At 34.9% G+C, this 144,179-nt stretch overlaps 6 protein-coding genes across 7 annotated transcripts; 3 read left to right on the plus strand and 3 right to left on the minus strand.

The window, feature by feature from the left end:
- The first annotated feature begins 6,809 nt into the window (after nt 1-6,809).
- LOC128221456 (male-specific sperm protein Mst84Db-like) lies at nt 6,810-7,580 on the plus strand. Its single transcript, XM_052930064.1, has 2 exons — nt 6,810-6,823; nt 7,229-7,580. Exons 1-2 carry the CDS (start codon nt 6,810-6,812, stop codon nt 7,578-7,580), a joined length of 366 nt encoding a protein of 121 aa, XP_052786024.1.
- Nucleotides 7,581-23,495: 15,915 nt separating this feature from the next.
- Nucleotides 23,496-38,297, minus strand: LOC128222280 (octopamine receptor-like). Of its 2 annotated transcripts, none has more exons than XM_052931244.1 (3): nt 37,633-38,297; nt 25,288-25,518; nt 23,496-24,799 (listed from the first exon to the last, which is right to left on the minus strand). In XM_052931244.1, exons 1-3 carry the CDS (start codon nt 37,859-37,861, stop codon nt 23,574-23,576), a joined length of 1,686 nt encoding a protein of 561 aa, XP_052787204.1. In that variant the 5' UTR covers nt 37,862-38,297; the 3' UTR covers nt 23,496-23,573. The 2 variants fall into 2 exon arrangements, with proteins under 2 accessions (XP_052787204.1, XP_052787203.1); XM_052931243.1 differs by lacking the exon at nt 37,633-38,297 and adding an exon at nt 30,874-31,535.
- Nucleotides 38,298-50,296: 11,999 nt separating this feature from the next.
- LOC128221457 (alpha-2A adrenergic receptor-like) lies at nt 50,297-59,660 on the plus strand. Its single transcript, XM_052930065.1, has 3 exons — nt 50,297-50,510; nt 57,265-57,495; nt 58,483-59,660. Exons 1-3 carry the CDS (start codon nt 50,297-50,299, stop codon nt 59,658-59,660), a joined length of 1,623 nt encoding a protein of 540 aa, XP_052786025.1.
- Nucleotides 59,661-73,095: 13,435 nt separating this feature from the next.
- On the minus strand, nt 73,096-78,367 carry LOC128221209 (uncharacterized). The gene is made up of 6 exons (XM_052929710.1): nt 78,162-78,367; nt 77,093-77,307; nt 76,439-76,580; nt 76,063-76,138; nt 74,590-74,711; nt 73,096-73,839 (listed from the first exon to the last, which is right to left on the minus strand). Exons 1-6 carry the CDS (start codon nt 78,319-78,321, stop codon nt 73,790-73,792), a joined length of 765 nt encoding a protein of 254 aa, XP_052785670.1. The 5' UTR covers nt 78,322-78,367; the 3' UTR covers nt 73,096-73,789.
- Nucleotides 78,368-78,451: 84 nt separating this feature from the next.
- Nucleotides 78,452-107,410, plus strand: LOC128222527 (coiled-coil domain-containing protein 150-like). The gene is made up of 23 exons (XM_052931574.1): nt 78,452-78,541; nt 83,183-84,198; nt 84,728-84,852; nt 85,394-85,579; nt 85,921-86,050; nt 86,545-86,681; nt 88,083-88,136; nt 89,214-89,321; nt 89,821-89,930; nt 90,440-90,617; nt 91,897-92,058; nt 94,884-94,925; nt 96,725-96,931; nt 97,598-97,777; nt 98,714-98,883; nt 99,632-99,758; nt 100,191-100,385; nt 100,801-100,869; nt 101,380-101,541; nt 102,192-102,278; nt 102,896-102,975; nt 104,195-104,303; nt 104,433-107,410. Exons 2-23 carry the CDS (start codon nt 83,784-83,786, stop codon nt 104,637-104,639), a joined length of 3,240 nt encoding a protein of 1,079 aa, XP_052787534.1. The 5' UTR covers nt 78,452-78,541; nt 83,183-83,783; the 3' UTR covers nt 104,640-107,410.
- A 33,825-nt stretch (nt 107,411-141,235) lies between these two features.
- LOC128221458 (uncharacterized) lies at nt 141,236-142,446 on the minus strand. Its single transcript, XM_052930066.1, has 3 exons — nt 142,403-142,446; nt 141,821-142,073; nt 141,236-141,424 (listed from the first exon to the last, which is right to left on the minus strand). The coding sequence occupies exons 1-3, from the start codon at nt 142,444-142,446 to the stop codon at nt 141,236-141,238; spliced, it is 486 nt and encodes a 161-aa protein (XP_052786026.1).
- Between the last annotated feature and the right edge of the window lie 1,733 nt (nt 142,447-144,179).

Raw genomic sequence — 144,179 nt, forward strand, 5'->3', positions numbered from 1 at the left:
TAATATGGTCAAAGGTCACAGTGACCTTGAACAGGAAGGTGTCAAACCATACATCTGACTGATAAGTTGACAATGCCTGCACCTATGGCCCTCAAACTCAACATGGAGGCTAAGTCTGACTATTAGAAGATCCTATTGATTTTAGAGGTCATTGGGTCAAAAGTCAAGGTCACAGTGACCTTGAATGCTTAAAGGTTGTACTAATAATGACTGGACAAAGCCTGCACCCATGGCCCTTAAACAACTTGACTTTGGGGTTGGGCCTGATCAGTAGGTGAGCCCTATTGATTTGTCACAGACCATTGAACGCAAAAAGCTTGCCTGTGTGACAACTCGACAAAGTCTGCACCCATGGCCTTCAAACTTGAAATTTAGGTTTGGGGTGACCAGCAGATGACCCCTTCGGATTTGGAGGTCAAGGTCACATCTCCAATATTGGTCATTAAAACTATGTCATTTACTTATTCCCTGCTGCTAAGAGGATACATGTTTATCAGCAAATATCATCCGTCATCTGAATATGAGTGAAAACTGTACCAACTACCCTCATACATAGCATAATCTTAAAACTGCATCAAAGGCATCTTTTGTCAATGAAAAACCAGCTGTCATTTCGGTCCATGCATATTTCATTCAATTGTCCAGATATTCTTGACAACATGGCGCTAATTAATGCTGCAGGTTTGAAATTTAAGACATTAGTTTTTTAGCTCACCTGTCACGTAGTGACAAGGTGAGCTTTTGTGATCACTCTTCGTCCGTCGTCCGTCCGTCCGTCCGTCCGTTCACAATTGCTTGTGAACACAATAGAGGTCACAATTTTGACCTAATCTTTATGAAACTTGGTCAGACTGATCATCTCTATAAAATCTAGGTCAAGTTCGATATTGGGTCATCTGGGGTCAAAAACTAGGTCACTAGGTCAAGTAGTAGAAAAACCTTGTGAACACAATAGAGGTCACAATTTTAGCCTAATCTCAATGCAACTTGGTCAAAATGGTCATCTCTATAAAATCTAGGTCAAGTTCGATATTGGGTCATCCGCGGGCAATAATTAGGTCACTAGGTCAATTAGTAGAAAAACCTTGTGAACACAATAGAGGTCACAATTTTAGCCTAATCTCAATGCAACTTGGTCAGAATGATCATCTCTATAAAATGTAGGTCAAGTTCGATATTGGGTCATCCGCGGTCAACAACTAGGTCACTAGGTCAATTAGTACAAAAACCTTGTGAACACAATAGAGGTCACAATTTTAGCCTAATCTCAATGCAACTTGGTCAGAATAATCATCTCTATAAAATCTAGGTCAAGTTCGATATTGGGTCATCCGCAGTCAATAACTAGGTCACTAGGTCAATTATTAGAAAAACCTTGTGAACACAACAGAGGTCACAATTTTGACCTAATCTTTATGAAACTTGGTCAGACTGATCATCTCTATGAAATCTAGGTCAAGTTCGATATTGGGTCATCTGGGGTCAAAAACTAGGTCAGTAGGTCAATTAGTAGAAATACCTTGTGAACACATTAGAGGTCACAATTTTAGCCTAATCTCAATGCAACTTGGTCAGAATGATCATCTCTATTAAATGTAGGTCAAGTTCGATATTGGGTCATCCGCGGTCAATAACTAGGTCACTAGGTCAATTAGTAGAAAAACCTTGTGAACACAATAGAGGTCACAATTTTAGCCTAATCTCAATGCAAATTGGTCAGAATGATCATCGCTGTAAAATGTAGGTCAAGTTTGATATTGGGTCATTCACGGTCAATAACTAGGTCACTAGGTCAATTAGTACAAAAACCTTGTGAACACAATAGAGGTCACAATTTTAGCCTAATCTCAATGCAACTTGGTCAGAATGATCATCTCTATAAAATCTAGGTCAAGTTCGATATTGGGTCATCCGCGGTCAATAACTAGGTTACTAGGTCAATTAGTACAAAAACCTTGTGAACACAATAGAGGTCACAATTTTAGGCTAATCTTAATGCAACTTGGTCAGAATGATCATCTCTATAAAATCTGGGTCAAGTTCGATATTGGGTCATACGCAGTCAATAACTAGGTCACTAGGTCAATTATTAGAAAAACCTTGTGAACAAAATAGAGGTCACAATTTTAGCCTTATCTTAATGAAACTTGGTCAGAATGATCATCTTAACATAAGCTAGGTCAAATTCCATATTGGGTCAACCCAGGTCAAAAACTAGGTCACTAGGTCAATTAGTAGAAAAACCTTGTGAACACAATAGAGGTCACAATTTTAGCCTAATCTCAATGCAACTTGGTCAGAATGATCATCTCTATAAAATGTAGGTCAAGTTCGATATTGGGTCATCCGCGGTCAATAACTAGGTCACTAGGTCAATTATTAGAAAAACCTTGTGAACACAACAGAGGTCACAATTTTGACCTAATCTTTATGAAACTTGGTCAGACTGATCATCTATATGAAATCTAGGTCAAGTTCGATATTGGGTCATCTGGGGTCAAAAACTAGGTCAGTAGGTCAATTAGTAGAAATACCTTGTGAACACATTAGAGGTCACAATTTTAGCCTAATCTCAATGCAACTTGGTCAGAATGATCATCTCTATAAAATTTAGGTCAAGTTCGATATTGGGTCATCCGCGGTCAATAACTAGGTCACTAGGTCAATTAGTAGAAAAACCTTGTGAACACAATAGAGGTCACAATTTTAGCCTAATCTTAATGCAACTTGGTCAGAATGATCATCGCTATAAAATGTAGGTCAAGTTTGATATTGGGTCATTCACGGTCAATAACTAGGTCACTAGGTCAATTAGAACAAAAACCTTGTGAACACAATAGAGGTCACAATTTTAGCCTAATCTCAATGCAACTTGGTCAGGGATGTTCCTTGCATGAAACTCTACCAAAGTTGTTCAAAGACATGGATTCCATGTGAAACTCTGGTTGCCATGGTAACCGATAAGAAAAACTTAAAAAAATTTCTCCTCCAAAACCACAAGGCCTAGAGCTTTGATATTTGATATGTAGCATCACCTAATGGACCTCTACCAAGATTGTTCAAATTATGCCCCTGGGGTCAAAAATGACCCCGCCCCGGGTCACGTGGTTTACATAGACTTAGATATGGAAAACTTAACAAATCTTCTCCAAAACTAGAAGTCCTAGGGCTTTGATATTTGGCATGTATAATTACTTTATGGACATCTACCAAGATTGTTCTAATTATGCCTCTGGAGTGATAAGAGGCCCTGCCCGGGGGTCGCAAGTTTTACATAGGCTTATTTAGTGAAAACTTAAAATCTTGTCTAAAACCACAAGGCCTAGGCATTTGATATATGGTATGTAGCTTTACCTTGTGGTTCTCTACCGAGATTATTCAAATTATGCCCCTGAAGTGATAAGAGGCCCCACCTAGGGGGTCACAAGTTTTACATAGGCTTATATAAGGAAAGTGTTTAAAAATCTTCTTGTCTGAAAATGCAAGGCCTACGCATTCAATATTTGGTATGTATCATAACCAAGTGGTCCTCTACCAAGATTGTTCAATTTATGCCCCTGGGGATTCAATTTATGCCCCTGGGGAGAAGAGGCCCTATCCTGGGGGGAGTCACAAGTTTTGCATAGGCTTATATAGAACAAAAAACTTCTTGTCTAAACCAACAAGACATTGGCATTTTATATGTGGCATAACCTAGTGGCCCGCTACCAAGATTGTTCAACTTGTGCACCTGTGGTGAAAAGAGGCCTCACCCTGGGTGTCACAAGTTTTACATAGGCTTATATAGGAAAAAACTTTAAAATTTTCTTGTCTGAAGCCACAAGGACTAGGTCTTAAATATTTGGTTTGAAGCATTGCCTACTGATAGGGTCATGTGGGGTAAAAAACTAGGTCAGTGGGACAAATAAAAGAGTGGCCTCTAGTGGCCATACTTTTCATTGGATCTTTATGATAATAGGTCAGAATGTTCACTTTATTTAGCAAAGCTACAGGTGAGCGATACAGGGCCATCATGGCCCTCTTGTTTTCTTCAGCACCATGCAGATTTATTAACACTTTTATAATAAAAACAAACTAGAAAACAAATTTTAAAGATATTAGTTTTTTTCATGGTATGATGCCACAGCACCATGCAGATTTGTTTTCACTTTTATATCAAAGAAAGTAACTCGAACACAAATTTTGTAGATATGTGGACTCTGTTGATAGAAGTTCTGGGAGGCATTTTTAGGCTTGAAAGAGCATCATTTTAAAGTTATATTTTTATTATGTCCCTTGAATCTTGGGTATAGTTTGTATTGTATTTGCATTTTAAAGACATTGGCTTCAACAGACCCTAATGAAATGAAGGAATGTAATTGCTTACTGAAACTGTTATAAGCGACGTCATAAATTGAAGCAATTTTAACATAATGAATATGCATTTAACTAATTTAAAGTGGTTCAAAATAGGAAATTTGAATTAAGAATCTTGTAGGCCATTGGATACATGATTAAGTAGGGCCAATATATTTGTGCTTACTATAATCACATTTATCCTTCTTCATCTACCTTAAAGAGTGTTCATCATTTGTATGAAATCATTTGATCACGTTTCATTTGAAAGAACTTTGCGGTAGTGTTTGCTTGCTTCAGTTACGTCACCGACAGTCTTGCAGCGCTTTCAGCGCTTTGATTATGGTCGGAGGGGGAGTAATTATGAAATGGCAATTTACACAGTGTGTGAATACCACGTGATAAATTGCGTCATAAATGCTACGTCGGGAGGCAATATTTTGCTTCGAATGAAGACCTTAAACAAAGATAACCACTATTTCTTCACCATTCTACGCAGTCTATGGCGCTTACGGAGCCCCGCCTTCGGTATTTTACCAGAGTTTGATTGAGAGTTTAGTTTCTTAAAACATTTCGACAACCCTTTTCACAATACGGCCGTCTGACGAAGCACGGTCAAAACATTACTTTGGAAACAGGTTTGTCGAAGTGTTTGATGAAACTAATCACCTTATCAAACTTTGGTAATAAAACAAAGGCGGGGCTCTTTAAGCGACATAGACTGCCTTTTGTTTTATTTAAAATGGTGTAGTAAAAGAAAAGTTATCGTTGATTTAAGTCTTCATTTAAAGCAAAAGATTGCCTTCCGACGTAGCATATATGACGTAATTTATCACGTGGTATACACAGACTGTTACAGTATGTCGCAGCATTACTAGAAATACTGTTTATCAATAATAAAATATATACTTTATTCATGATAATTTGGTTCAATTGAGAATTTCAAAGACTTTTTCCAGACTTATTGGTTTCGGTAAAAACATTATCACTGTAAACGAGTCGCTGCTGTATTTACGTTTGAATATCAAACATCGGAAACACGCGGAGTTATTTTTGAAAAAGGACATAATAATCGCACACCTTGATTGGTCGAACTAGGGTCTTTATAAAACCTGCAATGGAACACGAAACAGAACAAAAAGGAACCACAAAAGCGGGGCGGTCGGGACCGATATTGACGTTTAGGTATCTTCATTCCCTTCTTGACGCGTAGGGACCAATTTTTCTGTGTAGGGTTTGCTCATACCTACGTGGCGCAAGTTCTGGTGTGCCTGGGACGTTATTCGGTCACCGGTTTCTAAAACAGCACAGTGCGCCCAAAACCGTAGGTTTTCAGCGGTTTTGCCATACCTTACAATGTGAAAGTGAAATTGACACAACAAAGCACATGTTTATCATATTTTTTCCCTCATCAGTAATCAAGTTAAAAAAGACCTAGCCACCGTCCGTCACTTGATTTCAACTCTCTGTTTCATGTGGTATTTTGTTCATCATTCTTGGTGCTGTACTTCTTATGAAACATTCAAAAACAAATTTAGAATCTGTGATGAAGACAACCACACATTTCGAATAATTTGCAAACAATATTAAAACAGATAATTGCGACAGGTTTTTAACAAAAAACTTAAACGCTAATATATGCCATTTCAAGTACTTTGCAGGGCAAATAATCGTAACATATCAATTAAAGGGAACAACCACAATCGTAACATTTCTTGTCACATGATTGTTTTGTCTCCCTCACAGTGATTTCTATAATAAATACTAGTATACACTTCCTAATTTTGGCATTTGCTTCATATCTACAATAGCTGAGAATGGCCAACATCGCCACTGCAAAGATAACCTTTGTTTATTTTTCTAATTAAGCTGAGGGGCATTACTCATTAATTATATGAGCCTAAGTGATGGACCTTGACTATTGGACTATTGACTTAATACTGCACTGCAAGTTTAATGGATACGCTTGCGATCTGCAGTATTTCTAACAAGATTTGAGAGAAGTGTTTCAGCTTTACTTGTTTTATGCAAACATATGAGCAAATCATAAAACATTTCACCTTTTATAGTATAACAACAATGCCATTAACAAAGTTCTGAACAATCGGCCTTATGTGTAATATCATTTTCTGCGCAGAATTGAGTACTGGTGTTTATCATGAAAACTCATAAGGACGTTCTATTGGTATGGGCTTGAACGCTCAACTATGTTTGGGTAACAGGCAAGCAGCAATACCACTCTCTCTCTTTCAAAAAGATTCACACAATGTTAGCAGCCAAGCTCTCGCCATTCTCTTTGTGCCAAATGAAAGCAGGCATGCTGTTGTGCCCATGGTGCTGACCACCATTACCAGTTCTACGTAGTATATTTTCTATTATAAATGTGACAGAAGTGTCTTAGAAATAAAAAAGTGACTGATAACTATAACAATACTAAATATCCATGTAGTATACTTCAAGAAAATTGCCTAGGAATGTCAGTGGGCAAGTATGTGAACATGTATTGAGTGTGTATTGAGCGTATATCAGACTGTGTGAGCCATATATCAATCTGTGCGAGCCGTGTCTCAGTCTGTGTGAGCCGTGTATCAGTCTGAGTGAGCTGTGTATCAGTCTGTGTGAGCCGTGTATCAGTCTGTGGGAGCCGTGTATCAGTCTGAGTGAGTCATGCATCAGTCTATGTGAGCCATGTATCAGTCTGTGTGAGCCATGTATCAGTCTGTGTGAGCCGTGTATCAGTCTGTGTGAGCCTTGTACATTTGTATCAGTCTGTGTGAGCCGTGTATCAGTCTGTGTGAGCCGTAAATTTGTCTGAGTGAGCCGTGTATCAGTCTGGTGAGTCGTGTATAAGTCTATGTGAACCATGCATCAGTCTGTGTTGGCCGTGTATCAGTCTGTGTGAGTCGTTTATCAGTCTATGTGTGCCGAATATCAGTCTGTGTGGGCCGTGTATCAGTCTGTCTGAGCCGAGTATCAGACTGTGTGAGCCATGTATCAGTCTGTGTGAGCCGTGTAACAGTCTGTGTGAGCCTTGTATCAGTCTGTGTGAGACGTGTATCAGTCTGTGTGGGCCGTATATCAGTCTGTCTGAGCCGAGTATCAGTCTACGTGAGCCGTGTATCAGTCTGTGGGAGCCGTTTATCAATCTATGTGAGCCGTGTATCAGTCTGTGTGAGCCGTGTATCAGTCTGTGTGATCCCTGTATCAGTCTGTGTGAGCCGTGTATCAGTCTGTGTGAGCCGTGAATTAGTCTATGTGAGCCGTCTTGAAGTCTGTGTAAGCCGTGTATCAGTCTGTGTGATCCCTGTATCAGTCTGTGTGAGCCGTGTATCAGTCTGTGTTAGCCGTTTATCAGTCTAAGTGAGCCGTATATCAGTCTGTGTGAGCCGTGTATCAGTCTATGTGATCCCTGTATCAGTCTGTGTGAGCCGTGTATCAGTCTGTGGGATCCCTGTATCAGTCTGTGTGAGCCGTGAATCAGTCTGTGCGATCCCTGTATCAGTCTGTGTGTGCCGTGTATCAGTCTGTGTGAGCTGTGTATCAGTCTGTGTGATCACTGTATCAGTCTGTGTGAGCCGTGTATCAGTCTATGTGAAAAGTGTATCGGACTGTGTAAGCCGTGTATTAGTCCATATGATCCGTGAATCAGTCTGAGTGAGCCCTGTATCAGTCTGTATGAGCCGTGTATCAGTCTGTGTGAGCCGTGTATCAGTCTGTGTGAGCCGTGTATCAGTCTATATGAGCCGAGTATCAGTCAGTGTAAGACCTGTATCAGTCTGTGTGAGCCGTGTATCAGTATGTGTGAGCTGTTTATCAGTCTGAGTGAGCCGTGTATCAGTTTGTGTGAACTGTTTATCAGTCTGTGAGCCGTGTATCAGTCTATTTGAAAAGTGTATCGGTCTGTGTGAGCCGTGTATCAGTATATGTGAGCCGTGTATTAATTTGTGTGAGGTGTTTATCAGTCTGTGTGAGCCGTGTATCAGTCTATTTGAGCCGTGTATCGGTCTATGTGAGCCGTGTATCAGTCTTTGTGAGCCGTGTTTCGGTCTTTGTGATCCGTGTATCAGTCTGTGTGAGCCGTGTATCAGTCAGTTTGAGCCGTGTATCAGTCTGTGTGAGCCATGCGCAAAAATACCGCAAAATGGGGTACCTCGTGCCGAAGATCGTTAAGAGCCCCGAATGTGCGGACGTTAGGACCAATTTGGCTGTGTAGGGTTTGCTCATGCTACGTTGTGCCTGGGACATTATTCGGTCACCGGTTTCTAAGGCCGCAAAGTGCGCCCAAAACCGTAGTTTTTCAGCGGTTTTGCCTTACCTTACAATGTAAAGTTAATGCCGACGATATCTCCGGAATCACAAGTGCGGGGCTGTCGGCACCGGTATTGCCGTTTAGGTATCTCCATGTCCTATGTGTCGCGACCATCGGTGCATGTCTGACGTGCCGGCGTCAACGTTTCCTTACGCGTACAACTTTCTCGTTTACGATCTAAATGGCGCGAAAATGCCGTAAAATGGCGTACCTCGTGCCGAAGATAGCTAAGCATCCCTTCACGTGCGGACGTTGCGACCAAGTTTGCTGTGTAGCGTATGCGCATACCTACGAGGCGCTATTTTCGGTGTGCCTGGGACGTTTTTCGGTCACCGGTTTTCAAGGCCGCTAAGTGCGCTCAAAACCATAGTTTTTCAGCGGTTTTGCCGTACCTTACAATGTAAAGTTAATGCCGACGATATCTCCGGAACCACAAATGCGGGGCGGTCAGGACCGGTATTGCCGTTTAGGTATTTCCATGTCCTACGTGACGCGACCATCGGTGCATCTCTGACGTGCCGGCGTCAAGATTTCCTAACGCGTGCAACTTTCTTAAATTAATTAAAGCAAACAACGTTACTTAGTTTACAACGGGGCCATGATAAACCAAAACAAAGACGACAAAATGAAGAACAAGACATCATACTAGGTTAAACACTAAATAGATTTAACTGTAAGAGAGGTGTCAAGACTTTTTAAGGCAAGTCAAGTTGTTAAATAATTTATATTTTCACCATTTCACTGTTAGAGTATGTTTAATCGTAACAAAACAAATATTAACAATTACAACACTTGAATCAGTAAGTCGTATAATGCCCGTGTGAACTGAGCTTATAATTCTATACATCTATGGTTTATACGCTATTAGATTTCGCTTTTTTAGGTTACTACACCTATTATGTTTCGTTGTCTAAATCAGAGTTTCAGTAAAAGTATAACCACATTACCATTTAAGGCATCGTCACGGGATATATTTTGGAGAACAAAAAGGGTTTAAATCACAATTTAATGAAAAAACGTAAACTCTTTACTTTTTATAGATACCAAGATCATCGTCAAGTGGTTTATTTTGGAGAACAGAATGGGAGGTAACGTCTGTGTCCGTCCGTAGAAATGTCAACTAGGAATTACCTTTCTTATTTGTTTTAAAGGTTTGTTCTTGGTTTATTATGCTAATATTTGTTTCTGTTAGATAATTAAAACATTTCTACAGAAAACGTCTATTGAATTATATAAAGAAAGGGATATAATGACGGCCCATAGGAAAATCTATATAGGGAGTATGACCATTGGTAAAATGTACGACAAAGGGGGCATATTATTATTGGTCGATCGATTTTTCTTCTTGGTTGTAATAAGGTATATTCTGAACCTTGAAATATAACTCACGGTTTATTTAGATTTACGTGCTATTTTTAAAGCTGTTTCTTACGTTCGCTAATTATTAACTAAAAGTCATTTGTCAAATGGAGTATATTCGGGGACATTTTATCAACGATCGAGTCGTACGATCGGTTTTTCGAATCCTGTATTCTTGGCTGAAATTATGAATATTCTAAAACAAATAGTTAAGTTGGATAAGAGTGAGGTTGTGCACACAAACTAGTTTAACCCCCCAGTAAATTTACATTTTACTAACCGTTCCAAGGCGGTATCTAACAATCCTTGATAAACACACCTACTGTTTTATATAGTTTATATGCAGTAAGTTGTTTGTGGAGTTTTGTGCTGTTGTTCCATGTTTCTTGCTTGTGATTTTTTGTTTCAGTATCATATGTCTTTGGCGTTTACCCAGTGCCATTAAACGGGGTTAATGTATAAACGTTTCGCTACTGACCATGTTTCTGTAGTTTCATATAAATATTAGAGATATAACTCTCGGTTTATTAAGATTGACGAGTTATTTTTAAAAATGTTTCTAACGCTTTCTAAGTGTTGACTTTTTGGCATGATCTTACGAAATTGTGTCGTATTTTCATTGAAAAGATCGCGGAAAAGTGCTCTCATTTTTCTAAATATCCAAAACACAATAAAACTTTTTTTTATTTTGTAGACATGTTAATATTGCCCTTTTTCCAAATATATTACCAAACATGTATTGTTAAGAAGATCCCTATGACATCTTAATACGACATAAATCGGCCAATTTTTTAAAGACTTAATAATATGTGTTATTTCATTTGAAAAACAACGTCACATTGCGTTAATTGATAAATTATCATTGGCAGACTTTGCTGCAAGGTTGCACTATAACCTTACATATATGTATTTTTTTATTGTCAAGCTCATTTCTGACGTTTTTTCACTTTATGGCGGTCATATTGTTTGATCGGTGCGAGGAAATGACACAAAAAATGGACATGTTGATTAAGACCAATGGAAATGACGCTATGAAGAAAACGGCAATTTACAAGTGTTAAGCATGCTTTCAAGACGGACAGGAAAGTGCTACCGACGTTCAATGGAGCAACGGCAAGGTCGAAAACTTCAAGTCATGTCGAAAACAACTCAACTGCTTGAAAAGGACCACCATATCACAATTAATGAAATTAGCGTATTAGGACGGTTTACAATATTATTTCATGATGCACTTAATATGGGAAATTTGTGTGCAAGAGAGATCCCCAAAATGCTTTCGGATATCAAAAAAGAACAGATAGTCGAATGTCAGGCGATTTGAGCTAGAAGAAGAGGCGTTTCTCAGGCGAATAGTTTAAATACAGTCGATGATACCTGGGTAAATCTATACGAGCCGGCAAACAAAGGAACAATATAAATCAGATGTTCATCGTGCTTTTGACGTCTACGGAGTGATGTTGAGTCACTCGAGTCACTCAGTTCCAAAAGGGCAAACACTGACAACGCCATTTTAATTAAAGGTATATAATATGTTTTTATCAAGAATTTATTTCTAAAACTGTATGGATATTATAAATCAATTGCTTATTAGTGTTTTGGCTGCGACCTTAATTTCTTCAAATATTTTACGTTTTCAAATCATTTGGAAGGAGAGAATAGCATATACTAGTCGCTTTTATTTTTAATAATGTTTTTCTTTATTTGTTCCCAGTTTTAGTACAATGATGCTTTTTATTATGAAACTCTATGATCACACAGTTTTAAACCTTTTAAGGCAGACACACAGTCTGCCTTAAAAGGTTTAAAACTGTGTGAAGCTTTTGGTTTCTAACGATGACTGCATCGTATCTTTGAAAAGTATTTGCATTAGGTGCTCTGAATTGTTTCCCTCCGTCTGCAGATAGAGTTGGGATCTCTAATCATTGAAGTACTTGGGGTTTACCTTTTCGTTTTTTATTATTATTTGTTTTATTGATAAGTTTCCTCAAGTTAATGCATACTTTGATAAGATTTATCTTGTGCGTTTTATCTTTATTAAGAATTGTTGGGATAAGAGTGAGGTTTGTGCACATAAACTGGTTTAACCCCCCAGTAAATTTTTATTTTACTGACCGTTCTAAGGCGGTACCTAACAATTCTTGATAAACATACCAATTATTACTAGATACCAATAATATACCTTATTACTAGATAAGGTAGATACAAATTTTTCAACAGTGTCAAACGATCTGTTTATGGTATATTTATTTCTTCTCAGGTCCATATATAAGGGACAATTACATAACAAGTGATATTCTGATTCAACCATATTGATAGTACATAGTTCACATTTTCAATCTTCTCTAATAATGTACTTGTGTCTTCATGTTCAACATCTAACGAATGGGCACTCAGTCTTAATCTTGATTAAGATATTCGACTACTTTCTTTTTCAATGGTATCGATGTATTTTTCAAATTTAATTTTTTTTTTAATTTTACATAATTTTCTAATTTGCTCTGTGAATTTACAATATCGAACCATTTTTGAACATACTGATCATGTAGCTTATGTTTGAGCAATGAAAAATATTTTTTTTTCAGAGTTAAAATTTAAGAACATATAATTAACAACCTTAACCCAACTTAGTTTAATACTAATATTTACGAATGAAATGTCGCCTACATTCTTATCATAAACAGATCTTATAAAAGAGTTTGGGGAACACATAACCTTACACCAGAATTTCATATCTTTCTCAACATAAAACAGATAGTGGGAAACGACCAAGCTCACCCAGGAATACCGCTTTAGAGGTCTGTTTTCGGACACCAAAAATGTGTTTAGAAAACTTAAGATGTAGCTTGTCAACCTCATTAAAACTATAAATTCCATAGACTAACAACTAAACGTAATAATAGGCACAACTAAAGAATCAAATGGCAACAATTTGGTTATCTAGCTTATCTCTGATAGTTTTTAGATAAGAGATTAGTGTATGCCCTTAAAGGGGCTGTACTCCGTATGATAAAATAGGGGAAAAAAAGAAAATTGTCGAAAACTGACATAAACTTGGCATCGATGTGTACAATGCATTGAAACTTACTAACTGATGTACCACATAGTTTACAATTTATTTAAGTTTAGCAGTTAGTTCGTATTTTTCCATTAAAAAAGATGACTGGGTATGTCTACCAGGTAGAATTCATTCCTTATTGGCGTGATTGGCTAGTCGGTGTTATCACGTAATATTACCGAGGTATGTGTATAGCTTAATTATGTCACCCAATTAGAGTAAGCTGTCTTAGCTCAGTGGATACGACGCTGGACTGCAATTTTTGCGACACTGGTTCGAACCCGGTCTCCGATACATTTTTTTTTTACATTTTGGTACTTTTTTTTACAATTATGATATCAAAGCGTAACACATTTTATTAGATAATTGTCCTGAGTTTCGTTACAGTTGTGCCAATCCGGTTTTCAGTCCCTTTAAGGCTTGTTCATTAAGCATTTCGGTATATTTTTTAGCATTTTTAACATTTTGCAGCTTATACCAGATAGACTAATCATATCCACAGAGCATGGTGAATGACAGTGTCAAATGCCTTTTCGTAGTCAATTTGGTTTGTAAATACATTTTGTATTACAGTATGATGAATAAAAATACAAAAAATAACAGCACTACGATTGTCTCTAAATCCAAATTGAGCATTATCAAAATTTATTTTCACTTTCGCACTAGTCATGTATACGCGTAACGTTAAAAATAATATATAAGCCATAATATTAGCAAGTGTTATGCCACAATAGTTAGAGGGATTATTTTGTATCACATTTTTTATAAATTGGAACAATAACACCTTTAGGGCCATGCATCGGGGTATACCCCTCTATCAAAATATAGTTAAAAATATGAGCAAGATATGGCAATATAAAATCTTATATCTTAATGTCAATAAAAAAAACCATCTCCAGATATATCAAAGCTTTTGTGCCTTGACATGGATGAAATTGTTTTAACTATTTCGTCAACAGTAATCGTACCATCAAGACAATCAATATTTACATTATTATCGTTACCATTGTTAATGTGGTCAGTAAAGCTATTATAATTAGGCGAACAACATATTTTAAAATGGCTTAGCAATTCTTTTACATTGACGTTGTTAATATTTGGATTCTTTTGATTGTATTTCTTTATGTACTTCCAAAACTTTCGCGAGTTCGACTTACGAAGGCACCGTAAAGAGTATCTTTCTATACTATAGTACGTATTTTAGATATACATTTATCGTGACAAGATTCATTTCTAGATTGCAAAATTAATAAGCGATTTGCTTCATTTTGATTTGTAGACAATAATCTCTTGCAGCGATAAAAAAATATCTTTGCTGTTTTACAATCATTATTAAACTAGCTAGATTTCTTTCTGGATGGTGCTTTTCTCTTTATTGTAAAAGTATTAACATGTATTTGATGAAAAATGTCATAAATAACATCTGACAATTTATCTATGCATGAGTTTAAATATATTTCGTTATTTCATAATGACTGGACAATACTTAAAAAAAAACGTATTCCCAATTAATTTCTCATTCAAATCAGTTTGCTTGTTTTCACCCCAGAATAATCTGTCAACAGTTTCATGCTCCTTTGGATGCATTATTTTTTTGAAATACAAGATGAATTCAACAGGCAATGGTCCGAACAAGGCGCTTGAAGTACTAAGAGTTAAATAATTTTCTTAAAACTACTGAAAAGGCGAATAAAGGATAAATAGAACACTGGGTATGCTATAAATATTGTGTGTGTGTGTGTGTGTGTGCGCGCGTGCGTGCGTGCGTGCGTGCGTGCCTGCGTGTGATTTGTGTTTGTGTGTTTTGTGTATGTGTGCAGGGTTAATATACATGAGACATTTTTGAGTCATACCAATTTTGTTTCCAAATTTAAATTCACACGATGTCAGGACGTTTGGACCTTTAGTGTTTTGGTTTAAGCTTGCAAAACCGTTTGTATCGTTAGATCTATTATGCAAATTGAAAAAGACGATCCAACTACTTCATATAATATTAAAATAGAAATTGACGGCAAGAAATGAATCTTATTTACAGTGCCTACCTGTTAAAGACGTCATTGATGCGGTTCGTTGGTTCTTTTACAGTAGACATCAGGATGACTGTCCGAGTTCAATGTATCACTTAGGAGATATAAAAGCGTCTCTATAATTGGACCTCTCGTATACAATGATATTAAAAATTAAAATGATGGACAAACAACGAAAATTCCGAAAAACAAGACGAACTAGAAGTGCTATTGACTTGTCACTCATCTCATCTGGACTCCTCCAATGAATTCTATGCAATAAATAACACTTTTTGGCAGTGACCATCTACTATCAATAACGTCAATCAAATATTCCACAAATAAAACAATATTACAAAATAAATGGGAAACAGAAAAAGCTTCAGCTGAATCATGGATTTTTTTTCAACAACTCTGCCATACCGACATAAACTATGATGCAACTGAAAATGATATACACCATAACTTCAACCACTAATATGAGAAACTCCTCACATAAACCCATGCCAAAATCTAAACCAAAAATTAAATAAGTACAGAAAATTCTCCAATGGTGGTACACTAAATGTGATAATGCTATAAAGTTAAGAGAAAAATGTAGGAAATTACCAAAACTACTATTAAGCATGAAAACTGGCTAATGGACAGGCTAAAAGCAAAGGAAAGCAATACAAAATTCAAGGGTTTGCACAGTTTCTGCTCGACAATAACTCACTAAAAAAGCTCTTGGACTTTTGGACTTTGTATGAAAGGTGAAAGGAAGTCCTTTGAGCGATGAACCTCAAATTAAAATTGGCGTGGAGGTAATACACAATCCCAAATATAAGGCAGACATATTAGTAAAACATAATGAAATGATCAGTAGCGATAATGAATATACACAACACTTCATTGGGATAAAAAAACGGGTCAATAAAATATGATATGATTAACGCAGAAACTCCCAGGGAAGATACTGAGTATAATGCAGATTTCAGAATGGTTAAACCCAACAGGACACTACAGGACACTAGCAAATTGTAGATGTGGCGCACTGGTAAACTTGGCATACACAATGCAATTCTTAAAACAATACAATATCTGGCAATAAACAACACTTCTAGGCCCCTTTAACAAATCCTGGTGATCAGGTTCAACACAAGACTCATGAAGAGAGGCTGTTATCATCTCTCTCCTAAAACCAAATAAGTTTGATCCCGCATCATACCAGTCAATCTATCTTACATCAACTTTCACTAAATTAATGCAAACAATGATCAAACCTAGATTATGTAACTTCATTGAAACCAAAAACCGATCAAAATTCAAATCAGGTCGCAAAGCCAATCGTTTATATTATGTGAGGGCACTCTTGTTTGACTGGAACATGATTGTAAAAGGGTAAAACATTACAACGATAACCTAGTGGAGGTATTAAATAAATCCCGGGATGTGGCAGTATTCTTGAACCTCAGCTCAGCGTTTGACAAACAATAGAGTCAATGAGCTCTAACATAACTACACAAAACAGGAATCAGGAATAAGAGGTTAAATGCTCACTTGGATAAATGCATTTATTTAACAATTTAACAGATTGAGAGGCAGATATGTATTAAACAAACTTGCGATCGCGTGCCATAAAGCTTGATTATTAATTTTGTACAAATAAATATACAACTTTAGGATGACATTGACAGATAAACGTTTAAGCGGGTCGCAGCAATTTGCAGTTCTACATACTTGCGACGTTGCTGAATCGTGAGGCCGAGACAGTCGGACGCCAAATACAGCTTGTGTTTGAGAAAATCTTGTCTCGCCATAACCGAAAAATGGACAGAGACTTAGCCATGAAACAGCAATGTATGTTGACGTACTTTGAAGACAAAGAACTTAGCGCATCAGTCTTTCTGAGGTGAATTGGGGCAATATATCGACCCATTTGAAAATGCCCAGCGGAGTATCACTATTTTGTTTTAAATTTTAAATGTTGTATGTCTATGTATTTAATATATAAAATACGTTTCCTTTTTCTCACTTAAGCACATTTGAATTCAACACATATACCATTTTCCAGTTACACGTTTAGCATTGTAAAGAAGTTAAGAGCAAAGCTGGTATCACGGATGATCGAAAAATCATAATTCACGTTGAACAGGTCCATTTTATATCCATCACTGTTTACTTTGCTCAATGATATATCGAAAAGAAACGCCGAAATAAAAAGTAATTGTTTCACTTTGATGGTATGTTCTTAAAGAGTGGTATTTCATGTTCACAATATCACTGTTTAAGCACTGTAGTGAAAACTACTTAAGTGTATCATCGTTTACAATTTAGGCAGCCGTAACTTGTATATCACAGAAGAAAAGCTAAAGACTAAAGACAACTAGATGACATACTCTGTGTAACCTCTCATACAAATAGTGATATAGTTAGGATGTAATACTATTTACGTGGAGATAGTTTCCTTCGCCCATCGAAATAATTTTGAGACTTGTATTGTTCAATAATATCGAATGACATTCATTCCAAGTAATACTCGGAGTTGGTAGTGCGCATCGTGCGGATGAAATTGCTATTAAAGGTGTGTAAGTTTCCGTGAAATTAAGGGTTTAATGTCGTAATTGGTCAATTTGCTTTAGTTATTTCCCATTCCTGATGTATGGTGTCGATTTCGGTTGTTGGACGTGAAATGTCAATTTATCCTCGGATATCAATGGATTGTTATTGGAAGTAAGTACATGTCAATTGCCACGGATGTTCGAGTTTTTGTCAGATATAAGTCCAAGGCCGTTACTGTAAATATTTCAAATCCTTGTTAACCATATGTATATCCAATTATGACCTTCATTTAGGAAAGTGCTAACATCGTAATAACAGCATACAATTACTTTGTTTAAGATCTGGCGAGCTAAGTTAAACATTTCCCGGACAAATTGCATAAAAAAATTGTATTTAAAATGATCACAAGTGTCAGATTCTTGTATCAAATTATGTTTTGGGTTATGATTAACAAAACGACCTTACTGCTTCGCATGTTTCGAAGATGAACCGAATACTATAAATTTACAAATCAATGCTATTTTTGCAGATATTGCAATAATGTTGTACCGGAATAATTTACAACAAAATATAAGGTAATTTCATGCAATTCATAAATACCATTTGCTTCAAATTTCGATTGGCAATAAAATTTTACTGGTAATTAATAGTGAATTGGCCACACACGATTTTTTCTAGAATGCTGCATATATGCACATACAGTAAATATGGTTTTGTCCAATCTGTTACATTGTCATCTTAGGGGGATTTTGAAATCCCTAGCTCTTAGGTCATTGCTACCCACAGTTGGAGTCAACGCTCATGGTATCCTGCATATGTTTAAAATGAATGTTAGCTCTTCATGTACACATATTCCGTTGTTCTGTCAGGCACCTCGGGGGCGTTCGTCACTTACATTGACAGCTCTAGTTAAGCCAGGCTAATCATGAACGTTAATGAATACAACTGTATAGAATTAAGACTTCAAGGAGGATTCTCTGCTTTTCGAAAAAAGAGACAAAAAAAATTAAATTATGAAAGATACTGTGTAGGTCAGTGCACATCATCAATGGATATGAAAACAACCGTATCGAATTAAGACTTTAAAGATAATTATCTTCTTTTTAAATACAGAGACCAAAAAGTTAAAATCATAAAATATACTGTGCATTTCAGTGTCTTGATTATACTAACAACAAGAGCGCCGCAGAACGAAAACCAACCCTCGTCTGATGTTCTGTCGAACAAGGGCACCACTCGACACTGATTAAGGCCAGAGTTACAGGACTCTACTTGCATGTGCGTATTGATTTAAAAAGGATGTGTACCTTGTTTTATTGCAATATCTTAAATGTTTATCTGAGTTGTTGTTAGCTGAGTGTTTTGCACAACGACGACGACGACGACAACGACAGCGGCACCTAGACTATGGGCATACTTCAACGTTGTTGCTCGGAAAATAAGACAAGCTTCACATGCGTCTATAGTTTTTGGGATTAAGGAAGCAGCTACAATCGCCGCATATATCATTCGGAAATGAATGAATATGAATGAATGAATGAATGAATGAATGAATGAATAAATGAATGAATGAATGAATGAATGAATGAATGAATGAATGAATGAATGAATGAATGAATGAATGAATGAATGAATGAATGAATGAATGAATGAATGAATGAATGAATGAATGAATGAATGAATGAATGAATGAATGAATGAATGAATAATCAATTTAATAAGTTTATATGTTAATAAATTAATAAATGAATAATTAAATAATTAATTAATTAATGGATGAATAAATGAATGGAAACAATTTAATAAGCATGATTGTTATCAGTTACAGATGTTGCTTGCTAGCAAGCTAATTTTAAACAGCACAAAATAGATTAATGCAAAACTATATATTTACTTCACTTTAAAGATCAAAACAAAACCAAACATATGATTGAGTATTTAACTATGACAGAGTCTCATATAATGTCTGATAAATTCCCGAGGTTCACATGATGTTTTCTTAAAGAAAAGTTTGGGAAACACCAACTCCAAACTGTATAACTGACTCAATTATATGCTAATAAGGTATATAAGTGTGCGGAGCATAGCGCTTTGCAAACGGTATCTGAGCAGGTTCCGGAATAAAATGGAGAAATGACTAGAGAATACTGAACATTTTCAAATGATATTTCAAAGGGAGAAATGAAGCTCCTGTTTTTTCAATAGATTTGATGCAAGTATTTTCAAATACAAATTATGTTGTTGAATGAAGAATCGCAGATTGGTACTCGTCCATGTTTTGTGAAATGTACATTTTTTTGTGTATCATTAGAAGCGTTTAACACTAAGATACCAAAAGCTGGAACACATCAGCAAATGTTGATATTTGCTCAAATATCGTTTTGCAAGATTACAATTTTCAAATATATGAATAGACTGCTTTGTCGTTGCGTTATTGGATAATTGAGATATCACGTGATGTGTTCAATATATGGCTAAGATGTCAAAATATGTCATGAATTTATGAAAGTCCTGATGCTTTGATGTGGATAAGGTGACACTTACATAAGAGGTATAATTTTTATTGTTTGACTAGGCCGGCACCTCACTTAAACCAACTTACTTATCCAATATATGAGTAAGCTAATTATTCAGTTTGCTCAAAATACAACAACACAAACAGTTTAAGAATTGGCAATGTATTTGGTGAACAGCTACACTGGAAAAGGCAGGGTTCGGATGCTAGAAGATTGGTTATAGCGTCTCAGTACATTTGGATCGTAACCTTGTCAATCGTGGCCACGTTCGCCCTTAAAGTCAACAACATCCATAACAACTTGTAGCTATGAAACATCATGAAACTACTGGATCGAAACTAAACGTACTTAAATTTTAAATCATAAAAGTAACAAATATGTTACTAACTAATGTCAGGCAATCAAACAGTGGAACTCTGTAAATAAATAAAAAAATATGCGTAATTAATAGAACACCTGTTTCAGCAAAATCAAACTGAAAATAGGGATGAGATGGGCGGGAAATATGATCAAAAATATATCTTTGCTTTCAGACGTTTTAAAATAACTTCTTCTTCACCAAATTTAAAACCTCGAGTGACCAGAACAGAATAGTTTTCCCCATATACCGGACAAAAAAAAACAAGGATATCATGTTACCAGTATCCCACAAAACTAATTCACCTAATTACTGAAGTACTACAAGTACTTCAACCAATCACCTCAAATCTATAAAGATTATATTTTTCAAAACGTGAATAACTGTAAATAATTGTTGTAAAATAACTGTATTTTTCTGCAATTTCGATATCAAAGAGTAAAATAATGATACAAAAGTGTTTTCAGATGCATAACCGGGAATACTTATTAAACCCAACACGTCTTAGTTAAAAAAATCCAAATCATAAGTAATGCACAGAGTCACGTGGTATGCACGGGGGAGGGGAGGGTATACAAACAAACAAAAAAGATGACATTACTCAAACTTAATGGGACTTTAACATTTGTCAGTTGTACTTTTAAAGAATTGTAAGCCCCAATAATTGAGTGAGCTGTCAATATATCAAGTTGTTAGTTATGTTATTCGCTCGAAATATTATACTTCGTAGAACCGGGCGGGTTTCCCTTTTGGTAGGAATGTTTGAAAAAAGACAGTAATGGAAGATTAATTTTCAATTCGAACGCCAATATTCCGTGAAATAAACTATTAAAGGTCGCATTATCCTTTTTACTTTTTTTTTCAACGACAAATGAATATATAAGTAGTTGCCAGTTAAATATTCGGGAATACAAGTAATTCAATTTAAACATATTTTATTCATCAGCGTTTACAAACATAACATAAAGACAAACAGAAACCCCCGTTACAATCTAGGAGAAAAGGGTCAGAACAACAGGGTGGGGGTTGTTATAGGTAGCTGGGTGTGACTGATCAATGGCTATCACATCATTTTGAAATTTAATAAAGAGATGAACAGTATCAAACAATGTCTTATTTGGGTTTTCTATATGGCAGTATTACCTAATGATAAATTGCGACGCGTTACATCAGTCAAAGCTTCCACAGCGTTGAACATAAGTCTCCTATCAGAAAAATAGGATAGACGAGGAGATTATGATACGTTGTGTCCTGAATTTCACACGAGCAGGGGAATGAGGGAACAATATTTTTAACAAAAAGGTGATGGTTAATGAACTGCATTCGTTCCGTAAGTGAGGGTGAATGTCCTGTTACCTGCGTTTTTCGTATTAAAACAGATTATTTGGTTTAGAATTATTCGACAGTAAGTAAGCTTTTAAACCAGAAACAGTGTCCATGTGCTTCAGCTGGGAGACTATTTCATACTGAGATTGTTTAAGAAACGAATGAATTCAAATATAGTTGCGTGTATGTCGTGTACGAAGGCTAGATATATTGGACGAGTTTTTAAATGATATTGTTGTGGCTTGACCTACCGTCACATGAATCAAACTTGAAAGATAATCAGGTCGTAGATGGGTACAAGCTTGTGTTTTTCTCTTCTTATATCTACGCTGTCGAAGCCGGATTCAATGTGAAGCAGTCACATAGACGTTTCATGATGCTAACTCTTAACCAAGCGTCTTCAATATAGTTTATTTGAGTATTAATTTAGATTTATAAGGATTAAACTTAACATGCCACTTACCAAACCAGACAGAAAGTTTATTAATATATGTCTCAAGTTTTATAGCTGCAGTCTGGGTGGAGTCCAATATAACAAAGATACTTGTATCATCAGCAAATAATTTGATATTTGCATCCATTTCGTTTATTGTTTTCATTAGTGTAAACAAGAAACAAAAGTGGATCTAGAATTGAGCCCTGAAGATCTTCAACTATGATTGATTTTAATGTTGAAGTTGCTCCCAGAATTACCACACACTTAGCCTTATTTTTTAGAAGTGTGTAAACCTGACACCATTGATGTATCAATATTTTTCTCTCTTATATTTGCATTACTACCAAACCATTTTATTTACAACTTCACATGCTGTCTCAGGGATCAGTATGAAGCCGTATCATGAGAGACGCCGTTAGACATTCCCCCAAACTGGAACTGTATAAACAAATTTTATCTTACTATGAGAATGAGCTAACAGCTATATGCATCAGTGACCACCATCTTATAAAAGAACTGCTTTTCCCGATATTCAAATTCATTTTGTTTCTTGCGACAGCAAACTTCAAAACTGACATATCTCTATATTAGGCCTTATTATTTACCTTTCATATGTTGCTTTTATTCATAGTCATACTGAAACTAAGTGTAGAGTTCCTTATTCAAAATGCTCCTACCAATGTGTTTAAGTCTGTGTTTCTAGTCCACTTTCATTTGGAGCCTTGCATGGTGCATTTTTAATAGGGTTTATTTTTAATGTTGTACAAGGTGGCTTGTCCCTGTATTTTTCGTGATATAATTAGTCCTTTAAACTACTATTTGCATTTTTGAATACCCTTACATGAGTCTCATTAGTAAGCATTTTAACTCTGTTTATTGAGATTGTAACGTGATACTTACTTCTAAAGCGATTTGCTAATGGTAATGACCTGAACATGTTAACAAATTGTTTGAAAACAACATGCAATTTGCAATAAATATCTCAAAAACTGGTGTACTAGATATCTTTCCACTTAGACTACGCTATGTTTTATTTAAATCGATTGTAAAATGATAAAAACCCAGCGATTTTGATTATCGAATAGAGGTGCTTTTTATATTACTCGAACTTCAAATGTGACGTCACTAACCATGTAACTAACACTGGTAAAAAAAACAACATACGAAACACTGTGCAAATGTCAGCTCAAAGGGATCCAGGTTTTGTTTCATAGTTTATATAAACGCAACAAAATGCATTAGTACATTCTTTATTTCATGCTTGTTGCATTTTCACGCAATACTTCAAAAACGGTTGTTAACTAAATATATTGTAAACTTATTGGGTCGACTCTATGCACTACTTATTGAAGAGTCGATTGATTTACGCCAGAAACAAAACAGACGTTCAAAGCCGACCTTAAATCGCTTGTTCATAACGCCGTAAATAATGGGATTACATCCGCTATTTGCATAACCTATCAACAAGGTGAACATATGAAACTCTCTTGGAACTTTACCACTTGCAAATATGGACAATATCATTGATATACAATAAGGCAACCAGCATATAACAAACACAACTACAACAACAGTAAGTGATAATGCTAGCCGCAATTCCTCCCTTCTACGAAACGGTGGTGTTTGGCGCATGGAAAAGGGTCTTGACGGATTGACAGATACTGAACTAGAGGGTCGTATTTTTATGGACGTATCGGATGAAGGTTCAGGTGATATTGGCCGAGGACTAGGATGTTGAATAAACTGTTCCACTGTTGATTTCCAAGGTGGATGTGCCAAAGAACTGTCTTTTACCGACGGACTTGTATTTTGATCGTTTAGACTTTGAGTATTAGAAGTTTTACTTTTGTTCATTTCAACATTTATCTTGTTCACTAGTGGTTTTGACTGAAACATTGACTCCGTAGAAGTTTTGTCTGGTATGGTTTCTATAAGTTTGTCGTCTGATTCTATCATTGCATCAAATGTTTTTTCCACTACAACCATCTCTTCACCATCCGTTATTATTTCGTTTGATTCCTTAGTCATGCTTTGATTTGAGTCATTTATATAGTTATCACATTTTTCAATTTCATCGGTTTGTTTGTTAGTTTCTCTGTCGAGAATTTGAATTTCTTCATCAATTTCAATGATTGATATATCTTTTTCGATGCTTTCATAAATTTTACCTTTTGAGTTCAAACTCTGGTTCCCACATAGTTTGAATGAAGAATTATCGAAACTAGCTACATTTTTGTCTTCGTAAAAAGTACAACCATCGCTCCTGAGTGTGGTGTGTCGAGTTCTTCGAAAATAGGAATCATTAATCTCCGACGAGTTTAAATTTCGCGAATTGGTCTTTACTCTGAGTCGACTAAACCGAACTGAACGGACTATACGTATATTACACACGGTCATAACACTGAACGGTATCCCAAAGCAGCAACCAATCATAAAGAAGGCATATGACATGTGGTTCACCCAATCAGCGAAGCAGAACGAATGAGTTGGCGTATACACATACTCTGACCAACCAATAAGTGGCGGTATTGACAGAAATGTAGACACGGTGACCACACCTGAAATAAAACACATTTGAATAAAAAAAAGATCTCAAGTAGACATTTTAACAGATCAGATACTTATTTTCCTTAGATTAGTATAATTGCAAAAGCAAGTATAGGCAGTTACAAAAAATAATGAAGATATAATGAAGATATAAACATGCCCTTAGCAGTTAAAGATCACTAGGGTTCATTTAAAAACAGCTGTGGTTCAAAGAGTATCTAATTAATTGAATTCCTTTCCTGGTCGATTACATTTTACTAATTTAACTTGGCTTGAATGAGGTCTATGTCAATACTAAAAATATTAGGAGAATGGATATCATTATTCAGATTACCGTGAGCCTGCTCGATACAGTTAACGATGTTTAGTATCAAGTTTATATGTGGAAGAAGCAGCCCATAAAACAGTCGCGACAGTTCAGTTCTTAATGATTAAGCGTTGTACTTAATGATTGCCTGTCTGCAAAAGTACGGTTACCCATACAGGATCTATTACTTACCTATTATCATGAGCACAGCATTTCGAACTGTATAGATGTCCTTGAACTTCGATGGGTGGCAGACCATGACATATCTATTAAGAGAAATGTTGCATAGCGACATGACGCTTGTAACTAAGGTCAGCATGTTGACAAACCCTGCTAGTACGCATGCGTTGTATCCAAGGTTCCATTCTCCCATCACTATGGTGTACACGGTCAAGGGCATGTTCACTGTCGCAACCAGTAAATCTGAAATAACAATGTCATATGAAATATACTAATAGTTTACTTTTCAAAGAATGATTTATCTCAAAACAATTATTAACGTTCTTCGCACATGTTAACAGTCAAAGGGGGTTTTGGAAGTCATTTTGCTGTAGTTTTCGTAAGCATGGTGAAATATTTTTTCGCTTGTTGTTGATTCGATGAAAGTAAGTTTATAATTGTTATAAAATCATTTCTGATTAAGAAGATACATGTATATTTTGTTTTGCATATGAGATGCTTTGGTGCTGAATTTATTATTCAAACAAAATGCTCTCTTCTTGTCCTGTGATGGATTGTTTCTATACTCATTTGGCTACCAGTATTATGTACATATGATGAAAAATGACCTCGATCATCATCATCACTTTTTGTTTCCTTAATTCGAGCCAATGTAAAAACAAAAACAAATAAATGACTTCCCCATCTCTTTTCGACCGTTTTGTTTGCGTCACACGCACTTGCTTTATTATTAAGCGCGCGCCGGATACAAATATTCCAATATTCCGTTTGTAGGTAAACTACGCATTCTGCTGAAACCAGCCGCGTATTGAATAATACAACGAGTGCATGTTTCAACGGGGTGTCCCAACCAAAACAGATGGTTGCTTTCAACTAATAATGTTAACGTTAGGAAGTGCCTTAACTTGTTTAACGAATACCTGTCCCACTACTGCGTAATAAAGCAGTAGCGAGACGTGAATTAATATTATTAATTATATCTTCATGTCATTTTTACACTATCTCTACCTAAAGAAATAGTTCAAACTTCAAAATAGTGTCATAATGTCATTTTTAAGCATATCTTTATAGACATATATTATCCATGATAACGAATATTGATAAGTTAAATCTGATCCACATTTTGGATTTGTGGTACAGCGTATGTCTGTATTTTAATTAAGCAATGCAATACTGAATAGGCTATGCGTGTAAGGTTACTGTTTTATTGTTGACAACAATACATTTAAAATAAGGCAATTACATAGGTTAATATATGTTTAATGCAAGAATACACTTTAGTTAACATCAATTAAATTCAACATTGAATGAATGCAAAGAGATATAACGCTTTTATGGAAGGACTGTCAAACAGTGTTTATAGAGCATGAATGTTTTGTGATCTTTTGTATACTGTTACCAATTTGATGCGTAACAAATTGAATCTTAATGGTGTGAATATGGAAATAAAATGCAAAAATTATGCAAAATAAATTGTGAAGTATTGTATTACTTCACTAAAAAGTTTTAGGTATATACATTATAATATTTTGTCTGTTAAGAAATTGCCACAATAAAAAAGATATAAAGGACCAATATACAAAACTTTGAATAAATCGAGTTATACGTTTTTTAATAGTTCGAACATCAGCAACCACGTGTATTTCATTTATATTTCATTTAAGACCTTAGCACCTTAGTTTCGAGCTCAATATCAAGAAAGTAACCATTACGTTTAGGTATTTTTATCAATCAATGCGGCACTGGGCGTTACCGACCTGCACCGAGTAACCGTTGTAGTTGTTTATAAAACTAGAACAGACACTAACCAGCTTAGGCAAAGTTTAGGTCACGTTTTAGTGAAGGTTTAAGTTTAAGATATTCAGATAGTAGCTAATTAGCAAACCGCATCGTTATTTTTCATTGACAAGATATAAACGCCATCGTCTGATTCCAAACCGTTTTAAGTAGACCATTACAGGAGAACAACTAATCTCGTCAATTTCCTACGGTCATTATACAAGTGATGATCAATGGTTTAATAAAGATGGATTACGTGGCTGCTCAAAATCATTTACAATTACAAGAGTTTGTATCATATCTACTTAGCAATAAAGGCGACATGCATGACCGAATTGCACATAATAACTGGTACACATGTACGCAGACAAATGCAACATGACATTGAGTCATTCATGTCCAATGGTTATATTGCATTAAGGTCACGGCCAGCATACGTTGTACTATGAGGTATGCTCAAGTTCGCTACTACGGACCCTTGAATGCGAATGTCTCAAAAACGTGCAAAAATTGGTCTTGGACATATTATATTGTCTAGCTATCAGTTTGTGTTTACCACGTCATAAATGCTACGTAGGAAGACAATACTTTGATTTGAAAAAAAGACTAAAAACAAAGATAACTTCACTATTTCTTTACCATTTTAAATGAAACATAGTGCAGTCTACGCCGCTAATGGAGCCCCACCATCGGTCTTTTACCAGAATTTGATGGGAGTTTAGTTTCTTAAAATACTTCGACAAACCTCTTCACAATACGGCCGGCTGACGGAGCACTGTGTAAGCGGCATATACTGCTCTTTGTTTCATTTCAAATAGAGTTGTAAATGAAAAAAATATCTTTGATTTAAGTCTTCATTTTAAGCACATTTCTGCCCTCCGACGTAGCAAATATGCCGTAATTTATCACGTGGTATACACACACTGGCTATGGCGTAGAACATGAACTGACAGTGGTTATTAGCAAGCTATTTTAGCTTATATAATGAAATCCAATTATATTTGCGAGGTAGACAGATGATTTAAGTGCAAATTATGCTGTTCGAAATAATGCATGTACCACTAATTTGTTCACAGAAAATTACTAGTAGTATTTTATTATTAACAGAACGTTTAATCCTTAAATTCAGCAATACAAACGGCAACACATCATGCTAAAATCATCATATCTCTTAGAATCATTTTCTGACTGTTCCCATTTCATTTATAGCGAGTAAGCATTTGATCTTGTAATGTCATTCATAAACATATCTAAAACGAAACTAATCCATACCGGGGGTGACAAAAGGGATTGTACATTTAATTAAAATTCTGTTTTGCAAACAGGAACCATGTTAGGTATGGCGGAAAGGAGATTAACATGTGTTATACCGTATTAAATGTGCCCTAGATTGACATTTCGTTTTCACGCGTTGCCCATCCACAAAAAATAAATACTAAACACTAACATGAGTGTGATGACATATGTAAAAAAATGATAATTGTGTCTACTTAATTGCTTAAAAAGGATAGGTACGTAGGTAGGTATAACTATTTACGATCATGACATTTAATTAATATATATTTTTGCAAAATCATGACCACGCTATGTGTGGTGGAACGGACGTTTAAAATAACACCTAGTACATATAGATATGCCATTGACTTAGGTGTGTTTTGTCTATAGAGTTGTAACACGTGCCATTTACCTAGAAATATTGTTCAATGTTACTATTATAATCATATTCTCGTTTAAGCAATAAGAACTCATTAACGAACAAACGGAAGGAAACTTTAATCATCAAAATGAGATTTTACCTTTCATTAAAATTACACGTTTGACCTTTAAACTGAACTAAAGAGTTGTTTCTGAATAGCGCCTGGAACGGGTATCGATTAAACAAGACTTCAGTGGGAAAATTTTCTTTTATTCATTTAAAATTCTTTGAGGAAGATGCTTTGTTGTGTGCAGCGTTTTAATATGACAAGAAAACTTTCATCATATATATTGATTTTGTATAGGTATGTTAATTCTAATGTCACAGTTTTATAATTATAGGAAGGAGTTCGTTGAACCGAGGTCACCATCAGGTCAGAATATCATCAGAATATGTAAGTCAAATCTCAATCTCAGCTCATTTTACAAGACAGCTATGATGACATGCCATACGCTGCAATATTCTATGTCAAATACATATACATGTATATATTTAATGAAAATTTATACGGACTGAAAGCAAAATATTTGTTAAAAACAGATATTTAGTAAATTAAAATATCTATGGACAAGATCATAAAAAGATTTTTCAAACATAATAATGCATGCGACACATGTCTTAAAATACTTGTCTAATAAAATATTGATATGCAGTAGGTCTTGAAATATATGATATTTGCGAGGACCTATAAATGGTGTATAGGTTACACACCACCATTGTTATTCCCTATATAATTCAATGTAAAATTATAATTTTTAGACAACATTTAAAGGCATTTCGAGCGAATGCAGGCTATGATAATCACATATATTCTTAAAGTACAAGCTTTAAATTACCTTTTAAGCAAATAAAAAGGGGGGTCAAGTTATTCCTAAGAAAAATCACTCCACTTGAAAAACAAACTCTAAAAATTGCACCGTCCGCCATGACAGTTCTTCCAAAATGACCTTTCAACTATAGGGCAGCGGTTAATGCTTTAATCTCTACTCTAAATGATAAATCAAGCAAGAATAGATACTTAAGGTATAAAAGTTTCAGGAATAATGATAATTTTGATTTACAGTGTATTGAGCATGTAAAAACATGTCTATCAATTATAAGAACATTTTTTTTATTGAGAATTTTCCACACAACGGAAGTACATATGACGTAATGGTGACGTCATTCCTATAGGTCCGTGATATTGGGTATAATTTGCATGATGGGTAATCGGGATGTTTTGCAACACGGGACTTCATTGGCTAGCCGAATTCAAAATGGCAGCATCCATGATTACAACGTGATCCAGGAAACAAAATCACAATGAGCTTATATTAGTCAATATAGCGTTCAGCTAGCAGAAATTATGATTTATAACGGCTATATGGACTCATGAGCCCTTATCATTAAGGCACAACTACGGTGAAACTAGCGGAAAATAACTGCATATTGAAGAAATGATTAAAATTGTCGACATATATTGAGCGATCAATATTGTTCACCTCCTTCAATTTACATAGTTTTGCATACGTAATTTAATGAAGTGTTTCCTTACAAAATCTGACCATTTATAGAATTATTTTAAGTTGTTAGGGAAACTATATTTATAGTATATTCTATATACAAGATTATATTTTATATTTAGAAGTAAACGTCAATGCGTAAGACTTGACCTGGCACTTGTCAATCGTTTGTGCATTTTCGATGATTCTACGGACGGTTTTCGGTCAAAATTGTTTATTTTTAAATTCATGTTCAAAGACGCTTATTTTAACTGAAATGTTTAACGGCCTATTTAACACTAAATGTTGGATGTATCAACAGTGATGCGTTACGACCTGAAAAAATACTTAAAGCAGTACACACTATGAGAACACTTCCTGCACACTCCGAAAACATTTTTTACTGCGTATTGCGCCGATTGTGATGGAATATACCAGATAGCAAATAAACATATTTTATTATCAATGCGATCATTGCTTATATAGATAGGACAATTGCATAGCCCGACTTAGATTTAAATTAAGAGATAATCTCAAGAGGTGTCTTATGTTACATTTTTGTTCTTTTCTTTTAGAAAATATCACGTTTTCCGTCTGCATCAAACTTCATTATAACATTTTACACATCAATAATGGCATTACCTGCAGTGGACAGACCAAGAATAAACATGCTGGTCAATGTCCTTAGCGCCCGGGATCGGAGGACCACAATCCAGAGGGACAGGTTTCCAATGACGCTCACACAGATCACTAAACTAAGAACAATTCCTTCTATTACTCTATTTGCCGTAGGAATATCTTCTGTCGGCGTCAATGCTGCTGTCGTCGCAGTGGTAGTATTTCCTAAATTACTCATAGTGCTCAAAATCATATGGACTTGTTTGTTATTTTTATTTGTAGGCTGGAAACGTTGTATTACTCCACTACACAGTTTCTATCATTGTTTGACTGTGATTGTTTTAAGTATTCACACTCGCTGAAATTAGTCCTCTATCCAATTACTCAAGTATGTTTCGTATTTTAGAAACGTCACTGTACGGCGAAAGTATGACGGAAGATTTAACGAAAGTCCACCTTCATTACGTTTTCATTTCTGTTACTGTGTCCATTTAAACTCTACAAATAAATAACCTTCCTGTCACACCATAAGCACTGTAACCAACAATAGGCCGGAGCTGTTTTCGGTGTTTTTAATAAAATATACCAAATATCACCTTAAACAAGTCCACTTTGTTTGTATCTTTAAACTGTTTTAATGTAATAAATTTCTGAAAGGATGTTTAAGTATCATGTCACCGAAATAAAAAGTAATTGTTTATCATTAACGACTGTTTCCTTTATCATGTAAGCAATTTCGCTGTATGTAACCACTGTAGTGAAAACTACCGAAGCATATCTTCATAAACCATTCATACAGTCATAACTCGTCACAGTAAAAACTGATATCTGATTGAAATTTAAGTTGCCCATTAAGATGCTTTTCTTTTGTGTGTTCATGAAAGATAAATCCGTAAATATACTGAACTTATGAAAGAACGAGTGCGTTCCAAATACAATTGTTCTGACAAACACACGAGCTTAAAACTATAGTAGGCGCTTTGATTAAACGTTAAAGCTTAAGGATAGAAACATGAATATAATATTATGACACATGACATTGCATCACTGAAACCTTATTATTGCTAGATGCGGCTTCAAATAGAAGGCTAGCGGCGAGTGTCGTAGCCGCAACCACTGCCGTATCCAATATCGTTGACTAACGATTTGAAAATAAATAAATTGAAAGTAAATCTTCGGAGTCATTCCTTATATAACACTGGTAGAAATGAAGATGTTTATTGAAATCATGGTAAAGTTAGTGCAAGACAACTAACCAACATATCGGATAACGACTCGATGACGACATCTGTGAAGTGGCAGAATCAGTATAGTAGCAGTATCGGTGTGGTAGCAGTATCGGTGTGGTAGCAGTATCGGTGTGGTGGCAGTATCGGTGTGGTAGCAGTATCGGTGTGGTGGGAGTATTGGTGTGGTAGCAGTATCGGTGTGGTGGCAGTATCGGTGCGGTAGCAGTATCGGTGTGGTGGGAGTATTGGTGTGGTGGCAGTATCGGTGTGGTGGCAGTATCGGTGCGGTAGCAGTATCGGTGTGGTGGGAGTATTGGTGTGGTAGCAGTATCGGTGTGGTGGCAGTATCGGTGCGGTAGCAGTATCGGTGTGGTGGGAGTATTGGTGTGGTAGCAGTATCGGTGTGGTGGCAGTATCGGTGAAGTAGCAGTTTCGGTGTGGTAGCAGTATCGATGTGGTAACAGTATCGGTGTAGTAGCAGTATCAGTATCAGTTTGGTAGCAGTATCGGTTTGGTAGCAGTATCGGTGTGGTAGCATTATCGGTGTAGTAGCAGCATCAGTATCGGAGTGGTAGCAGTATCAGTGTAGTAACAGTATTGGTGTGGTAGCAGTATCGGTGTGGAAGCAGTATCGGTGTTGTAGCAGTATCGATGTGATGGCAGTATCAGTATCGGTGTGGTAGTGGTATCAATATCGGAGTGGAAGCAGTATCGGTGTGGTAGCAGTATCAGTTTCGGTGTGGTAGCAGTATCAGTATCGGTGTGATAGCAGTATCGGCGTTGTAGCAGTATCAGTATCGGTGTGGTGGCAGTATCAGAGAGGTGTGGTAGTAGTATCTGTATCGGTGTGGTGGCAGTATCGGTGTGATAGCAGTATCAGTATCGGTGTGGTATCCGTATCGTTGTGGTAGCAGTATCAGTATCGGTGAGGTATCAGTATCTCTTTGTTAGCAGTATCAGAATCGGTGTTGTTGCAGTATCGGTGTGGTAGCAGTATCAGTGAGGTGTGGTATCAGTATCGGTTGGTAGCAGTATCAGTGTGATAGCAGTACCGGTGTGGTAGCAGTATCAGTATCGGTGTTGTAGTAGTATCCGTATCTGTATTTCATTTAAGACCTTAACACCTTAGTTTCGAGCTCAATATAAAGAAAGTAACCATTAAGTTTTTGGTATTCTTATCAATTACTGCGGCACTGGGCTTTACCGGCCTGCGCAGAGCTGCCGTTGTAATTGTTTATAAGAACAGAACAGACATTAACCAGCTTAGACAAAGTTTAGGTCACGTTTTAGTGAAGGTTTAAGTTTAAGATATTCAGATAGTAGCTAATTAGCAAACCGCATCGTTATTTTTCATTGACAAGATGTAAACGCCATCGTCTGATTCCAAACCGTTTTAAGTAGACCATTACAGGAGAACAACAAATCTCGTCAATTTCCTACGGTCATTATACAAGTGATGATCAATGGTTTAATAAAGATGGATTACGTGGCTGCTCAAAATCCTTTACAATTACAAGAGTTTGTATCATATCTACTAGCTATAAAGGCGACATGCATGATCGAATTGCACATAATAACTGATACACATGTATGCAGACAGATACAACATGACATTGAGTCATTTATGTTCAACGGTAAGATTGCAATAGGGTCAGGGCCTGCATACTTTGTACTATGAGGTATGCTCAAGTTCGCATCTACGGACTCTTGAATGCGTATGTCTCAAAACCGTGCAATCTAAACATTTGTTATGGAAATAATTATTTATTGTCTAGCTATGGCGTAGAACATGAACTGATAATGGTAATCAGCAAGCTATTTTAGCTTATATCATGAAATACATTAACATTCGCAAGGTATACAGATGATTTTAGTGCAAATTATGTTTTTCGACATAGTGCATGAACCATAAATTTGTTCACAAAAAATAACCAGTAGCATTTTATTATTAACAGAACGTTTAATCCTTGAATTCAGCAATTCAAACGGCAACATATCATGCTAAAATCAACATATCTCTTACAATCATTTTCTGACTGCTCCCATATCATTTAAAGGGAGTACGCATTTGATGTTGTAATGTCATTCATAAACATATCTAAAAGGAAACTAATCCATACCGGGGTGACAAAAGGGATTGTACATTTAATTAGAATTGTTTTTTTACAAATCAGGAACCACGCTAGGCATGGCGGAAAGGGGATTACTATGTGTTATATCGTATAAAAATGTGCCATAGATTGACGTATGTTTTCACACGTTGCCCATCCACAAAACAATACGAAAAACTACCATGAGTGTGAGGACAGGTGTTAAAGTAATTAATTGTGTCTTCAAATATGAAAGATATGTATGTAGATATAATTAATTGCGATCATGACATTTAATTAAAATATATTTTTGCAAAATATCATGACCACGCTAGCTCTGGTGGAACAGACATTTATGATATGTTATAGTGTATATAGGTGTGCCGTTGACTAAGGTGTGTTTTGTCTAGAGAGTTGTTACACGTGTCATTTACCTAGAAACATTGTTCAATGTTACTATTATAACCATGTTATCGTTTAAGCAATAAGAACTCAATAACCGACAAACGGAAGAAAACTTTAATCATCAAAACGAGATTTTACCTTTCATTAAAATTGCACGTTTGACCTTTAAACTGAACTAAAGAGTTGTTTCTGAATAGCGCTTGGAACGGGTATCGATTAAACAAGACTTCGGTGGAAAATTTTCTTTTATTCATTTAATATTCTTTGAGGAAGGTGCTTTGTTATGTCCAGCGTTTTAATATGACTAGAAAACTTTCATCATATATATTGATTTTGTATAGGTATGTTTATTCTAATGTCACAGTTTTATAATTACAGGAAGGAGTTCGTTGAACCGAGGGCACAATCAGGTCAGAATAGAATAATAATACGTAAGTCAAATCTCAATCTCAGCTCATTTTACATCACAGCTATGATGACATGCCATACGCTGCAATATTCTATGTCAAATATATACATGTATACATTTAATAAAATTTTATACGGACTGGAAGCAAAATATTTGTTCAAAAAATATATTTAGTAAATTAAAATATCTATGGACAAGATTATAAAAAAATATTTTCAAACATAATAATGCATGCAAAACTTGCCTAAAAATACTTGTCTAATAAAATATTAATATGCAGTAGGTCTTGAAATGTATGATATTTGCGAGGACCTATAAATGGTGTATAGGTCGGTGATATTGGGTATAATTTGCATGATGGGTAATCGGGATGTTTTGCAACACGGAACTTCATTGGCTGGCCGAATTCAATATGGCAGCTTCCATGATTACAACGTGATCCAGGAAACAAAATCACAATGAGCTTATATTAGTCAATATAGCGTTCAGCTAGCAGAAATTATGATTTATAACGGCTATATGGACTAATGAGCCCCTGTCATTAAGGCACAACTACGGTGAAACTAGCGGAAAATAACTGCATATTGAAGAAATGATTAAAATTGTCGACATATACTGAGCGATCCACAGGCATCTGAATCATTGTTTGTCACTAAAATATTGTTTAAAATTATTTTGGGTACATACAATGAGATAAACAACACATCTGAAGATATTTAGTGTCTTTGATATACATAAAAGAAACAAGGTATGTAACTCAAACTTACCCGATTTCACGGTAGAGTCCAGTTTTATGTAAATTTCTCAACCAACATATAAACAATCCATTTTTAAATAAATGACATAAAAAGAAGAGTCAATTACCTTTAAAATGGTGTGCGATATGTTGGTATAACTATATTGTCTTTAGACAAACAAGCATAATTCAATGTCAAATTCTCATGTTTTTCTTTAGTCGGAAAGAGTACAGCAAATATAAAATCTTAAATTTCCCCCTTGTAAACAGTACTAAACACAGACCTATTAAAGTTATTTTATACTTCAGTGTACAGATAAATTAATTCCATTCCTTTATATCACAATAAGACTAACACCACAGTTTCAGAAAGTACCGTATCAGTCTTTAAATTAAATCCACTTTACAATTTTGTTTGAGGCGGACATTTTCCTGACAGCGCTCAAATGTTTCTGATCAACCTCCAAAGAAGAGTATTTGACCCATCCAAGCTTGTGTGGCTCACATTCAAGCCGGTACAAAGATGTTAAATGTACATGTCAATGACATCATCTGGGCGCTTGTCGGTAAAATGGCCGGGTGCCTACGAAATTTAAAGAGGATTTAGTTTAAAGACTGATACAGTTGTTTCTAACATTGTGATGTTAGTCTTTTCGTGATATTATGGCATGGAATTAATTTATCTGTACACTGAAGCATAAAATTACTTTAATAGGTCTGTGTTCAGTGCTGTTTACACGGGGAAAATTGAAGATTTTAATTTGCTGTACTCTTTCCGACTAAAGAAAAACATGAGAATTTGACATTGAATTATGCTTGTTTGTCTAAAGACAATATAGTTATACCAACATATCGCACACCATTTTAAAGGTAATTGACTCTTCTTTTTATGTCATTTATTTAAAAATGGATTGTTTATATGTTGGTTGAGAAATTTACATAAAACTGGACTCTACCGTGAAATCGGGTAAGTTTGAGTTACATACCTTGTTTCTTGTTTGTATATCAAAGACACTAAATATCTTCAGATGTGTTGTTTATCTCATTATATGTACCCAAAATGGTTTTAAACAATATTTTAATGACAAACAATGATTCAGATGCCTGTGGAGCGATCAATATTGTTCACCTCCTTCTATTTACATAGTTTTGCAGACGTAATTTAAAGAAGTGTTTCCTTACAAAATATGACCATATATAGAATTAAATCATAAACGCTTTTTTAAGTTGTTAGGGTAACTTTATTTATAGTATATTCTATTTACTAGATTATATTTTATTTTTAGAAGTAAACGTCAATGCGTAAGTTGACCTGGCACCTGTCAATTTTTCGGCAATGTTTGGTGCATTGTCGTTGATTCTACGGACGCTTTTGTTTCGAGAATGTTTATGTTTGAATACCGAGCCGACTTAACCGAACCTTAAATGGCGTCATCACGCTGTCACAATTGTTTTGTATAATTCATGTTCTAAGACTTTTATTTTAACTTAGATATTTAACGGCGTTTTGGGTGTTTTTAACACTAAATGTTGAATGTATCAACGGTGATGCGTTACAACCAGGTTTTTTTAAAAGACTTAGCATTTTAAATTCGTGAAACTATTGAGACTTAAGTAATTACTTATTTAGTAAGTAGTTTAAGGTTTATCACTCAAATGTATGTTTGTTATACATGTGTATGTATTGATTTTGAATAAAAGTGTCACTTTAAAGCAATACAAAATATGAGAACACTTCCTGCAGATCATTGCTTATAAATTAGATAGGTCATTTGCCCCATTTAGATTTAAATTACAAGATAATCTCAAGAAGCAATTTATGTAGCATTTTTGTTCGTTTTTTATAGAAAATATCACGTTTTTCGTCTGCGTCAAATTTTATTCTTACAATTTACACATCAATAATAACATTACCTGCAGTGGATAAACCAAGAATAAACATGCTGGTCAATGTCCTTAGCGCCCGGGATCGGAGGACCACAATCCAGAGGGACAGGTTTCCAATGACGCTCACACAGATCACTAAACTTAGAACAATTCCTTCTATAACTCTATTTGCCGTAGGGATCTCTTCTGTCGGCGTAGTTGCTGATGTCGTCGCAGTGGTAGTATTTCCTAAATTACTCATAGTGCTCAAAGCCATATGGACTTGTTTGTTCTTTTTATTTGTAGGCTGGAAACGTTGTATTACTCCACTACACAGTTTCCATCATTGTTTGACTGTGATCGTTCTAAGTATTCACACTCGCTGATATTAGTCCTCTATTACATTACATTACATTAAGTATGTATCGTATTTCACTAACGTCACTGTACGGCATAATTAAGACGGAAGATTGAACGAAAGTCTACCTTCATTACGTTTTCTTTTTCTCTACAGTGCACATCTAAACTCTACAAATAAATAACCTTCCTGTCACACCATAAGCACTGTAACCAACAATAGGCCGGAGCTGTTTTCGGTGTTTTTAATAAAATATACCAAATATCACCTTAAACAAGTCCACTTTGTTTGTATCTTTAAACTCTTTCAATGTAATAAATTTCTGAAAGGATGTTTAAGTATCATGTCACGGAAATAAAAAGTAATTGTTTATCATTAACGAGTGTTTCCTTTATCATGTAAGCAATTTCGCTGTATGTAACCACTGAAGTAAAAACTGCCGAAGCATATCTTCATATACCATTCATACAGTCATAACTCGTCACAGTAAAAACTGATATCTGATTGAAATTTAAGTTGTCCATTAAGATGCTTCTCTTTTGTGTGTACATGAAAGATAAATCCGTAAATATACTGAACTTATGAAAGAACGAGTGCGTTCCAAATACAATTGTTCTGACAAACACACGAGCTTAAAATTATAGTAGGCGCTTTGATTAAATGTTAGTGTTTAAGCATAGAAACATGAATATAATATTTATGACACATGACATTGCATCACTGAAACCTTATTCTTGCTAGATGCGGCGTCAAATAGAAGGCTAGCGGCGAGTGTCGTAGCTGCGTCCACTGTCATATGCAAAATCGTTGTCTAACGATTTGAAAAAAATTGTAATGCCTCTTGATGTAAAAACATAAGTAGTTATCAAAAGTCAGTCCGTCTGTATGATAAATAAATTGAAAGTAAATCTTCAGAGTCATTCTTTATATAACACTGGTAGAAACGAAATCAGTGTAGAAGCTGTATCGGTGTGGTAGCAGTATCAGTGTGGTGGCAGTATCAGTGTAGTAGCAGTATCGGAGTGGTAGCAGTATCAATATCGGTGTTGTAGCAGCATCGGTGTGGTAGCAGTATCGGTGTGGTAGCAGTATCAATATCGGTGTTGTAGCAGTGTCAGTATCAGTGTGGTAGCAGTGTCGGTGTAGTAGCAGGATCGGTGTGGTAGCGGTATCGGTGTGGTAGCAGTATCAGTATCTGTGTTGTAGCAGTATCGGTGTGGTAGCAGTATCAGTATCGGTGTGGTAGCAGTGTCGGTGTAGTAGCAGTATTAGTATCGGTGTGGTAGCAGTATCAGTATCAGTGTGGTAGCAGTGTCGGTGTAGTAGCAGTATCGGTGTGGTAGCAGTATCGGTGTGGAAGCAGTATCGGTGTTGTAGCAGTATCGGTGTGGTGGCTGTATCAGTATCGGTGTGGTGGCAGTATCAGTATCGGTGTGGTAGCAGTCTCGGTGTGGTGGCAATATCAGTATCGGTGTTGTAGCAGTATCAGTATCAGTGTGGTAGCAGTGTCGGTGTAGTAGCAGGATCTGCGTGGTAGCGGTATCGGTGTGGTAGCAGTATCAGTATCGGTGTTGTAGCAGTATCAGTATCAGTGTGGTAGCAATGTCGGTGTAGTAGCAGTATCGGTGTGGTAGCAGTATCAGTGTGGAAGCAGTATCGGTGTTGTAGCAGTATCGATGTGATGGCAGTATCAGTATCGGTGTGGTAGTGGTATCAATATCGGAGTGGAAGCAGTATCGGTGTGGTAGCAGTATCAGTCTCGGTGTGGTGGCAGTATCAGTATCGGTGTGGTGGCAGTTTCAGTATCGGTGTGGTGGCATTATCAGTATATGTGTGGTGGCAGTATCAGTATCGGCGTGGTAGCAGTATCGGTGTAGTTGCAGGATCTGCGTGGTAGCGGTATCGGTGTGGTAGCAGTATCAGTATCGGTGTTGTAGCAGTATTGGTGTGGTAGCAGTATCAGTATCGGTGTGGTGGCAGTATCGGTGTAGTAGCAGTATCAGTATCGGTGTGGTAGCAGTATCAGTATCAGTGTGGTAGCAGTGTCGGTGTAGTAGCAGTATCGGTGTGGTGGCAGTATCAGTGTGGAAGCAGTATCGGTGTTGTAGCAGTATCGGTGTAGTTGCAGGATCTGCGTGGTAGCGGTATCGGTGTGGTAGCAGTATCAGTATCGGTGTTGTAGCAGTATCGGTCGGTGCAGTAGCAGAATCAGTATCGGTGTGGTAGGACTATCAGTATCAGTGTGGTAGCAGTGTCGGTGTAGTAGCAGTATCGGTGTGGTAGCAGTATCAGTGTGGAAGCAGTATCGGTGTTGTAGCAGTATCGGTGTGGTGGCTGTATCAGTATCGGTGTGGTGGCAGTATCAGTATCGGTGTGGTAGCAGTATCAGTATCGGTGTGGTAGCAGTCTCGGTGTGATGGCAATATCAGTATCGGTGTGGTAGCAGTATCAGTAACGTTGTTGTGGCAGTATCAGTATCGGTGTGGTGGCAGTATCGGTGTGGTAGCAGTTTCAGTATCGGTGTGGTGGCAGTATCAGTATCGGTGTGGTGGCAGTATCAGTATCGGTGAAGTAGTATCAGTATCGGTGTGGTGGCAGTATCGGTGTGGTAAAAGTTTCAGTATCGGTGTGGTGGCAGTATCAGTATCGGTGTGGTAGTAGTATCCGTATTGGTGTGGAAGCAGTATCAGTGTGTCGATGGTATCAGTGTGGTGGCAGTATCGGTGTGGTAGCAGTTTCAGTATCGGTGTGGTGGCAGTATCAGTATCGGTGTGGTGGCAGTATCGGTGTGGTAGCAGTTTCAGTATCGGTGTGGTGGCAGTATCAGTATCGGTGTGGTGGCAGTGTCGGTGTAGTAGCAGTTTCAGTATCGGTGTGGTGGCAGTATCAGTATCGGTGTGGTGGCAGTATCGGTGTGGTAGCAGTTTCAGTATCGGTGTGGTGGCAGTATCAGTATCGGTGTGGTGGCAGTATCAGTATCGGTGTGGTATCAGTATCGGTGTAGTGGCAGTATCAGTATCGGTGAAGTAGTATCAATATCGGTGTTGTAGCAGTATCGGTGTGGTAGTAGTATCAGTATCGGTGTGGTAGCAGTATCAGTATCGGTGTGGTAGCAGTATCCGTATTGGTGTGGAAGCAGTATCAGTGTGTCGATGGTATCAGTGTGGTGGCAGTTACCATATAATTGATAACGATTGTATAAACCTGATAGTTTGTATAAATATAGTATTCATATAGATTGTATAAACCTGATAATTTGTATAACCCATATAATTCATATAGATTGTATAAACCTGATAGTTTGTATAAATATAGTATTCATATATATTGTATAAACCTGTTAGTTTGTATAAATATAGTATTCATATAGATTGTATAAACCTGATAATTTGTATAACCATATAATTCATATAGATTGTATAAACCTGATAATTTGTATAAATATAGTATTCATATAGATTGTATAAACTTGATAGTTTGTATAAATATAGTATTCATATAGATTGTATAAACCTGATAGTTTGTATAAATATAGTATTCATATAGATTGTATAAACTTGATAATTTGTATAACCATATAATTCATATAGATTGTATAAACCTGATAGTTTGTATAACCATATAATTCATATAGATTGTATAAACCTGATAGTTTGTATAACCATATAATTCATATAGATTGTATAAACCTGATAGTTTGTATAAATATAGTATTCATATAGATTGTATAAACCTGATAGTTTGTATAAATATAGTATTCATATAGATTGTATAAACCTGTTAGTTTGTATAAATATAGTATTCATATAGATTGTATAAACCTGTTAGTTTGTATAAATATAGTATTCATATAGATTGTATAAACCTGATAGATTGTATAAACCTGATAGTTTGTATAAATATAGTATTCATATTGATTGAATAAACCTGTTAGTTTGTATAAATATAGTATTCATATAGATTGTATAAACCTGTTAGTTTGTATAAATATAGTATTCATATAGATTGTATAAACCTGATAGTTTGTATAAATATAGTATTCATATAGATTGTATAAACCTGATAGATTGTATAAACCTGATAGTTTGTATAAATATAGTATTCATATAGATTGTATAAAACTGTTAGTTTGTATAAATATAGTATTCATATAGATTGTATAAACCTGATAGTTTGTATAAATATAGTATTCATATAGATTGTATAAACCTGATAGTTTGTATAAATATAGTATTCATATAGATTGTATAAACCTGATAGTTTGTATAAATATAGTATTCATATAGATTGTATAAACCTGATAGTTTGTATAAATATAGTATTCATATAGATTGTATAAACCTGTTAGTTTGTATAAATATAGTATTCATATAGATTGTATAAACCTGATAGATTGTATAAACCTGATAGTTTGTATAAATATAGTATTCATATAGATTGTATAAACCTGATAGTTTGTATAAATATAGTATTCATATAGATTGTATAAACCTGATAGTTTGTATAAATATAGTATTCATATAAATTGTATAAACCTGATAGTTTGTATAAATATAGTATTCATATAGATTGTATAAACCTGTTAGTTTGTATAAATATAGTATTCATATAGATTGTATAAACCTGATAGTTTGTATAAATATAGTATTCATATAGATTGTATAAACCTGATAGTTTGTATAAATATAGTATTCATATAGATTGTATAAACCTGATAGTTTGTATAAATATAGTATTCATATAGATTGTATAAACCTGATAGATTGTATAAACCTGATAGTTTGTATAAATATAGTATTCATATAGATTGTATAAACCTGATAGTTTGTATAACCATATAATTCATATAGATTGTATAAACCTGATAGTTTGTATAAATATAGTATTCATATAGATTGTATAAACCTGATAGTTTGTATAAATATAGTATTCATATAGATTGTATAAACCTGATAGATTGTATAAACCTGATAGTTTGTATAAATATAGTATTCATATAGATTGTATAAACCTGATAGTTTGTATAAATATAGTATTCATATAGATTGTATAAACCTGATAGTTTGTATAAATATAGTATTCATATAGATTGTATAAACCTGATAGTTTGTATAAACCATATAATTCATATAGATTGTATAAACTTGATAATTTGTATAACCATATAATTCATAGAGATTTAATAAACCTGATAATTTGTATAAACCATATAATTCATATAGATTGTATAAACCTGTTAGTTTGTATAACCATATAATTCATAGAGATTTAATAAACCTGATAATTTGTATAAACCATATAATTCATATAGATTGTATAAACCTGTTAGTTTGTATAAACATATAATTCATAAAGATTGTATAAACCTGTTAGTTTGTATAACCATATAATTCATAAAGATTGTATAAACCTGTTAGTTTGTATAAACCATATAATTAATAAAGATTGTATAAACCAGATAGTTTGTATAAACATATAATTCATATACATTGTATAAACCATTTAGTTTTTATATATTGCACTAGCCATTCTGTTTGTATAGACCATATAATTCAAACATTTTTTACTAACCATATTAGTTTTAACATATATTTCAGATTCTTTGAGGGTTTCATCTTAAAGATCCTGTCAAGGAAAATACTCATCAAAGAAACACGACTGTTGCATTGTTTAACAATATTTTCACCTGAAGATCGAACATTCATCAAACGTGTGGTGACAAGACACGAGCGAACTGAGTTGTAAGTTCGTAAAATACTATTGTGCGAGTTATACTTGTTCTAACTTCGGAAGTAGTAAAGGGACACACTGTCGGTTGAGGATTTATATTTAAAATAAGTGCATTAATATGTTTAACTCTTTTGACTTTATTTTATGGTAAATATATAGGTTGTCATCAATCTACTTTGTGCAGTTTAAAACTAGCTTTCTAGCACGCTACATCTGTTACGGATAACAAACATACTTATTGAATTATTTTTTAAAGTAAAACTTTAAAAATATGAATAATCAATTGTTTAATTATGATATTCATTCATTCATTCATTCATTCATTCATTCATTCATTCATTCATTCATTCATTCATTCATTCATTCATTCATTCATTCATTCATTCATTCATTCATTCATTCAAACATCCATTTATTCATTCATCCATTTTTTGTTCTTCTTTTTGTTGTGGTCGTTGTTGTTGTTGTTGTTTTTGTTGTTGTTGTTTTCATCTTTTAAATTGTATTTTACATATGACGAATCACTTGTTGTACAATTAGAAGAAGTATTTATAGTTATGAAGACGTTGTTTTGAGAGGTCAATCATTTTACTTGCGTTTGTGACATTGAAGTTCGATTGTGTTTGTTTCACAATTTAAAATTATCAGAGCATCAATTGGTTTATCGCCGTAAAAAGCAAAATTAATTAACAGATAAATCACATTCGCATTATGTTCCGGTGAAAAAAAATGCTGAACTATTTTCACTGCTTATCTTCTTTGGAAGATGGTTTTATATTGACATATAAATTGACATGCTTGCAAATGAATGGTGCATGTCTTTGGAATTGGACACTTTTTTAAAGATAAGGAAAACCACCGTGACAAATTAACACTTGAGAGACAGTTTTTACTTTCAATCGAAAATGAACTGCGCAATAACTTTGCGTTATATCTTGGGTAAACAATACATTTATTACTGAAACATTTCCTGCACAAGAGTCAATGTTCGGGTTCATTGTAAACAACAGAAATAGTTGAAGCGCTGAAAATTACAACATTCTAAATTGCTTTGTAACGCCATAAAGGCATTGGTGCCTCAAAGGAAGTATCATGCTTCATTACCATCAAGATTGTTGTTTTTCAGGAGATTTGATACACGACACAATATAGTTTGGACTTGATGCGTAATTATAATCTTAATTTCTTGTGTGGTGATGTAGAATCCGGGGTAAGTTTCAAACAATTGTGTTGATATCGTTGAAAATATTTAATGGAAAACTAATTCATTTAAATATTTCTATGTTCCCATACCAAATGGGTGATATCCGAATACTATATGCGGCGAATGTACCTGCTTCCTTAATTTCAAAATCTATAGACGCATGTGTAGCTTGTCTGATTTTCCGAACAACAACGTTGAGGTATGTGTCATAGGGTATAACTTTTATATTCAATGTAAGTGTTTAATATATTGATGGTATTTTATTAAAATACACATATTCTCAATTATTACTCCGCCCCGTAAATTATCAGGTTTGGTAACTTTTACATGTAGTGTAGTGTAGTTTGTAAGATATCGAGTAATAGTGTATATTAACCTGAAACTAATACGTCAGTGTTTTATATAAACCAATCAACTGATTACTATTTTCACTTTTAAGTGAACAAATCTACCCGCACTACGCCATTTAATTGAGTGCTTATCAATCCCATTTATGCAGATACTTATTTATATTACTGCAGGTAATTCATGAAATCCCGTTATTATAATATGTTCTCTTTGTATTGATCTATTGTGTTGTAGGTTTTTGTGTGTCGTGAGATATTTACATTGTTTCAATGTATTGTGTAATGATCGCGCCATTGTTTACCTGAAATTGTGTGCAAGTATTTGTACGTGTTCTATTTTCTATTTATCATTGTATACTAAATTATATATGTATTGTTTTAGAGGATGTAGATGACGTAGATAGTATAGATACTTTCTATATTAAAACGATTGGTTCGAATCCACGTTTTTCTGTTCCCCATCTACCGCCCATTTGGAGGTCAGGGGTGGCCCGGCAACATATGGTCAAAGCCTTGGTGCCACTGTCGTCGTCGGTGTCGTCGTTGTGCAAAGCATTTAACAGACTACAACTCAAATAACCATTTATGATATCCAAATAAAACAAGGTAAGAATCCTGTCCAAAACATACGCACATGATTATCAAGGCCTGTAACTCGGTTTTAATATTGTTCGTGTCGTGCCCCTAGTATACAGGACGTCAAACGAAGGTTGGTGAACGCTCTGTGGCGCTCTTGTTATTAATGTACAATCAAGACACTGAAATGCACAGCATTTGTTTTTGTTTTAAGAGAAGCAGGTAGTACTCTGAAGTTTTAATCGGACAGGGTGGTATTCATTTCCGTTTAAGAAGTGCATGGCTTATACATGTGAACCATTTTTAACGCACGTTCCTCAATTTATTCATCAGTATAAAACCATATTTCAAGGAGAGCTGTCAATGTAAGTGACGAACGCACCCGACGTGCCTGACAGTTCAACGGACTATGTTTACATGAAGAGCCAACATAAATTTTAAACATATATAAGCAGGATACCATGAGTGTTGACTCAAACTGCGGGTAGCAATGAACTAAGAACTAGGGACATAAGACTTGCATTAGACAGGTCCAACCTGTATCTTGCATTCAACATGTCGCTTTTATGTGCCAATCATGTGTACCTGCTATTTCAAAAACGCCTGAGATGACAAAGTTAAAGACCGGACAAAACCATCTCTACTCTATGAGCATATATGCAGCATTCCTGAAAAAAGCGTGTGTGACATATTCACTATTATTAACCGGTTAAGTTAGACGTGCTATTGTTTTGCCTGCCGATATACTGAGGCGTATCATATCAGGAAAATTGATTGGATTAAATCGCCCAAATCAAAAGGTGTAGCCAATGGTATTTATAAATTGCATGAGATTACCTTATTTTTTTTAAAAAAAATATTCGGGTACGTAATTTCTCCAAATGTATGCAGTGCGGGAAATAACTTTGATTTCTTAGTGTTGATCGGAAAAAAGTGATACCAGAATCTCATGCTCGTCGTTATATAATAAACACTTTAATTCAACTTGTCCAGGAAATATGTTTGTTCAAGTTCGCCAGATCTTATATATAGTAAGTGTATGCTGTTATTGCGATGCTAGTACCACCCTAAATGAAGGTTATAATTGGACATACAAAGTGTACAAGGATTTGATGCTTTATAGAAACGGCCTTGGACTTATATCTGACACTAACTCGACCATCCGTGGGCAATTGATACGCACTTACTTGTAATAACAATCTGTTGATATCCGAGGATAAATTGACATTTCATGTCCAACAACAGAAATCGACACTATACAGCAGGAATGGGAAATAACTAAAGCAAATTGGCCAATTACGACATTTAAACCTTGATTTCACGGAAACTTACACACCTTTATTACAATTTCACCCGCAGGTTGCGCACCAAAAAAATCGAGTATTACTTCGAATAATTGTTACTCGATATTATTGAACAATACAAGTCTCAAAGTTATACTGAGAGAAGGATATTATCTCCACGTAAATAGTATTATATCCTAACCATATCAATATTTGAATGAGAGATGACACAGAGTTTGTGATGTATTCGTATCGCGACAATAGGCATGGATTACTCTGGGATAGTTTAGGGAAACAGGTGTCAACGTATACATTTGTAATGTTTAAATGAAGAAAAAAGGCATGATATAACATCACCCAAAGACAACAAACAGAAATTATATGTTTTGTTCCTCTTAAAAAAATAAAGCAATTAGTTCATGCAACATCACATCGATACTTTGGTAGTGAATGACTCAAATGAAGCCACACGTATGTACCAAGAAGTTCCAGATGTTGAAAGGTTGGTGTAATTTGGTACCAATACATCATGACCATAAAATAAACACGACATCAGCAACTAACAAGTTTGACGGGATAGAAACAGGCCGACAAATGTAAAAAACCCAAAAAAAACAGGCCCAGACGACCTACGTGTTTATTTTGTGACAATACGGATGCCCTTCTGGGTACCAGTGTGCTGATAAGTTAATGGTTACTAAAATAATATTATTCAAACAACACACTTGCTTTTACCTTCTCGAAGGTAAGTGAACATGGAGGTAAAGAAAATACACTTTGCTGACCCATAAGGTAGAACAATAAAGAAAGTTTTTTTACCCGATTGAACTAATTCTAATCAACAAAAAGAAACCAAACATTGATACATTTGCAATTGACTTTTAACCAGCAACAAATCAAAACTGAATTTCATTAGACGTGCACCAGCTAAGCACATCGTCAAACAGACCCAAACACATTAACAAGTATGAATTCATCGTAATACAGAACCGATGTAGGTTGGATACAAATAGAAATAAAAAAGTTGTCATGAGAAAGTATATAAAGAAAGAATATAAATGCACATATATACATAATTCGAGGGTGAGCATACATATACTAATAAAGAAAGAGAAAATCCATGTTTTACAGGTCCTTATATATTTAAATAATAACGTAGGGTATTACTATTTTTAGATGTTACCAAATTTCATTGATTAATACGTCATGCATGGTCTTATGTTATAATATTACCTAAGTCAATTTAACGAAGACAAATCCGCGGCAATTTAAATGTCAATACCATCGTCCAAAAAAGATAAGCGGTGAAACTCGTTCTGCAAAATCATTTATCGGAAAATTATATGAATTTGATTTACCTGTTTACTGTATACCTGTTAATTTCAATTTCGTTCCAATGACTTACCAAATGATGTTCAGAAAATTAATTGTCATTAAACAAGCAAAATCATTGCCACCATCGCAATTAAAGGCTAAAAATAACAACATTCATACGAAATGAATGAAAAAAATGAATAAATAATATAATATATAATACAAAGTGGTATTTGTCATCTAAGTGACGAGAGTAACAAAAAACAGTAACGTTCATAACCAACCAAGCTGAACTTTATCATCAACAGACCAATTGTTTTTTTCCATTAAAGCAATCATTAACAGACATATAATATATTTCTTTAAGTATAGAGTATACATTGTCATTGTCAGCAACTTTAAACCAACATCTTATTATTCTATTATAACGTGATACATTTTAATAAGGAATGATTATTTCCTGAAGATATAAAGTACAATTATTATGCAGTTAACTTCTGATGGAAGGACATAATTTTCTTTCAATTGTTAATTCGTCACGGTCATTTTCCTTATCTTGAAAATGGTTTCTTATTCAAAAGACAAGAGCCATTTATTTGCACGCATATCCGCGTCAATTTATATGTCAATATAAAACCATCTTCCAAAAAAGATAAGCAGTGAAAATAGTTCAGCAAAATCATCCATCGGAAAATTATGTGGATGTGATTTACCTGTTTATTTAATTTCAATTTCATTGCAAAGATTTACCAAATGATGCTCATAACAGTTAATATCATTAAACAAGCAAAATCATTGCCACAATCTCAATTAAAAGCTCAAAATAACAACATTCATAACTAAAAAGATGAATAGAAATTTAATAACAATAAATAAATAAATAAATAAAAATGAACAACTGAATGTGTTAATTGAAAACCGAAAGCCATTAAAACCCTGTTAGAAGTGTACTCAGTGCCTCGCAATGGAAACGTAGCTTAGTGCACTTTCATGTTTTACATATAGCGGCGTTAATGTTCTATCACATCGTTTATAGTTGGCAATTGTCTTGTTTCCTGGTATTGGATATAGCAGTTGGCTTTCGAAACGAGTCTCGCTAGCCTTCGCCCTGACGCCGCATCTAGCGATATTAATGTTTCAGTATTGAAATGGCATGTGTCATATAATCATATTGCTGCGATTTTTAGCATGCACATCTATTCCAAGCACCCATACGAGCGTGTGATTTTTAAAATAATTGTTTTCGCAACGCACTTTTTTCTTCCAAAGTTCAGTGTATATTTTCGGATTTAACTTCTATGTGCACACAAATGAGAAACAGACTGAATTGAAAAATTAATTTCAATCAGATACCATTCTTAACCTTTTCTTCTTTGATAGACAAGTTACGGCTGCATAAATTGTATACGATGATATACACTTCAGCAGTTTTCACTACAGTGGTTAAACAGCGATATTGTGAACATGATATACCGCTCCATAAGAACAAATCATCAAAGATAAACAATACCGTTTTTATTTCAGCGTGTTTTTTTTTCAATTTAACAGTAAGCAAAGTAAACAGTGATACATATAAAAATGGACTTGTTCAAAGTGAATTATGATATTTCGATCATCAGAGATACAAGCTGCGATCTTCTTTACGAATGTCTTTACAATGTTAATCATGTAACTGGAAAATGGTATATGTATTGAATTCAAATGTACATATTTTAAATAAGAAAACGAAAAGGTTAGTGTAATGAAAGTGGGTGTTTCTTTGAAATTACCAGAATTGTGGTGTCATATAGCGATGAGATCCATCTTACAATATGAAACGGACTTCAGTTATGTGATTAAAGACTAATTTCAAAACATTCGAAATGTCAGAACGATAACTCGCGAAAAAAGATTGAGCACTATGGGTTTTGCCGGAAACACCAGCACCGAGACGACAGTGACGTTGACGACGACAGAAGACATCCCTACGGCAAATAGAGTAATAGAAGGAATTGTTCTTAGCGTTTTAATCAGTGTGAGTGTGATTGGGAACCTGTCCCTCTGGATTGTGGTCCTCCGATCTCGGGCGCTAAGGACATTGACCAGCATGTTTATTCTTGGCCTTTCCACTGCAGGTAATGAATTCATAGAGATGACAAAAATAGAATGGAGTTTGTTGTAGATATATGTTTGCGCAGAAAAATTACGTAATATTCTATTCAGAGAAAGCAAAGGTGGTACTTGCGCTTATCTCGTGATTTGAATCAAAATCTGGTCCCGCAATGATCTTTTCCTAGATACTAAGGCATTGCAGTGATAATAAATGTATATTTGATATATTGCATGTATCATTTGACCTTCTTCAAACTTTTTGGCCACATTGTCATTATGTCATAAATCTTTTCGAACTAAACATATTACTTTTGGACTGTCCTATACAGATTACTTTTGGTTGTAAAGTGTAAAACTGTAAGTCCATTATGTTCTTAAAGATCTTTTTTGATCGTGTTTGGTAAAATTCACAGAAACTGTTAGGAACGTTTTTCTCTTCAAAATAACAGTTTATTTACTGCTGTGCTGAAAAGAATGGGACGTTGGTACCTTCATAATCAAACAAAATATGTTTTGCCTTTATGAAATCAGCTTGTATGGCACTTATTGTAATGCTGTGGACACTAGAATCTTGGACAGTGCTGATCTAGAACTCCCTTCTGATAAAAAAATAACAACAGAAATTTATTAAAACTATCAGGAAGGATTTTTATTTCAAAATAACAGTTTATTTTCTGCTTTGCCGAAAAGAATGTGACGTTGGTACGTCCAATATCAAACAACATATGTTTTGCCTTTATGAAATCAGTTTGTATGGCACTTATTGTAATTCTGTGGCCACTAGAATCTTGGAAAATGCTGATCTATAAGTTCCTTTCTGATAAAAAGAAAGTATACTTAGTGCATACATGTTTCATTTTTAATACAATCGGACTCCTCCTTCTCATTTTTTGTAAAAGTGGACAAAGCCCTCCTTATTTTTTTACAAAGCGGACTACACACCCCTTAAGGTATATAAAGCAGAAAATCCATTCAAAGATATTCATATGCATTTCTAGATATAATTCTGCTTCATGTTTTGTGTGTGCATTTTGTCAGGAATTTCATCAAATGTTGTATATTGCAAAACGTTTCATATACTTAGCGTTCTGGTGGTCTCATATCACGAATAAATTGAGTTAGAGTCTGAAATTACAGCATCTTTACTTTACAATAGCTCAAGCACTAGTCACAGTATGTTTACCCCTCAATACTGCCATTCATCAAACTATGATTATCAGTTACAAATAATTCGATAAACATCGTATTAGGATGTAAAAGCATAGAAATTTAATTTCCTAATAACGAATTATATTGAGTGGATATGGAGCGGTTTATGAAGCTTAAATCCAATGTGACCCTCGGTTCAACGAACTGCTTCCTTTCACCTCACAATATCAAGACAACATTTGAACTTTAATAAATATATTCATAAAAGTTAGTTGTGCTAAACAAGATGCATGCTATTTCTCTAGATATTCTTGAATTAGATAAGGTCAGGGCTGGCATTCAATATCAGGTTTTATTGGAATCTAAGAACGATGTAGCTAATCGGATTACTTGTAAGTAATAACTGACCAATAGAGTGAATGGTGTCAATGATGTTTGACCAAAAGATTTACTTAAGTTTAATATTAAATACCACCCCTGATTAACTTCTTCGTAAAATATCCCCATGAGAAACAACATTAAATTCCAAATAAAAATCATTTATGAAATCCGACGGTCAATATATATATATATATATATATATATATATAATATATAACTGTTTGAACTCGTTTAAACGTCCCTGTTACAGAAATAGATATTTATATGAAAAACGTTGTTATAAAGTTTAATAAAACAATTTTATAAAAATGTCATTCACAACATGTATATTTAGATAGATGTCTATCAGGCTTATACTGTGTTTTAAACGCAATAGTTGAATTAATGATACACAAAACATATAGGAGTATGGAAATAAAATATGTTCGAAAAGTATTAAATACCATGGGAACTAAATGATGAGAAAGGTAAATTTGAATTAATTTGTAAATGAGTGACACACAGATAATTTTACATGCGTCATTGTAAAACTCCACATCACCCTGTAATAAACAGATTGTAAAACTGGATACCTGCTGACATTATTGGTCAGGGTTTGTCAAAAGATGAATATCACTTAAATGTGTTATAAAATATTACGAAATGATAGTTCGTCAATTTCTCCCTCAAACGCTATTAGTCCCGCGCTTTTAACGCACACATTGTAAAATTACTTAGGTAGGTCATATATTTCAGTCCCGAAGTCTTTAAAATATATCGAAAAAAAACCCACAACCGTAAATGATTTGTTTAATAGGTATTGTTATCAGTAGCTTAAATATTGTCAGACTTCTTCTCATTTTAATGTTTAAAATGTAAGATGCGGGAGTCAATATGTCCTATAACTTGACTGTTCGAATGCATGAGATGCGAATGCCGATAAATGATCTTCTTTAGATATACAATGCAACACTTGACATTGTTATAGGGGCCCACAATAATACAAAGTGGGTAGGGTAAGCCATGAGCTATTACATCTTTTAAAAATTATATTTTATTTAGTTTTGGTGTAAAATATATACATCATTTGTAACATGGTTTTGAGTGTTAAGCAGTTTAACAAACTTTATAAAGAAATACTTTATCAGAGATGTATGGAACTCTCCGTTGGTATATAAATGGAAAGGTCTTTAAGAAATATGAATATGTGTGTATGCCAATATGCATGAACTGTGTATTGCGGCCTTTTCAAATATTTGATTTGAGATATTGAAAACAATGTTAACAAAAAAACTTCAAGATCAATAATTCATTCTCTGGTCACATCAATGCATATTATCTATCACAAAGAAGACGAACCAACCACAAGGCCACACTCCATAGCTGTTTGGCTAATGTCAAGCAGTTTTGCAAATAAAAACAATCCTTATCTTGTAGTCCTTTTGCGCTTTCAAGAATACGAATGCATTTTTCAGTACATTCTGTTAAAAATTATTTCATAAAATTTGCTTAGCTCTCAAATCACTTGCACGTGCATGAAAGGAATAACTCATCATATGCTTGCTAAAGATTGAACCTTAAACAAGAGTTTGGAACCTTTCCAAAAACATTGATCGAATGATTTTCTGAACTCTGTAAAGGAATACACGTATTATGCTTGATTGAACCTTGAAATAAAAACAAAAAAAATCGACTTATTTAAAGTCTTTGTCCTTTTTACCCACTTTTGTATTTTGTTATTCCATACAACAATATACATAACATAATAGTTTATTGACTGATAAATGACTTGACAATATTTGTTTGAATTATGCATTCTTTGTATTTCCATTTTCACAACATTAACATACAGAGGGTGACAAAATAAAGTAGGTAACAGTATACAATCGACCATAAACCATCCACGCTCTGAAAAACACTCTTTAAAATTTGTTTACAAAAATCGTAAAAATCTCTCATTTATTCAATATCAACTGTTGAAATGAATTATGTTACACTAGATGTTCATCAATGTATTCTAAATTATTCCATAGCATATGGTTATTTACATATCTGAATGCCCTACTTCATATGCACAATGTCACAATAACCGAACATATCCTATTCAATATTTCTTTGCTTAAACACATTTTAACATAAAATGTAAAAAAAAATCCAAAATCCGAATCGGATCTATTTGATACCAATGACAAATGGGTTAAAAGGTATGATAAAATGACAGACAAGCGTTTAATATATAAATCGATAAAACAATGTTAATCTTATTTAACATGGGTTATAAGTATGAATGTCGTCTAATTAATCCCAGTAAAAGTTCGTGCCCCAATTTCTCATAATCTCATTAAGCATCGCATGTTTTATTGTCGTATCGTTTAGCCAAGCTTAATTTTGAGTTAACAAAACAAAAAGTAGTTTATTAGTACTATTACTGTACATCAGATCCAGGAGTAAGACAAGAAATAGTAACTGTTCCAAAAACCCAAATTTTTGGCAGTATAAAAGAGCGCTTTAGGGTGGCGGGAGGGTAACTGTTGTTTACTTTATTTTAAAGACATCGTTCAATTAAAAGCGTGCAGTGTAAGTGTATAGAGTTGTAATTTATCCGCGCAGTAGTTATAAAACGGTAATGACTATTCTACTTGCTACCATTTCGATATCAGAGTTAATGTGTAGACGAAACCAAAAAAATGTTTTCACACATGGAATAAGTAAAACTACTCCATATAATTCGAATTTCATGACACCAAAACAACAGCGTCATTAACAATGGACAAACAAGAAAGAACTAAACACATCACAGTCTACATTTAACTGTTACATAGTAAAAGTCAAATGGAGGTCAAATGTTGCTATATTTACTTATAGAAGGTTTGCAGAAGACTAGTTCAATTTTATTAGTATATTTTCATTTCATCGAATGATAGTAAACCGGCACAGTATCAATTACATATCACGTATTGGTTTATATATGTGTAATTCTAGCACTATATTTCACGACGGGCAATCATTTGAGCCATGACATTTTGTTATGCGTTGAAATCGCTCCAACGCGTCTTCAGTGATAATGCCAACGACTGAAAAGCGGTTGTAAGCAGTGGGTATTGTTTCTTATTTTTCAATATTGTTGCTTGCACTTTTATAATAGTGAAATGAAAGAAATCGGGGAATGTAGTTCCACATAGAATCGACAATGTGTTGTGTTAAATGTAAAAGTTCTTAACAAAAATCAAACTCGAGTCGTCTTGAACGTGCAAAACTTACTAGAGCTTAGTGTACACAACGTAAGAATCTTGATTTTCATTGAAGTGTTATCGTGCCTCAGGGTTTAGCAATTCCTTCGCACAATTATAGCTTTTCATTGACCAAATTTTGCCCCATTATAAATGTTGAAACTGTGTGTGTTATACTTGGTGCTTTGGGTTTGATGTTGGGAACATTGTGGTGCCAACGAATAGGTTGTGGTGTTCATTAATGGAAAGGGACAGTGAAAAAAACTTAAAGAAGTTCATAAAACGACAATTAACTTATTTAATATAAGTGTTATGTCGAACTACAGCACTGCTTGGTGGACGTTAAGGCTCACTTGGTACTTAATAAATGAATACTTTATTGTAAATGGTCGTCGTAGTTTTAATTTTGTATTTTCAGGTAATTTGTGCCCAAATTTCAAATATGATTCAACGTTCCAAAATCTGGCTTTATATTTTTAAATACATACGTAGTGTTGATCTTTGTGCAAAATGTAGAAAACCTGTTAATATAGTTTTAGATCATCCGAATTCCTACGTTTAAATCTAAGAACTCACGACTGTGTTTACATATTATCAAGATGGTTGTCATAAAAAGGAAATGGTGGCGGGGACTATTCCTGCCATGAAGAAAATCTCTCTATGTTTTCATAACGTCAACCTATTAATATCGAGCACTCCATTGAAATATTAGAAAGAAAAACACCTGTCTTGCAACAGTGGAAAAAATAGTACCCCCTATTTTTCAAACGAGCACGGTTTCTGTCGTTCATTGAAAATACTCATAAGTTTACCAACAGAAGTCAAATATCATCCTATGTTAAGCCCAAACTCATCGGCGTCTGAAAACAAATTCTTCTACCAAAGTCCCTTTGCGAAAGCAAACAAATTCTCATCGAGTACAATGGAAATGAGGTCTTAAGATGGGAATCTGGAAACGGTATGTATCAAATTCTAGATGAAAAACTACAGAAACACGCTCAGAAGCCAAATGTTTAAACATTTACCTTTAAAGCTGTTCTCCTATCACAATGCTAAAAATGCAATTAAAATACTGGGACAAGGCCAGTGATCGAAAGTTTAAAAATAAACCCTATTTAGTGGCACATCGAACATGGTTATGAGTATTTAAATTAAGGACTTCCGGACGCAGTCTCTGTAAGAATGGTAGTTGCAACATAAAAAGTAAGCACGGGATGACATATTACTAAGATAGTCTTCGTGATGTTTCTGAAAAAAAATTCCTTGACAATTCTCCCGCTCAATAATGTGGCATGTATGTTGCTTTTAGATCCTGTTGAATGGTTAAACATAAATGATATCCGGTACGTATTTGCAACAACAACTGTCATACAGTTTATGGAAAAGATCCAAGGTTATTTTTTCATTGTTTTCACAGATCGTATTCTACAAAACTACAATATATGAGCACCACATCATATTCATTGGCACCATGACGTTCACGATTTGAAGTGAGGCAACCTTTTACAATGTCACAGAATTGCTGTAACCTAAGAAACGATAATAATGTTCATGAAAATCCAAATATTTCACATTGTACATCCTGTGGAGAAATACATTCTGCGATTTTATAATTTAAATTCAAAAAGCCTCTAAAAATTAAAATAAAAACCCCCCAAACATACTCACTGTTTACGTCTGTTCACAGACACACTACGTATACAACAGGCATTGCAATTTGAGATATATTGGAGCATTTTCAACGCATACAAATGTTATGGTTCCAATGATTGCTTGCCGTGTATTTATATGGTAGAAAATATCGCATTTCAATTCTGCTGCTTATTGTTTGCATACATAAACGGGAATGAGGTTAAAATTAAAAAAACAACATAAAAAATGCTAAAAAGTACAAGTGCATCCTCTTATACACTGTGTTACCTATAAGTTACTGAAGAGTGTTTGGCTGAGATGTAACACGACTATCTTTAAACCTAAAGTATAAGTAGTTATAGTTATAAGCTATTATTATATTATAATTATGAAATTGTTATTTCAGATTTACTGGTTGCGACAGTGAACATGCCCTTGACCGTGTACACCCTAGTGATGGGAGAATGGAACCTGGGATACAACGCATGCGTATTAGCAGGGTTTATCAACATGCTGACCTTAGTAACAAGCGTCTTGTCGTTATGCAACATTTCTTTAAATAGATACGTCATGGTCTGCCACCCATCGAAGTTCAAGAACATCTATACAGTTCGAAATGCTGTGCTCATGATTATAGGTAAGATGCATTAAGGAAATCACATCGTATTTAATCATATCAAAACGCATCAGCAACAGGCTCGATACCTACATAGTTTTTTTAGCAAAATGATTTATTGAATCCTGCTTTGCAGATATGCCCTGCCTGGGTTTCATCGTAGGTCCTTATGTTAATTTTAGTTTGGGTTTATTTCAAGACTGTCCGGTTTGAAAGGATGATTAACCTAGGTCTTAATACACGTTTTTATACGTTTGTTTGATTCAGTATTTAATATAGTTGTAATTGAAAGCAACCTTGACCTTATTAAATCAGTTTTACTGTAAATAAGCGGTCTAAAATGCCTTAATTATTATTCACGATACAATGGAACAGACAAATGTAACGTCAGAAGAAAACCACGAGCGCTCCTGTATGAATTTCATGGGACAAATCTGAGGCCTCATCAGAAGGCAGCGTATGTTTAATGATATTTCGAATACAAATATGCTACAGTGTGGTCTACAATTTAATGTGAATGTGACAATAAGATTTATAACGCTGTCTTAAGAGGCAAAACTATCGACATGAGTGTTTTCAAGATCTGAGCGATTAAAAGTACACACTAAGGGTATTTGAATGTTGGGTAATTTATTAATTAATCTCGAATGGAATTATACGCTAAATATTTGAAAACTGATCAACATCATAAAATCATTTTTTTTATTTGTCTCAATATTCCATCGCATATAAAACTAAAGGTTTGAATGCATCCAATCATTAAAAAAATAAACATACAATCAGTTATATCAATAAAATGTTGCGTTCAGCAATGGCGTGTGTTTATGATTTTATATAGATATAATTTGATGAACAATAAAATAATTCAACAGTTTAGTACTGCTTTAAAACGGCTTTTACAAGCATTAAATTGTCGGTACTTATCTATAACTGCTCTGGTCTTTTCACTGCTCTTTACAGCTGTCTATATTTCATAATTCATTTTTGATCCATATAGTTTTGTTTCAGGTGTAATTACCCTGTCTATATTGCTGTCAACACCGCCACTGATTGGTTGGTCCGAGTATGTGTACACGCCCACTCACTCGTTCTGCTTCGCTAATTGGGTGAACCACATGTCATACGCCTTCTTTATGATTGGTTGCTGCTTTGGGATACCGTTCAGTGTTATGACCGTGTGTAATATATGCATAGTCCGTACAGTTCGAAACAGTCGACTAAGAGTGAGGACCAATTCACGAAATATAAACTCGTCGAAGGATTCATATTTTCAAAGATCTCGACATACTACTATCAGCAACGATGTCAGTACTATACACAAAGATGACAAAGCAGACGATGTCGAGAGCTCTTCGTTCAATCTTTCTGGTATACAAAATATGGACTCAAAAGGTAAAGTGTACGAAAGCATCAATAAAGATATATCAATCATTGAAATCGATGATGAAACGGCTGAGAACGAAACTTACATCAATAACTATGATATCGAAAAACTCGACAACAATAAGAATGACACAAATCAAAACGTGACTAAGAAATCAAATGAAATAAAAGAAGATGGTATAGTGTTTCAAGTAACATCGATAAAATCAGACGCCGGTCTAATCAAAACAATACCAGAAGAATCTTCTACGGGGTCAATGTTTCAAGTAAAGCCACGAGGGCACAATAACAATGCAGCAATAGACAGCAAATCTTATACCAACAGTCAGATAGGACACAGTACAGGTCCGTTGGTGAAAGACACTTCTTTGTTACATCCCTGCTGGAAATCAACAGCGGATCAATGGGCTCGAAATCCTCGTCCCCGGTCAATTTCACCTGAAACAACCTCAAATATGTCAATCAAAAAAAGACCATCCAGTTCCGTATATGTCAATGTGACCATGCGCCAAACACCACCGTTACGTAGAAGGGAGGAACTGCGGCTTTCATTATCACTAACTGTTGTTGTAGTCGTGTTTGTTATATGCTGGTTGCCTTATTGCATATCTATGATATTATCTATATTTGCAAGCGGGAACATTCCAAGAGAGTTTCACATGTTCACCTTGCTCATAGGTTATGCAAATAGCGGATGTAATCCCATTATTTACGGCGTTATGAACAAGCGTTTTAAGGTCGGCTTTAAACGTCTGTTTTGTTTCTGGCGTAAATCATCAGATTCCTCAATCAGTAGCGCATAATGTCAACGCAATGAGGTACATGTATTTCCTTGTACTGTCGTGTTCAGAAATGTGAACAGAAATAAAATTTCGTGCTGTTCTTTATTGTATGATTTGTAGATCTTAGTAAGCAGACACTTATATGGCGAACAAGAATCTCTAAGGGTTTTGATATAGGTGTGCATTTAGAGATACGTTAAATGGCAATGAAATAAATTGATAAATCAATGAATAAGTGTGGCTCATAATGTATTTTTCCCCACTACTTTCGGTTTCGTTATGTAATAATTAGCATTAAAATGGCAGAAAAACGACACCAATTGATAAAGCAATTATTTTGCCTTCTCCAGCAAATCTAGTTGAATCGAAAACTAAACTCTCCGACTCTTGAAATTATATGAGACGGCAATAGCTGTACTGCCAACCCTTTATCACACTAAGCCAAAGCCTTGTTTATTACATTATTTTGGAAATATTTCTACATATACTTTTTGCACTCATGCACAAAAATGCAAAGAGACAAAAGGCAGACAAATTCTACATAACTGTACAGAACATACTTTATCGAACTTTCACATTGCAAAACTTGGTTCGGAGGATCAAAATCCGAGGTCTTGGTATAGTCAGTTTGTGCGTATTTTTAATGTTTAATATTTGACCGGTGGACGTTTTTTGCTATATTCAATGGTTCCGAATTCATAATTAATCCCAAATTCAAGATTGAACATTTAACTTCATACTAAATGTGTGTATTTGTAAAGATTTTTTTGCGCTGATATTATGATCAAACACAGTTTGAAGTACTTTTCTTCAAGCTTAAACAGACTCCTGACTGGTGATGTAGGATTGACAATTATTACCTGTACCCTTTTTTAATTGTAAGCCCGTGTACTTGCGTGAGCTGTCAATGTGTAAATTGTTTTAGTGAGCTTGGTCTCCATATTGAATACGTCGTTGGTGCCGGATGGGTTTCCCTTTCGGTAAGACGATAACCCCAATATTCAGTGAAATGACTGTGGACTTTAACGTTTTAACACCGTTTGATATTTAATCCTGATTTAAAGATTTAAGCATTTGCTACATATCTTCGATTTTAAATAGGAAAGAAATGTTGACCTCTTTGAATAACGTCACGTGATTTTGACCAGTATCATGTCATAATATCTTTCTGTGATAAAGCAAATATTGTATCAGATGCCCAATATGGTTTTAGAAAAGGTAGATCATAAATTGAGGCTCAATTTGTATTATCAAATATTATTCAAAATTTTTTAACGACAATAAACGTCTGTATTGTGTTCTTGTAGATTTTAAAAAGGCTTTTGATTGCATTTACAGATATGCGTTATGGCTAAAAACGTATAAAACCGGTATTAAAGGTAAAGTATTACGAGTTATTAAAGCTATTTATGAAAAAGTAAATTCAGCTGTTAAGGTGTTAAATAATTATTCTGACTTTTTCGAATATCCCATAGGCTTGGGGCAGGGTGAAGTCATGTCTCCGGTCTTGATTTCCTTGCTTTTAGATGACATAGAACTATTTTTACAAACAGATATGAATTCAGGCCTCACTATTAATGTCCTTATAATTATACACTATTGTTTGCGGACGATGTGATTATACTAGGCAACACACCTGAATATATGAATAGGTCACTGTCATTATTAGAAAGTTACTGAAATGAATGGAGTCTAGAGGTTAATATAAGTGAAACAAAAGCCATGGTATTTCGTAAAAGAGGTGGTCTGTTAAGAAGTTTCTATGCAAAAATAATTGGAATAAAGTTGATAGCGACTTCAATTATTTGGGAACTGTTTTCAATTACAGGAATCATGAACACATATTTGGAAAAGCTCTTAATGCACTAAATGTTTTATTGGCTAATTGCAATAAGTATAATATCAAGCCAGTCAAGTTAATTGTCAATTATTTGATGCCTTCGTTGCCTCAATATTAGGTTATGTGTCTGAGGTTTGGGGTTTCGGAAAATCAAAAGTAATCGAGCGCATTCATTTAAAGTGTTTTAAAGAATTTTAAATGTACGCATCAATACTGAAGTTATTGAAACAGATAATGTTATATTTAAGGAAATATATAATGTTGAAGACTGTCAAAATGGTAAACATGTGTGTTCGATAATCTACAGTTATATAATGTTAATACTATTGTCAGTCTATTCAGAGAAACATTAATTAGTACATTTAAGCAAACATGGGCTAATGACAAAGCTAGAAGTAGTGTTCTAAACCTGTGTAATTATATTAAAAGTACATTTTACCGCATGATTTTATATTACTAGATTAAGAGTGTCTGCTCATTCATTAAGAATCCACACCGGTAGATTCCTATAAATGAACGTTATTGTACTTTTTGTAATTCACATGATCTAGAAGATGAATTTCATTTTATATTAATATGTCCTTGTTATAATGATATCAGAAGGAAATACATTGAACTTTTTTATGTCAGACCAAGCATGCATAAGTTTATAGAACTGCTTAAGTCAGACAACAAAAATACTGTATTTAAATTTTCCAAATATATAATAGAAGCTCTTAAACATTGAACATCCATAACACATAGTGATTAGTTTTTATCAGTTCATCCTCATGTTTTATCATTTGCATATTATTTTTTTCACGTATGTGCATTTTTTTATATCTACATATAAACATTTCATCGCCGTCGACGGCGTTTTCGAGTTCTTCTCCTTGTTAGAATAAACAGACCAGCATTGTCATTTTCCATGAGGCGCTTTTGTTGCAATATTAATCAACACCATTAACAGCAGGTAATATTTGTAACTGATTTTTGTTATCAAGATTTCAATAGTTGTCCTTTTTATCTTAAGAAGAGCAGAAAGTTTTATTTGAAGTAATAATTGTTATAACAAGATTGTATTCGTTATCTTTAATGATGTGTCTTTCATCAAAATAACAAATCAACCATTAACTTGCACGCGCATCTCAATTAATGTGACGATATGAAACTCCTCGTGCAAGAAAGACTATTAATTGGTGTTAAGCATCAAAGGACGCCAGGAATTATATAGTTATGTTGTTGTTTTTTTATAATAAATAGAAGGATGTGACAGAGATGTAAATATGGCAAAGATACGAAGTTGCTTTCTTTTACATAATCAATATTAACTAAGTGTAAAATGTAAATAAAGTAAGAGAAGTAATTATACTCACAGGAAATGTAAAATTTGATATATACTGTAATAATTTAATACAAAACAAAGAGCGAACAAAGTGACAAAGACTTGGGTTTCAGGCTGCCGTGTGTTCGCTCAGCTCCATGGTGAAGACAAAGGTCGTCAGATCAAGCACCTTGATGACATTCTGCAGATATCCGGCGAGCAACAAGTGTAACTGGTGTAACCAGTGTTACTGTGTTTTGTGAGTCTGGGAGTCTAGTGCTGCTAAAACTGTTAATATATAGTTAATGTATAACCGAATTAAAATGCCAACTATTTACTTACTAATACGAAAGATTACTTACCATAGTCAAATCCGATGTTATATCCTGCTTTTTTGTTTTTGTTTTAATTGTTGCAAAGCATTACTGAATATCGTTAGTAAATATATCCAGTAACTACACTGTAGTACACTTAAACTACTAATCTACTTTAATTAAGATGTCAAATTTTGCACAACTGTCTTGAATTTGTCTCAAATTTATCAATGTTCGTTTTTTTACAAATAAAAACTAAAATAGCATACACTCTCATGAACATGTACATACATTTACTTCATTGAATAAGTCCTCGTTGTATATAGTTCACTTATGTCCACATTAGCATTATCTCTAGATGTGTTTGTACATGTCCACGGTTACGATAGTTATTATCCATGTATTATGACTGTTCTTCAATTATGCACATACATATGTTCGTATGTGTTACACTTCTGTTTTTGACATTTCATTTGACTCTCTATAGCAACTAAGTATTCCTAATAATTATTTTTGAAAACTATTGAAATGTATGTTTAAAGTTATTCCGATAATGTAACAAAACGTGTATATCCAAATGGTCAAACTTTTGTGTAAATGAAATAATACTTGACAAATACCAACATGAGAAACACGAGATAATGGTCATTATGATATTGACAGTCGATTAAGGCCATTACACGTTTTATTAGGTTGTTAAAGGGTCCTAGTGATCCCTGATGATACTAGACATATTGAAATAAAATAAGGTTTTTTTCTTAAATTAAAATAAAATTAGTGTACGTATTGGGAAATAATATCTGCATGTTTAAGTTTATATATATGATTGTATCTGCTAGTTGCGGCTACCATCTATTAAATATTGATTATGACACATATCTAAATTACATTGTTAATATGTATGGCCTAACACAGTTTTATATTTTGTCCTAATCCTATTGTTAAACGACCATCGATAGTCATCGTCTTATCAACATTACATGATTGTATACTTATTTTAACGCATTGCTGAATAATTATTTAAAGTTTAACCGTAAATGTATAACTACTTGTCCCATCTGAACGTAGTTGATTTTTTTTTACAGTTGTTCAACATATGTTTTACTTATTTCTCTTTCCCTTTTTGTCTCATTACTTAGCCACACCCCAGGAAACCCTTAATATGCTTATATTTGTTTCTCTTTTGCTCCGATCGCAGGTTGTACATGTTTGTGTGTATGTTGTATTGTATCCGCATAGGTGATTGATCTTCAAGCATATAGATCTGCGATCGGACTTTTTTATTGTAAAACACAGCGCTTTCCAATGACTTCAAGTATACGAGTACATTCGCTGGGTAGCCTTGTTCTGAAACTTATATTTTATATATTATTCATAAAACAACTCCTGAGCACCTGGCTGCATATACAGGCCGTTAATATTCCCGCGTCCTTTTCAGGCATATTTGCTTTGTTTGGCACGTTGTCAATAGTAACTCGTTTTGATAACGATTTTGCGGATATGATGTATTTAAACGACCCTCTTTGCGTTTTGGTTTTGTCTGTTTCAACTGCATTATACAGGCTGCTTATTATATCTGGTGATATTGAACAAAACCCCGGTCCAGGAGACACAAACAATTTCAGCTTCTCACTTTTTCATCAAAATATCCGTAGTATACGTAATAAAATCGATTATGTCAGGGACAATCTGTCAGATTTTAACATACTTTGCTTTACGGAAACGCATTTATCACACGAAATTCTAAACGAAGATATTGCTCTCGAAGGATTTGATACTGTTTTTCGAAAAGACTGTTCATCGTACTCTGGCGGTCTTCTCATCTATACGTCATCGGTCTACAGACCGAAACGATTATTTGATATTGAAAATATTATACCAGAATCTATTTGGGTGCAAGTTTATGACAGATCAAGTAGTTATATAATTTGTAATGTATACCGCCAACCCAATACATCTGTTGAAATGTGGGAAAGATTACATTTAGGCATTGAGAAGGCTTACGAAATTTCGAACCAAATCATCATCGTAGGTGACATAAATGAAGATCAACTCAATACTTCAAATCATAAATTTAAGGATATTCTTCTTTTAAATAATTTGACAAATATAATTAATGCTCCTACGCGAGTGACAAATACCTCTGCAACACTTTTGGACCCAATCGCGATAAGCAATAACATAAAACTGCATCACGCTGGCATACTTGATTCAAATAACTCGATCAGTGATCATCTAGGTACTTTTGCATACATTGATTTTAACTTTCCGGAAAATAATACTTACCAAAGGCGAGTCTGGAACTATAAACGCGCAGATTTTACTAAACTAAATGACCTAATTAATAATTATGATTGGTCTTCTTTACACCCGCTTGATATAAATACAGCAACACGTAAATTTACAGAAATATTCATAAACTTAGTCAAACAATGTATTCCAAATTATTTAGTTACTATACGATCCGACGACAAACCATGGTACACAAACGAGATTCGAAAGTTTTCAAGACAACGCGACAGGTTAAAGAAGGTAGCAACCGTAAGTGGTAAAACATTAGATTGGAATAAATACAAAACTTTTAGAAACAAAGTTAATAACATGAAAAAGTACGCTAAAACAATTTTTTATAACAACATTGAGGAGTCTTTAAATGATTTCAAAAACAACAATCAAAAACAATATTGGAAGACCGTAAAGCTCTTAACTAAAAGCAATACAAACTGTGACCAGAATATACCACCACTGTAAAACAATGACCAGTCATTTTCATTTACTGACACCGATAAAGCAACTACTCTTAATAATTACTTTTCGTCAATATCTACTGTTGATGATTCAACTTCTTCTCTTCCTCCATTTGCCTCTAAAACCAATTCCTCTTTTACCAATATTATTATTAATGAACAAGAAGTCACAGACATTCTTGGTATTCTGGATATAAATAAAGCAACAGGACCTGATCAAATATCTCACCGTATGTTAAAAGAAACAAAAAATACAATTTGCAAACCACTCACAATATTATTCAACAAATCGTTAGTAGAGACCACTTTTCCTAGCGATTGGAAGTTAGCTCATGTATTGCCATTATTCAAAAAAGGTGAAAAGTATTTGCCCTCAAATTATAGACCAATTTCCCTAATTAGTTGTGTTGGCAAGGTTATGGAAAGAGTAATACACAAACATATCCATAATTATCTTATACAAAATAATCTCATATTCAAAAACCAATCAGGCTTTTTACCAGGACATTCGACAATATACCAGCTCGTAGATATGTATAATCAAATTTGTAAATCGTTTGACGATAAAAAGTCAACATGTATTGTATTCTGTGATATTAGTAAAGCATTTGATAGAGTATGGCATAAAGGTTTATTATTTAAATTAAGAAAATACGGTATCAATGGTGATGTTTTAAATTGGCTTTCAAGTTACCTTCAAGGTAGATCTCAAAGGGTTTTTGTAAAATCATCATTCTCTCAAAAAATGTCAATAAATGCTGGAGTCCCTCAAGGGTCCGTGTTAGGCCCTTTATTGTTCCTTATATATATTAACGATATAGCTGATCCGTTATTAAGTATAACACGCCTTTTCGCCGATGATAGCTCGCTAGCTGTTACTTCAACTGATGTTAATTACATTGAACGTACATTGAATCATGTTCTTGATAAGATACATCGTTGGGCAGAGCAATGGCTCATAACTTTTAACTCTGCTAAAACGCAAGTTATGTTCTTCTCAAGAACCAATGATAACCGTCCAACTCTTATTTTCAATAACAGCCAACTCAACTTTGTTGAACACCATAAACATCTCGGAGTAACACTTAGTGAGAATGGAAAATGGCATGAACATATTAACTCTATAATTAATTCTGCAGGCAAAGTATTGGGCTCTATGAGACTACTTAAATATAAACTGAAGCGGAACACTATTAACCAAATATATATTTCATACCTTCGTCCAATTCTAGAATATGGGTCAATAGTCTGGGACAATTGCACTAAATATGAGAAAGACATGTTAGAAAGAATTCAGTATGAGGCGGCAAGACTAGTCACTGGACTTACCCGTTCCGTCTCTATTAACAATTTATTAAATGAAATAGGTTGGGTATCTTTAGCTGATCGAAGAAAAATGCAAAAACTAATATTGATGTATAAATATAAGGGAGGTTACTTGCCACATTATTTAATTGACGATATGCCTCAACTTGTTAGAAATAATACCCCATATAATCTTAGAAATAATGATAACCTTGAAACACTGGCAAGAAGAACTGAAATGTATTCTAATTCCACGATACCATCCTCAGCGAAATTATGGAATGATCTTAACCCAGAAATAAAAATGTCTGACACACTAGCAGCTTTTAAATATCAGCTTAAAAAGATGTACAAACCCCCAACAGTCCCAAACTACTACTATCATGGTGAGAGATTAATGCAAATTCAACACACTCGAATAAGAAACAAATGTAGCAATCTTCATGCAGATCTTTTTAACAACTTTCTACGTGACGATCCATTTTGCGAATGTGGCAATAGTTATGAAGATGCTGAACATTATTTCTTCAGATGTCCTTTATATGAAAATGCGAGATTAACTTTATTTACAAAAACTAGACCCTATCACCCTTTAAGTCCTGATAAACTCCTGAATGGTATAGACAGTTTAACTGATGACGATAATAGTAAACTCTTTCAACAAGTCCAAGCCTTTATTAAACATACAGGAAGATTTCACCAGCAAACTACCTAAGCGAGTATACGAAATAGTAAATAGCCATGTGGAAGCATAAGCGCTGTAACATTTGATGTAACGCTATGTGAGGGTTGTGGTTGGGGTGTGTGCTTTTGTCTCCTTTATATGTTTTTTCTCTGTCCTTTTTTTTCTCTCGTCAGTTTCTTTTTCTTCTTCTATATCAATTCTTCATTTTCTTGTTTGATACAATGTTGTTTTTCTTCTCTTTTTTCTAATAATATAACGAATATTACTTATACACGCAAATTCACAAATTAAATACATTATATACTTTTAGCATATTATGCATTATGCTCTTTTTAGCATATACTACTTTACATACCAATCATCTTGTTAACTCTAACGAAACTATAAGGGGAGGGCCGTAACTAATGTTGTTGATAACTTGTGGCCCGACCCTTTTGCATACAACTTTAATAACATTTATTTCAAACTTTTCTATAAACATGTATGTAAATATTTTGACAATTGTAATAATGTTTATAACTATGCAATAAAATATTATTAAAATTAAAAAAAAAATAATTTAATACCGAATGTAAATCAAGATGGCATGCAACGTCTCGTAATTGCATTTAAAACAAGATCAAAGTCATAAAAAATAACATGAAAAACGCAAGCAAAAAAATGTACAGCAGAGTTTGACAGTAGCGTTAATGCAGGATTACATTATTACTGGTTGAACAACCCAAATAATAACTAAAGGTTTACTGGCATCATTGGCAATAAGTCATGTAATATGATTTTCTTATACTGCCTTTTTATTAATAACTACGTATCTATGTGTTCGTAAAGAATATGAAAACAGGTTTGCTTAGATGGAAGGAAAACAGTTCTGAGACATGGCCATAACGAATAAAAAATATCATAACTACTAAAAAATATGCATATGTGTTTAGTTTGGAGCAATGATTTCCTTAAACTCAATAGGTATCATATGTACATATTTGTAAAGACAAAGGAAAACATTGAAATGTAAATAAGTATACTCTACCAACTGTTACAGTAGAACTATACAGTATACTGTAGAAGAATTTTAAAAATGAACAGTCGTACACCCATATTAGATTGATAAATGTCGAAAACATTTGTTCTTATGAAGGATACCGAGTTTAATTTGAAAGAAATATGCATACAACACGGTATTTCTACCTTATGTGACTATAGTTGTATCACAGTAAATCTTTAAGCATTCACCAATCATTTAATATTTTTGCGTTTTCTGTTATTAAATACAGGGTAGCATCCTTGTTATCAGTTATATTTATGTTTTCCATAAATGCATTATTAAGTAAGTATTTAAAGGTTTATCAGTCAAAACTTATGTTTGTTATGCATGTGTATGTATTGATTTTGAATAAGAGTGTCACTTTAATTGAAATGATAAAAGAATTCTGTACGAAATGAAACATCATTTAAAGACAAACTACACAATTTAAAGAAAACGAATTGGATTAATTCGTTTAAGATTTGTTTACTTAAAATTGAAGTCGTATTGTCTAAAATGCATAATAATAAATTACCTGTGATTGACAAACTGTATATATAATCATTTGCAGAAATTATTAACGTATACATTAAACAATGATTGTAAAAACTATTGTTCAAGAAAAATGGATAGGTCAATCATATGTCACTTAAACACTAAAAACAAATACATGTATTATATGTTATATATAAAAATAGTCGGTATTATATTATTACAAATCATTGCGAAAATAAAAGAAGAACTACAACAGGTAATGACAATGCGATTTAGTGTAGATTGTTAAAAGTCAGGATTGTCCATAATTCTTGAACTATTTAATGCAGCGAAACTCTCTCCCATACGACGCCCCCAGTGTGTAGTCGTCTGGGCTCTCCCTCGCGGCTGCTGTCCCCCGGCGCGTGCGTTCGTGGCTCGTGGCACCGGTCCGATGTACGTCTCACCGTTTACGAATAGCTTTTCCCCCACGAAATATGTTCGTTTTCCCTTCCGCTCTTCCTCCTTTTGTATATGATATAATGCTTTTCTGGCGTCCCGGATTCCCATGGACTGCTGTATCCCTATTCCGTTACCGGCTTTCTTGATGTCGTCTCTCTTCTCGTACGCCATTTTTCTAACGTCCTCTCTCTCTGCCTTCAGTACTGAAACTGTAATGTTATTGGTCGTGGTTTTCGTGCTGAATCCTTTCCGAAAACATTGAAGCCGTTTGATTAGCCCAAACAAACAAATTGATACCTGTCATTCGTGTACACGTGTATTTAAAAAAACAAAAACAATATCATTAACAAAATGGTAAGAGACAAATTGAGTTTAAACGTTTATAAAGTTTTTTTGTTGATGTTTGTCTCATAGATATTCTGAAAAATGCATCTATCATTTCTGTATACTGGTAATTTTTTTTAATAAACCCTCGAAGATTCGACAGACACCCGATATTTGTGTGAAAAATGTTCTGTGTATTGACCAGTTTCAAGACCTAACTGAGTCGAGGGTTAAAGTGCTTATCAGTGAACTTGTCATGTCGATTCGTGTGAATTGGACGTATTGCTTGCCAAGATATTCAAGTCTTCTCTACATCATTACAGAACTAGTCAATATGTCTTTACGACTAAGAGTATTTCCTAGTGGTAACAATATATTATTAGTCCACATTTAAAGACGGTTGGTTTTAAACTTGAATTTAGTAATTATACACTAGTGAGTAACTCATCATTTCTTTTCAAATTCAGTAAAGTCTGTGTTCACTCAGGCTGCGAGACGTCTTTTATCAAACTTGTAAGTGAACAGCTAGATGACATCGAGAGGTAACATTGCTTAATGCAATCGATATTTGTCGCCTTTGATACTGCGGACCATAACATCTTACTTGACGTACTTCAGAGTCAGTACGGAGTCACCGATTAAGCTCCGAGATGGATCGATTCATACCTACAACCATGTAGCTGTCAACATCGCCAGCACCGCAACACATCTCCGCGTGCTTAAAATAGTGTGTGACAAGGCAGTTGCCTTCTACCTAGCGCTAGCTCACATACACTGGAACATTATTTTATGTTATCAAACCATCGTTCTATGGATTCGCAATCTCATTAAAATCAGATCCCTAATACACGCTTCACGACGTTACGCTATGTACATAACGTAATGAAGTGAACGTCACGATATGATTTTAATGAGATTGATGGATTCGCAGATGACCACTCTACAACAAACCTTTTCGGCCAACTTATGTTACCAATGAACTAAATGAAATCAAAGAACTTAAACAAAAACCTCAAAAACTGAATTTATTATGTGTGGCTGTATAGCACAGTTAAATAAATGTTGTACTAGACATAGTTGGTGACTACGTTCGATCAGTCAGTGTTATAATGTACATAGGACTAAAAAGTCTGGTTACTAACTGACCGTTGTTTGTTTTTCCTAAGAACAACTTTTTCTGATCATTTTTCACATCTTCGCTGTATCTTTTTGATACTTTATTGCAATAGAAAGATGCGAAAACGTGCTGTTTTTAATAGAGCACTTCAGTAAACACTTATCCATTGACGATGGTTAAAAGTGTGAAAATGACACAATTGCCTAAACAGAAAAAAAAACGAATATATATATTTATTAAGGGGCGGGTGAGGGGCAGTAAAATAGAAAACATAGTTTTCATATATTAAGGGGCGGGTGAGGGGCAGTAAAATAGAAAACATATTTTTCATATATTAAGGGGCGGGTGAGGGGCAGTAAAATAGAAAACATATTTTTCATATGTATTTGAACAATAAAACATCAAATTTGAGAAATCAAACAGTTTACTTGTTGTTTGTAGTCATTTTTTAACATGCAGTTTATATGTCCCTCTAAAACGGTTCAATATATTTTTCTCTCAATAGTACATTATTCTATCAGACTATTTTTATGCTGTAAGAAAAATATTTTTATCAAAATTGATATTCATTCGTTCAATGGAACGCATGATTGAACGAGGACGAGCTTCTACATTTGTGTGCCAATGATAGGGTCATGAAATTACAAATTAAACTAGAGCTGTCACAGGAGTGACGAATACCCCCAAATGCCGCCTGGACACAGGAATGGCAAACCATTCCTTTGAAAAGAGGCCATAACTCCAAGGTTACGGCACACTGCATCTTCTTTTATTATGCATGTATTGTTTTATTTAAATCTGTTGAGTAATTTAGAAGTTACACTGCTGACAAGAAAAACTAGCCTTTTATGAGTTATCGTCCGGAAACCGTTTTTCTATTTTTAGTAACAGTGACCTTGACCTTGGCCCCACCAGCCCCAATATCGAACTTGACGTGTATCTTCTGATGTTACACCTGTGTACCAAAAATTGTTCAAATCTGTCTAGCCTTTCATGAGTTATCGTCCGGAAACCGTTTTTCTATTCTTAGTAACAGTGACCTTGACCTTGGCCCCACCAGCGCCAATATCGAACTTGACCTGTATCTTCTGATGTTACACCTGTGTACCAAAAATTGTTCAAATCTGTCAAGCCTTTCATGAGTTATCGTCTGGAAACCGTTTTTTCTATTTTTAGTAACAGTGACCTTGACCTTGGCCCCACCAGCCCCAATATCGAACTTGACCTATATCTTCTGATGTTACACCTGTGTACCAAACTGTATCTTCTGATGTTACACCTGTGTACCAAAAATTGTTCAAATCTGTCTAGCCTTTCATGAGTTATCGTCCGGAAACTGTTTTTCTATTTTTAGTAACAGTGACCTTGACCTTGGCCCCACCAGCCCCAATATCGAACTTGACCTGTATCTTCTGATGTTACACCTGTGTACCAAAAAATTTTCAAATCTGTCTAGCCTTTAATGAGTTATCGTCCGGAAACCGTTTTTCTATTTTTAGTAACAGTGACCTTGACCTTGGCCCCACCAGCCCCAATATCGAACTTGACCAGTATCTTCTGATGTTACACCTGTGTACCAAACATTTTTCAAATCTGTCTAGCCTTTCATGAGTTATCGTCTGGAAACCATGAAAACCGACAGACCGACCGACCGACAGACAGACCGACCGACCGACCGACAAGCTCACTCCTATATATCGCCTCAAACTTCGTTTGTGGGGGTATAAAAAATCCACATAGATCTCAAACAAATGTTTATGAAGGACTGTGGAGTCCTTGCAACAAAAGTAATCATTATTCTAAAGTGGTACACTTATTCAAAATCAATACATACACATGTATAACAAACATAAATTTTGAGTAATAAACCTTCAACTATTTACTAAATAATGCATTTATGGAAAATATTAAATATTGATAACAAGATAATAACCGTGTATTTAATAGCTGAAAACGCAAATGATTGGTGAATGCTAAGATTTACTGTGAACTACTATCGTCTCATATGGTAAAAATACCGTGTTTTCTGCACCTTTCTTTCAAATCAAACACAGTATCCTTCATAAGAACCATTGTTTCTGATATTTTTTAATCCTTTTTCGTAAATTAAAACACTAAATACGGCAAATCATATTTGGGAGTAATAGTGCATCTTAAAAGGGCTACAGCGTTTTATTGGGTCAAATATTGAACAAAATTTTTTATTTTGGGAGAAATTTAATAAAAATGCTTCTTTTATTCATAAAACATACCGGTAGTCATATAGGAGCTCTATTGCGAACAAACATTTGAAAATGAGACTGAGAACAAAATTACAAATAACAAATGATGTTAAACATAAAATATCTTATATGAACAAGAGACACTTTGATATTCCTATGAACTGTTTCTGACAAGTATCTTAGAACATATACACTGGAACTGGAGCATTCTTTTCACTGAAGTCCCATATGAAGCCATTAACTCAGCTAGCCTGTCCTGTGAATGTTAGAATACGGCTGGACAGGAGTCTTTTCCATGTACAAGTCAATTACATTGAAGATGCTTATAAACATCTTTCATCTTCCTATCTGTTTTCTCTTCTCTGCTTTTGCCATTCTTTTCTTGTCTGAAAGAAACAATACATAGTTCATACAGAGCTTCACCAGACAAGAAAAATCTTTAAATAATTAAGATAATTGCCATGTTTTAGAGGAACTGAATAGGCTTCAATATGTCTTAATTGTGTATCAACCTAAACAGAGTTAAGAACATCGTCGGCAACCACAGAACTTAAGTCTGTTATACATAATAATTACCATAAGACAATTGATTGACAAAATCTCATTTTAATGAATATGCATGAGGCAGGGGAAACAACTCTTCTCAATGATTTCCCATGTTACAATTACATATTCTTCAGTAACCCTGGAGAGTCAGTAGCCTCCGTGGCTGTGTGGTCTTGACTGCCGACAATAATTATTATACTAAAATGGCAGACCAAGTTCAATTCAGACTTCTGTAAGAATATTTTTCTAAAGTGAAGCATCTGGTTCCTTGTGTAACCAATAAAACTGCCTCAATAATTATTCATGAATACGAAATTGTCCTAGCCAAACCGCACACAGTCCACAATGAAGCATAACGTAGGAGTTTACCTGGGGTATCTGACCATGAGTTGAACAAGGACATAAAATTGAGTATTTCAGAAGGTCCCTTTTGTTACACACATCCATGGCCATTACATAGTTTTGTACTCAATATTGAAATTCGAAAATTGTCCAGATGTCAATGTTGCAGCCGCAAATATTATTAGAAAATGATTTCCCTTTAAAGTTACAAAAGTCATGTACCCAACAGCAAGGAAGTAAACACTTACTGGATTCCCTGCGTACATGGGTGCCGTACAGCCTGTTATTTCGGAAGTCTGCTGCAGTCTGGACCTGGGACTGACCTCGTTTCTCCACCTTCCTGACATCTGCCACCTCGACACCACTCACACTAAAAAAAAAGAGAAACAAAAAAGACATTATGTTGTGGTCCTTCAATACTGCATGAATGTTTCAAATATGCTAAAATTATATTTCTTAATAAGATTACAAGGAACCGGTTGATATTTCTGAAAATATTATCAAATGCACCTCTCAGACTTTTCAAGTCCCGCTCTTTGTTATGGGGCTATATTTATAAAGATTCTTCACGAAAGTGTTCAACTTAGTTAAAAAAAATCACTAAATTTATTCATTAGCCATTATTATTGGAAATCTTGCTAATTTCTCTGTGAAACTCGATTTAAAAACTAGAAATATGTCCTTAGGACTCGGATGCCCTGATAAGCTGCTTTTGTCACAAAAGCACTTGGGCCATTATTTGCTTCATTCTCCATAAATGTGCATCAAAATTTTGAGCTCCACAAACTAGTGGGAAATGAAATCCCAGGTGAACAACTTCATCACCGCATTAACAGTCCCCTAAGATTACATGACTCTAGGTAATATAATTTAGGAGTTGAGTAACAAAAGTCCAGAAATGCCAACTTTTGCTATTTCAAGGGTCAAAACTCTAGTTTTACTACGTGCAGCAGGAAACAAAATCCCAGGTGCACAATTAGATCACCCAATTAACATTCCCCTAAGGTTTCATGTCTCTAGGTCATATAGTTTTGGAGTTTTGAGCAACACTTAAAATAATTACTGAATCAATGATTCACACTCTGTCCCATGCACAGATGGTCAAGGGCAATTTTTATGCTTACCCATCCCCATTTTTGTGGGGGCATAAATACAGCACTGTCAGAAGATGCCAGAACTGCAATCATGTAGATTTTTCAGTTGAGAAAGAGGCATACCTTTACTTTCATGCAACCCAAAGTCGTGAGCCTTGATACACATGAACATATTGTCACTCTGAGCAAGTGCACCAAGTTTCATGAGAATAAAGTGAATGGTGTTTAGCAACGTCCAAGGTAAAAGATTTATCAAAAAAGTTAAAGACAGGTACATGTTTGGCAGATTCGGATAAGTAAAAGAAAATAAGAATAATAAATCAAAAACAAGTGCTTCACAAGTAGAGGCCAGCACTCCATTCAGCATTGTGTTTTTTTTCTTTTGATGAAGAAGAACATATTTACTGCTTTTAAAGTCAGAGTTATGGGCCTTGATACACACGTACATATTGTCACTTGTAACAGGTGCACCAAGTTTCATAAAAATATATTAAATGTGAAATAGTTTATGTCCAAGGTCAAAGATTTTGCACAATAAAAACAACACTATCATTAACACCACCAAGGCAAATACCTTAACCTGTTTCTTTGAATAGGAGACAAGCTAGTTTGCGGTCACAAAAGTACCTGTCAGTCAGTGAAATGAAGTCCTCTTTGAAAGAGATCTTGATCTTCTTCTGAACAGATTTTATTGTTTCATCTTCTGAAAAGACAAATGTATAAAAACATCTCAATTATAAACTTTTTTTTAGATTTCACCCGTTGTTCTACACACTGATTGAGGAAATCAATTGAAACAATCCAATTTAAGATAACCTCAACTAATAAATCTTCAGATTTCTGATTGAGATTCCACGGTAACTGATGCGTCTCTCAAAAATTTGTTGAACGAATGAAGACATGGATTTCTATCAGAGTAACAAACATTTCAAACAATCCTATTATACACCTATCACAATGGAAAAATACCACCACCACAGCAACAATTATAAGATAAAAGTACCCTCGGAATTTCCAGATTCTTCAAGTTTTTTCTGCTTCCGTTTCCCTTTGACCACTTTAGATTTTTGTGGTATTTTCTCATCAAGGCTTTCCAAGAAATCTTCAGGCAGTTTTGACTTGGCAAGGTCTTCCTTCTTCTTCGCCTGAGTAAAAGAAATTAACTTTCACTCTAAACCTAATATAACATACCAGTACTAAACTTTTACCCTATACCTTATATAATATACCAGAACAAACTTTCACTCTATACCCTATAATTTTTTATTATAATATACCAGTACTAAACTTTCAAACTTTCACCCTGTACCTCATATAATACAGCAGTACTAAGTTTCTCAGCACAAAAGGTATATACATTTTTAACTTTACTCAGAAGATAATTATTTGAGCGAATGCCAAAACATGGTCTTCTTTTTAGAAGAACAAAGAGCATAATTCAATAATTACACAAAAGCCAGAGTTATGGGCTTTGGTATTACCTATGTGTGCATATTGTCTCTGGCAACATGTGTAATTATTTTCATTCTTTAATGGCTTCTGGCCAAGGTAGAGAGTTTTTGCACAAAAACGTTGCCAATGACATTAAGGCAATGACAATACATCAACTTTTCTTTTTAAAAAAAAAACCCAGACAAACTTAAAGCACAATACTCACCTTTTGCTCTTTAAACTGAGCATCCATCTTTTTCCTGAGCTCCTTCCTACGAGCCTTCCCCGTGTCCACCTGTCTCATGGCTGACTTGAGCTGGGCAAGAACGGACTGCTTACTGTCATGGAAACCAACATCTTCTGGGGCCTCATCGTCACTACCAGTATCGTCAACTGGTGCATCTTCCACAGGGTTGTCTTCTGGACCTGAGTCTTCATGCTCTACAGAGAGATTTATACCTTTATAAAAGATGATCTGATATAAAAAAATATGATATAATAATATGGCCTAATTTCTAAGACCATTTTTGGCTATTTTCATGTTATAACACATGTATAATACTTTTCTAAATATTGGTGAAATATATGAAGGTGAAAAAGTGATATTAAATTAATTTTACAACTATTAATTGACTTTAACGTCACTTTTAAGTTTAATAATTACAAACAGAGTTATCTTAGTTGATAATTGCCAATTTTCACAAGTTACAGTTACCACATCATATTCTTACTAAAATTTGATAAAAAATTTTTTATAAAAAAAACAAAAAAACGGAAGGGGGCGTGGTGTGTCAAAACAACGCAACCTGTCCCTATGCTGAATACTGCATATTAAAATTTAGTCCATATAAACAGCCGCTTCATGTCAGTAACACTCGGAAGAGGAGTTGACATTAAACAGAGATAGATAGCTTCAGAGTCTTTGACGATATTTGATTTGGCGACTCTACAAAATGAATAGCTAAAGAACTTCAGCGAACACGTTATATATTACCTTTTTGGACGTGTTTAATGTGTTGTAAACATCAAAAAAATAAAAATCAACATTAAAGTTATGGAAGCCAGATGTGTTGTAAACATCAAAAAAATAAATATCAACATTAAAGTTATGGAAGCCAAAACTACAAAATAAATATCCAAATGTTAAAAAAGTTCCCTATATGCACATTATTGTTGCTAATTAAAATTTTGAAGTGAGTACGACATCATAGATAGTGATATAAATGCGTATTTCAGTTATTCTATGCAACTGACACAAATGTTATTTAAATATTAATCAATCAGTGGAGTATAACCTGAAAGTGACAGTTCATCATCACTATCAAAACGCTTTATTTTGTTCAGTCTGCCTGTATCAGCATCTGTGTCTTCATTCAGATAGGCAAATGCTTCAGTTTCGAATTTGGCATCATCCTTTTCTTGTCTAAATCGGTTAGGTCCTTTTCTTCCTTTCATTTTTGGCAGAAATTGAAAACACGTTGGAATTGTTTACTAGGGCAATTGTAACGGGGACATTTTTACACTTCACCGTATATTCGGTACCGTTCGGAAATCAACGATAAAATTCGTAATGCATCAATCCGACTATGATTCATAACAACAAGCAGTGACTTGAGAGTTTGTAACTTTAATAAGCTGTTAAACGACCATTACCTTAATGTTTCTTTAAAAAAATGTAAGTAATTGTTTAGAATGTTTATTTTGCATCGACCGCATTTTAACAACATGCCGTGAAACATTGTGAAGTATGGAAATAGAGAAGTATACAGTTGTGCAAGAGGTTACATACTACCATTTCATTATTTAAAAAGACTCCTACGAGCAGGGCCTTTTCTATGCTCCCACAGGTCTGACTATTTGACCCATTCTAAAAGCCTTATACAAGTGTTTAACTAATTTGACAAAACAAATCAAACCACCTATATTATGAACCACATAGACGAAAAATTCCTCAACCATACTGTACCGCGGACCCGAAAAATAAATTAATACTGCATTCGAGTCTCCTCACATTTCTTTGTTGTTTTCAACCAAAAATCATATGGGTCCTGATTGGCAGACATACGCAAGGCTAATGTAATGGAATGTTGAATATGAACTGGAAATGCACTATGACAATTGTCTCACAAAAGCAAGAATTATTGTGGAAGAATCAGATATAGATGACTTTTAAGGGATCAAAAACAATTGGTTTATAATAATTTATATTAGCTCGATTGTGACGAAAGCCGATAGCTTATAAAGTCACTCTTGAGTCCGTTTCCTGGGCAGCAACCAGTACTATGTCTTGTTTTGAAATGCCATGAGAAATTACCCCTGGTGGGGATCAAACCCACAACCACTTGGATGATAGGCAGACGCCTATATCACTAGGCCACTCTCATCCCTTCAAAACAATTGATGAACTGTTTGCTGAAGCAAGAACATCAAGTTCTTCTGGATCAAAAGATTAATAACTAAGAGTAATGCTAAATGGAATAAACTATATAACTCAGAACTCAATAAATTTGGTGGAACAAACATATGGAAATATAACACTAATGTAAACGATGCTAGCAACTTCCAGCTAAATTTTACCTTTCTAAAACAAATCCTTACATCTTGGTGCAAAATCAATTATAACAAGACCGTGAAAAATCTAGCAAAAGAATTTTTATGGAATAACTCTAATCTTAAACAAAGCGATGGCAATACCCTTCTTTATAAAGACTGGCAAAAAAAAATAATATTTTATGTTGAACAAATTTTCGATTTTGAAATTAAAGATTTTTTTACTTTCGAACAGATGCAAATTAAATATAACATTGTGGATGGTGATTTTCTCAAATATCTTACGTTAATAAAAACTATAAATAAAATATGGGGACAAGAACTAAAAGACTACCATGCCACTTTAAACAAAGAGCCAGAATACCTTATAGACAAGTTAAGAAAAAAGAACAAAGTAAACAAAATCCTTTATAATAAACAAATTGAATTAAAACAAAAAAATAACAAATGTCTTATTAAATGGGACATTGAATTTCCTGAGGAAGAATTAAATTGGAAGCATATACTGACAACACCAATCCACTCTACAATAGACACAAAATTAAGAGAATATCAATATAAGTATATAATGAATTTAGTTCCCAACAATGATTACCTACACAAATGTAAAATCACAAACTCAAGACTATGCGATTTTTGTTCAATGGCACCAGAAACACAAAAACATCTCTTCTGGGAATGTCCAATAACTCAAAACTTTTGGTCAAATTTACAAAATTTTATTAATACAAAACATATTCAAACAAACATAATGCAATACAGAGTAATATCATTAGGAGTTAAAAAGAACAATAATAATGCAAACATTAATTTGATAAACTTTCTTCTGATATTAGCAAAGTACTACATAAGTTATTGTAAATATGACAGAAAAATACCAGAAATAGCATCATTTAAAAACTATTTGTTGAGGCGCATCTCAATAGAAAAAATAATCGCAACACAAAAATACAAACTAGATGTATTTGAAGCAAAATGGAATGAATTTTTGCAACTGTGTTAAAATATATCTGCATGTGATCAAACACCTTACTTATAAAATTACACTTCCAACTAAACAATAGAATTATCTCCCTTAGAGTACCCTTTTAAAAATATATCTGCTTGTGATCTAACAATTCACTTATGAAAGTACACTATCAACTAAATTATAGAATTATCTCCCTTATAGTATTTTTTTTCTTTATTATCTATTGGCTCCCCCTATCTCCTCTCTCTTTGTTCTCTACAAAAAACTTAAAAATTCAAGAATAGGAAAAACATACTTTATATTGATGAATAAACTTTGCTCGATATAAACTATATAAATATATATACTTCTTACTTAGTTGTTATAGATTATGTCAACATGTTAATTTATATTGACTGAACTATTTAAATTCTTTATATTGACTGTCTGTGTATGTATATGTATATTTGTATATGTTTATATTGTTCCAAAATCTTGAATAAAAATAATTGAAAAAAAAAAGAACATCAAGTAGCGCAACTCAGCCTCAGATAATGATGATGACATATTGTTCAAACCGCTGTTGGTGCGGCAAAGACTTCTTGACCCTCTGTCAAGTAGATTAAATATATATATACTGGTTGGAGTGCATTGTTTCTATCAGGGAGAAGTAACCAGCAATTGTCATTTCCTCCTTTGGTTTATCTTGTTCATGGCAATTGTTAATGTTTTTTATGTAAAATGTGTTCTTTTGTTCAAGTTAAAAAAGTTCAAAAGAGTCATGCAGATTTTTTGATTGGTGTTTCAAAAATACGAAAATGTAATAAAATTTGCAAATTCTCACATGGGGATGTATTGGTTGCGTGAGATTGACCTAACATAGCAAATGACAAATTTTCATATATTTATTTATAGCAATTGGTTTTTCCCAAAAACATGTATTGTCAGTACTCAGGCCTCAAAATTTTATTTTAAGTCACTTGCCATGCAGGGCGAGTGAACCTGAACTTATAGTCGCCCTGCACAAAAATTACTTGCCGTACATTTTCAACAAAATCTCATAGATGTTGATGAAATGGTCCTATTCTATGTCAACAGTCTAAGTGAGAGATCCATGATAGTTTTGTTCATCTGTATCAAGCACCAAAGATGTCTTTCATACATTTGGCATGTGGCTAATTTATAAACATAATAGCATTCAATCCTCATGCATTATAATACGTTTCCCAGTTTTAAGTAAACCTTTTTAAACACTTTTTAAACAACAATAACATAAACGTAAACTGAATATTATCAATTATCAGCTCCAAGTAGGCAGTCACGACAAACACATATTTAAATTAATAACTTTTTAATTATATTGATGAAATTTTACATGATTGGTTCAAAGTATGGAAAGGCAATACCAAATTTCAGCCACTATAAAAAATATATGAAAGTGAAACATAATATAGATAGGAAATTGCAGGGACAAATGATACAATGGGACAACATGAGATCAAATGGATTCATATACTTTCTAGCTGACTAGTCAAATATAATCATTCTCTACCCAAATCAATCATACCTTTGTTGTTTGCTTTTTTTTATCAACACCGAAAACTTTTGTGTTTCTGCTTGCTAACTTTTCTTGAATGAACTCTGTTGTTTTTTTCATTTTCCCCTAATTGTTAATGACAATCATTTATATTAGCGGTTATGTTTACAGAACTAAATATTTTTTAAACATAATCAGTTTTATTCTGTGGAATACTTAGAAATATATATATATATATATATATATATATATATATATATATATATATATGAAGAACTGATTTTTGTGTTCAGACATATGACAACTGAAAGGCAATTTCTAGACATTCAATGAATTGTCAGCAAAGTTCAGACTTCTCTCACTCAGTAATAATGTGAATGCAACAATGCTTTGTACTCTCAAATTTTTGCTTTGAAAAATGCAAGTCCGATAGGATGTACTAAAGTAGATTTGAAATGAAACACTGTGTTTGATAAAATTTAGAATTTGACTGTTATTTTTGAAAGTAGACAATACTTTTTGAATGAAATAGGTTTTATATCTACGGTCCATTTTTGACTTAATAATAATAGTGTAAAGTCACCTTCTTATTTTTGATCTTCGTTGATTAGCTCATTGTAGTAAACAAAACAATGACATTTGTTCAATGATATTTTATCTATATTTGTTTTTTGAAATTTGATATAAAAGTCATTGATGATGTAAAGGCTGAACCTGTATTGTAACTTGTAAGACTTTATTATTTGTGTTTAAATACCCCTTTGATAACCATTGATTTTCTGACAATTTATTTCATTATAAAGTTTGATACACTAAGAAGATGATTTGTAAAAATAGCTCCCCAAAATACAAACAGGATTTGACATGAGAATTAATACCGTAATAAAATTCTGGTTTGTTCAAACTTTTTTCAAAGATTATTCTAATTCACGTCATGAACTTTCACTAAAACTTTGAATGCTCTGTTTAATTCATGATTTAAGTTCTTTTACATGATGACATTAGAATAAAGGCGTTGTTACAGTTAATATAATGCTGCATAAACAATGTCATGGCTGTCTTCAGAACTATGGATAAATGTCTTCATGTATTCATTTCCTCCATTTCCAAGTTAATTCAATTACATTGACAAAAATTCTTTTCATAAAATCTTGTTTTTGACGCTGGTAAATTATTACAATTGATCTCCAAATGCTGCAAAGATTTTCATAAATATTTAACTATATCTATATACAGGTACAATTTATAATTGGAAATGTATGTATATATTATATTTTCAGGTAAAAATATTCAGTCTGTTGAGTTACTGACTTGTAACCGATGGTTGAGAAGTTGACAAGAGCACTCAACATTTTTGTCAAAAGACGCTCATAACCAGTATAAAATGTGAAGCCCTACTTCTATAAGCTGATTTATAGTGTTTCTGTAATCTGTCGGATGAAGTAATTGTTTACTCAGGCCTTTTGAATAGTGGATCTGTACTTTCATGTGTAAATCGTAAATGATGATATATTGGTGTGAACTACAGCTATGTTGATCTATCACGGAGATTAGAAATTCGGCAATCATGTTTTAATGAAATTTGGGTGCAAAAATTTGATGAATGTGAGAAGTTAAACGATTTAATGAAGTGCTGAAATGGTTCTTATTTAGTGTTTTATTGCACTGGGTTGAATTTGATTTACTCACTGGAAATAAAGTTACCTTATCGGGATGTAAGCAAATTTAAAACAGACTTTTTTTATTTTTTACTCAAACACAATGGATTATACGGTGAGTAAAACATAAAAACTGTTGAGGAAAAGTACATGATATGCATTATCAAATACAAAACTGAAATATAAGACTACTTGAAAATATCATAAAGAGCATTATAAAAGCATGTCAGCACGAGCAGTGATTCCACCATTAACTGTGGACCCAGTCCCCGGTCAACAGAGTTACAACATGTTGGAGTCTCGTTTGAAAGCAGCTGAGCAGGACACCAGACAGCTCATTGAGCAGTTGGGAAGTATGGGGTTTGAGAATCCACCTGACAATGGGAAGAGTTCACTGTATGAACCAGTATCACCCTTCAGAGGGCAGACAAAAGCTGTGAACCAGGAAAACTATGAGCGATTCAAGGCTCAATATGAAAGTATGGTATCAAGAGTGTGTAAAACTGAGAGTGCTATGCAGACTTTGAAGTTGAATTTAGTAAACTTGCAAGGGGACCAGAAGTTAAATCAAAAACAGGACTTAAAAGAGATGAAAGAGAAGTTCCAGTATGCAAGAGAAGCATATGAACAAGAAATAGGTAAGATTTAGTAATGTTATATTATGTATGTTTGTCTCTGAGTGTATTTCCAATAAACCATAACCTTTAAATAATTGCTAAACAGTCCTTAATGTAAAAAGTATAGTTCTGATTAATAAGCTGAAGAACTTCAGCCAATAATGTTATATATTACCTTTTATGCTTTGTTTATGTGCCCAACATTTGCCCATGGAGTGAATTTTCCCCCAGAGTCAAATTTTCCCATGTGTATTTTTTGTGTGGACATTTTCATGTTTTATTTTGGAATAATGAATATTTTAAATAAAACACTAATGGGTTAAGGTAGTTAAGGTATCATCAATGCTGTTGGTGTTCTCATGAAAGAAACTGCTTGCCTTATACTTAGCTTCCTTACTATCTCATATGTAGTCATATGAATCTTACCAATAACGGAATGTATAATTTATGTTTAAATAGTTCAATTATATGTTGAGTGATGCCCCATATGAGATGAGTGTCGGCATCCACATGCAATGAAGTACTGTTGCATTCAATATACCATTCCCAGGTAAGCTGACGCGGCAGGTGGAATACCTAAAGGAGGAGCTTGGCTCGGAGGTGAACGCGAAAGGAAAGGCCAAACAAGAGATACAGGATCTACAAAAGGCCCTTAGTCAGTCTTCTGAAACACGGGTATGTACAGTAACATTCAATCCCTTCTAGGTAATAAAGCTTATGTGGAAATTATTGCATACTGGTACAATTTTTTTTATTATGTCTGATATAAATTAAAGACTGCCAGTTTTAATAAATCAACACTGCCTTAGAACATGTATGTTCAGCCATTGCTATAAAACTGTTTGTAATTTGTCCAGTCCATGTTTACCCAGACATATTTGTGACAAAACATGATGAGGGGGCATGATAGCCAATAAAAAAATTCAATTGTCTGAACCTGTCAATGCAGAAACTGGAGATACTTTCAGCTATTGGAGGGACATTATAATTATTTTTTTTAAACTTTAATCATATCTTTATTAGAATATATATAAACAAGACATTTGTTTTAAATTTCCTGTTTTTTCCTGTTTTATAAATGGAGGCTGTAATGACAGCTGAATGGCTGAATCTGTCACTGCAAAAGCCAGTCATTGATAACCTTTCTCCCTACTTGTTCTTGTTTACAATGGCTATATTGCCCACAAATACATGCAATAGGTTCCTTTTTTTATAGATGGAGGCGGCCATGACAGCTGAAGGTCTGAGCCTGTCACAGCAGAAACTACAGAAGCGTATCAGTGACCTGAAGGAGGAGGTATCACGGGAGCAGAGTTTACGAGCCAGCCTTGAGGAGTCACACAACACACTGCTCACTCGTGTACGAGAGATGGAAAACGTGGTGGAGATGGAGAGGTCTGGGGTAGGTTGCATTGCATAGCTAAAGCTAATAATGCTTGTCGGAGATTTTATTTCAGATCTGAGTGGTATAAGTCATGATAATCATGACTATAAAAGTTTTTTATTTGCTACCTTGTCACTACTTATAGTAATAATATTATCGATCATTTAAACCTACACAGGAGACATTCCAAATGGCTGCCAAAATAGGTTGCAGTGTGTTGAAATTGTTATTACACTCAAGTCTGGAAGTGAATGTTTGAATTCTTAGCTAAGAGGCATTCTCACTTTGTCTGTTACCTTTGCTATAAATTATTAAGTTGATTGGTGTCTTATTTTGATATGAAATCCTGCTTCTTCAAGGTCCAGTCAATGAGTTCCGAGTTTGCGCATGTGAAGGCTGAGTGTGAGGGCGTGAAGGAGAGACTCAAAGAAGAAACCAAGCGGAAACAGATCGCCGAGAGCAACTACAAGATGCTCTGTGATGAAAAAGGTATACCAAGATTTACTATGCTTATAAATATAAATCTACATCACCAGAAGGAGGAAACCAAGTGGAAAGCAAGTAAATGGTGCTCTGTGGTTAAAAAGGTAAATATGACTATTGGTTTTAATGCTGGATCAGTCCTAGCGCCTTTGATGCCCGCTCTACACTTCACTCATATGGCTTCTTAAATTGACATCACATTCCATAACTTGTCCATATGGAGCAGTAGTTAGTAAACTTGCCTCTAATGAAGGTGACTGCGTTCAGTTCCTCGTCTAAGTGCATAAATGATTGTTTTATTGATGATTACAAAGTATGATTGTTTTATTGATGATAACAAAGCTGGACAAGTGTGTGTGTTTTTAATGGATACTTTGGTTTCACCATCAAAATATCATATAAGTGTATCATCAGTCCAATTAAGGTTATAAGTGTTATGTCTCAATTTCTTCAAAATGGTTGAGAAGTAGAAAATGTATTTACTATTTTTCTGTATTCAGATGAGTTACTTGTGAAGTATCGTGGCTGTGAGAGTGACAGAGAGCTGCTGATTTCCGAGGTTACCCGTCTTCGACAGCAATACGAAGACCTCATAAAACAGATGGAGCAGACACAGGACATCATTGACAAACAGCAGGTGGGTCTGGTGGGCGATGGAGTGGAGCTTTGGAAAGGGGGATGCTGATTTTGAAGGCTACCTAGTATAGTAATTGGATAGTAGCAGGGATATGAAGATGTGTGATTATATTTCAGGAACTGTATATTACTTTGTTTTATTTGCAAAAGCTTTCACAATTAGAAACATACAGATGCTGCTAGACTTTATTACAGAAAAAATCAGTTTTCTTCATATTTCTGCCAGGAAGTGAGGAGCCATTTCAGTAATTAACTGGTGATATAAAACAATTTCATCAGAGAATTTGACCTTTTCATAATTATTTAAGAGACTATTATATGTACATGTATTTCAATTCTGTTATGGAATAGGGCAAAGACTTCAGAAGAAGAGTGAGATATTAGCACATATTATTCATTTAGGTTCACTTTTATATTATTTGTGCATATTTGGTAAATGGTATTTTTTCAGGATAGAGGGTCGAGGATTTACCTATTGACAGTTATACTATCTCTGACTGTTTACATGTACATTGTATCATGTTCGGACGTGTATTTGAAAATGTGACACATAAATCTCTCTAGAGTCAATATGCCATATTGTAAAGCTGCAGATACAAAATGCATGTTATTGTAGTTTTGATCAGATAAAAATAAAAAAAACAACAGTAATTATGAAACAAACCGTAATTCCAAACATTGTTTGAAATATTATAAGTGCCATTACATTGGTCCAAGAATAATATCAACTTTTATAATGTTTTAAGTTTCTTTCCCCCCTATCCCCCCTATACCTATATTACTGAAATCATCGTATCATCATATTTGCACAATAAATTATGGTTGGGAAATATTTTCTTAAAAAGTTTGGTTGAAGGGACTAACTCACTGAATATAATGTTGAAAACAATAATTATCAACTTGTAATTAAGTTATCTAATTTCCTTCCTTTAATGAAATATATGCACCATACACGAACAGGCAGCTACTTAATTGTGTGTATTTTTGTGCCTACAAGTTTCATTAATAATTAGTAATCTACAAGCTCTAATTTGAACTGTTTTTGATGTTTGTCATTGTAGCAAGACCTTTGTTGACATTTCACATAAAATTATTTTTTTAATGTCAGACCCTATAAAAGAGGTGGTGGTTTCATTTTTACTGATTAAAGAAAGGTGGTATTTGTTCATACCTAATTTGTTGTAAGTATTGACACTCCAGTTTGCTTTAAATTTGAAGTCAGGAGAGCCTCCAATAGGGCTTCTAAAAACCATATTTGCTACTGCAGCAGGGTCAGTCTCACTCAGTTTGACCCCATACCCATGCCCAAAAACCCATCGAAAATTCTGTTTCAGCTTTTCAGCTGCCAGGTCAATTACATCGCATATTTTAAAAGTTCATGTCTAAAAGGTTTCTGTTCTAGGAAATATTTCTAGGTGATAAGCTTAGAGGAGCGGATGACTTGTCAATGTTACTGGTGAGAAAGATGCCACTCACACAGCTATCTTTAAAAATTGATTTTGCATGCCAACGAAGGAAGGCTTAGCTTTTTAATGTAATTTGGGTTCAAATGATGCTGTGGAAATGCCGATATAACAAAACGCTCTTGGTGTTGAATTTGATTAACAAAATAATTTTGGTCGATTGTCTGCAACTAAAATCTTTGGTCGATTGTCTGCAACTAAAATCTTTGTTTAAGTTACCAATATTGTAAACAGCACTGTTGTTAACTTTTACAGGTATAATATTTTATAAAGTGCAAAGATGTATTTTAATAAAACAATCACAGCTGAACAGTTTGCTAAAAATTTGTAGAGCACTGCAGATCACAGTAAGCTTTCTGTGCAGTTAAGATTTAAAAATTTACAACAATTATGTTAACAATGATGTCAACTTTAAACAAGTTCTGAACAATCGGCCCAATTGATGCATTTGTTTTGATTATAATTTATGCATACGGTATTGGTTTGATTAGTTAATAAAATATTTGAAAATAACCTTTAATCCTTTTATGCTCAGCAATCATATCACAGCCTCTGTGGGCTTATCAGAATTATTCGTAAGGGTTTTAAATGCATTCGTTAGAAATATGTATTATGAATAAATTTATGTTAAAGATCTTAGTGTTCATATTACACTGTCATAATAATCAACTAAAAAATAATGATGACGCTCATCGAAGACCTTTTTCATATTTTTCCAATGCACACCTTGTAGTCATGAGAAGAAAAAAGCTTTAAATTGTTTGACATTTAGAATCATGTTGATTCAATTGACTACCATGTTTGTACAGCTTTAAGGGCATGTATTTGTTAATTTTACAATAAAAAAATACTACCTAAAACTGGATATATTATGGTATTCATGTTATAAAAGCCCTTGAATGATAGTAACATAATTTATATATTAAATAATCCTCGAATAAAGTTATATAATTTATAAACATTTTACTTTTTCTGCTGCATAAAATGAAGCACTGACAATTTGTTATTTCTACACATGCTGTTTTGAAATGCACAAAAAGACACGCACACATGGTTGTGGTTATTTCTAGATCAAGAACAAGGAGTTGGTGGAGGCCAATGAGAAACTTACGGCAACTCTGCACACCACTGGCGAGGAGCACAATAAAATTAATGCACAACTCAGACGGGAACTAGAGGTACCCTTTTGGTAGCGTAGGATAGTGTGATCTCACCTGTAGGGGTTAAAATTCTTCCAAATAAATGTAGATCTACTAAAAACTTTAGAAGATAGAAATGCATCACAACTTCAGTTTGTCTGTATAATAAAGCATTTCCCAAACTTTGTTCTGAAGTAAGAAAATGTCCTCAATATTATGAGATGGAACCAACCGGTTTAAGCTGCTATTAAACATAATTGAGCTTCTTAATAACTGAGCGAAAGGTTTCTTGGCAGGTATTGAACATAGTATTAACATTGGCTAGATTTAACCATTTGTGAGTTCAAATATTGTGGTTGAATTTGAGAGAGTTCTACTATCTATATGAAACAAATTTACTACTATTTGATGACTGTTAATTTAGTACCATAAATATATACAGTATACTTTACAATTGCCTATTCTAGCCATTTAGATATATGGTTTTGAAAGGCCCAGCACATTTTAGTGGTTGAAAATATCATTAAATACATTCCAGACTGAGCGCAAGAAGTCTCGAGATAAGGAGGTGGTTGAGGACGAAGCCTCGAGACTCAAGGACAGCGTTGCTGAACTTTCCTCAGAAAACATAGACCTCAGGAAGAAAATGTGAGTAGTATTTATTTATATATACTATTTGATATAGTTATCCATTGACTGATCCTTGCCAGCTTTGTTGTCATGCAAATATTGGAAAAACCTCCTTTTGATATGTTCTCAATCCCAACTTGTTGCACATATTATCAAGGAAGTGCAGGACATTTTATCACTCTTATTAAAATATGTCAAGTTATTGCATTCAATGAAGCCTTATTAAGGTATTCTCGGCACTGTCTGTTAGGGCTATTCCAGTAAACTAAATATGGAGGGGGGGGGGTCTTTTTTGCTAATTTGGACCCTGAAAGGTTAAATTTGCATCTGTAGGGTGGTGGTATATTTTAAAATTGCCTTCCCTCTGGGCGTTATATGTTTAAATGGAATAGCCCTTATACCTAAATGTTGTTATTTTTTCCATTAAATTAGAGTGGCCTGTGTCTGGTGTTTTTTTCAGTCAAAAAATGGGTAGCATGAAACAACCAATAGTGGCTCTGTGTTTATAATTTGCTAATCCATTTCAGCAAACGTTCAGAGGAGGAGGTATGTAAGCTCCAGGGGCGTTTGAGCAGTAAGGATGCCGAGCTGACACAGACAGCAGATGGCTTCAGCAAGGAGTTGGCGTCGTTGCGGGACCAGCTACAGCAGCAGAACAAGGAGAGGGACCAGATACTCAAGGACAAAGGAACACTTCTTGAAGAGGTTAATAAAACCCATTATGTTTATATCAATTTAATTGAGCTATATTGCCAAAAAACTGATAAAATTGAGATAATCAAACTGGATTATTTTGCTATTGTTGTAGGTTGGTTGACCACTGTCATTTTTGTTTGTCAACAATTGGTTTTGTTTACACATTAAACTCTCGATGCTACAGTTTTAAACCGATACTTCTGTAAATCACGGACAAGTTTGCATATGGGTCATCTTGGATAAAAAACTAGATCACTAGGACAAGTCGTAAAATGACCTTGTTTACATTACAGAGGCCCTGACAACGCTTCTTAAAATTGGTCAAAATGACTGTCTTTATAAACTCTAGGACAAATTGGTATCTTGGTCATCTTGGGTCAAAAACTAGATTGCTAGGTCAAATTTTTGTAAGAGTTGTAGACATTGTTTATGTAATAGAGGTTTCTTTTTAATTCTCCCTAAGGTGGGCATATTAAAATTGATGTGCGTGTGTGTGTCGGTATTATTTTTGTCCAGGATGTAACTTTATCATACATGATGTAATTTTGAAACAACTCGGCCAGATGTAAGGCACACAGTTTGGACTTCTGTCATGTAACACCTAGCCTGTACCCGAAGGTCATTATGGAATGCTGCATATATATATATGCATACAGAGAAAGGGCGGTCATGTGCAGGCTGTAACTTTGTCATTGACCTAGAGCATATAAAGATGATGTGTCCCATGCAAGACCCATTTCCCTACCTGGAAAGTCAAAGTCACACTTAGTGTTAAATCATTATGGAATGCTGAATGTATGCACCCGGAGTACAGGTGGTTTGTGTTCAGGTTCTAGCGTTGTCATGCATAAGGGGATTTTAAAAATAACATGGCACAGATGATTGGCACATAAAGTGGACATGCCAGGTGCAAGATGCAGTCCTTCTCTCAAGATGTGTGCTGCGCAAGTCCCAGATCTCTACCTCTTTTAGTTCATAACTCTCCCTCTCTTGAAGTCAACAAGCATAGGGTCCTACATATATGCTTATTGTTTATATAAGCTCTTCCTGAATGTAAGCGTACTCCATTGATTTATTTGGAACCCTGAGGGCATTCCTCACTTACAGTGACAGCTCTTGCTTATGTTTTTTTTTCAATAAAAGGTATAGTCAACAGGCAGGTCAACAGGCATCAAACATTTACCTAATTGTGTATCAGACACCTCAAGTAGAGTTGAGAAATTGGCTGAAAAGATTGTTGTATTAATTCCATTGTAACAAACCTTGACAATCTTTCTGCTACTTCCAGGTCAACCAGACTGTAGATTCTATGTCGGAGGAGCGAGCGCGTCTACAGAAGGAGGTCCAACAGCTTCAATTAGAGTTGGATGGACACTCACGGGCAAGGCGTAAACTCGAACATGAAAACGCTCATCTACTTGAGAGGGTCTCCGGGTTTGAGCAGCAACAGGTATGGGGATTGAAGTACATGTATTTGCATACAGGCGAACCTCGTTGGCTTGAACTCCCAGGGACCAACGAAAATACCTCGAACCTCGAAAAATTCAACCAAGCGGAAATGATTACTTTTAGTATATAGAAATCGGTCCTTTACTTCCAGTTCGAGCCAACGAGGAATTCGAGCCAAGCGAGTTCCAGCCAACTGGATTCGACTGTATTTTTGAATCTGATGTACTTATGCTTTCAAAGGATTTTTTTGATTATCATTTTTATACTTTGCATTTTATTACTTTACTTTACCATTGCAGCTTGGAGAAGCATTTTTATGTGCTGAATTCAAAAATGTTTCATATCGATGGATTATCGTTTATTTTGAATTGTTAACTTTGATAGGTGGAATAAGTATTCCCAGTTTTGAATGGTTTCTTAAGTAATTAATTAAAATCAGTCTCATACTGTGCTATTCTTGTACAAATTTTAAAATATCTCACAAACAAAAAAAGAATGGTCACTAGTTTTTAGCCATTGTCGGAAACCATGGTACTTGATTTTGTTTAAACGTTAAACGTGTTTACACTACATTAGTACCATGGGGAAGTGATGTAAAAAATCATGTTTTCATGAATATTAATGAGCTTAATGGTAGAAAACCCCTGTTTCAATGAAATCACATGTTACAATTCAATGCTCTGTAACTTGGAAGATTTACCATGGCGTCTTACTGGTGTTGTGTAACTAAACAAAGATTAGACAACACACAATGTATTTTCATTTGCTTAGACTTCCAAGAGGTCTCCGTTCGGCACCAATGAAACTGCCTCATTAATGTTTCATGATTACGAGATTTACCAAGCAAATTGTCCCAAAGTACTCATGAAACAGAATGTTTTAGTATACCAGGTGAATTCGGCAATGGTTTTAAGCTTCATTATTTCATATAAAATGTTTGGTTGTATGTAAGAATTGTAGTGAGCTTTGCAATTTTTAACATTCATTATTAATAGTGCTTTTTAACAGTCAAGCTATCATTTTATTTTAGCATTCAATTTATATGTGTCAGGTATATTTTGTTTTTTTAAGAATGTTCAATATTTCAGAGTTCAGTTCCAGTGTGTGAATACCACGTGATAAATTGCGTCATAAATGCTCCGTCCAAAGGCAGTATTTTGCTTCAAATGAAGAATTTAAAAAAGATACCTTAACTAGCCCTGCCTTTGTTTTATTACCTGAATTTGATAAGCACTTAAACACCTCGACAAACCTTTTCACAAAACCACTGCCTGACGAAGCACTGTCAAACATTATTTTGGAAATAGGTTTGTTGAAGTGTTTGAGAAAACTCCTTATCAAATTCAAGTAATAAAACAAAGACAGGGCTCTTTGAGCAGCATAGACTGGCCTTTGTTTCATTTAAAATGGTGAAGAAAAATAAAAGTTAACTATTTAATCTTTGTTTAAAGTTTTCATTCGAAGCAAAATATTGCCTTCCGACACAGCATTTATGTCGTAATTTATCATATTGTTTACACCAGTTTATATGTTCAAATGTATTTAAATTCTATTTCTTCAAAAACAAAAGGTTATAAATGAGGTACGTTCCATGTTGGGGAAACAGTTAATGTAATAACAAGTACAAGTAGGTTCACAATAGGATTGTGCGTATCTAACAATTATAGATCCAACTGTTAGTGTTTGAGAGAAATTAAATTCTTTTGTTGAAATCGAAACAATGTTTACACAGACTTACTTGGTCTCAGAATTTCTCAATAGGCATTATTTGGATGTCATTTGGATGGCCGATTGTTCAGAACTCTGTTAAAGTTAACAACTTTGTTAATTTCATTGTTGTTAACTTTCAAATCGTTCCTGCTTCGGAAGTTTAATGGATACACTTATGATCCACAGTAATTCTGACAAGATTTGAGACAACTACTTCAGCTTTTCTTGATTTATTTAAATCTATGAGCATATCATTAACTATTTCATGTTTCAATGACAATGTTAGTAATGATTTGTTCATCACGTTTTTAACTTTAACAAAGTTCGGAACAAATGGCCCATTGTGTGTTTTTCTGTATTCATGCAAACAAACTAATTCGAAACTGAAATATTTTGACCCTTTGAAATATTTAAAAATGTATGTTTTCCGTTGTTCAAAAAATGATTAAAATAGTGCAGTTAAACTGACTGTATATTTCAATATTTTATTTAAAAAACATTTCTAACTAATGGCATGCTTATTTAGTTACGTTAATTATAGAAAGTTACCGGTAACTTGTTAAATTTTGCGTGCTGAAAATCATGCAATATAATTATAATTTCCAAATAAAGCGTATTGAATGATCTGCAATTTTATGAATTTAGTAAATATAATAATTAAACCAAACAGAATATATAATGACATTATTATTTTGAAGTATTGTAATGATAGTTGATTGAAAATTAATTTTAAAGTTTAGTTCTAACATTTACCCATGAGGCTTAAAAAAATGGGTTTGGTTCAAGTTACCTGATCGATCGTGTTTTGTTACCAGAGACTGATTTAAAAAAACATAAAAAACATTGACTAAAGAGGGTCCAAACGGATTTGCAGTATGTAACGAAATTAAATGTTTATCTGACCTGATATAAGAAGAATTAGTATAATTCAAACGAACTGTTGTGTATTTGGAACAAAAATGACTGACCCATATTTTCCAGCTGTAACCAGAAACAAACCTATTACTTTGTTAGGCCTGAGTGTATGTGTTTTGTTTAAACATACCCAATAACGCTTATAATAAATGTACATATATGTTTGGCGTTCACTGTAACTGTGATTATGTTTTGCCCAAGATTAAGGATATAACAGACCTTTGCGGCCATTCTTGTTACCAGGTATAGGAATGTATACATGCATGCATGCTTTTAATCTAACGTCATGTTACGTGTTTCAAATATCATTTGTAGATTTCTTACAATGAATCTTGTTATACTGAACTTTTGCTTCACTCTAGTCATATGCAATTACTCTGGCTATGGAATTAAGATAATGATGTTTTTCATACAGGTTTTTTTTAATGTTGTTTATTATATCTTTTATTTGCATGAGATCATTTCTACTGGTATAGCATTATGCTCTATAGTATAAACAGCTTATATTTCATCTCTGTTAAGAATTATTCTTTTTCATAAAATGTTGTTTGCTGAAAGTTCTTATTATTTCAGTTTAAATTTTGATATTTGATAAAAATAAAAAAATATTGCTCATACTGTCTGAATTTTTTCAAAACTGCTTTATTTTTAGTAACTCTTGTTCAGATCATAAATCTGAGCTTGTGTTGTGGTCAATGCTAGTATAGAAAGGATGTTCTTTAAAGGATATTTTTTGTGTAGATTCTAAGTGAGATCAAATGTGTTTCACTTTATAAACATATAAAGTCATTGTTAACAACCAATGAATAAGGAAAAACCTCTGTTTTCCTTATTTCCATATAAACTTTGTTTATTAATAAGTATTTATTTCAGGGATTAAATGAAAGTACATTACAATTGTGTCATATTTAAGCCCCCTTCAGGCTCCTTGATGTTTTATAAAAATATATTTAATTTTGTAGATTAAAAATAAGTACTGTGAAATCATTTATATTCGTTGGCATGAAATTTCGTGGTTTGCCGAAAAAATACAATTTCGTGGGTACTTTAATTCGTGTTTTTTCATTTTTGAAAAAAAATCTAAACTGCGATAGTCCTAGATCGTCTGCGTTATCACAACGTGCTGGCCCGTGATTTCTGTGTTTTACATCACACGGTTTATGACACTTGCTATAGTGGTATTACATGCCAATTAGTGCATATACATGTGTGCATGTCCATTATCGATTTAATTGGAAATTAAGGTCATAAAAGAAGATGTACCCTGGTCATAAATACAGATAGGCGAAGCCATTGAGTGCCAATGAGGAATTTTGCAAACTGTGAAAACACCGAGAAGGTCCGTATATTTGAGAAAACAATCCCAAAAGATAGCTGATGATCAATATTTATATACATGTTTTTGTTTAATTAGTGTATTGAACGCGTTGTTTTGTACATTGTCACGTTGGGTACTCAAAACCTCCAATATAATCGATTATTTGTTTTATTGAAGAAAGGAATCAAGAACCGACACTCATTACTCACATCTTGTTAGCCTGGAGATTTTTTATGAACAGCTAACGTTTAGGCACGCGCTTCTGTCATTTGGTTCATAAAACACATTAAAATGATTTGGTTTATTATTCTTTAAAGGCAGTTATAATATATTAACAAAAAGATAATAAGATATACAGTGAGACGTATATTAACCTGTATACTGCGGCCTCAGTGTAACGAAAATCTAGAGTATGTACATAACGTAGCAATTGAAAAAGTGAATAAAGGGTCTATATTTCGTGGGATCTTGAATTCGTGGATCTACCAACCCACGAAAACCACGAACATTAATGCCCCACGAACATTAATGATTTCACAGTATATCTGAAAATTCAGTGAAAGCATTTTGAAACTTAGTTACTGGAAGTGTACAAGAAATAGTGAGAACCAAAATAAAAAAGTTTAATATAATTTTAAAACTTGAGTAAAGGGGTTACAACAAAACAGCTACAAAAACGTCTTTATTTGAAATATGTAGTTTTTGTTTTCCTTGGTTTATCTAGCAAGCCCAGAAGCATGTAGAGACGACCTTGAAGGAGATGATGGATCAGAAGAACAAACTGGCATACGAGAAGGGGCGTCTGCAGACACAGCTGGAACAGGCTAACGGGGAGCTGGATGCACTACGCTCCACTGACCTCGACACCAACAAGTATAAGACTATAGCTGACACACTCGCCATTAAATATAGCCAGGTATGTGTAAGCCAGGTGAGGCGTCACTCCACTTAAAAAGCCAGGGTTTTGTTAGCTAGGTGAGGTGTTATGCCATTAAATATAGCCCCGTATGTTTTAGCTAGGTGAGGCGTTATACCACTACATATAGCCAGGTATGTGTTAATTAGGTGAGGCATTAGCCACTAAAATAGCCATGTATTTGTAGGTTAGGTGAGGCATAATGCCACTTAGTATAGCCAGGTATGTGTTTTCTAGGTGAGGCGTTATGCCACTAAATATAGCGAGGTATGTGTTTTTTAGGTGAGGCATTACGCCACTAAGTATAGCGAGGTATGTGTTTTCTAGGTGAGGCATTACGACACTGTCTGAAACACAAGCCACAAAATATACCCAGATTCATGTTAGCAAGGTGAAGTGATGCTGTACATCAACATCAACACTAACAATTAGAATACACTGGCTGACACACTTACCACTAAATACAGCTAGCTGCATTAATAGTTTAAATCTAGGTGACCACTTTTAAAATTAAAGCACTGTGTCAAAATGTTATGGGTTAAGAATCTTATTAAAAAAATAACTTCATCTGTGAATCAAAGATGTCAAGCTTGTTTCAATAACATTCAATCTTGTTTTGACTTAAGTATAAAGCATAATTATATTATTATGTGATTTTTCCCATTACTGTGTGAGACAGAGATAAGTGAGTTGAAGGTCATGATCCAGCGACAGGAAGCCCAGCTGAAGCAAGCCAACATTCAGCTGGATAGTCGCCATAGTGATTTCAGCTCCATCTCTGTTGTCAAGGATGAACTGCTCAAGGAGAACCAGCGTCTGCTCACAAAACTACAGTCCTCTGAGGAGCGGGAAAAACGAAAGGTTTGTAAATTGTTATGTGTCCTCATTTTGAAAATGAAATTGGTTTGTTAATCTTTAGTTTAAACTTTTTTTTTACAATTACAGTAAAACTGCGGTTGTTCGAACAAGCGGTCGTTCGAGAACCGGCGTTCCCTCGAGGTCGGAGCTTGGTCCCGAACTTTTTTCCTTCTATTTTCATATAAAATATACCTACGCTGCATCGAAACCGAATTATGTCGAAGAGTCGAGCAATATTCTTGGTCCCAAGTGAATGATGAGAAGTTAATTGTGAGAAATGTAAATGAGTAATAAAAATATGAATAAACACTACCATATCGATCCAACATCGGAATCTCTGAAAAGAATTACTTTTTGTCGCTTTGCTTTGCAATATGGCCATTTTGTAAAAAAAAATTGATTTATTGATTTATTGATATTTCTTTACAATTTATATTTAGTATACATATAGTAAACGACATCGTTTGAACATATTCCACAATGCAACACATAATTGGTGTCTTAGTAAACAGACTACTTGAGTACTTCATACTTGAAGTACACTGAAATATATTTCATAACAGACTGGAGAATTGAAAATCGGGTCGTTCGAAACATGTCATGGGTTCCCTCGAGGTTTAGGCTCAGTCCCCTGCGACCTCGAGCGATCGCAGTTCTACTGTACAAGTTAAACATGTTATTACATCATCAAATTTAATCACTGTTGTTGGCGGGATGTTTCATCAGAGTGTTGTCCTATGTTGTGAGGGTAACCAGAGTAGTGGTATGAAACGCACTTGTTACAGCTTGGTGACCACAAACCAAACTTTCATGATTAATAAGTTTTCAAAGAAACTTGAGTTGTCCAATGGAAAAGGAAGGGTTGGTTTGAAGGGTGGAACAAGGGCTTCGGAACTAAAAAAAAAGATGGCATCATATTTATTTTGTTCTATCTTGCAGATCAAGTCACTACAGAAGAGCATGGAGGATGGGAAGGCTGTAAACAAGGAGATTGCCTCAACACTGGAGTCAGTGATGGCGTCACACTCTCAGCTGCAGAGCGTTGTCGAGAGCCTACAGGTGGAGCTGGGCAAGAAGGACTCGCACATCACACGACTTAAGAATGAAAAGTGAGGTTTTTGTTCATTTTCTATGGGGAGTACCATCTATGGGGAGTACCATTTTTGTCTCGCAAAACGTAAATGTGGCGAAATCATTTTAAAAAATCCAAAATTCATGTAAAATATTGCATGGTCAATATATTAAGTGAATTCAACATTACTGCTGGCTGTGGGCAAAAAATACCTGGTTCATAGTTTGTCTTGTTCACAGTTCAGTGTATAACCTGAATATACTAGTACAGTAAACTTCATTTCTCGAGTAGGCAATTTCTTTAGAATTGCGGGTTGGCCGAAGTCCAGGCCAAGTCCCGACCTTTATTCCTTCTATTTGCATATAAAATATTGTGACGATAGATCAAAACCCAAACGAAGCAAGCACTCAAACACCATTGTCTGTCTGTTCTGAATATAAATTGCATTTTTGATGATGGCTTAGTCAAAAAACATTGAAAGCTACAGAGACATGATCAATAGCCTGTCACCTGTTGTTGTCTGTGTTAGATATTTAAACCTGCATACATTGTCCTACCCTTTTACAGCTTTACTCTTAAATATATGTTTGTTATAAAATTGTGTGCCAGGCGTGCATAGCGGTTGGAGTGAAAGTAAGAAATGAAAAAAATTGAAGAGAGAATTGAGGCCTTGCATAAGGAGGGAATACTCAAAAGAGACATTCTACACAGGAAGACTTAAACTGACATTTTGTTGGGTTGGGAGGTAGATGACAGTTTAATAACTCTACTGTTTTGTTTGTCAGGAGTCGAGATCAGTCAGAGTGGAAAGGAGAAATGAAGCGGTTTGAGGAGAGAATGGAGGCCCTGAGAGAGGAGTTGAGACGGGAGAGGGACGCTTCACACAGGAAAACTAGCAAGGACATCGGAGAGGTAATGTCTGCAGTAGAGAATCATTTATAAGATTGCTGGAAACAAATGCTAATGGCATGGGATTTGAACATTTTGTTTTCATCAATATCCCTTCTCTGAGGCAAGAAATTTAAAGTTCCTGGAGTCAGGCATAAAAAAGTTGATGTGTAACCTCTTGCTATGTCTACATGTATATGTTTGATGGAGGTCACATGCACAAGTGTGGCTTCTTGTCTACTCTCTGTAGAAAGACACCAACAAGTATATCATTGCCCTTTTTGTCCCATCCCCCTCTCTGTTATTCTATCACTTATTTACCCTCAATTTAAGGTCTAAACTCCAAACAGTTTGGAATTTATACCTACTGTTTATAGTCCTGTATGTGCCCACTGGGCCATGTGTGGGACAAAACATATAAGGTTAGTAATGCATATAAATGAAATCATACCTCAGGTAAAGAAGCAGAACGAGAACCTGTCTGTACGGAACATGGAGTTGATGAAGGGCAACCAGGAGTTACGGCAGAAGACCCGCGACCTTGAGGCCACCGTACAAGACCTCAAGGACAAGGTTGGGGAGCAGAAACGCAAGATAGACTACCACCGCAGGGGACGCGGAGAGGTGGAGGAGAATGTCAAGAAAATGAAGGTGGAGTTTTCATTTATTGGCTTCAATTTTTATTATCATAAAAATGGTTTGTTATCAATATATAACTTAATGGGTAGAAAATTCCTCTTTAGAAAATTGTGAGAAAGAAAAATTATAGCAATGTTAAAATGAAAGAAATATATGTATATCGGTACTCTTAACATGGTAAAGAAACAAAATTAGAACAATGTTGGAAGAAACAAAAGTATGAACTGCAAAATAAGAATGAACAAATCTTAGTTATAAACTCTGTAGGATGTTGAATGAAACTCCAATTTGTATGTTTCTATTGGGCATATGTACCAAGTATTTGCAATTTAGATATGTTTTTATTTGTATTAATAATGAATAATGTGATTTCTTAATGATGTTAGTACTAAATGACAGTGTATGTGAAGCTATAGGTATGTTACAGGAGATGAAAGAAGACATAGAGGAGCTGGAGTCTCTCAGGGATACATACATTGCCAAGAACCAGGAACAGGTAGTTGATTGGGGAATTAGTTTTTGCAGATACATATGGGGATATTATGACTAAACGCTTCTGATGTCTTGTATCACATCAAGTTCGGTGTGTAAACACTTACCCTTTAAGACAGCATAGCAGTCTATACAGGTGCATGTTTATACATCAAATAAGCATGAAACAGGTCATCAGAAAAGTGTCCTGAGTGTCATAATATTCCTTTCAATATCAGTCTCCTTTGATTATTTCCATGTTTAAATGCACCGCTTTTAGTTTAAGCCAACAAAACTGCACTTAGATTTTACACGACATTTCCCGGAGTTTCCATGTCAGAAATGATATCATCAATCAATCACATTATTGAATAAGTGCATCTTCTTGAATATAAACACAAATCAGCAATCAATGTTCATGGCCTAGATCAATACACTAAAGAAAGAGCTATGCCAGCTAGTCCATGTGCAGACGGCATTCATTCATTCATTACAAATATGAATTACTGTTTATCATTTCCCATTTTATTTCTAGGCGGAGATGATATCAACATTCATGGCCCAGATCAACACTCTGCAGACTGAGTTACGTCAACTTGCCCACGCCCACACACAGACGGCTGACCTTGTTGTGCAGAAGGAACGCTCCATCGAGAAGGAACGCAAACTCAAGGAAGACATACGGCGCAGATACAAGGTAAACATCATGTTCCTAACAAATTTGAACGGCACTGTATCACTGATAAGATGTGATTGATAAATACTTTAAGCTAGTCTTTTTTTTAAGAAAAAGATTGAGATATTGTCATAACCTTTTTGCTGTCATTGGCAGCCTTTTGTCATACTGCAAAAACATATACCTTGGCATTTTCTTAAATAATGAGAGAAGTAAGTTTTGTTTGACTTTAATTTATTAACTAAGGTAAAGGTTGCATGAAGTGCACATAGTATCATAAGCTGAAGGTCATTTTTGTTGCATAACAACATTAGATTGAATTCTATGTGAAATTAAGATATTACTCAATAGGTTTAGTCTTATTGTATGTTTATGTCTGATTATGCTATGATTGGCAGAATGTCATACATTTTGTAATCTTGTTTCGGAGAAGGGGGGGAGAGGGGGTGGGGGTAGCAATGGAGTTCTCATCCATAAGGGTTTCATGATTTAACACACTTAATGACTTTGCAAGTTTGTATGTCAGTATTCATTTCGCAGAAGTGCATGAAAATAGGGACCAGTTGTCACTTATGTCTAATATGAGAATAATAACTTGATGAATATGTGTTCAGCAATCATGGTAGATTACTGCACCACTTAATTACCAATGGCCTACTATCTGTTACTAGGCAACAAGAAAGCGTGAGGATGAACTGGACACTATGAAGTCTGGAGCAGAGAAACGACTCAACGAGGTGCGAGAGGAGTCTATGGAGGTTAGTCAGCATTGAAATAATTCAAGTGATGACCTTTGTTTATTGTGATCCAGTTTTTTAGGTTGTCTGTATTGGAAAGAAAGTCGAAGTATTGAGATAGCTCTAGGCATAATTTGAATTGGTTAACTTGCCAATATAAGATAATTAACATATTATCTTTTCAGATATTCCATTAGACTTTTACTAGGGACAGTATGCATATGTGTAGCTAGGCCAACATCACAAGTATCAATCATTAAGTTATGCCCCTTATTGACTGCAAAAATCAACAGTGCTCCTGTTTAATTTATTATATGCCTTTATGATGGACAGGGACAGATTTTAACAGAAGTTAAATAGGAATGGGTTATCTGATGACCATTAAGTAAAACAAAGTAAACATCTTGAGATTCTGCATTGGGCCAAATTGAAATAAAATAAGTTTTCAGAATCTGTATTTTTGTGACAGAAAGCTAAAACAATGTGATTTGGTAGCGTTAGGGTACATATTCATATTGGGAGCTAAATATGATGATGCACAAAAGATTTAAACTGTATTACCTGTTCCAATTTTTGCAATATTTATGTTTTGACATTGAACATCCGTTTAATGCACAAAGTTTCTTTAAATGTTTCAGATTTCAAACCACCTGAAAAGTGCTCATGAATGGTTTAAAGACAAGTTTGACAACCTTCAGACTGAGCTCCTGTCTTCAAGGTAAGCCTTTGGGATAGAAATGTAGGTTGTATCTAGGAAGGAAAACATTTCAGTAAAATGCAAATCATTACTCTGTGGCTCCCACAGAGTAAAATGAATATTAAATAGTTGATTCACTAATGTGTTGCAGGCATGCATTATAAGACATGACTTGCAGGCATGTATCATGTGACATGACTCGCAGGCATGCATCATGTGACCTGACTTGCAGGCATGCATTATTAGACATGGTTGCAGGCTGCATCATGTGACATGACTTGCAGACATGCATCTTGTGACATGACTTGCAGGCATGCATTATTAGACATGACTTGCAGGAATGCATCATGTGACACGACTCACAGGCATGCATCATGTGACATGACTTGCAGGCAAGCATAATGTGACAGGACATGCAGGCATGCATTGTGTGACAGGACTTGCAGGCATGCATCTTGTGACATGACTTGCAGACATGCATTATTAGACATGGCTTGCAGGCGTGCATCATTTGGTGTGACTTGCAGACTTGCATTATATGATATGACTTGCAGGCATGCATCTTGTGACATGACTTGCAGACATGCATTATTAGACATGAATTGCAGGCATGCATCATGTGACATGACTTGCAGGCATGCATTATATGACAGGACATGCAGGCATGCATTGTGTGACAGGACTTGCAGACATGCATTATGTGACATGACGTGCAGGCATCCATTATATGACAGGACTTGCAGGCATGCATTATTAGACATGACTTGCAGGCATGCATTATTAGACATGACTTGCAGACATGCATTATGTGACATGACGTGCAGGCATGCATTATGTGACAGGACATGCAGGTATGCATTATTAGACATGACTTGCAGGCATGCATCATGTGACATGATTCGCAGGCATGCATTTTGTGACAGGACTTGCAGGCATGCATTATTAGACATGACTTGCAGACATGCATCATGTGACATGACTCGCAGGCATGCATTATGTGACAGGACTTGCAGGCATGCATTATTAGACATGACTTGCAGGCATGCATCATGTGGCATGACTTGCAGACATGCATTATGTGACAGGACATGCAGGCATGCATTATGTTACAGGACATGCAGGCATGCATTATTAGACATGACTTGCATGCATGCATCATGTAACATGACTTTCAGGCATGCAATATGTAAAATGTTTTGAAGGCATGAATTGTTATTTAACTCTAGCAATTGTTTTGAAGGCGTATACAGGAGAGACTGGAGAGTGACAACACAGAACAGAGACAAAAGTTAGACGGTGAGAGAAGGAAAGCCCAGGCGGCTGCTGATAAGGCCAGACAGATGATACAGGTACTTAATACTACTTAAATGTGTTGCAATAATGAAGAAAATGTGTACACATGTTTACAATATTCTGGTTTAACAAAAGCTGTTAGTTAGAACATTAGCATTCAATGACTTGGATTTGTTTGGATTCAGGCAAGCCGGCAGACTATATCAAGACTAAGCGACTGTGCTGATCTTGCTGATGTCGAGACAAAACACCAGCTGAATGACCTGTACAGCCAACTGCAGGCAGAAAAAGACCATGGCAAATATGTGGAGCAAAAACACCACCAGTACCGGGACGCCTCTGCACGCCAGTTCCAACAGCTTCTCAATGACACAGATGACTCGTATAGCTGATTAAGACTCTGATTTAGACAATGATATTATGTACTTGTATAAGATAAAGATAAGTTATACAGAATTGTGAATATTAAGCAAAATTGCTTATTTTTGGTCTCTGCAATGCTATGTAAAGGGATATATTAATACACAGTTTTAACAGTTACTTACAGACATAGATGGCTCACACATATGGCTCTCTTTTAGACAACAACAATGATTTAAAATATATTGACATGTTTTATGCAATAATACTAAATGCTTAAATGTATACATAGCTTCAACAGTTTCATAATAAAATGAAGATAACTGATATATTTATTGTGGCTCTCTTGTAGACATGTATGTTTGCAATACTTTCATAACCATTTAATACACATCATATGTTTTTTTTGTATTTCCTTTTTCCTACTGCCATGAGTTATGCCTATACTGTAGCAGTTTGTACATAAATGATTTAAACATTGATTAACCCAGGGACTCATTAACAGATTTCATATCGGCAATGATGTTTTTAAACTCTGTTGAAAGCAAGTTGTTCTCGTGACGTCCATGAAAAAACAGCGTATGGCAGTTACTCATTTCAACATAAAATTGTAAATCTAAGCTGAAAATTATTCAATTTGTTTAAGCTTTACAAACGCTTTTTCAGCAAAACACCATTTTTTGTCATATCTTTGAATTATTATTTACAAGAGAGCTCTTATTTGAATTATTAATATTTTATCACTGAAACGAGCATTTTGTTAATATTTCTCTTAAATTAGTTAAATCAATAAAGTTAGTTAAGTATGACCTTATAAATCTTGAACATGTCCCTTTAATCAACATATATTATATGCTTTCTGGTGGGTTATAGAGATTTATCAGTGAAATGAAAATGATATTTCACTGTTTCAAACAGTGAAAATATTGATTGATATTTTTCACTATTTTAAAATTTTAGCCCATTATTATGGGCACATCAAACATCAGCGGGCATAGGGACACAATTTCAGCGACACAATTTCAGCGACATCATTTCCGAAATAACAATCTTTTGCTTACAATTGCGCGTGCTTTTCTATATAAACAACTATAAAATGTCATGTTATATCACTTGTAGCAAGTAATAAAAAGATACTATGCCACTCGTGACATAGTTTTTGGTGCTCACTCAGTGAAATATGTTGCGATCTTTCACTCGAACAAACAATTATCCTCTATATATTTGTATAAACTATTGCATTTTTGTTAAACAAACATTGGGCCGATTGTCCAGAACTTTTAATTAAAGTTAACAATGTGATTAACGACATCGTTGTTAACTTTTAAACTTTAAATATTTGATTATGGGCACATAGATTTCAGACAAGTACAGCTGAAACAGTCGTCACAAATCTAGTTATAAACACCGCAGATCATTAGTGTACCCATTAACTATCACAGTAGTATGATTTGAAAGTTAACATTGATAATGTTAGCAACATTGTTAACTTTAACAAAGTTCTGAACAATCGGCCCATTGTGGCTCATACATACATAAATGTATATTATATTATAATCTGCTGAAAAGCTCAATACTGTGTATATCTGTGATAATTATTGCTCCCTTGTGATGAATCTTTGTGCTTTTTTGTCATGCATTTTCATGTATTCCTTCATATACAAGTATGGAATCCTGTATAGTGTTTGCAACATAGTCAGTTTATTATTTGCATTTAGTTTGTTATACTGTATAAGTGTATTCATGACCTTGTAACTTAATATTTAAATACATACACATTGAGGGGTGAATGCGAAAAGGTTCTAAGTGACATTAAATAAAGAAGAAGATAAAACCTTTTCACTTTCACCCCTGTAGGTAGAATAAACCATATATATGGAACTGGACCACTATTTATAAAACATCTACAAACAAAAGTTGATTTTGGATCTTCCTAAAATGTTCATAGAGAAAAATATGAAAGTTTTACCCATTCAAGTATGGGTTTTCAATAAAATTAATGAAAACAAAGTATATCTGAAAATACTATCTTTTTTTTTTAATATGACCATTGAGATACTTAAATTAGGAAAGTGGCTTAAATTAGGAAAGTGGCTTAAATTAGGAAAGTGACTTAAGTTAGGAAAGTGGCTTAAATTAGGAAAGTGGCTTAAATTATGAAAGTGGCTTAAATTTAGGAAAGTGACTTAAATTAGGAAAGTGGCTTAAATTAGGAAAGTGGCTTAAATTAGGAAAGTGGCTTAAATTAGGAAAGTGACTTAAATTAGGAAAGTGGCTTAAATTAGGAAAGTGACTTAAGTTAGGAAATGACTTTAATAAGATGTTTTATGGGTACTGGCCCTTAGTTTTAATGTATTATATATACTGCAGGTAGCATTTAGGTCATTATTTATGTAATTATGTTTTATCATAACTTTCATTTACCTTGAAAACAATTGTTAATATCTTGTTGCATTGTTTACAGTACTCAGATAATAATCTGGTAGTTTATACCTGATGTGATATATCAAAATGTTCTTGAATACCCAAGTATTATTTTCTATTGAGCATGTAAAGCCACCACATCATTTCACAGCACTATTTCAAGACAAAATGTAGATGTAAATGTACATGTAAATGAACTTACTGTTCCTGTCTGTGTCAATTGTGAGCTTTCATATTCAGTTTGAAACAGAATACTTGTGTGAATGAGAAATTGCGAGTGTGCTATTTAATTACATGCATTTTTAACCAACATTGTCTTAACACTGACTTTTGTTCATGTAATAGGAAAGATCTGAGATATAATAAAAGTCAAAATACACATGTATTTTTCCATGTTTGCTCAATTCTTATATTGTGCCCAAATATTTACTTGATTGACAGGAGTGTTACATGTTATCTACTGTGAATCATGCTCAAGTCCATTTCATAGGTAGGAACCAGAACTGGTGTCAATTTGATACATCAAAGGGAACATTCCCCTGTGGGTTGAACACCCAGCCTTCTCACGTATACCACTAGACCACTCTCACACAAATGGATTTGAACACCGACCTCTCGGGTGAGATACAGACATGTATATCATCATTTAAATTATTGAAATTTTAAACATAGGTAGGTAGTTTTAAAACATTTTCGGGATCACATTTTTTCAGGCAATTTGGATGATCACGGCCATTAAAATATTACTTAAACATTTAAATGTAAATTTTGTCCTGTCACTTATTCAAATTACAAAAACTCATTGAAGGAATTTATTGAAACTAGGCACATATATAGATATCGATGTGAAGTTGTGCACCTTGCATGAATTGTAACTCTTGGGCACTTGCAAAGTTATCTCCCCTTGTTCATTTCTTACGATTAAAAACTCTGTGGCACATTATTGCAGAGCTATCTCCCCTTGTAAAGTTTTCATTATGCATTTGGCCAGACACTTGCTCAAAACATTCTTGAAGAAATTTATTGAAATTATCTCCCCCTTATTCATTTTTTCATAATGCAAACTTTCAAGACACTTAATCAAAAACTATTTGAAGACATTTATTGAAACTTGGTACAAAGGTAGTTTTTAAACATTTTCGGGATGACATTTTCAGGCATTGTGGATGAACGCGGCAATTTTCAAATGACACTTAAACATTTCTATGATAGTGTACGGCCTTTTTGAATGGACACATTCATATTTGTTGTATATATCTTCAGCTAAGCTTTCGTTTAAGAAGAGACATCAGTTTTCGAAGGCGGCTCTTTAAAACATCATATCTTGTTCATGTATCAAGTTGGTGCTGAATGTACAGTCGATTTCTTTATACTTTACACTAACGTTAACGGTAAGCATTATCGCTTGGCTCGAACTTTCCAAGGCTAGAGGTATTTTCGTTGAGAAAACGGGTTTCGTCAGTAAATGAATCCGAGTAAGGCAATCCTGAGTTCAGTTAACGCTAACAGTCTAGTAACTGTTTTGTTTTGTATCTCTGTTGGATATACTACAGACCGCTAAAACCTTACCTCGAGGTTGCTATGGATGCCATTATATTTTTTTTTCATATGAATTCACACACCAAACTGATCTTGAATACGTTTTTCACCCACCTCGGACCTGGATATTTAGTCTCTTTTCAACCATGAAATATAAAGGTATATTTACACACAAGGTAAAAGGTAAAAATGTAGAACTCTCTTCGCTGAGTTTTGTCAATCATCCGTCTTTTGTATGATTTGTTCTTGTTTCCTAATAATATCTACTTATTATAAAGAGCATTTCAAACGAATGGACATTTCTCCCACCTCAGATAAGTAGATCCAATAATTTAACCATGCTAGAAATTCTTTTCTCCCACCTCAGATAAGTAGATCCAATGATTTTATCTAATTTTATCTAATAAAAAGGATCCAATGATCCGATGAAACCTCGTTTCCGCAAAACACCCTACGCTCGGGTCGGAATAAACCTATCTTACACTCTCGGCCATGGAAGATACTTATAATCTTGCCCACAGGCGAAGATAAAATGCCCGTATGGAACTACTTTTTAATGGTCACCACACAGTAATTACCTCCCTTGTTGATGACTGTCGTCTGTAACATCATGGAAATCTTGTCTTGTGACAATATTTAGAACGCTTATTAATTATTTCCCGCTTCAAATGTCACCATAAAACAGTTTTCACGCACCTTTCAATAAATAATGCTTCACTCTCCTAAGAATTTAAAGACCGATTTGACTATTCACATAGTCTAAATCACTGCGCGCAAATCCATGACAACCACAAATTGTCGCATATCCATACGCAATTATTTTCACTAAGCACAAAAGAGTTCCAGCAAAAAATACATTTTTACTTAATTTTGTTTAACTGAGGTGGTAGAAAAAGCATCTATCATAGCCGCTCGTGTAAGATAGGTTCATCCCGACCCTCGCGCATGGTGTTTTGCGGAAACTCGGTAAACCTCGTTACCGCAAAACACCCTCCTCTCGGGTCGGAATGAACCTATCTTACACTCTCGGTCATGGAAGCTACTTATAATCTCATGTTGAAGTCGTATTCATTTAAAGGGAATGTTACTGCTAAAATCACACTGTTATTGTTTGTTATATTTGCAGTTTTTCGTACGAATATGTTCTTCGAATTGCTGACTTGTCACTAATAGTCTATTTCTGCTCAAAATTAAGTTCTTGCCCTATAATCGGAATTTTAGTGAAAATGTATTTCGGATATGCTTTCAAGTTAGGACAATGTGTACGGAAAGCATATCTGATTTGCAATTCACTCATTCAACCTAAGTATAATGTGTAATATTTTACTAAATTTTAAAATAATTTACTGTAGAACGGGTACGAAGTACTTTGAATGCAATGCTACGAGTTGTGGTGTTCAACATAAATGTTAACTTCCATGAATATTTGAAAACTATTATATCGGTTTTAAGGAAACAGTTTCTTGATTGAAATTTTGTTAAATCATTATTTTCCTGGTATATGTTTTTTATAGTTTCCTGTTAGGTTGCGCTATGTAGTTTACTTCCTTTCCTCACTATTATTTATACGTCCACTGCTGCGCACCTCAATACAAAATCCAGCAGTCCAGGGGCTGTACTCCGTATGATGAAATAGCGAAACAAAAAATTTGTCGAAAACTGACATAAACTTGGTATCGATGTGTACAATGCATTGATACTTACTAACTGAAGTACCACATAGTTTACAATTAATTTATTTTCATTCCTTATGCGTGATTGGCTGGTCAATGTTATCACGTGATATTACCAAGTTAGATATATACCTTAAATATTCAAACTGTTTAAAGTGAGCCTTCGTAGCACAGTGGATACAACACTAAAATGCAATTTTGGCGACACCGATTCAAACCCGGTCTCCGACTCGATTTTTTTCAAGTATGATATCAAAGAGTAAAACATTTTAATAAATAATTGTCCTCAGATTCGTTACAGAATTAATTTTTTTTTGTGCCAATCTGGTGTACAGTCCCTTTAAATATGTCTTTGCATAAACATTGAGTCGTCGTGTATCCCAACCCTCCATAACGATATTCAACGAAAAATCGGTAAACCTAAGAAACAGTACATACATGTTACCGTGTGTGATTGTGTCCTTAAAAGTTTCAAAATTTTAATAGCATGTATGATAGTATAATTTTGATAAAAAATATTTAAGAAGATATTTGAAGAGATCGTGTGGAATGTAAACATCGCATAATTTGCGATATTAATACGAGTTTTGCATACATTAAGGAGAACATGAGCTTATTGTAAGAATATATTGTTATTTTCTATAATATTAACTTCAATAAAAGTTTAATATTTCATGTCATAGGATCGCACGAGGTTATTCAGCTTGCCGAATTATATACAATTACGGAAAGTTTTAAATGAAAGTGTTGAATATCAATTTTGAGGACTTCGTATTGTGGCTGATACTATACCCAATCGTTCTTCAAGATTCAATTATTGAGTGAATATTATCATCTCTTAGCATATTTAAGATACCTTTATATACCAGGTACGTGACTGAGTCGATTCCTGTATTAGACCGTGATGCCTTACTTATTGTCCATGCACCGTTTCTTTTGGTGTTATTCTAATGGAAAACATTAAGGTACGTTTTAACTACATGCCATTTAAATTATTGCCCGTATGTGGTCAAGGGTGCACTCTCTATATTCAAGATTGCGAATGATACTTCAGGCTGATATTTTGTCTGTTATGTACATGAGTATTGCTGACTTCAATTCTATACCTGCAATCAGAAAACACACACGCACACACAAATATCTTATATTTTCTTCTAAAACAATGACATATTAACTGTTTGAATGCACAAATTAACACTTTGAAGCTATTAGCGATAATCGCCTCAGAGTGATAGTGTGTGCTTAAAACAGTTAATATATCATTGTTTTAGAAAAACAATGCATGTATACATGCTTTGAAATAGGATAGCATTTTAGGCCGCCAGGCCGCTAGGCCGCTAACTTCACGCCGCTAGGCCGCTAGGCCGCTGAAGTGCTTGATCGACTTTTTTTTAAAAAGCTGAAAAACGGTTCAGAGTGATAATTTGTGCATAAAAACAGTTAATATGTCATTGTTTTAGAAGAAAAAGCATGTATACATGGTTTGAAATAGGAAACCATTTTAGGCCACTAGGTCGCTGAAGTGCTCGATCAACTTTTTTGAAAAAAAAAACAAAAACGCTTTAGAGTGATAATTTGTGCATAAAACAGTAAATATATCATTGTTTTAGAAGATCAGGCATGTTTAATGCTTTGAAATAGCTGACTGCTTAATCGACGCTTTAAAAAAAAAAACTGTTGATAATCGCTTATAGCTTCAAAGTGTTAATTTGTGCATAAAAACAGCTAATATGTCATTGTTTTAGAAGAAAATGCATGTATACATGCTTTGAAATAGGATACCATTTTAGGCCACAAGGCCGCCAGGCCGCTAACTTCACGCCGCTAGGCCGCTAGGCCGCTGAAGTGCTCGATCGACTTTTTTGGAAAAAAGTTGAAAAACGCTTCAGAGTGATAATTTGTGCATATAAACAGTAAATATATCATTGATTAAGAATATCAGGCATGTTTAATGCTTTGAAATTGCTGACTGCTTAATCGACATTTTTGGCAAAAATATGTTGATTATCGCTAATAGCTTCAAAGTGTTAATCTGTGCATTCAAACAGTTTATATGTCATTGTTTTAGAAGAAAATGCATGTATACATGCTTTGAAATAGGAAACCATTTTAGGCCGCTAGGCCGCCAGGCCGCTAACTTCACGCCGCTAGGCCGTTAGGCCGCTGAAGTGCTCGATCGACTTTTTTGAAAAAAAATGAAAAAACGCTTCAGAGTGATAATTTGTGCAACAGTAAATACATCATTGTTTTAGAAGAACAGCCATGTTTAATGCTTTGAAATAGCTGACTGCTTTATCGACGTTTTTGGAAAAAAAAAACCTGTTGATAATCGCTTCAATGTGTTAATTTGTGCATAAAACAGTTAAAATGTCATTGTTTTAGAAGAAAAGCATGTAAACATGCTTTGAAATAGGATTCAATTGAGGCCGCTAATTTCACGCCGCTATGCCGCACGGTCGCTGATGTAAACAACTATAAAATGTCATGTTATATCACTTGTAGCAAGTAATAAAAAGATACTATGCCACTCGTGACATAGTTTTTGGTGCTCACTCAGTGAAATATGTTGCGATCTTTCACTCGAACAAACAATTATCCTCTATATATTTGTATAAACTATTGCATTTTTGTTAAACAAACATTGGGCCGATTGTCCAGAACTTTTAATTAAAGTTAACAATGTGATTAACGACATCGTTGTTAACTTTTAAACTTTAAATATTTGATTATGGGCACATAGATTTCAGACAAGTACAGCTGAAACAGTCGTCACAAATCTAGTTATAAACACCGCAGATCATTAGTGTACCCATTAACTATCACAGTAGTATGATTTGAAAGTTAACATTGATAATGTTAGCAACATTGTTAACTTTAACAAAGTTCTGAACAATCGGCCCATTGTGGCTCATACATACATAAATGTATATTATATTATAATCTGCTGAAAAGCTCAATACTGTGTATATCTGTGATAATTATTGCTCCCTTGTGATGAATCTTTGTGCTTTTTTGTCATGCATTTTCATGTATTCCTTCATATACAAGTATGGAATCCTGTATAGTGTTTGCAACATAGTCAGTTTATTATTTGCATTTAGTTTGTTATACTGTATAAGTGTATTCATGACCTTGTAACTTAATATTTAAATACATACACATTGAGGGGTGAATGCGAAAAGGTTCTAAGTGACATTAAATAAAGAAGAAGATAAAACCTTTTCACTTTCACCCCTGTAGGTAGAATAAACCATATATATGGAACTGGACCACTATTTATAAAACATCTACAAACAAAAGTTGATTTTGGATCTTCCTAAAATGTTCATAGAGAAAAATATGAAAGTTTTACCCATTCAAGTATGGGTTTTCAATAAAATTAATGAAAACAAAGTATATCTGAAAATACTATCTTTTTTTTTTAATATGACCATTGAGATACTTAAATTAGGAAAGTGGCTTAAATTAGGAAAGTGGCTTAAATTAGGAAAGTGACTTAAGTTAGGAAAGTGGCTTAAATTAGGAAAGTGGCTTAAATTATGAAAGTGGCTTAAATTAGGAAAGTGGCTTAAATTTAGGAAAGTGACTTAAATTAGGAAAGTGGCTTAAATTAGGAAAGTGGCTTAAATTAGGAAAGTGGCTTAAATTAGGAAAGTGACTTAAATTAGGAAAGTGGCTTAAATTAGGAAAGTGACTTAAGTTAGGAAATGACTTTAATAAGATGTTTTATGGGTACTGGCCCTTAGTTTTAATGTATTATATATACTGCAGGTAGCATTTAGGTCATTATTTATGTAATTATGTTTTATCATAACTTTCATTTACCTTGAAAACAATTGTTAATATCTTGTTGCATTGTTTACAGTACTCAGATAATAATCTGGTAGTTTATACCTGATGTGATATATCAAAATGTTCTTGAATACCCAAGTATTATTTTCTATTGAGCATGTAAAGCCACCACATCATTTCACAGCACTATTTCAAGACAAAATGTAGATGTAAATGTACATGTAAATGAACTTACTGTTCCTGTCTGTGTCAATTGTGAGCTTTCATATTCAGTTTGAAACAGAATACTTGTGTGAATGAGAAATTGCGAGTGTGCTATTTAATTACATGCATTTTTAACCAACATTGTCTTAACACTGACTTTTGTTCATGTAATAGGAAAGATCTGAGATATAATAAAAGTCAAAATACACATGTATTTTTCCATGTTTGCTCAATTCTTATATTGTGCCCAAATATTTACTTGATTGACAGGAGTGTTACATGTTATCTACTGTGAATCATGCTCAAGTCCATTTCATAGGTAGGAACCAGAACTGGTGTCAATTTGATACATCAAAGGGAACATTCCCCTGTGGGTTGAACACCCAGCCTTCTCACGTATACCACTAGACCACTCTCACACAAATGGATTTGAACACCGACCTCTCGGGTGAGATACAGACATGTATATCATCATTTAAATTATTGAAATTTTAAACATAGGTAGGTAGTTTTAAAACATTTTCGGGATCACATTTTTTCAGGCAATTTGGATGATCACGGCCATTAAAATATTACTTAAACATTTAAATGTAAATTTTGTCCTGTCACTTATTCAAATTACAAAAACTCATTGAAGGAATTTATTGAAACTAGGCACATATATAGATATAGAAATTTATTGAAATTATCTCCCCCTTATTCATTTTTTCATAATGCAAACTTTCAAGACACTTAATCAAAAACTATTTGAAGACATTTATTGAAACTTGGTACAAAGGTAGTTTTTAAACATTTTCGGGATGACATTTTCAGGCATTGTGGATGAACGCGGCAATTTTCAAATGACACTTAAACATTTCTATGATAGTGTACGGCCTTTTTGAATGGACACATTCATATTTGTTGTATATATCTTCAGCTAAGCTTTCGTTTAAGAAGAGACATCAGTTTTCGAAGGCGGCTCTTTAAAACATCATATCTTGTTCATGTATCAAGTTGGTGCTGAATGTACAGTCGATTTCTTTATACTTTACACTAACGTTAACGGTAAGCATTATCGCTTGGCTCGAACTTTCCAAGGCTAGAGGTATTTTCGTTGAGAAAACGGGTTTCGTCAGTAAATGAATCCGAGTAAGGCAATCCTGAGTTCAGTTAACGCTAACAGTCTAGTAACTGTTTTGTTTTGTATCTCTGTTGTATATACTACAGACCGCTAAAACCTTACCTCGAGGTTGCTATGGATGCCATTATATTTTTTTTTCATATGAATTCACACACCAAACTGATCTTGAATACGTTTTTCACCCACCTCGGACCTGGATATTTAGTCTCTTTTCAACCATGAAATATAAAGGTATATTTACACACAAGGTAAAAGGTAAAAATGTAGAACTCTCTTCGCTGAGTTTTGTCAATCATCCGTCTTTTGTATGATTTGTTCTTGTTTCCTAATAATATCTACTTATTATAAAGAGCATTTCAAACGAATGGACATTTCTCCCACCTCAGATAAGTAGATCCAATAATTTAACCATGCTAGAAATTCTTTTCTCCCACCTCAGATAAGTAGATCCAATGATTTTATCTAATTTTATCTAATAAAAAGGATCCAATGATCCGATGAAACCTCGTTTCCGCAAAACACCCTACGCTCGGGTCGGAATAAACCTATCTTACACTCTCGGCCATGGAAGATACTTATAATCTTGCCCACAGGCGAAGATAAAATGCCCGTATGGAACTACTTTTTAATGGTCACCACACAGTAATTACCTCCCTTGTTGATGACTGTCGTCTGTAACATCATGGAAATCTTGTCTTGTGACAATATTTAGAACGCTTATTAATTATTTCCCGCTTCAAATGTCACCATAAAACAGTTTTCACGCACCTTTCAATAAATAATGCTTCACTCTCCTAAGAATTTAAAGACCGATTTGACTATTCACATAGTCTAAATCACTGCGCGCAAATCCATGACAACCACAAATTGTCGCATATCCATACGCAATTATTTTCACTAAGCACAAAAGAGTTCCAGCAAAAAATACATTTTTACTTAATTTTGTTTAACTGAGGTGGTAGAAAAAGCATCTATCATAGCCGCTCGTGTAAGATAGGTTCATCCCGACCCTCGCGCATGGTGTTTTGCGGAAACTCGGTAAACCTCGTTACCGCAAAACACCCTCCTCTCGGGTCGGAATGAACCTATCTTACACTCTCGGTCATGGAAGCTACTTATAATCTCATGTTGAAGTCGTATTCATTTAAAGGGAATGTTACTGCTAAAATCACACTGTTATTGTTTGTTATATTTGCAGTTTTTCGTACGAATATGTTCTTCGAATTGCTGACTTGTCACTAATAGTCTATTTCTGCTCAAAATTAAGTTCTTGCCCTATAATCGGAATTTTAGTGAAAATGTATTTCGGATATGCTTTCAAGTTAGGACAATGTGTACGGAAAGCATATCTGATTTGCAATTCACTCATTCAACCTAAGTATAATGTGTAATATTTTACTAAATTTTAAAATAATTTACTGTAGAACGGGTACGAAGTACTTTGAATGCAATGCTACGAGTTGTGGTGTTCAACATAAATGTTAACTTCCATGAATATTTGAAAACTATTATATCGGTTTTAAGGAAACAGTTTCTTGATTGAAATTTTGTTAAATCATTATTTTCCTGGTATATGTTTTTTATAGTTTCCTGTTAGGTTGCGCTATGTAGTTTACTTCCTTTCCTCACTATTATTTATACGTCCACTGCTGCGCACCTCAATACAAAATCCAGCAGTCCAGGGGCTGTACTCCGTATGATGAAATAGCGAAACAAAAAATTTGTCGAAAACTGACATAAACTTGGTATCGATGTGTACAATGCATTGATACTTACTAACTGAAGTACCACATAGTTTACAATTAATTTATTTTCATTCCTTATGCGTGATTGGCTGGTCAATGTTATCACGTGATATTACCAAGTTAGATATATACCTTAAATATTCAAACTGTTTAAAGTGAGCCTTCGTAGCACAGTGGATACAACACTAAAATGCAATTTTGGCGACACCGATTCAAACCCGGTCTCCGACTCGATTTTTTTCAAGTATGATATCAAAGAGTAAAACATTTTAATAAATAATTGTCCTCAGATTCGTTACAGAATTAATTTTTTTTTGTGCCAATCTGGTGTACAGTCCCTTTAAATATGTCTTTGCATAAACATTGAGTCGTCGTGTATCCCAACCCTCCATAACGATATTCAACGAAAAATCGGTAAACCTAAGAAACAGTACATACATGTTACCGTGTGTGATTGTGTCCTTAAAAGTTTCAAAATTTTAATAGCATGTATGATAGTATAATTTTGATAAAAAATATTTAAGAAGATATTTGAAGAGATCGTGTGGAATGTAAACATCGCATAATTTGCGATATTAATACGAGTTTTGCATACATTAAGGAGAACATGAGCTTATTGTAAGAATATATTGTTATTTTCTATAATATTAACTTCAATAAAAGTTTAATATTTCATGTCATAGGATCGCACGAGGTTATTCAGCTTGCCGAATTATATACAATTACGGAAAGTTTTAAATGAAAGTGTTGAATATCAATTTTGAGGACTTCGTATTGTGGCTGATACTATACCCAATCGTTCTTCAAGATTCAATTATTGAGTGAATATTATCATCTTTTAGCATATTTAAGATACCTTTATATACCAGGTACGTGACTGAGTCGATTCCTGTATTAGACCGTGATGCCTTACTTATTGTCCATGCACCGTTTCTTTTGGTGTTATTCTAATGGAAAACATTAAGGTACGTTTTAACTACATGCCATTTAAATTATTGCCCGTATGTGGTCAAGGGTGCACTCTCTATATTCAAGATTGCGAATGATACTTCAGGCTGATATTTTGTCTGTTATGTACATGAGTATTGCTGACTTCAATTCTATACCTGCAATCAGAAAACACACACGCACACACAAATATCTTATATTTTCTTCTAAAACAATGACATATTAACTGTTTGAATGCACAAATTAACACTTTGAAGCTATTAGCGATAATCGCCTCAGAGTGATAGTGTGTGCTTAAAACAGTTAATATATCATTGTTTTAGAAAAACAATGCATGTATACATGCTTTGAAATAGGATAGCATTTTAGGCCGCCAGGCCGCTAGGCCGCTAACTTCACGCCGCTAGGCCGCTAGGCCGCTGAAGTGCTTGATCGACTTTTTTTTAAAAAGCTGAAAAACGGTTCAGAGTGATAATTTGTGCATAAAAACAGTTAATATGTCATTGTTTTAGAAGAAAAAGCATGTATACATGGTTTGAAATAGGAAACCATTTTAGGCCACTAGGTCGCTGAAGTGCTCGATCAACTTTTTTGAAAAAAAAAACAAAAACGCTTTAGAGTGATAATTTGTGCATAAAACAGTAAATATATCATTGTTTTAGAAGATCAGGCATGTTTAATGCTTTGAAATAGCTGACTGCTTAATCGACGCTTTAAAAAAAAAAACTGTTGATAATCGCTTATAGCTTCAAAGTGTTAATTTGTGCATAAAAACAGCTAATATGTCATTGTTTTAGAAGAAAATGCATGTATACATGCTTTGAAATAGGATACCATTTTAGGCCACAAGGCCGCCAGGCCGCTAACTTCACGCCGCTAGGCCGCTAGGCCGCTGAAGTGCTCGATCGACTTTTTTGGAAAAAAGTTGAAAAACGCTTCAGAGTGATAATTTGTGCATATAAACAGTAAATATATCATTGATTAAGAATATCAGGCATGTTTAATGCTTTGAAATTGCTGACTGCTTAATCGACATTTTTGGCAAAAATATGTTGATTATCGCTAATAGCTTCAAAGTGTTAATCTGTGCATTCAAACAGTTTATATGTCATTGTTTTAGAAGAAAATGCATGTATACATGCTTTGAAATAGGAAACCATTTTAGGCCGCTAGGCCGCCAGGCCGCTAACTTCACGCCGCTAGGCCGTTAGGCCGCTGAAGTGCTCGATCGACTTTTTTGAAAAAAAAATGAAAAACGCTTCAGAGTGATAATTTGTGCAACAGTAAATACATCATTGTTTTAGAAGAACAGCCATGTTTAATGCTTTGAAATAGCTGACTGCTTTATCGACGTTTTTGGAAAAAAAAACCTGTTGATAATCGCTTCAATGTGTTAATTTGTGCATAAAACAGTTAAAATGTCATTGTTTTAGAAGAAAAGCATGTAAACATGCTTTGAAATAGGATTCAATTGAGGCCGCTAATTTCACGCCGCTATGCCGCACGGTCGCTGATGTGCTTGATTGACTTTTTTGAAAAAAAGTTGAAAAACGCTTCAGAGTGATAATTTGTGCATAAAACAGTTTATTTAAAATTGTTTTAGAATAAAAGGTAAAGAAAAATATTCTGAATAGATAACAATTTAAGGCCGCTATGTAACTATATGAATAAAAAACCTTGATTTATCATTGTTTTAAAAAAACGCATTAACAATTGCTTGGAAATAGAAAAAAATAATTAGGCCGCCAGGCCGCTAGGCCGCCAACTTCACGCCGCTAGGCCGCCAGGCCGCTAACTTCACGCCGCTAGGCCGCTAACTTCACGCCGCTAGGCCGCTTACTTCACGCCGCTAGGCTGCTAACTTCACGTACATCAAGAAATGACGAGGCCGCGTCTATAGGGATACATGTTTGCAATTGTCAATGGGGAAGTGTATACGGATAAATTTTAGTTATGAACAAAAAGAAGATTTGTTAATGATATCAACTCTTATTCAACTTTACTTAAAATTTGTCGTCAATAACCGTTTTGATGCGTGTAAAACTTCCAAAACGTCATATAAAACGAATAAGCCTAATGTTTAAAACAGGAAATCAAAAAAAGTTATTCTCTGTGTTTTTGTATTGACTGGTCGCCGGTCATACGAGTTCGTTATTTTAGAAATTTACTTTCTGTGAAAACGATTTATATACACGCTGTGGTAGTAAATAAGCATGTAAGAATTTACGGGCATATTGTGAACAATAGTTTAAATTATGCATTTGATAACAAATATAAGTGCCTTAACACGACATTAATTGACTATTATAAATTTAAGTGATATAAAATGGAAGTACAAAGCTTAATTCACACGATTTTACTAACAAATATAGGTCGCAATAACGAAATTAACACAATTTAAATTTAGTTGATATAAAATGAAAGTTCAAAGCGTAATTCACACGATTTAAAACAAACATTAATGAATAAAAGTAGGCCGAAAAGGATCAGGCCGAAATGATATCTCGGCCGAATCGACTCGGCACCAATAATTTTATCGGTGATAATGCAAGGTACCAGTCTAAATAATTTACGCATACCGGAGACGACCGAGTAACTACGATCTAGAAAGTTGATTAAACCGTCATAGTTCGGCTATGTCCGTGTTTATTCGGAATTTTAACAATTGTATATATTGTCACATGACTTTATTGAGCCAATTGGGTATCGATATTTTTCACGTGCCACAACGATTCAGCTTCCTCCTCTTCTTTTGCGGGGAAAGAAAACGCGAAAACTCACTATGGTAAGAGGTGTTTTAGGACATTTTCACCAAGGGCAAACTCTCCATACAATGGCATGCAATGTACCGCTATGGCTCTGGTTGCATTATTGGCTTTTTTTAGTTACGAACACAACCACATGCCCTCATTAACGGCTGTCGATGTAGACTGTATACTGAATGAGGGAAATGCTTTGTATTCTAGCATAGGCGAAAGTATAAACGAGGCTCGATATTTATCGCATAATGATTTGCCAACATCCGTTAGGTTTAGAAATTATTTATGTTGTCCGCAATATATGCTTGATGTTTACTATGGTAACGTAAACGGTGATACTGACGTCCATTTGGGTCAATCCCCATTCAGCCGCGTCTTTGCTGCCTAACATCAACATTCGTCTTGACCCAACCTGAAGTGTTGCCTGTTTACTTAGAAATGTATAGGGAAATGAATTAGTACTGTTTTACCTTAAATAGATTTGCTGATCTTCAGCGTCTGACACGCCATTTTTATACCAGAATGAAATAAAAGCGAGGTGCATATAAGCGAGATTATTCACGGATATGAACGAGCGTTGTGGCATTTACTTTAGACAAAGGGTAATTTCAGCAGCTATAAGCCCACCTATGTTTAAGTGCATTATGTGATAGGATATTACCAAAGATAATTAGCATAGGCTAGTGGCGAAGCTTCCACTAGGCTTAAGGGCTCCGGTCTGCACATCATTTTTTCCTGTTAAGAAAGAATAAAATACCGTAAATTAGACATGCTAAGAACTTTCAGGGTAAAATCCCCTTTAGATAGATGTCAAAATGCGCCATTAGTCAGTCTCAATAGTTTGATGCCTGCATATCAAAATGGTCTAGCTACGCCCTTGTAGGTTCTAAAAATACTTATTCAAATGTACCTTAACATTGCATTAACATTGTATCTCCATTTATTTACTTGAAAAGAACGTTCACTTTAATTTGATCTCGCTGCGCTTACTTATCTTTATAAGTGTGTTTGAACTCTTAACATTGCAGTTTGATCTTTTTTCCAAGTGGTCTCAACTTTCGTATCGTATTATTTACTTTTGAAAGTGATCCGTCTTCCCTTTCTTCCGATCCTTTTTCCCGAATAGTCTCACTTTCACCTAATGTTTCAAAATGATGTTATTTTTTCTGTCTTCTTAGCTTTCCGCAGTTTTCACACAAAAAACTTTCTGAATAAGATTTTTTTATATTTCTGTTTTGTTCATTACCTACTCCTAAGTTGTTGTTTGGTTAAGTTTGTATTGTTTTTATCCTCCAGATAAGTATAGCCTTTCAACTATAAACAATACAAAGTATAGACATAGAAACACACACATAATGGACATATATAAAACATAAGGTTATTTACAGTATACACAAACAATTCATTGAATCTCATATTTTGACTGTAACAGACTTTTATCGTCCGTTTGTATAGTTAGTTTATCATTGTATTCTGGTTACATTCGCACATGTTGTCAACTTTTTCTTCGTAAAATCTGACTCACCTATAAACACTGGATTCGACAAAAATATAAAATTGCCTCTTTTACATTGAACGTCTGGACTGTCGTATCCCGACATTTTTCTAGAATACGGAACTTGCGCTCGTTCTATAGTTTTATGACAAGAAGTTTAAATACAATCTGCTTTCGAAAATTTGGAATGACTCTCCAACAATGTAAGATATGATGTAGAGCTACATTACAATTGTGAATTGAAAATCATGCTACATTTTCCCGACTCAAAACTGCTTTAATAGCGTTCAGTGGTTGATTTTTCATTATTTCAAAGCAATCTACTGTGCAATGAACACAGAGCCTGCTTACACAACAAAGGCGCAATGAATGGATATATAATCATTAATGATTATTAAGGATATTGATGGTTCCGTGCAGTAAGGGTTAACGTCGAAGACACCCAAACTGAAACTTGTAAGTATTCGAACACGTTTACATGTAGATCTATCATATATACAAAAAAATGTTTCTTCATGAAAAATTAACTTGCTCCATGTATGTCTCTGTTATTCATAAGGATGTAAAAGCAATGATAAAACATCGAATCCTGTGAGCTCTGCACAATCGCTGTAAAGCACATAACCTTAATTTAGCAATCATTTAAGCTGCATTAGAAATGTATGCTAGAAACATGATAGGGCCCGTACAGCAGGTAGCATAAACATTTTGCTTAATGACTGCTACGGTTCCAAGAAAACGTTGAGTACGAGACTAGATCTAGATCTAGATTTGACTATATTTGAAGCCATTTCCCGTGCAATTTTGATGTAGCTCTAAATATTAAAATATAAATATTAGATTGGATTACATTGTTTATTCGAAAAATGGTTTGACATTACAAAATGCAAATACTGAAGATGTTTTGCGCATAATTAATTCACTTTAATGTGTTCATATACCCTTGAAGTTGCATCATTTTACCAAGTTTTTAGCAGATTGTCGACGTGTGGATGGGTCACCACTCCAGCACGCTCCCCACATATGCACATATCCGATTGGTGGAAGAACTTGGAATTTGGTCCTAGCTACGCCCCTGAAGTTATAGCATAATTAGTGTTTGTACTTTAGCGGGAAAGAAAAGTTTGTATTTTTTGTTCTCAAAGTTTTACAAATAAGAAAGGGTTTGTTCTCACTTTGCCAACCGTTAATTGCCGCCAATTAAAGTAACTACCAATTTTGTCCTCGCACCTCCAACTTACCTGTATTTTCACCATTAGTCTGGCACCCAAATTTATTTGTTGTTGAAATTATTTACAAGATGTTCGGGGAAAATAAGAATTTTCATAGATTTTCTTTATGCAGTTAAACTACTTAAATACATTTGGGTGTTAGTACACTGCTTCTACTTTAATATGTATTAGTATAATTTATGAACCATTATGAATAAGTTTCCTAATATGTACTAACTTTCTCTAAAGAATAATTATTGACACATTATCAAAAACAGCGAAACCAAGGAGCAACAAAAGAGTTTCCTTCTCTTTGATCTCAGACATTAAATTAATTTAAGTAGAAGAAAAATGTTGTCCTTTATTGGGGATTTTAAGCCGGTTTGATATTCATTCAACACATAATTCTCGTTCAGATATGAAGTCAAGCTAGCATTAAGAACCGAAGTAAAATGTTTGCAGAAATGGCCAAAAACAGAAATAGGTCTATAAACTAGCTTTTACGATAGTCTTTGTCAATTTGCTTGAAAATCAGGTTGATAATTCCTCGTCACCACACTTTCGTTGTTTTTTTTTAAATATTATTAAACAATTGTTTTATATAGGGGGTGACATTAAAGCTGCACTCTCACAGATATAACGTTTTGGCAACCTTTTTTATTTTTTGTCTTGGAACAAGCCATATTTTGTGAAAATTCATTGAAACCAATAATATAAGACGGCTGACAAAAAATTAGATCGCAGATTTTTATATTTAAGTTAAAAAAATGATGTTCTATGCATTTTTCTTAACCCGTTAATAAAGGTTTAAGCCATAAATCATTAATTTTCGAACGGAAACATGAAAATCTGCGATATGATCTTTTGTCAGCAATCTTTTATCATTGGTTTGCAGATACTTTCGCAAAAATATGCTCTTTTCATGACAAAAAGATAAAAAAGTTGTAAAAATGTTATATCTGTGAGAGTGCAGCTTTAAATGAGAAGTTATTTTATGTAATCGTTTAAACCGCGGCAATCTGTGCAGTACACAACCACAAAGCTCGAGGCAAACTTAACCTCTTTTCTAAATCATCCATTTTTCAACGAAATTTCCTTTTGGTCATACACCTCTAAATAAATTTCATATATATTTTATAGTCAATTGACCGATTTGCACGCAATATTTTACTGGTTTGTTGTCCTCCACGACTCTTTACAGCATATATAATATGTGGAGAAAACTTCACTCGTGCACTTAATAACTAAACTAATCAATAATTATTAAACAACGTTAGAAAAAAGAAAATTGGTAGAACGTAAACACTGTGTATTCGTTAAAGTGACCATATCCGGTGTACGAATACAAACAATGCGGTAAAAATGTAAACAAAAACGTAGATCCAACATGTTCACTCCGCTTTTGATACCACAAACCAAAGATGGAAAGAGCCATTGACATAAGATGGTATAACTATGCTTTGATTCACTGTCACGTGTTTATTAAAAGAAATCGGGCATGTAACAATGTATAAGCACATCTGAATTGGTGTAACTTGCCCTTGAGGAATAGTTTGCCTCCATTTCAAAATTCCTTCCTTTCCAAGTAATGAGATAATTCTCCATTTATGTCCCTTTTATTTTCAGTCCCTTTCAGAATGACCTACTCTTTCAATTCCTCATTCCCTTTTAAACAGTATCAACTGATTAATCTCTTCATTTTTCCAAAGTCTTTTTGTAAAGAACAACAACAACAATGATCATGTTGATTTATATTACCATTTTCAAATCGTTTTCCTTGTATTCCACATTAATTTTAACTCGTTTTCCGCAGACTGCGACCTGTATAGCCTGAGGGAGGACACACTGTCTCATGCTAAAGGTTATCACCATGGTAACAGCATATCAACCCTTAGAAATCAGGTCCGGTGTGATGTTGTTTGTGATGATGTTTGTAAGTCGTTTCATTTTCCTTCCTCGACCTGTTTCTTGCCTAGAGTAAAGCTTTTTTTCCGATATGCAATTATATTTCGATTACGTTTTATATTTCCCAAGGAGCCACCGACTTGCCCAGAAAAATATTTCTTTCATATATTTCAATATGAAGTATTTCGTCTTATTGAAATTATGTGATTTGATCATAGCTCCTTTGTAATTGTCTGAATGAGCATAATACTTACATTCTATACTGAAAAGCTTTTATCCGAGAATTCATGTCATTCCAGTAAATAATCCTACACTTGTTTCTTCCTTCAAGATCTTGTGGTGTGAAAGATGAGTTAGATAAAGTCTTCGAATTATAATGACGTCAAGGGGAGCCTGTCATGAGGTTGGCGGAAGCGAGCCAAGGGAGGACACACTGTCTCATGCTGGAATGTAGGCAGGAGACAAGGATGTCGCCCCGTGGTTCACCCCTAGTCTACATAGCGACGATTTCTTCTTCTCCTTTCGTAGCTTCGTGAAAGTTTGTTTATTCAGGGAGGTTCACCCCTGATCTACAAACGACGATTTTTTCTTCTCCTTCTTTCGTGGCTTTATGGTCGTTTATTCAGGGTGGTTCAACTCTGGTGTACATAGCGTCGATATTTTCTTCTCCTTTAATCGTAGCATTATAGTCATTTCTTCAGGTTGCCATTAACCTTTGGTTGCATCTCAGCTAACCCCGCAGTCTTATTCTCTAGTTTTGTGGACATTCATGCGTTCACTGTGAGTAAATCAATTTAGGCATTTTTCTTGCGGCGTCACGGTGATCGTGCCAATAACTATGTCTTCTAGTCTTCAAGATGTAATATACTTATATTCTGTTCTGTTCTGTTCTGTTGATTACGCTTAGATATAACTTACCTTAATTGGTAGTGAACATACTAAATTTCACATAAATTTAAACACCACAAGTTTGCAAAATAGTTTAGCTTTTCAATGTTTTACCGCGAACAAATAAATCAAAATGTATACATATATCTAAGCGTAATCAACAGAACAAATATAGTTTAGAATTAATCATTTGTAATAAATACTTAATAAAAAATACTGGACAGTTTTAACCTGCTCAGTTGAACGTAATCTAAACTTCCAATTAAACGACGCTTAATTAATCAAACTACTTTACTTATTTACAACAATATAGTCAGAAATATACGGATTGCATCCGTGTTGGTTAACTTCATATCCTGATTGGAACATTTATGAGTTAAACCAAAAAATACATCGCATTTTATTTCTGTTACACCGATGTCCGACTGGTCAGTAGAAATGCCCCATTTACGGATAATTAATGAAATGTCCTTCAATAATTTACACTTTGCATATGTTCAAAAGCAAAATATAATGACTGATGTGTAAATGATATTGCGCAAATACAGGAAATTTACAAATTTGTATATAATCTGTTATTTTAATAAATCCATTTCATTTATGTTAGCTGTCCATGTGAACAGTGACACGAAATTTAACGCTCGAGGTGTCCGGGTAGTGTTCAGTAGCTCATAAATATGTAACAATAGAAATCCGCCCCATTTAATTAACTGTAACCCGGTATTTGACGTGAAAATAAGCGGTTCATATCATCTTGAGGTTAGAATGAAAGTATGCCGATATTTTTGACATCATATCTGTATACAATTAATGAATAACTTTTGTTAAATATATATATTGTCAGTATACGATACTATATGTGTAAAGATGTCTAAAATCGATGCAATTTGCACAAAATATTTGAAATGATTTTTCCGAGCTTAGTTAAAACAAATATACTCTTGATTTCAAATAGATTTAAGAGCGAGCAAGATATACAAACATAATATTTTGTTAAGAAGTAAAGAAGTAACTACTCACATCTGAAATGAATATATTGAAATCCTTCGTATAGATACATGCATAAAATCCCGTGTGGAATCTTGTATGTCCGGCTCTGTAATGTTCAATTATTCAACATACAATTAATTTAAACAAAGGTGGATGCAATAGATAACATTAACACGTCACTAGCTATCTCATAAAAATACGTTTTTATGTATGTTCAATAAACAGTAAGACACAGATATCCAATTTTCTTGAAGTCCGAAAAAATGAACAATATCCGAAAGTTTAAGTTACTTTAGACCGTGACGAGATCACGTGATCATCATGTCAACCGCAGCCAAGCGCCTTGGGATACAGAGGATGTTTTCGTTTGGTAGCGATGGAAAAGTGATAGCCATCTTGTAAATACACTCAGGTAATTGCAAATTTGATGACAAGTACGATGCTTTTGTCAGGGTTGCCCCTAAAACATGTCACATGGCTGTCACTGGACCTTGGATAGCGTGTTTATATTGAATTACTCGGGCGAGGTAATGGAGCTAGCCAGACCGAGTAACATGAGCTACCGGAGCCGATGAAACATTGCATCAATTGAATGAAATGACATGCGGACACCATTTACGGGCGTGATTTATGAAAATATTTCATGTACATGCTTATGTGACTGTTTGAATGTTCACAATGTGTCAACCGTACAATTTCATTACATGTACATTAAAAATACCCCCTTCGACTTTACTATGTACGCCTAATTGATTAGTCTAGACACAGCATAAAATGTACATGATTCAGTGCTTTAAAGATTTTGAGTATATTTGTTTACTACACAATAATTGACAAAGTTAGGATTGGTAAAATTTGGAAAGATATCCAAACTGTTAGTAAATCAATGCTATAAATGATTTTTACCTCGTCGACCATGTGCACGTGTTCACGTGTTCGTCAAAACATATTAGCAACACAAACCAAAACTAAAATCTTATTTATTTATATAACAAAAATGCTTTAAATAACAATTTAGTGCAAACTATTACTACTTTAAATACAATAAAACGATTTTAGTAAACCATGATACGAAGGAATGGACAAAAACATTACCTAAACAAGAAAGCAACCTCCATCTTTTCTAATACTCCTTTATTGTACACAAGTATGATGAAACATTAAGGACGCTATTCCACAAATGTATGGTATTTAAAAAAAACAAAAAACCGTGACAACACGTTTCACCACCAAATAAACGACCACATTAATGGACAAACGTCGCTCTCTTTATATATGAATTATGCCAAAGGGAACTGTTTTTGTAGATCTGCAATGATGATAACTTAATTAGTATGCGTAAACATACATGTTTGAATAGACACAGTCTCATTGAAATATTAAATTTGTGCAAGATTATATCACTACTACAGAGGTGGCGACGTTTTAAATTAAACAATCTAGTACCCGCCGAATGAGTCTACCTCGATAGCCCAAATAGGTCTTACCCGATGGATGAATGTGTCTAACCCGATGACCCACATAGGTCTAACCCTATGGGCCGAATAGGTCTTGTCCTACGGGCCGAATGGGTCTAACCCTATGGACCGAATCGGTTTAACCCTATGGACCGAATCGGTTTAATCCTATGGACCGAATCGGTTTAACCCTATGGACTGAATGGGTCTAACCCTATGGACCGAATAGGTCTAACCCTATGGACCGAATCGGTTTAACCCTATGGACCGAATCGGTTTAACCCTATGGACCGAATGGGTCTAACCCTATGGGCCGAATAGGTCTAACCCTATGGGCCGAATGGGTCTAACCCTATGGAACGAATGGGTCTAACCCTATGGGCCGAATGGGTCTAACCCTATGGGCCGAATAGGTTTAACCCTATGGGCCAAACAGGTCTTACCAGATGGACGAATGTGTCTAACTCGATGGGCGAATGAGTCTTACTCGATATTCGAATGAGACTTACTTGATGGGCGAATGAGTCTTACTCGATGGGCGAATGAGTCTTACTCGATGGGCGAATGAGACTTACTCGATGGGCGAATGAGTCTTACTCGATGGGTAAAATGGATATAAATGTATAACCAAAAGGGTTGAATTGATCTAACCCGATGGCCCGAATGAGTCTTAGTTCAACTCTTGTTCATTCCAACAAACCAAACTCGTAAACAAACAGTTTGAACTGAGTATAAATAACCAAGCTTGACAGTATTTAGTCGCTGTTAGAATCATTACAGCGCTTGACCGAATTTCTATGTTAAGTTTATTATATTGCCGAAAAATAGCTATTACAGAAAATATTTATATTATGTCATGTATTGAACTTTTAATATGCAGACGGGCCTTTGACTAGTCTTTCGTTCAGTTCATTTATTTTATTGACACTTTCAATACATGTAAACGTTCATTCATTTCAATCAATTCCTTATGATTATGAAACTTGACGGGTTTACGACATTTTTTTACGCCGTAAGCAATCTTTGAGGGCTGAAAGTATATTTCTTTTTTACCCTACACCGATATTTTCCATGTATCTGTGAAAGATATGTTATATAAATACGCAGTACAGTATAGGTTAGACTGATTTGTTATTTCACTATAACCTTTACACTTTGCAAGGAGTGTTGTTAAATAACTTTATTGGAAATGGTAATTGGTTATGATATAATACATAAGTCCGGTCCTCTAGGGCTTGTTTGAATAACCTACCGTAGTGGAAAGCCTTATACGCTGCTTAAGAGTGCTCGAGGACAATCACTTTGTTATTGACAAAATCTATACGATAAAGGTTTTTACAATATTTCTTTTTTGAAAAGCAGTTTATGCCAAAAAAAGCGGTTCATAACGCACGGAAACTAACGATATTAAGCCTTTATTACGAACAATCTATAAAAGTCCGGGTTTAGACTCAGACCTGGGAGTAGGAGTATTGGTCCCAGCCCAGACTCAGACCTGGGAGTAGGAGTATTGGTCCCAGCTCAGACTCAGACCTGGGAGTAGGAGTATTGTTCCCAGCTCAGACTCAGAAAAGCACTTTTATTAAGTTAAAAAGAATCGTCTTTATTGCGCTAGTTGTACATATTTTTAAATTATTGTACAATTTGAAAAAGTAATATAATATAGCAAATTACACCATCAATACTCAAATACAATGATATGAAGTTTTGTCACTTGAGTCTGAACTCAGACTTGAGACGATTCGTAATCATGGCCCGGCCATTGTCACTAAAATTATTTGAGATTTTTTTATCAAAATTTCATAGGATGTCGATATCATTATACTTGTTAGAGGAAGCCGGACAAAACATCCCATGGACTAAGGCTCCCATTGCGTGATATCATTATACTTGTTAGAGGAAGCCGGACAAAACATCCCATGGACTAAGGCTCCCATTGCGTGATATCATTATACTTGTTAGAGGAAGCCGGACAAAACATCCCATGGACTAAGGCTCCCATTGCGTGATATCATTATACTTGTTAGAGTAAGCCGGACAAAACATCCCATGGACTAAGGCTCCCATTGCGTGATATCATTATACTTGTTAGAGGAAGCCGGACAAAACATCCCATGGACTAAGGCTCCCATTGCGTGATATCATTATACTTGTTAGAGGAAGCCGGACAAAACATCCCATGGACTAAGGCTCCCATTGCGTGATATCATTATACTTGTTAGAGAAAGCCGGACAAAACATCCCATGGACTAAGGCTCCCATTGCGTTTTTGAATAGCTGGACAAAACATCCCCGAGCATTTAAACATAGTTAAGAAAACATCCCATCTTGGACATATTATATAATGTTTGCCAGTATAAACACACATTTATTATCACAACAAAGGTGGTTTCTTAGTAATCATTAAATTATTTCTAAATGTAAATGGTTGTTACCTCACTGTTAATGGGCTTTTAGTATCAAAATGATATGGGGTGTTTTGTCCACCATGTTAAAACGATCTGGGGTGTTTTGCCCACCATGTTAAAACGATCTGGGGTGTTTTGTGCACCATGTTAAAATGATCTGGGATGTTTTGTTCACCCTATAACAATGATGTGGGAGATTTTTTCCACCTAGTCAAAAAGGACATGGGAGGGTTTGTCCATGGGATGTTATGTCCTACATTTATTGGTAGAATATATATCTATTTTGGACATGTAAATCAAAGTGTAGCGTTCATATCAGACTTATCAAGCCCTTTAAAGTTCATTAAACATTGACACGATACTTAAAACAAGTTTATTAAAGGCCTTTTATGACAATAGTAATTGTATGCGCACATAAAGATATCTGTTGCTCTTCAAAAACCGATTTGTTCATTTTTTGTTAAAAAAACCACCTGTATCATTGCCATTTAGTTCTCTTTACCGGTGAGCTATCCACCCCTTGTTAGATTTCAAACGTTACTGCTGATGCTACTGAAAACTATACTATCGAAACCTAGGCAACCTTTTAATTGAGTGAAACTCTAGATTTGGGTTCCTAAGCAACAGAATCATTAGACACCTTAAATGGAAAAACATACCCGTTTTGCATATTTTTCGGTGAACATGATATGCTTTGCTTGGTTTTCGACCCTACCTTTTGACAAATACATCAATTTTAGAACGCCATTTTACAACATTTCGATCATTAACTAAATAAGGATACGTTTCACTTGTAAAAAGGTTTCAAAATTGTACTTTCAACCTTCACGACAACGATTAGCAAACGGATGTTGTAGTTTATATTCCTGCATAAACAAATATTTGTAATATATTTGATTATCTTCAAAACACTAATAAATGTCATTGAGCAGTTCCATCTTGTATCTTTTTAGTCGAAGGAACACTGCGGCGGTTGTCCAAAGATGCGGTCACCTTGATAAACGTCCATCTACATGCCAATATAAATGCGGCCACATTTTTTAAATCTAGGATATATATAGATTTAGACAATGGAGCTAACTTTAAATGACCAATAAACGTTGGGGGGTGGGGGGGGGTACTAAGGGGCATAACCTTTTGGCACAACCTAAAGTATATGGCATAAACTATTTGCATGGGGGTTTGAGGTTACTTTCCTTCAGAAAATTTGTAGTCGGAACGGGTGCAATTTTAGCGTATTTTTTATTACCTTTTTACCCCATATTGAAATAAAAAAGTAAACCTGGACGATTCTAGGGGAGCCTCTAAATCCGCTAGTGAAAACACTGCTGCGATTGGATGACGAATCAGCTTCTATTAACCAGCAACATAGTTGATGGTTCATGTGCATGATTTTATTGCTGTATATCTTTCTAATTGTCCATTTATGTATAAATATAAATATTATCTCTCACACCAGTTTACAGGGTGAAGCAAAATTCATAGCGCGACAAGTCATCACCCGTGCGTACAGGCGCGCGAGAGGTAGCATTAATCACGTGATCCTGCCAGAAGAATTACCCCGGGGTCATCGGTAAGTGATGCGAGGTCAGAGATTTGTGACAAGAATTATGGCGTGTCACGCGCGCTGATATATGGTAGCATTTTAAACAGTAGGCCACAACTATGATGTTTATACGCAGATACTGTTCAGAAATGTAATTATGTACATGTACTTGGGCGATAATACTGCCTGTTATACTTTTCCTGAACTTTAAATCCACCTATGCTTTAAAGTGTTTAAAACTTTTAACTTTTTAAACTGCACTCTTACAGATTAACAATTCTGACATTTATTAGGTTGTGACTCAGAATCAGCTGATTTTGTTACCAATGGCTTTAATTACGACATAAAAGATAACTCATAACAGATAACAGATCTCAAATGTTTTGAAAAATGCCGAAATTTTTATTTATCATATAGCGTAATGCTTTTCGCCATAAACAGCAATTTTCGAACGTGAATATAAAACACTGCGATCTAATAGTTTGGCAGCAGTCTTGTATGACTGGTTTCCGAATATTTACGCTAACATTGACTCATTCCAAGACAAAGAAGTTGCAAAAACGGTCAATCTGTGAGAGTGCAGCTTTAATAGGTTAACTGAAGAACAACCTTAATTCATATATTTTATAAGGTTTATACTGTATTATTTATACGGTAATAAAAGAGATTTTTTTGTGTAATAATAAAGGCATTATTATGCAAGATTATTTCAAATTTATTCTTGCTGTAACTTATATGTATCGTATTTCGTCCAACTTCCTGTTCAGAACAGAACGTAACATACATGGCCATACATGAGGTAACATGACCAAGCCGTTTCCGGTTCCGGTGTTAGATGTTAAAAGTTCAAAAACAGGGGCCCTTTCTGGATTTAGCGTAAAAATGTGCTCAAATTTTGATTTGCGACTCCTAACCCTTAAACCGATACTATTTGGTTTAAATTGTGCATTTGTTGGTCGTTTGATCTTCTCTACTCATGTTACTCTGTATTCCATGCATGACTTTGCATATATTTTAATTAACATTTTAAAAAAGGCCAGGGAGATTGCCAGGTCTCCCCTAAGAGAATGTTGACAAATTTTAGTAAAAAAATGGTGCAGTCTGGTGTACTCTTATTATAGTTTTTTTTAACGATATTGACATAACAAGATCATTTGGAAAACTCCCAAAAATCCACCTGAACAATACTTGCTATTTTTCCATTTTCTGGTTTTATTTCTTCTGTTTTTGTTTTATTTTTTTCTCCATTTCTGTTGTTGAATGGCAAACCCGTTGATAAATAAAACAACAAAGTCCATGTGTATGTAGCCTTTAACACATTTATACACTAGTTCGTCCAAAAAAACAGTCACATTTACGCAGCATAGTAATGCAGACTTAGTCCAAATCGAATTAAGGAGAGAGGTCATAACATTAGCGTCTCCTCAATCATTATGCAATTGTAACCACGAAGGTCCGGGGAATAGCGGGGACTTTGACTTTCGGTCCAGCCAACCCCGAGTAAAATCTCCGGCCTGCGGGGACGAATTGATGGTCAAATCCCCGCCAAATGCCCCTGCACCCCAGGGAACCTATGTAAGGCCCATTCCCCGCTATATTTTGCGCGAAGACAAAACCACCGCATTAACCCGGCACTGCGGGGCCACCTGAAAGGTAAAAACCCGGCCCATTTCCCCGGCTATCCCCGGTATACCCCCGGACCTGGGGGGAGGGGGCGTGGTTACAATTGACTGGTTCATTATGATGACATATCTATACTATGTGTTGCTTCAATGTACTTTCAAAAAATACCTAATGTTTAAACCACCTCAATGAAACTAAGAAAGGTCTGAAAAACTTTATCGTCCCTATTCTGCATCTGTCCACAGGAAATAGGACGGACATGTACGGTTCGTTGTTCTTATACTTCAACATATTAACGGGTTTAAAGCTAACCATATACCAAACATTTACAACATGTTTTAGTCATATCCTACACTGATTGAATTTGAAGGGAATGTCGAATGAAGTGTTGTACTTTCAAAACATCGTTGAAGCCGCTGGGGCCAGCCTACCTACAGTTTAATGTTTTCCAGTTCAATGAACTGCGAGTATTTCATTCAAGCCCCACCATCGGAGCATGTCACATCATTATACGGTGAACGGAGGCCTCTACTTTAAAAGTATCTATAAATCACAGCAAATCATTTATACCGATTTATGTAATATAATTTCACGGTCTGTTTACAGCATGTGAAGGTTGAATTTGTACAAAATAACAACTATTCGGAAAATTCTGAATATGTAAATTTTAATTGGTGACACTGTTAAGTTTTCACAAATGATTTACTCCATAAAGATATCACTCCTTGTAAGATACGCGCACAAAAATGCATTCATCCTCGTTACAGCGAATATTTTTATTTGAGTGGAGAAAGCATACTTACATTTAAAGCTGCACTCTCACAGATTGAAGGTTTTGACAACTTTTTTATTTTTTATCTTGGAACAAGCCAATTTTTGCGAAAAAACATGGAAACCAGTTATATAAGACTTCTGACAAAAAATAGATAGCAATTTTTTATATTTAAGTTCAAAAATTGACGTTTTATTCATTTTTCTTAAAACCGTTAGTAAGCCATAAAACATTAATTTTTGAACGGAAATATGAAAATCGGCGACCTGATCTTTTGTAAGCAATCTTTATTCATTGGCTTGCAGATAATTACGTAAAAATTGCTCTTTCTATGACAAAAAATAAAAAAAGTTGCTAAAACTGTATATCTGTGAGAGTGCAGCTTTAAAGCGTAAAGCGACTTTTGTTTAAAACAATGTATGACGAAATAAACGGTGGCAAATTATTAGGTGTGTTATAAAAAATTAAGATACTGGCTCGAACCCTTCAACAGATACTAACATATGCTCAAAAACTGTCTTTGAAGTCCGCGATTTTGAATAGCGTTGGTTACGCGATTCTTGGTCTTATTTTCGAAAGTTCACTTTTAGCTTGTTTATATGTCCGTATATATAAAGAAATCATATATAGGGTCATGGGTAAAAATTCACATGGATGTACGTCTCTAAAACTGTGCATTTTGCTATCCAATCCCTATGTCGAGATAAACTCAATCAATTTCAGTTCTAATGTAAAATGCAAGACGTCCTTAAAAATTATCAAACTATCCTGATTCCACTACGAGTCCGCACTGAATCTGCCTGGCTTATCAGCCATTAGGCTTTCGCGGTGGGTCTGTGTATTGTTCGCTAAAACAGGAACTGATAACTGTCCAAATTCCATAGTCAAGTGCTTCTTCATGGTTTATGAAGCTATGAGTTATACGATTAAACACAGGGAATCACTGAATCATGTTTTTGTTTATAAGAATATTTAAAAAATGACAATAATAATTATAATCGACCATGTATTTTGCTATGCATGGCTGTTTGCTTAGACCTACATTATGGAATGGGTATGGAAGATATTGAAGAAAGTCTATAAAAAACGGGCCGGTTTTTATAATTCGAGGGGTGAAAGCGAAAAGGTTCTACCTGCTTCTTTATTTAATGTCACTTAGAACCTTTTCGCATTCACCCCTCGATATAAACATCTAAAATCATTTCCTAACTAAAGTTCTCTTATGGTCAAATTAAGAGAAATGTTTTTTAACATAAAAATGTGCATTTCAAATAAGATAAATAAAGTAGTTTTATAAAGTTATCAAGTAAGTATATATAATGGTCCATGAGATGCTTATATAACGAAAATGCAGTGGGAACCGACCAGATCTTAAGTTTGCAATGGTCAGATATGGTATGTGTTCGAGACCTTTATTAACCCCACCACTTTTAGAATTTAATAATACCACCCTCACTTCCATAATATAACCACTCCGCCCCTGCTTCCAGAATATAATTACCCCCGCCCTTACTACCAAAAGTTAATTCCCCCAACCCCCCACCACACAGCCAGAAGTCAATGAACCTTCCCCTTCAACACCATCTCCCACCCCACTACTATAATTAAATTCCTCTCTCTCTCTCCCCCCCCCCCCCCCGAATGAAAAGTGTGTTCCTATGCGGTTCTAGCGGTTCTATTTTTTAATTAGTTCCATGGCTTTTGAAAATATTAGAGACTTACGCAACTCAAAAGGCCTGGTGGAAGTTTTGGTTAGAAACTTGTCTATACATTTCACCATCACGCAATTGTGGTAAAACTTACAAAATATCAAATGGGCGGCATACTTCATGTGACAAAAACATGTTATATTGCGTAAATTTGATAGTAAGGAATGGAATATTTTGGGGAATGACATATCGTCCAGATTCATCATAAAGACGTGAGCGCTGTGCTTTGTCATAGGCCAGTGATTAACAATGTTAAGGAATTCATATTAAAATAAATCCACTATTAATCTAAATATATATTTGTTGTTACTGTATTGGCGATGTTTGTCTCTTTTTGCAATAAAGCAAATTAGGTGGTAATGCATGTACATGTACATAAAAAAGTATTCAACAAAACAAAATTATATGCATGGTTTAACATCGACATGCAAAAGCCATGACCTCAATACAGTAAGTAAATAGCAAAGTATGGAGTTTAAACATAAACTTACAAAAATGACATGTGTTTGGGACCGTTTGGGACCGTTAAGCCCATAACTAAGACTTATTCGCGTGGGGTAGAACTCTAATCATCACAATGAATATGGTTTCGTTTTACATCTTCTGCAAGAGATGCTCTATTCTACATTAAATACTGATCAACCTTATTTACACTCGTAATGCACCATTTAAATTCTATTGAAGGAAGTTATTCAATAACAATTATAATTTGATACGCTATTTTAGCATTTGCAGTTTCTAAAAATAAGCTCATATTCTCGAATACATCAAGACATTATTAAACCAAAAAAACACACATCCATTTAAGTACAAATTCTGTTTTGAGAAGGGTTAAGTCTAATATTTCCACATATACACTTAATAATGACGTTTTGCATTTTAACAGTTTGCGGATATAATTTTGAGGGATTGTCGAAGGTCTGCATGTTTTGATATGATCAGCACAGTTATTTGCACGGGCGGTGTGCACAGTTATTTGCACGGGCGGTGTGCAAATGGAAAATAAATATATATAATGACCATTCCGCAAGCATTGTCAGATGTCGACCTGTCACTTGACTCTCAGAGTCTATTATTTTATCATGCAACCAGAAGCTATACTTCATCTTCTCTCGCCAATTAAGTTTGCTCTTAACTCATTGTTTTACATATACATTTTATTTACATAACACTTAAGATGTGGTGACCTATAGACCCAACGGGTCGGGTGCAAATGTTTGTATATATGTTATTACTACTTTTTGAATTGCACATGTCAAAATAATAAACAATTTTCTTAAGTACTTACTAATTTACTTACTTATTAGGTTGACCTATACAAGGTAAGGTATTAACATTTGCATAATCTCTTTCAAATTAATTGAACGTTAATATCTTATGCAAGCATCATCGATTATCAATTCTGTCAAATGCTAAATATTTCAAATTAAAAAAAATCTTACCTTGTGCACACGAATGTTCTTTTTCCCATCTGTTGTCAAAATTTACATTTTCTTTGAAGATATAAATAAACATAAAATGCTCTTCTGGTTTTATGCAGTTTCGACAAAACAGCTCATACGGTTAAGATCGTTTATTCGTGCTTGTAAATGCTTATTATCTCCCACACCATCCGAGCTGCAATCCACCCAAGCTCCTGAACAAGCCTGTTCTACATTTCTGCGCTCACAACCATCAACTGTAGCCCGTTTTATCCCAGCCCTGTACATTTATTAAAACGACATTAACACTACTCATATTACAACCTAGACACAAAACTTCATTTCTATCGGGGACCAAAAGTGCGATATTTTGTTCAAAAAAAGTTGCGAATGTATCCTTAATTACGGCGAAATTCTCACAGGACACCAGTCATTTGGTAGCCCAACTGTAACTCTCATTGTTTCAACGGAATAACCTTTGAATAAAAGGTTAATTTACAATTTCTGTCACAGGTGTGCGCATGGTAAGTTGATCGCCATCATCCAACATACACAGATTTATATGGCGAGATTCGCTCCATTTAATACACCGCATTCCTTAGATGTAAACTAATACAAAACGCAACTTTTTATTATTCATGATCATAACAACACTACTTACTTTTTTGCTTCTCAGCTTCTTTATTTTTGCAAAAGTGATAAATATATGAGTGGAATTACCTTAAAAATATGCTAATTATTCGGTAAATTACTGAGTTTATCCTTAGTGAAATAGTTTGCATTGTAAAGCGTTATATTGCATGTACTCGGCTACATTCCTAATCATACAAAAACGTGTCATTTTAATATGATAGTACCCCAACGGTGTTTAGTCTCATACGGGCACTTTGAAATTTATAAACACTATCTTTAGTGGTGAACATAATATTTCGTCCAATGAGAAGGCAGTATCTCTCAAGTTTTCTAATGCATATATTTCAGTTAATCAGCAGTCACCCGTTGTTGATTTAATTGCGTTGAAATTTAGTGAGTAGTTTACAAACTATTATGTAGACCACTAAATTTCTTGAATACTGTTAGTATGTTCTTACACAAAGTATATGGTTATGTGACCGCCTTACAACACAACATTCATTTGTATACTTACACTCTTTTATCATTACTAAAACTGTACTGATAAAAGTAATAATCATTATCACCTTAAAGGGACTAGACACCAGATGATACAATTGAAAGAAGAAGTAAATTGACAAAATCTTACATAAAACTGACATCATTGTGGACACCAAATTGAATCTTACTTACTGATTTATCATTTCGATTTCGGGACGTGTATCTTTTGCAGAAATGGGTAAACTCAGCTGAGACAGCGGCAACATATTCCTTTATCATAAAAATGATGTATTATAAGCCCCGTACTAGCTCGTATTGACAATTCTAGGTTTGTTTTGTTGAAATAATGTATTTGCCGATTTTGGGACCATCTGGTGTCTAGCCCCTTTATTTTTTTTTCATCCTTTGGGTGCAAAAAGATGTAATTTTGTATAGCGCAGTGGATGGGGCGCTGGGCAATAATAATATTTTAGCGAGTCGGTAATGCTTCCAACCCGTGGTCATCGTTATTCATCCTTTAATAATATGTTCAGAATTTCTGATCATTTTATATCATTTTATTACATATATTACCGTCTCGTTTAATTAATAGTAGGCTCTTTATATTTCATGTTTATATACAGGAAAAGTGCCTGTATGGGACTCAAATTTATCCAAATATTTGCAAATAAAGTAGCTAAAAGCAACAATTCCTCAAGTCTAAGTATGTATGTTTTATTTTTACAAAAAACATCGATATCCCCCCCCCCCCCGCCAACAATTTAAACCAAATACATTTCAATTTTGAGGGAGGGGCGCAAGTAAAAACGGTACGCCCCTAAGTTACGCCACCTTTAATATGTCGATATCTGGATCCACCCCTGGCAACGATCCCAGCTAAATTAAAATCTTCTTACGAAAAGCTTTCAAAAGCTAACGAGCTAACTGCATTTTCTTTTGTCGTACGACTACCAGCAGAATATGACAGAGCAGGCTGCGTGTGAGTGGTGAGATATAAAGTTGCGCAGTAGCGTTCACATATAAAATATGTGATGTACGACTGTAGTGGGGAAAATGAATCAAGGCTGTCGATGTCCAATCGTTCGATAGAATTATAGTCTTAGGATGAACCCACGGCCGTCACCGAAATGTCATGCGATGGTGGAGCATGTTATAAGACAAACGTGGGACTATCGTCGGACAACCCTACGATTTTTAGGGCTTCAGATACTCCGAAAAAACGTACACAACTCTCATACAGTTGTAGACGACTAAGGGCATCAGACGTCAGACCTACAAAATGGGACTGACGTCGAAAATTACCCACGAGGCCATTCTTTTTGACATGCTCAAAGCCGTATGAAAAGGGATTTCGACAGCATATTACGTCGCAAAACGCCCTGAATTTAATACGACACACACATGACTGTCTTACGAATCTCCCAAATTTTCTGACGAAATTAAACACCGAAGGTTAGAATCAATACGCCCTGGGGCTTGAAAGTGAAAGTGATAGCATGAATTCAGCACGATTGCGTTGCAACTTTCCACATCTCATCCAATGGATAGGACTGAAAACAATACAACTCAAACATGCGAACAGATTGACCGAGTTCTCGAACAATCGTATCAAAACTATGAGGCCCAGGGACAAGTCCAATAACAGAGAAATATAACCAAGATTCAGGGTTTAAAGGCACCGACGAATTACTTAACGAGATATATACATCTCTTCAAGACAACCTACATTAGAAATATCAAACGACCGCCTTGGAATGGTCGGTGGGTGACCGCCTGGGCAGAGTCAGTGGTTGACCGCCTGGGAATGGTCGGTGGGTGGCCGCCTGGGCAGGGTCAGTGGTTGATCGCCTGGGAATGGTCGGTGGGTGACCGCCTGGACAGGGTCAGTGGTTGACCGCCTGGGAATGGTCGGTGGGTGACCGCCTGTGTAGGGTCAGTGGTTGACCGCCTGGGAATGGCCGGTGGGTGACCACCTGGGAATGGTCGGTGAGTGACCGCCTGGGCAGGGTCAGTGGTTGACCGCCTGGGAATGGTGGATGGGTGACCGCCTTGGCAAGGTTATTGGTTGACCCCTGGGAATGGTGGATGGGTTACCGCCTGGGAATGGTCGGTTGGTGACCGCCTTGGAATGGTCGGTGGGTGACCGCCTGGGCAGGGTCAGTGGTTGACCGCCTGGGAATGGTCGGTGGGTGGCCGCCTGGGCAGGGTCAGTGGTTGATCGCCTGGGAATGGTCGGTGGGTGACCGCCTGGACAGGGTCAGTGGTTGACCGCCTGGGAATGGTCGGTGGGTGACCGCCTGTGTAGGGTCAGTGGTTGACCGCCTGGGAATGGCCGGTGGGTGACCACCTGGGAATGGTCGGTGAGTGACCGCCTGGGCAGGGTCAGTGGTTGACCGCCTGGGAATGGTGGATGGGTGACCGCCTTGGCAAGGTTATTGGTTGACCCCTGGGAATGGTGGATGGGTTACCGCCTGGGAATGGTCGGTTGGTGACCACCTGGGCAGGGTAGGTGGTTGACCGCCTGGGAATGGTCGGTGGGTGACCGCCTTGGAATGGTCGGTGGGTGACCGCCTGGGCAGGGTCAGTGGTTGACCGCCTGGGAATGGTGGATGTGTGACCGCCTGGGCAGGGTCAGTGGTTGACCGCCTGGGAATGGTCGGTGGGCGACCGCCTGGGAATGGTCGGTTGGTGACCGCCGAGGCAGGGTCAGTGGTTGACGGCCTGGAAATGGTCGGTGGGTGACAGCCTGGGCAGGGTCAGTGGGTGGCCGCCTGGAAATTGTCGGTGGATGACAGCCTGGGCAGGGTCAGTGGTTGGCCGTCTGGGTAGGGTCAATGAAAACTAGATAGGCACACACCGGAGGGTTAATCAGTTTGTGAGCGTTCGACCGAATACTTGTCCTAACAACGTATACAGTCGAACTCGTCTGGCTCGAACTTGCTTGGTTCGATTAACTTTTTGACTTGAATTTGATGTAAAGGCCCGATTGTCTTCTTCTGAATATATGCATTCCTACTTTGCTCGAATTTCCCAAGACTCAAGGTATTTACCTCGGCCCATGCAGGGTGTTCGAGCCAAGGGGGTTCGACTGCATGTCACTTTATCAGCACAAAAGTAAGATTATTGTGATAACATCACAATCAAGAACCGTAGAAGAGAAAATAACAGTGATATTCAAATGGAAAAATAGTTTACACATACACGCACGCACGCACGCACGCACACATATTTTAGTTTCTGTTTATTAGGCAACCAAAATGTTACATATGATGACATAATTTGCATTTGTTTTATAGCTGTCATTTACGGGGTTGTACACATACAGGGCGACGTTCAAGTGCATCTTATGATACTGTTTGTGATAGCACGACAGTGTAGGAGATTTGGTTGTTTTTTGCGATACTCATTTTCGATCTAAAGAACGAAGATATACAGATATAAGATGAAGCCCATGCCGTATTCAATTCATTGAATTTGTTGCCATTGTTTTCCTCAGTTCTCTACGTTTTAATAGTAAATGAGACTATTACTACTAATGATATTTCATATATTGGAATATCAGATCTGAACATGATGTAATCATATAATCAAAACTTCATGTGCTGATATTTAAACCGTACACAGGGCCACATTTTCCTGGTTATGATATGACAAGCCTTTGTAAACAATATGCTAATTAAACACATTTGATAGAAGATACGAAGGATTATTATTTATTTGTAACGCAAAACCCGTGACACAACAATGTATTCAGTTACTTCTGGCCGACAACATCCCTTGTATCATTTACCATTGATAATTATTCACAATGACAAAGCATACCGAGAATTTTCTGTCTTTTTTTGTCAAATGTAAATAATATAGGACGATGGAAATATGCGACCCCATCTGACTGCAGTAAATCTCACCATGTACAAATATATATTTATATAATAATAATTTTCTTGCAAGTTCTTAAGCCTAACCAATCGGAACACCTCGGCCAGTATCCGACTGTAATATTTATCACGAAGCTTGCCGGAGATGGCCGAGTTGTTACGATTAATAGTAACAAATTTAAAAAGCTTATTTTATTATTCGTACTCAAGCAGTAATGTACTAAATACATATAACATTTAGTTTATCGTGACTATCATAAAAAGGCTAAAACATATACCATAAAAATTAGTGGGATTAGCTTAATCCTATTAGAAGTAGGACTTTCAGATGTTTTGAGAAATTGGGACCAGGTGTTAAAATGTATGCATGGAGAAATTTCGACACTCAAGCTATCGAGCCATCCGATCGAATTTTATATGACCATATAGTAAAACAAATCGGTCCGTTTAATCCGGTTCGAGCCAACGAGGATATTGAGCCATGCAATATCGAGCTAAATCGGGGTAAAATCATAATGCAGCCAGTTGGGTCGGGCAAACTTTCATAAACAACGCAAAATACAATTATTTACGTTTCGAAAAACATATACATTATTGATTTCATGAGATTGGTTCAAGTACCCGTGGTACTTCAGTATTCAGGTGGATTAGTTTGGCGGGACACGAGTAACATGATTTCCTCGTGTTTTTGATGGTTATATGGGGAAAACTATTCTGTTTTCGTCACTCGAGGTTTTGTATTTGGTGACATTAGAAGGTATTTTACGATGTCTGAAAGTGAAGATATAAATTTGATCATATTTCCCGCCCATCCCATCCCATCCCTATTTTCAGGTTGAATTTGCTGTATTATGTGTTCTATGAAAATATGTATATTTATTTCATTTACAGAGTTCCACTGTGAGTGTCTTACATAAGTTAGTAACTTATTTGTTACGTTTATGATTTG

The sequence above is a fragment of the Mya arenaria genome, chromosome 16, assembly GCF_026914265.1.
Source record: "Mya arenaria isolate MELC-2E11 chromosome 16, ASM2691426v1".
NCBI lineage: Eukaryota > Metazoa > Mollusca > Bivalvia > Myida > Myidae > Mya > Mya arenaria.

Bases quoted from the DNA above. Each gene is read 5' to 3' on its own strand.
- LOC128222280 (XM_052931244.1), bottom strand. From the start codon at position 37,861: ATGGCTTTGAGCACTATGAGTAATTTAGGAAATACTACCACTGCGACG. The intron at 25,519-37,632 runs GTAATGTTATTA...TTGTTATTTCAG, and splicing joins TCTTGGTTTATCCACTGCAG to ATTTACTGGTTGCGACAGTG. The intron at 24,800-25,287 runs GTAAGTAATAGA...GTTTTATTTCAG, and splicing joins TGCTGTGCTCATGATAATAG to GTGTGGTCACCGTGTCTACA.
- LOC128222527 (XM_052931574.1), top strand. From the start codon at position 83,784: ATGTCAGCACGAGCAGTGATTCCACCATTAACTGTGGACCCAGTCCCC. The intron at 98,884-99,631 runs GTGAGGTTTTTG...TTTGTTTGTCAG, and splicing joins ACACGACTTAAGAATGAAAA to GAGTCGAGATCAGTCAGAGT. The intron at 100,386-100,800 runs GTGGAGTTTTCA...GGTATGTTACAG, and splicing joins AGAATGTCAAGAAAATGAAG to GAGATGAAAGAAGACATAGA.
- LOC128221209 (XM_052929710.1), bottom strand. From the start codon at position 78,321: ATGAAAGGAAGAAAAGGACCTAACCGATTTAGACAAGAAAAGGATGAT. The intron at 77,308-78,161 runs GTTATACTCCAC...ATCTCTCTGTAG, and splicing joins TGATGAACTGTCACTTTCAG to AGCATGAAGACTCAGGTCCA. The intron at 76,139-76,438 runs GTACTTTTATCT...TTGTCTTTTCAG, and splicing joins AGAATCTGGAAATTCCGAGG to AAGATGAAACAATAAAATCT.
- LOC128221457 (XM_052930065.1), top strand. From the start codon at position 50,297: ATGGGTTTTGCCGGAAACACCAGCACCGAGACGACAGTGACGTTGACG. The intron at 50,511-57,264 runs GTAATGAATTCA...TTGTTATTTCAG, and splicing joins TCTTGGCCTTTCCACTGCAG to ATTTACTGGTTGCGACAGTG. The intron at 57,496-58,482 runs GTAAGATGCATT...GTTTTGTTTCAG, and splicing joins TGCTGTGCTCATGATTATAG to GTGTAATTACCCTGTCTATA.
- LOC128221458 (XM_052930066.1), bottom strand. From the start codon at position 142,446: ATGCAGTCGAACCCCCTTGGCTCGAACACCCTGCATGGGCCGAG. The intron at 142,074-142,402 runs GTAAATACCTTG...GACCATTTCCAG, and splicing joins AACACCCTGCATGGGCCGAG to GCCGTCAACCACTGACCCTG. The intron at 141,425-141,820 runs GTAACCCATCCA...CACCATTCCCAG, and splicing joins CAACCGACCATTCCCAGGCG to GGGTCAACCAATAACCTTGC.